Here is a 143,759-nt window from a genome sequence, read left to right on the forward strand (position 1 = left end):
CGTTTAGGAGCCATCTTGGCTTTTTATAATCAAGGAGCTTTTCAGAGCCTTTAATATGCTAGTATATTTATCAAACCCCAAGAAAGAAATTTACAGATCAATTTCCATTATCCCAGCTTATTTACCAAGTGAATTCATTGTTCTCAGAATATCAATTTTGGAGAAAAAAATGAGAGTTTGAGAGTTTCTCAAGAACTATCATCCTGAATATATACACAGCTCCCCTTTTTCAAAATCATTTGACTCCCTATTGACTAGAATAAAGATTTCAAATACTAGACAAATGTAGAAACAGCATATCAGACATTGTTAATAATCATAGTCATCTTTCTTGCTTACCTCAGATTTGGCCTCAGAATCCTGTACAACACAGTAGTAGAACTTGATTAGACTTGGTATGGAGATGAAACCAATTTGACATACCCAAGAATTTCCCCACATATACACACCACAATGTCGCCTCAGTCTACATTTAGAACTTAATAACTTTATGTAACTAAACCATACTAATCAGGTTTTACCATATATATCCTGTTATTCTGAACCAACACACCATCAGGATACCGTATTGTGATTTCCAACCCAAATGCCCTTTCACACATCTCAGCATATGCAAATGGCTCCCATTCTTTGTAGATCATCCCAAGGGCCATAGTCAGCTATAACCAATGAGCTGAGTGTGATCTCTTTAGACTCTACACTACTCACTACTATATCCCTTATCCTATGACTCATTTTGCAATCTTCCCAGAGTCCTGCACAATGCCTAGTGCTTAATATTTCCTAAGTGGCTGTTAACTTAAAGTTTAACAAATAACTTCCTATTTGAATATTATATTTTAAATCCTTCCTTCCTTGAATTCCTATTACAAATCTGCAAAGCCATTCAAAACCAGTTCCCTGGAATACAAAGAGAGTTCCCAATGTGTACTTCAATGGGCCACTTTTATCATTTGCAATTTCTATGCTGTGCAGTTGAGAGTTCTGATTATAAAACATGCAATTTCCTTTTTCATCATTTTCTGCCCTACCTCCTGGAAGGAAGAAATAATACCACATTATCTCAAGTGTTCTCATTGATTTCTTCTGGTTACTTCATGTATGTAGAGCCTATCTCAGTTCAATTATAAATTCATGTCAAGGATAGGAACATTATTTTCCATGGAATTTCTATTTCCCACAATACCAGGACAGATGCTTCTTAAGAGCTCTTTGAGTGAGTGGGTGAATGAATTAATGGACAGATAAGATTGGATGGGCAATCATGCACAGTATTAGGTAAATTCTACTAAAATTCAAACGTGAAGACAGGTGAGACTATGAAAAACTTGAGCATACTACTTTAACATAGTCACACTGTGAAACCAGTTCTCAAGAAATCAAGAAACCACAGGACCTTTAGCAAAACTTTGACAATGTTTTGTCAATGGATATAGATTTTCTGATTTGCAAATTAAGTATATTGCAACATGGAACTCAAACATTAGTCACCAGGGCTTTCTAGATCATAATCGCAGTACACATAGACATGAAGAGAGTTATTAACTTTATGCATCTCTGAGCTTGCTCTGCCATAAACCAAAACATAGTAAAGATGAGAGAAACTACCGTGAAATCAAATCACTGCTTCTCTCTACCTTCCTTCCATCAAACCCAGGAGGTAGGTCATACAAAGCAAATGTCTGCTCCATAATCCAGCTACAATCATCTAGAAGCCTTTAAAAAGGGCGCTTGGGTGACTCAGTTGGTTAAAGCCTCTGCCTTCGGTTCAGGTCATGATCTCAGGGTCCTAGGATTGAGTCCGGCATTGGGCTCTCTGCTCAGCAGGGAGCCTGTTTTCCCCTCTCTCTCTGCCTACTTGTGATCTCTGTCTGTCGAAAAAAAAAAAAAAAAAAGAAGCCTTCAAAAATCTCAATATAACATAGACCATTAAATTCTGAAAATTTTCTCCATCCACAAAGAATCAGACTATAATAATTGAACATCATTATGTTCTCTAGTTGAGATAAACATTTTGCTATTTTTCCATGGAGGAGCAGAGTATTATCGGCCAACCTTATTGACCAAACAGAATGTGAATATGCATAGTCCATCAGATGAGCACTTTTATAAAGTACTTGGGGTGACTGAGACCCAAGTTGTTCTTGTCAAGCCACTGCAGGAATTTATGTACAAAACTGAGCATAACTGATAAAAAAAAAATCACATAAAGTTCTTTATATCTGCTTCCATGGACTCATCCAATTACGTTGAAGTATAAATGCACTAATGCCATTCTAACAGAATAATATTGAGCCTTTTAGGTTTAATATTGGTAAGTTAAACAATTAAAGAAACATTAATAACTCATGATTTATAAAAACATACATATAAAATGTGAAACTCTAATTATATCTCATTTTATCTGGGAATCAGACTGTTTCCATCTGAATCAGTTCCCTGAGAAGAATCTGTCTCTATGGTTTGATTAAAATCAATTGAAGAAACATGGAAAGTTCTGTTTACCAAGAGTAAAGAAAAATGTGTGTTTAAGCAGTCATATTTTAACTATTTTTCTGGCTCCAGTCCGGAGAAGTTTGCCTAGACAGAGGAGTCAGGATTTCCTAGACTGAAGCAAATTTCCTCCATTTTCCCTCTGCTTTTTTTTTTTTTTTTAAGATTTTATTTATTTATTTGAGAGTGATAGAGCACAAGTAAGCAGAGCAGCAGGCAGAGGGAGAGGGAGAATCAGGTTCTCCGCTGAGCAGGGAGCCCAATGTGGGGCTCAATCCCAGGACCCTGGGTTCATGACTTGAACCAAAGGCAGATGCTAAACTGACTGAGCCACCCAGGTGCTTTTCAAAGGTAAAATAATTACTTTTTTTTTTTTTTAAATGAGCATGTTGGAAAAGAGAAAATGAAACGTAAAGATGCTACATAATTTCTTCCTGAAATAACCTTCCAATGTTACCAGACTCACTGAGGTAGACTTTGGGTCTCCTAATGATGAAAAAGAACCATAATTATGAGTAAGTGTACTGTAAACATTTTGATGTTCTGTCCTTTTCCAATATTTTCTGTCTGTAAATATCTTGCTTACAAATCTCCTGTCTGCCTTACTATGAAGTCATTATGCCAAAATCTGCTGTTGTATCCAGATTCTACTTGAAAAATGCATTGGTATGGAAATGATCATGATCAAACACTGATTTTCATAGTTACCACACAGCTGCTTGATAATGATAAGCCGAAGGAGCTCCAAAATTCTGTGCAAAGAGAAGGCATCTCCATGGCTAAAATGAACTGAAATCCATTTCTGACTCATATATAATAATTTTGTATAACATTTACATTTTTTGCAAAAAACTTGAAGACATAATTCCAGGCATATGGTAGACATTAATAAAGTTTATTGAATTGACTTATTTACCAAGCCACTATTTGATGCATTGCTGTTGCAAATATTTCCTAAGACCCAGATGTACACATAGATCACAAGTAATCAAACTCAATGAGGTGAAGGTCATTATAACTGTGGTCACTTCCACCCATCTCTTCAATACTCGGTGTAGGCAATACATCCAGTTCCAACAACATTGTCAATGAAGATTCTAGTTAATGCATAAAGGATTTCACAACAAATTATAACTGTGAAAGAAAGTCACCAGGAAGTTGCATTTGACTTCAGCAAGTAAATCATGGACAGGTATCCAAACTGTCATAGGTACAAAACACTGCCCACGTATCTATTATTGTAGTTTAGAGAAATTCATGGAAGTAAAAGATCTCTTTTTTGCTGATGATGCTTGTCATAAAGTTAGTTCTAGGAATACAACCCTGGATTCTAGTTTAAATGTGTGACATTGCTGGGCACCAGGGTGGCTTAGTCAGTTAAGTGTCTGCCTTCTGTTCAGGTCATTATCCCAGCATCCTGGGATGGAATCCTGTATTCAAATCCCTGCTCAGTGGGAAGTCTGCTTCTCCCTCTACCCTTCCTCCCTGGTCATGGGCTCTCTGTCACTGTCTCCCCCCCCCTTTTTTTTTAAAGATTTTTATATTTATTTATTTGACAGACAGAGATCACAAGTAGGCAAAGAGGCAGGCAGAGAGAGAGGAAGGGAAGCAGGCTCCCTGCTGCAGAGAGCTGGATATGGGGCTTGATCCCAGGACCTGGGATCATGACCTGAGCTGAAGGCAGAGGCTTTCACCCACTGAGCCACCCAAAACCCCCTACTATCTCTCTCTTTTTCAAATAAATAAATAAAATCTTTTTAAAAATTTTAAAAATTAAAAAATAAATGTGTGGCATTGCAAGGAACCATCTTTGATAGAGTGGGCAGAGGAAACAATGTAGTCTGTTTGCATTCTTCTAGGAAACAACAGATTCTGATATGCAGCAATGAGGGCCCAGGAAGAAGAAGCATCAGAAAAAGTAAAGAATGCTTAAAAAAATAATGTTTTTTCTAATTGTGTTATTTATTCATTCAATCACAAATTCACCTGCTAAATCCTGAGTATATATGGAGTGCCAAATCTTGTTCTGAGCAGTAGAGATAAAACAGTGTAAAGTCCAGGCAAAGCTCTCAAGATACTTTATTCAAGATGGGGAGAAGGAGATAATAAACAAGTAAACGAATGCAAGTTGACTCAGATAGGGAAAAGTATATGGAAGAGAATAAAGCAAGGTGATGCAAGACAGAACAACTCTGAGGAAGGTTACATTGAGTGGTTAGGTAAAGACTGAGTAGGTGATGCCCTAACAGAGACCTGTAAGATATGAAGGAGCCTATTCTAAAGATCTGGGGGCAGAGGACTCCAGGCAGAGGACTCAAGTACTATAAGCTAGACTTATTCAAGAAAGTAAAAGACATAGGCTGATAAGGCAACACTACACATAGCTGTGGTCTATGGGAGCATAGTATAAGACAAGTAGGCTGGGACTAGATTATGTAGAACCTTCTGGGCAGTGGTAAGGATTAGAGGTTGCATTTAAAGTAGAATGAAAACTTGGGGTGCCTGAGTAACTCGGTTGTTAAGCATCTGTCTTCGGCTCAGTTCATGATTCCCGCATCCTGGGTTTGAGCCCTGCATCGAGCTCCACAGGAAGCCTGCTTCTCCCTGTCCCACTTCCCCTGCTTGTATTCCCTCTCTCACTGTCTCTCTCTCTCTCCTCAAACAACTAAATAAGATCTTTAAAAAAAAAAAAAGTACAATGAAAACTCACTGGAGAGTTTTAAGCAGGCACATGACATGATGTGATTATGTTTTTAATTTTTTTTAAGTATGTTTCACACTCAGCATGGAGCCCAACACAGGGCTTGATCTCACAACCCTGAGATGGACACCTGAGCTGAAATCTAGAGTTGGACACCCAATGACTGAGCCACCCAGACCCGCTGATGTAATTATGTTTTTAAAAGATCACTCACCTGTCATTTAGAGAATGTGTTGTTTTGGGGTTGTGGAAGAGAGACTGACTGGTAGCTCTTGTCGTAGTTTTTGTGAGAGGAAACAGCTTAGGCTATGGTTATAGCAGTGGAGAGGGAAAGATATGGATGAACTAGGGATACATTGTGGAGGTTGAGACAAGGTGACTTGCTAATTAATTAGATGTAGAGTTAAAAAAAGAGACAAAATAAAGGTAACTTCTAAATTTTGACTAAAGTAACTGGGTGGAACAATTGAAAGATGAACAGGTTTGGAGGGGGTGGAGATCTGCAGTTCTCTTTTGAGATTTCTGTTAAACATAATAATAGCATATACCTTGTAGAGAAAATAAGAAACATATGTAAAACATTTAGATTAGGACCTAACACTCAGTAACGACTCAATAAATATTAACCAGCATAATTATTCTTCAAATGGAGCCATAAAGGTTGTAGAGAACATAAAGGTGTTCCGCGAGATCAGAACTGAAGATATAAATCTGGGAGTGACACACAGTTTGAGGTTGGCCAAACCATAAAACCTAATTTCTTCAACATTTGTTTGCTTTAAAAAAAAAAAAAAAAAAAATTTTTTTTTTTTTTTGTATCATGGACCAATACTTCTATAACATCCAACAAAAATGAATTCTTTTACAAATAAAATGAGACATACAAGTGCAACTGACTAATGTGCCTGGATAGCAAGGCATGCTAGGGAAGTTTCTAAATGTTACTCTCAATATCTGTCCTTATCTCTCATTAGAGACCGGGACGGAACAATTTACAGACCAACACCAGCCCAGGGGATAGGCGTTGAAGAACACTGGTACCCAAAGCCATGCTGTAGCTAGAGAAAGAAGGCCCTGGAGCAAATCCTGAAACATATATTTAACTCAAATAGAGAGGGGGCGGGGGTGGGGGAGGCCAGGAGGGTGTTCAGTAAGGGAGCCTGGCATAACAGTAACACTGTTTGAAAGTAAGGGCGCACACAAACTATGGGAAATCATATATTTACAAGTAAACAGTTTTAAGTAGGTGTAAGAAAAAAGCCTAATCATTCCAGCCAGGAACTCACTCCTCTTCCCACAGATGTCACATCTGAAGAGAGACACCAGCTTCCCTAATTCGCCCTCACAAACACTTCAATTTAATCACGGGAGATGCAATCTAGCGCTCATGATGCATTAAGCATCCAAAGCTTCACCATCAAGCTGGGCTCCGCTAGCGAATGGAACAATTATCAGTCCCGAGAGCTACCGAGCTGTCCCCAAAGGATGCTCCAGGCCCCCAGCATCAACACCTCGGTTAGAAATTCACGGCTCTTGCCTTGTCGTCGACTTTTCTCGCTCAGAACTCTGGTCCCGGCGGTCCAGACGCCTGGGACGGAATATATGCCCCCAGACCTGATCCGAAATAATTCTTTAGGGTAAAGGGTCAGATTTCTGGGTGAGGACGTCAATAAAGTTAAGAACTCCTCCTACGGTCGAGTCCTTCGGGGAGCAAAACTTGCTCGACTCCACAGTGTCCCGAAGCCCCACGCAGGGACGGCTTCCCCGGGGACCCCGCTTCTGCAGCTCCTCCCCCTCTCAAGACGAGCCCCGGGTTTCCAGCCGCCTCCGCCGGAGCACGAGAAACCGCGCGGACTGCGGGCGGACGGGAAGTTGAAGGCGCCCAGGAGCCAGAGCCTCTCCGATCGAGGGAGGCTCCCGGGTCCCCGCGGCTCCCGCGGAGCTCCGCCGAGCCCCCCGCTCCGTGGGCGCGGAGCCGAGGCGGGCGCGCGGGGGCCCGGCCGCCGGGAGGGGCGGGGCCGTGACTCACGCGGCCGCGCGCCGGGGGCAGCAGCGGCACCTCGGGCCGAGCCGGGCGAGGGGCTGCGCCCGCCGCGGGGCGCATGCGCGCTGCCGAGCGGCTCCCGCTCGCTCCCCGCCCACCCTCCCTCCTCCCCTTCCCCTCTCCCCTCCATCCTCGCCTCCCTCCGTCTCTCCTCGCCCGCCGGGTGCTGAAGTTGGGCGGATGGCAGCAGACCCGCTCCGCTAGAGGACCGAGCAGCCGAGCCTCGCGCCCCCGGACCCCTCGGTGCGCTGCCCACACCTCCAGGCGACTGGGTAAGATGCTGCCTCTCAAACCGAGCGGTGCTAAGTAAATGACATCAAAATGTCTGCTTTGCACCGATGCATGAATTTTGAAAAGGTGGCGGCTGGGGGAGGTGAAGGAAAGAAGGGGCGGAGAGTGCCACTGCCGGAGCCCGAGCGAGGGCGGCTGCGGGCGCTGGGGGTCTCGGCGCCGGCCCCGGCGCCGCGGGAGGGAGCGGGGTCCGCGCCGCAGGTTTGGGAAGTTGAAACCCGCGTTGCTGCCACCGCGCGGTCCGCTCGCCGCCCTCCAGCTGCGGCGGAGGGGCTGGGCGACTGTCCTGCCCGCCCCGGGAGCCCTCGGTCGGGTCCGCGGCGGCGAGCTGGGCGCCTTCGCGGAACCCGCAGAGAGGGCCGGGTGGGGGCGGCGGGGGACCCGCGGGGGCGCGAGGTCCTGCGGGATTTTCGTGGTGGTTTGTTAGGAAACCGAATGTGAAATTCACGGTGCCCCGTCGACCGATCCCCTCGGGGTGGTGGTTTTTTTTTTTTTTTTCTTTCTTTACCTTCAGGTGAATGCACTGAGCAGGTGGGGAAGGTGCAAGCCACAGGGGTTGCAGAAATGCACACCTAGAGCGTCGGTGAGCCGAGTGTGCGTGTGTGTGTGTGTGTGTGTGTGTGTGGATGTAGGGCGTGCGGGTCTCTTTTGTTCCTCCCCTCCCGCTAGTCGTAGGAAAGGGAGTTCTCGGGTGCTCGGTTTAGGGCAGATTTCACAGCCTCGGGGGCACCAGCAGGAGCAACGCCCACCAAGCCCCCGAGCCGCTGCCCGGGTGGGTGTATCCGAGCCTCCCCGGCCGGGGGTGCCGAGGATTCTGCTTATTGTCGATGGAATCGGTTGAATCGCCGCCTCTTCGCTAGCCTCCTTCCTCCTCTTCTCTTCTCGTGCTGCGGCAGAGTCTGCCTGCAGACGTCCGGCCGTTTCCCCTTCTCCCTACCTCCCTGTCTCCGTGAAAAATGTCGGAGGGCTGGAGGATGGCGGAGGGACCGAGCCGGCCTCGGAAGCCGCGGCTGGGGAGATGCTCCTCGCGAGCGGGAGGCTGTGGGCAGCGCGTCCCGGGCAGCCCGCGCCGGCCTCGGGTGTCGCGGGGCTTCTGGAGACGGACAGGGGGTCGCCTGGCCAAAAAGATGCCCGCCGTTCGGGGACCCGCCCTGCGTGCTCAGCCTCCATCCGGAGCCCGGGACGCTGCTCACCTGGGACAATCTCGGTCGCTCCGGGGAAGACGGACCCTGGCTCCTGGCATAGTTTTCCTAACCTCCCTGACCCTTCGATAAATGCCTCCTTCTTTAAAAGAGTCTCTGGAAGGTTTGTCCAGAGAACTTTGCAGGCTTCCCATAGTTTGTTTCTTTCTTCCTTGTTAGATTATTTCACAGGGAGATTATTTCCACCATGGGAAGGCTGTCGTCAATAATAGAGAGAAATCTTATAGTTTGGTTCCCATTTCGAATAAACATTTCTGAGACTGGATGTCATCTGAATTTCCGGCGTTCATACATACTGGTTTTCGGAGTAATGAATCCTTCTGAAATCATTTAATTGGAGATACAAGAAGCAGTTTTTATTGTTGTAGTGGAAAATAAAGTTTTCCTGCTAGTCGCCTATCTCCTAGACATTATGTATATTAAATAAGTTTGAAAACTGAAACACTTTAAATTGTATTTGTTTCTAAAGCCTTTTGTAGCAATAGTAGCAGGTACCTGTGAAATATACATTATAGCCTTAATATTAAGTGCAAAGGTGATTTGTACTCATTAGTTTAAATGAATGAGCAGTTTGACCTCCTCGAGTTAAGTTACTGTTATTAAGCCATTTCTTCTGTTAGCATGAACTAAAACAGTAATTAGCACCCTCATAGGAGAGTAGATTTACTGAGTATTTTTATAATCTTAAAAAAACTATTTAGAGAAACCATGGGAGGGTAGTATATGATTTTTGAAGATGACAAGTGTTCATTACTATGAAAAGATTGGATGGTATCGTTTATTAAATAAGATGAATCTCCGTGGCAGTGACGTCTGATCCCAGAACTAAGGGCACTCATCCTTCCTCCTAGGTTTGTAGTCTGAAAGATAAAGAAAACCACCTAGTTTACAAACAACTTAAGGTATCTGTTGTACATACTTAGATCTTTTTGGCTCTGGTTTCTCAGTGATTCCTTGGTGTTTAGTCCCCCTGGAAGTGAATTAACAAGGAGAGTTAATTTGCTGTCCATGTTCAATTCTAAGGCATCTCAGCTTTTCCTTCTCAAATAGATAACCCTTTGCTTTTAGGGATCTCCCTGCAAGATCCAAATTTATTTGAACTCAATATTGAAAGTCTAAGTCATTGTCATTCATATGGACTTCTTATAATTTTTCTTAATAATAATATTCTTAACATTTTTCTATCACTAGGGCCTGGGACTTTGTAGACAAGGAAAAGTGTATACTTATTTATAATTTATGTATTCTCACTTATTTGATCTTATTAAAACAGCCAAGTAAAAGTAAATGATCTAGGTCTAAATTGATGAAAATTTTGGTTGACTCGTAAGTTAAAAAGTAAGAAAGCATTTACCTGTTAATCTACAGCTGTGAAGACAATAGCCTTCACGTTAGAAGACATTTGCTGAAAGACATGAGGTTTTCTGGAAAAGTGGAAGGTGGGCACAGACAAAGAGGTATGGAGCCAAGAAGAATGGAATTCCATCCAACTGCATTTCTGCTAAGAATCCTTGTTCTGATAGTCCAGTTCTGCTTACTTAACAATAAAAATATTGTACCAAAAAAAAAAATATTGTACCACCCAGGAAAGCAAACATACAGCCTGTGCTGAGTGTAATACTATATGATGTGTAAAAGCATTTGAGTTCATCTGACTAGTATAATTAGAATAAAACATGAATGCATTGTAGAGGCTTCAAATTGTATGACACTTATAGGGGGGTGTCCTGGATCCTCAAAAATATTATAAGTTTTTACGGAAATTTAAAAAAAATATATTCCTTAGATGTATGTAGCCAGGACTTTCAGTGTTAGTCTGACAGTCTCATCTTCCCTCTCTACTTATCCCCCAAAGACTTTCCTAATATCCAAAGAAAGTATTTTAGACTCGTTCTCTTGCTGTTGTGCCAACGCCTAGTACAATAGCTGGCAAAAGGCAGGTGTTAAATAAGTATTTCCTAAATGAATAAATGCTGCAGAATTGACGTGGCTCATGAAAGCCTTTGGGATGACATTTATTAAAAGGAGTGCTCGTGCTCATTGCTAAGTACACTAGTGTGAGATCATAAAGATGCTGTTCATGGTCCAACATCTTTGAAGGAAACAATTTTTAGAATCATCACTTTGTGAATATGCTTACTTCAATGTAACATTTATATTCTTGATTTGTTTACAAATTATAAAGGTACTAAATGTTTATTTTAGAACCTCTAGAGCCCATAAAAATATATGAAACGGAAAATTTTAAATTGCATGGGCAGACATGGATATGATGAATAGAAACTTTAGGTCAAGCTGACCTTAGCTTATGTCCTCGCTTTTCCATGAAAGAGCTTTCTCAGCGTGGTCAATTTACTTACCTGTTCTGTGTCTCGGTTTTTTCAACAAGGATAAAGACCCACCTCCTAAGATGTTTATAAGCATAACTGTAATGCAGTGTATATAAGGTGCTGAACTTGTGCTTGGCATAGGCTAAGAACTTAGAATTATCTCAATGCCTAAGGAATTGCTATTGAAGTTACAGGGTAGTTTACCATTACACATAATGCGTACTATTTTTTAAAGAATTAGAATTATTTTGTAGAATTTCATACTTGCTTTTTAAAAAATTAACATTACTTTCTTGGTGTGTCCCAAAAAATTAAAACTGATATTTAATGCCAGTTTTGGTATTTTTAATACAATTAGTGACTGGAAAATAATTCAATGTATGGATGTCTTAATTTACGTAGCCATTGTTTTATTTTTAGATTTTTATGTTATTCCCCATATTTTACTATTGTAACTGATGTATATTCTTATGCCTGGCTTTTGTCTGCATATCTGTTTAGCATTTGTGTGTGTGTGTGTGTGTGTGTGTGTGTGAGTGAGAATGTGTAGGCTTGATGCTTGGCCAGAACCCCTGATTCTCACCAATATAAGATCATCTTTTGAAAAATCTTAGCTAATTTGATAGACGAAAATGGTATTTTTCAAACTTTTATTTCTCTTGTTACTAAAAATGGTAGTAACTTTTTTGACATGTACATTTTTTTTTTCCTTTTTCTCTCTAAGGAAGGATTGTTCAAGTCTTTTGCCTATTTTTTCTATTGGTATTCTGGTGTATTTTTCTTATTTATTTAAGGGCTAACGTAAATTTTTAAAAATGGCAGGAGCAAACAAAGAAAGGAAATGCTTAGTGACAGAGAGGACATGTGGCAGAGACTTCAGAGATCCTTGTGGCTCAACCAGACTCCAACTCAGCTGGAGAGGAGCAAACAGCAAAGTCTGGAGATGGATCAGCCACAGGATTAGGGCTGCTGTGCTGTCCGGAACATAGTGCCACCTCCTACTGTACCTGGGCTTTCCAAAGTGTCCAGTTCCTTCCAGAAGCCCAGGGTCACTTAATAGTTAGGGTCTGCTGTTTTTTTCTTTTGACACTGTACACACATACGTTACACCTTTCTATATGATCAGTTCCTGGGTTTTCATGGATGATTTCTGTCATTGCCAGCGCTGTAGGAGAATCTTTGGGTTTTCCTGAGATTTAAAAGGAAATATAGGAGTAGCTGGAAGACCTGCAGGGCATTCATTGAAGTTGCTCATCCAAATGTAGTCAGTGAAGTTGAATTATAAAACCGTATCAGGTTGGAATTGTGTCTTATCTGAAATTTTCAGCTGGATGTAAAATTAAATGGTAAAAATCTAATCTCTTAATGAATTCTGTATCTATAGTGTTTCATGGGATTCAGCATTCTTATAAGCACCTGGCTTTAACTTTTTAAATTCTATAACTTTTGACAAATTTGGTTTCAAAAGTTTGAATACTTAGCTGAAAAAAATTCTGCAGAGTCTCTTAGATAAGAAACTACCCAGAAAGGGTAAATTGGTACATGACTGCTGGTTCTGGTTTATCAAATATAGTAAAACCTCAGTAATTCAGCATCAGTGAATTTGGAATTTATAATGAACAGGAGGCCCCAATAGGAAAAGCAGTAAGTTGTAGTGGAACAGGAAATCTTGTTTCAAAGAGAATCGGACTTGAATTCTTGCTCTACTCTTTACTAGATATGTGGGCTTTTTCTTTAAATGATGTAAATGTTTCATACTTGAAATTCTGGCTTAAGTAATAAATATCTAAAAGCTCTTAGAATTTCATAAACTTTGTGTTTGAGATTGTTTTCAATCTGTGTCAAAAATATAATTTTATTATAGACCATGAATGTGGTTCGCAAAGCAAATATTTACTTCCTTGTATTAGGTCACAGGCTTTTCATGTACTGCTGATTGTCTATTGAAATACAAAGGTTATAATTCAAGAGCTATGACATTACAATAAAACAGACACAACCCAAGGGAAATTATGACATAAATGAAATGAGCAGGTAAGTGTTTATTTCATTTCTTCAATTATCTCAGGTCTTCCCAATGGTAGAGTGAGTTAAATCCAGTGGAAATTCTTTGTTAAAGTTGACACCACCATCTCTATTTACTTCTAGTCTCCGTGAAAGGCAGGGACTCATTTTAGTGTATTATGAAAGGCTATCTAATCTAGCGATTTTCTGAGTCAGTTTTGGTTCTAGGAAGACAAACCCGTGTCTCCACCCTATTTCTCTCACCTTTTCTACTTATTCAGGCTTCAGCTAATCAAAATCAACAAATATTTGAAAGTCCACTATATAAAAAGTGGCAATCTGTGTGATTTAATTAGAAAATGTGAAAAAAAGCACATGGAAAATCACCCTTGAGAGAAAGACGCTTTTTTAGGAGGACGAAAAAAATAAATCAATAAATCCTTTTAAAAATATGTTAAAATAAAAGGAAAGTTGGACCATCAATTTACATCTGATATATAAGGCTGAAGTATCTAGAGAACTTAATTAAATAAATATTGTGGAAAAGTAAAATTCAGATTTATTTTCCACTTTTTCATGACAAAATATGTAAAGAAATCATTAGCTATTGTTTTGAGCAAGTAAGTAAATGGAAATCTTGGGTAGCTGAGAAAAATGGGTGATGAGACATTTCTCTGTGGATTGTGGACATTTCTAAATAATTTTTCACAAAATAAATATTTTGGCTCTGTGGGAAAAAATAATTGTACGGTAGCATCAGAAATCATGTACTTTGCTTCTTAGCCTAAAAGGCCTCCACCTAAAAAAAAAAAAAAAAAAAAGGAAGAAAGACACATTTTTAAAGCAAGGAATGTAATTCCATAGAATGAGCCCAGATTTGGGATTCAAATAACCAGAGATTTAGCCTTAACTTTGTTGAGACTTGGTATCGTCATCTATAGAACTGAAAACTTGATAGTGTATACCTCAAAAATATACAAGGATTAAATGAAATTATGTCTGCAAAAATGCTTCAAATACTGACAGTCACTATGCAAGTGTTAGATACTGTATTAGGGTCAAGTAATTTAAATTAATCCAAGAAACATCATGTAGATGGTAGGTGCTTGAAGGGATTTTTATTTCTTGCCAGTATTTGTCTTCATAGTGGTCTTTATTAATGTTGAAGTTATTTTCTGCGTGTTTGCTATCTTATCCTTTCCTGACCATTTTGTGGAATCCACCAGTGAACCAAATATCCATTCACTCATAAACACTCCTGAGCACCTACTACGTGCCAGACTCTATGATAAGATTTGTTAATGCAAGAATTAAGTCAGCATGGCCCCTGTGTGCAAGGACTTCACATTTAAATTCTTCAATGTATTGTTTTGTTTCCATCTAGTGAGCACTGATCATTCTGTTTATAAATCATAACTAAATACCAGGTGAATGTCATGAGTAAGGATCTCTTTAGGATTTAGCAGTCTTAGGCAGATAGACCTCAAAGTGTAGACTTCATTCCCCCAAATGAGAGCAACTAAGCTGAGACTCAGATAAGGGGAAGGGAAAGCAGGAAGTGGCTCCCCCTGGCAGATGACTTCACCACCCACCTCCACAGGCCGACAACAAAAGACTGGAGGCTTACTGTTCTTTGTGAATCCATCCCAGCTCCCATTTCTCTCATTAAAGTAAAGAAAATGCCTGTACACATCTGTACTGTGCCCTTTCCCCCACCCCTCACTTAAAAATGATCCTGGATGATCATTAAAATATAATTTAAGGTACATTAAAGTGTTGGGGGAGGAGTGAGCAAAGGGAATCCGAGACAGGGATAACTCCCACCTTCCTTAGGATTCACATTTCCTGTGTAACAAAAATATAAAATTTTATCCTGATTCTATTACAGTTCCTTCTTTGATAATACTTTTTTGTAATGTAGTACATTGACCAGAAATCCAGAATGCCCTTTTCAGATTTAAAAAAATAAAATTACATTTGATTTTGGAGAAAGAAAACCATCTTGAGTACCTACTTGTTGGAATTATTAGGCTATTCTGTTAACCTCCCAACTAGATGTATCCTGATCTAGAAAGATCTGATACCATTTATAAAATCGGGGTAAAGACGTCAAATCCTCCCTAGAAAAATGCAAATGGATAGTTAATTTACCTACATGTAGTAATGAAAGACATTGACATTTTGAATGAAGCTCACTTGAAGCTCACTTGAAGGTGAGCTACACCCTCATGTCAGCCACTAAATTTAACTTGCTTGCCATTAAGCCTTTAACTGGGCTGTTAATAAGTAACCATAGGTGATAATCTGAGATTTGAACTTATTTTTTTCTCAGTTTATTTCTACTCAGCACTACCAGACCATCCAGCATTTTCCTATGCCCTGTGAGTTTAGTACTATCAAGACTTAAACATGAAAACAATGGAGAAAGCAGCATCTTTTATGGGGGCACTAAGGCATAGACGTGCTATAAAGCAATATAGTGACCTAGATAACTTACTTATGACTAACTGAATGCTGTAATTGGAGTATTAAAAACTCTAAATTAGAGTATTAAATATTCCATTGTGAATTGCAGTCTTCACCTACTGTATGGGTGAAACTTGACATTTGACCTTTTATCTCTTTGTATTATTATTAGTATGATTGGTAATTAAGATTATTTCTAAATAGATAAATTGAAAAGGAAGGAGTAGCAATTCTTTTTGTATCTTTAACGTTTTACAGAAAATAGGTGTTTGTTATTTTATATAATTTTTAGAGTAGTTACATAATTTTTGCCTGAAAATTAAAACATATCAAGACCTCAAATATTAAATCTATCAGGAAAATAAAATAAAACAAAACAACCCAGCTGTTTTATTCTCTTCTGGTAGTCAGGAATAAATGGACTTGATTTTCATATCTCTGTTAGTTCTCGAGTAAATAATATTGGCCATTTTGATTCAAGCTATCAGAGTCCGTATTTCCCTAGTTTGCTCCTGTCCAGTCTTCAGTTTTTGCGTTGAAGAAGTATTTTAGACTAAATTATCTTTAGTTAGATAATGCCTGTGCTTTACGACCCACCCATATTTATATAATGCTGGATTTAGTGGAAGGATATATTTATGTATCATGTTTAATGCTAAAAACCAAAAGATAGAGAATCCTTATTCACTGGTATTGTCTTCAAAGTTTAATATTTTGAACAGGTAATTTTATGTGTCAGTGTCTGAGAGTATGGGTGCATTTCCCCTTTTTGTTCATTGATTGATAGTGAGAAATAGACCTGTCCCTGTGTAATCAGAGCCAAGTGTTTAGGAGGAAAAGATGCATGCATTGGAGTACAAGAAGAAGAACCAATGAGATAAGAAGGAAAGTAAGTAAAAGGAAGATGGGGGTCAGCAAACAAGACCATTAGCTAAAAACTCATTATCTCTTCAAGTATAATATCATTCAATACTTTATTATATAATTCTGCTATATTATGTAACCACTTCCAATTTCATGAGTTCATGGGACCTAATCTTAAGAAGGTAATTTTTTTTCATTAATTCAGTAATTTCATTGACTGAACATCTGAGTAATGCAAGTGGTGTTTTATGATGTAGAATTTCATTAAAGAAATGTTAATTCCAGGAAGCAAAAAATGTGAAGCACTTTTCTTGACCTGGCATAAGTTAAGTTGAATAGTTAAAAATACTTATAGGTAATACCAAAATTTACTCACATCTATTAAAAATCTGCTCCAAATTTTTCTTTTTAAATATAACTACTCCAAAGTTACATTTTTTTTGGAGACCTTTACATTTTGACTTAAAATACCAGCAGTGAATAAATGCACATGCTAAGATTTGTTTATTGAGCAGTGGGCAGTGCAGTGGCTTAATGGTAAAACTGTTAATTAAGATTTCGGGTGGGGGTGGGGGGAGTGACAAGTGTGCTTGGAGAAGATTATCTGCTCATTGTCATTAAGCTTGTTTTTAAGAAAATGTGCATTTATGGCCTAGTAGGCTCTCTGAACATAGTTACTCAGTGATGCTGCTGGTTACAACCAAAATCAGCTTTGGCATTTGGTGTGCTGACCTCTGACCCCTAGCCCTGGGAGTTCTAGCCTGGTGGATTTCAGGGAAGAAGAGTGCTTGAGGTAGAGCCCACAACCCAAAACATGAAATCAGAGGCAGGCAGAAATAACCGAGAGAGTGATCTTTTGGTGCATCTATAAATACTTTCTGATTTTCCAAGTATTTACATTATTAGATTGCCAAGTTTTCTTCAGGTTTAGCTTGTCATCAGTTTCACATTTTTTGTTTCCTGGCTCCTTACTTGTAATTAATGCAACTAATTAGAGCCCTACTCTAGCTGGGAATAGTAAAATTAAATAAGCCAAAGCTAAGATGTAAGGGCCTAGAGACCAGCTGAAGAAAGAAATACGTATGTAAATTGCTATCGCTCTTCTGTTCTAGGAGGGACACAAAGTGCTGTGAAAACTCAGGCACTTTTGATTAATTTTTGATGGCCAAACCCAGGATCCGGCAAAAGTCTCATAGAGGTTGTGACATTTTTCTCAAGTTATTGAAAGATAGAATTTTGACAGGCAAACAGGCAAACAAAGGCCTTCTCGGCTCAAAGACAATGTAAATAAAGGTGCAGAACCAGGAGCGTTCGAAAAATGTTTTGTGGCACAGTTTTCCAGAAGTGTATAGTGCATGCAGGGAGTCAGCAGATGGTAAGGCCGGAAAGGAGGCAGGCACTGGTGGGCCTTGAGATCAGGGTGAGGAGCCAGCCAGGCACAGGGCGCCCGTAGTACCATGCAAGGACGAGCGCAGCGTAGGACCTGTCTTCATCAGGTCTGTCCACGGTGGAGAGCGGGAGGGAAGCAGGAACAGGATTTTAGCTGTCCAGGTGAGAGAAGCGGAGCCCGGACTGGGAAACGGAGAAGGGGCTCAACCCACGGTCGCGGGCAGTGACATTGTGAGACCACGTTCAACTCCGAGCCTAAGGACTTGGTCACCAGTGAGATGTAGAAGATGCGAAAGGCACCTCAGAAGCCGAGCAGGAGGGTTTGAGCCTATGTCTGGGTAATTCAGACACCACCGAGATGTGAAAACAACATGTTGAAGAAGCTGGGGAGGACGTAAACTGAGTTTACTTCGAGAAATAATCTCATGTTCGCATCAGAGTTAAAAACCTCGTTGATTGCGCAGGAAGCAACAGGTCCGCCCTTGGGCTGTGTCCACAGAGGCACATGGTATCCAGAGTGAAGCTGGGGACAGATCTGTTCTGCATATTCAAGCCACAGCTGGAATGTTGTTATTTTGAATTTCTTTCCTCCCGAACACTGTGGTTGAAGGTTTGCAATACACGTGGTAAAATTAACAGAATCCGGTAGTTCATGGAAGAAGTGATTGGAGGACTTTGTCCTTTCTGAACCTGGGATAGAGTGGTTCCTCTTAGAGAATACGTGTATTTCACCGTTTGGAGACGAGTCATGTGAATAATTAGATCGATTAAAAATTGCCCCAGTGATAGAAGGGGAATAATACAACCACCTGGCAGACTTGTAAAGAGATAATTTGTGCAGAGGCCCTGGCACACGTTGGCATTCAGTGCATCTTAGCTCTTAATGTTACTCTTAAGAACAGCATTGGGGGCGCCTGGGTGGCTCAGTTGATTAAGCCACTGACTTGATTTCAGCTCAGGTCATGATCTCAGGAGCTGAGATTGAGACCTGCTTTGGGCTCCCTGCTCAGAGAGGCATCTGCTTAAGATTCTGTCCCTCTGCCCCCTCCTGTGCTCCAATAAATAAAGCTTTTTTTTTTTTTTTTTTTTTTTTTTAAATAGCATTAGAGGGGCACCTAGGTGGCTCAGTGGGTTAAAGCCTCTGCCTTTGGCTCAGGTTATGATCCCAGGGTCCTGGGATCAAGCCCTGCATAGGGCTGTCTGCTCAGCGGGGAGCCTGCTCCCCTTCCTCTCTCTCTCTGCCTGACTCTGCCTGCTTGTGGTCTCTGTCTGTCAGATAAATAAATAAAATCTTGAAAAAAAATAGCATTAGAACTGGGAGGCATGTGTCATAGAGATGGATTTTGCCATCCTATTGGAAATAACTTTTTTAACTATCAAAACCGGCTACTTAGATGGGTTGCTTTGAAAGGCGCTCAGTTTGCTATTGAATGTGTGGTGGACACGCACTTGGCAAAGACCTTAACCAGAGGAGATTTAAGGATTGAACGGGTCAAAGAACTGCAGGACTTCATTCTGACTCAGGTTCAAATGTTCCAGGGGATTTGGAAAGTGAACTCGGGAGAGACACCGGGGCTGGAAGTACAGTTCAAAAATCCTTTACTTAGGGACGCCTGGGTGGCTCATTTGGTTGGACGACTGCCTTCGGCGCAGGTCATGATCCCGGAGTTCCGGGATCGAGTCCCGCATCGGGCTCCCAGCTCCACGGGGAGTCTGCTTCTCTCTCTGACCTTCTTCTTGCTCATGCTCTCTCTCAATGTCTCTCTCTCAAAGTAAAAAAACAAAAAAACAAAACAAAAAAACCTTTTAAAAAAAAATCCTTTACTTAAAAGTGACAGTAGTAGGTGATCACCAAGAATAGCAGTGTAGAGAGCGGTGAGAGCTGGGAGTAGAATCCTAAAGTCTGCGTGCATTGAACAGGCATGAGGGGAAAGAAGGAAACTGAAACACACACGTGTGCACACTCGCACACTCACACGCAAGATGGTCAGGATGAAAAAAATAATGTGTGAAAAGGAGAGCCAAGACGCTGTAGTTGGCCATGAAACCAGGGAAGTGGAGTTGCTTTTAACCAACTTGACTTGTATTTATAGTAGGCTTCCCAAAAGGTGTGGAAAAGGGAGGCAGGTTTATGAAGGAGGAGCAGCTGAGTTATGTCAAGTGGCCGAGAGGGGAAGACTCGGACCGAGGCAGCACGTGGGACTTTGCATGGAGGAAGTTGTTTGTGACTGTGCGGAAGGCACTTGTGATTAATGATTTATCCATCATCTATTTCCAAAAGGTCTGAGGCGGCTTAAATCAAAGCACTTTCACACGGGGCAATGAAAGCGAAACAAAATAGAGATAAGGGGCTGCAAAGAGAAATAAATGTAGGAGAAGGTGGACATCCCATAAAACACGGACAGGTTATTGTAACAGGAGCACTAGGTTTTACCTCTGGGGTTCCAGCAGCCAAAATGAAAGGGTTGCAGGACAGGCTACCTATAACTCATTGCTTAATGAAAGAAAACAGTTTTCCAGAAGTTTTATCTCCTGGCGCTAAATTCCATGAAGAGTATATCCCATTGATTCTTTTTTTTTTTTTCTTAAGATTTTATTTATTTACTTGACAAAGAAAGAGAGAGAGAGAGAAAAAAGGCAGGAAAGCACAGCAGGGGGGACCAGCAGGCAGAGGGAGAAGCAGGGAGCCCAGATACAGGGCTCAATCCCAGGACCCTGGGATCATGACCTGAGCTGAAGGCAGTTGCTTAACCAACTGAGTCACCCAGGCGCCCCCCATTGATTTTTAAGGAAGGAAAAGTGACATATTAGACAATGAGATCAATGATGTTTCTGCTTGAAGATGCAGATTTGATTTGAATTGCTGTTTCTTTTTTAAACCCTTGAAGGTCAAGTATGTGGCATTAAGTCTGTGAAAGACTAGCTGGGCATCAGAAGACTCCTGAGTCTGAAAAATCAGCATTTAGGACAGCATTAAAGAGGAGGTCATCCTAGAAGGGAGAAAGCAGAGTAGTTCAGGGAACAGGAACATGAGGGAGGAAAGGCTCTAAGCGCCTTACAGCCTCCCTGCCCTCTGCATTTGCTACTTCCTCTGCCTAAGAAACTCCCCCCTGATCCTTCTCAAAACTGAAATTCAGATTTCGGTTCAAATGTCACTTCTTCCAAGAGACCCTTTCTGGACTCTCTGCCTCGTGTTGTTCCTAACAGCAATCTGCTTTGTCAAATTCATAGCGTTTACTGCTCTCTTAAATTCTGATCAGTCTCCTTCGTCCCGTAGGGCAGAATGGACACTAGCACAGTGAGCAATGCCAAGAGCAGAATAGGAGTGCAGTGCGTGGAAGGGATGGGTGTTTTGTGGATGGGGAACAGCTCAGCTGGCATCGATGCCGTCGCTAAACGGAGGTAGTGCTGGAGCGGTAAGTTCTCCCTAAAACGGTAGCTGAGAAGAGAATAAGGATTGTAATAATGACATAGTCGTCCTGGGAATTTTAAGGACCCTGAGGTTTGAAAGAAGAGCACAGATGCTTGGTACATTTTCTTTTCTACTCACAAGGAGCCTTGGTACTAATAGGAATGGGAAGTTCATGAATAGTCGTTGATCATGTTTCTAAGGGGCAGAGTGTAAGTGGGAAAAGCACAAAGGACCCTACATGGTGGCAAATTCCCTTTCTCTCTCCTTCATTAAGATTATTTAATATCACCCATTTACATTTTGAAGAGTATCTTTCAAAAGTATCTTATGCTGTTTAAGCATAAATAATTTAGCAGGACTCTTTGTAAGACTGATTAGCTATGAGGTACATTTTCTTTTAGGATCCCTTCTGACAGCAAACAATAAAACCCCTACAGAGTTTAATGTGTGTGTGAGCACATGTGGGTAAGGAATGCATGGTGTGTGTGGCAGAAAAGAATGCATCAAAACTGGGGCGCCTGGGTGGCTCAGTGGGTTATGCCTCTGCCTTCCGCTCAGGTCATAATCTCAGGGTCCTGGGATCAAGCCCTGCATGAGGCTCTCTGCTCAGCAGGGAGCCTGCTTCCCCCTCTCTCTCTGCCTGCCTACTTGTGATGTGTCAAATAAATAAATAATCTTTAAAAAAAAAAAAAGAATGCATCAAAATTGCCTAAAATGTAAATCAAGTCACTGACATACAAAGAGAAAAGCAGAGGTGCCAGATGAGGGAAGACCTTTAGTAATGAAGGACTAGGAAGCCATTGAGAGACTGGACCCAGAATGGGAACCCAGCAACAGAGATGAACTTTTTGAAAGAACTAAGGAGAGGACTTGAGTGGAGAAGGCAAACAGCAGCCTCAGGTGGGGAGTAGAGCCGAGGAAGACCTTTTTTAAACATTTATTTTGGGTGTAGAGAGGACGAAGTTTTTTGGCAGTGAGAAGCAAAATTTATCAATGGAGAAGTTTTGGGGAAAATGCCATAGATTTATCCGGAGAACTCATTTTATTCATTCTTGAAAATTTTAAAATGTTTCTGTATCAAAATAAAAACAAATATAAAATATTACTCATTCATTCATTCAAGGTCAGTCCTGGTACTTGGAAGAAATTTTGATTATTTAGCCCTATTTTGAGCTTTGCCTCCGGACTCTGGGGTAAAGTGAGCAGTTCCAAGGGAGCGGAATTTCCCCAAGGTTGTGGGCAGGCAAGAGATTTAGAACCATGGAGCATAATAAACTCAAAAGGCACCTTGAAACTATCTGAGTCCACAGAAATAATGGGTTCTTTTTCCCCTCCTCTCCTCATCACTAATATTTTAACTAATAGCCAGAAGAAAGATTCCTGGGACAACTATTACAAATTGGGTTTTCTCTAATGGCTTTACTGGAGGCCTCCAAAATGACAAGAAGCATTTGCAGCTTAGAGGACAATAAATTCTCATTCTGGTTTTCCTTGCATGCTGAATGAGAAGCTTTAATCATAATATTAACTGTATTACTTAGTCAATTTTTTGATGAAGTGTTTGGTTGTTAAAACAAAGTAAGCAGACTTTCCTAATTATAATTTGTTAAATCTTTCCACATAGGGATGTCCAACCTAATGTTGCCTGTGTTTAATGAGCAAAAGTAAATTACCATAGAGTCAACTGAGTAAGAATACAAGTTTAAAAAATGGAAATTAGTGTTAAAAAGAAAAACAGTCACCTCACAGACTCATTGGGAAGGCAGTCTTTTGAATGCAAAGTGAAGTAAGGAAGATTTTCACACGTGTTCATTCTTCTATTTGAAGACAACAGTGACCTGTCATTCAAACATAGGGGAATAAACAGGAAACTGAAGCTCGGATAATAACAATGAAAGGAAGAAATCAGTGTTTAACTGCAAATCTTGCAAGCTACAAAGCAGAAGTTATATTCATAATCTGTGATATTCTGTTGTTTGTTTCTAACACTGCACTGCATTTGGCTTTTATAGGAATAATCTGAGAATGAAGAATAAGTGATTTGGGGGAAAAGTTGTAAGTAAAATGGATTGTGATTGATTGAGAGACAGAATTTCTGTGCATCACTCATGCAGTAAAGTTTCTCTTTTAACAAATATGCAGGGTCCTGGGATGAGCCCCGCATTGGGCTCCTGGCTCAGTGGGAAGCCTGCTTCTCCCTCTCCCACTTCCCCGGCTTGTGTTCCCTCTCTCCATGTCTCTCTCTCTCTCTCTCTCTCTGCCAAATAAATAAATAAATAAATAAATTTTTAAAAAGTACTTATTGAGCATTTATTATGTTCCAGGCACTGTTCTGAGAGATTCAGATTTATTAGAGAACAAAACGCACAAAAATGCCTGCCTCCTTGAGCCATACTGTTAGATCTTTGATTTTTTTAGTAGATTCCTAGAGGGAATCATTTGTAAAGCACTTGGGATCCTTATAAAGCAGGACTATAAAAAAAAATGTATATTCTTTATATATACGTTCTTTCACTTCTATAATAGGTGGGCAAGTAAGTGATGCTCAGTAGGCATGTACCAAAGACATGGTAGCTGTATCAGATTGGAATGTAATGGGAATTTTCTATACCTTAATTCTTTTTTTAGAATTATTTATTTATTTGACAGAGAGAGAGAGAGAGAGAGAGAGAGGTAGCGAGAGAGGGAATCCAAGAGGGTACACAAGGGAAGTGGAAGGGGGAGAAGCTGGCTCCCCATTGAGCAGGACCCTGGGATCATGGCCTGAGCCAAAGGCAGAGACTTATTGACTGAGGCCCCCAGGCTCCTCTAGACCTTAATTATTTTAAAAATTGGCATGACCTGTATCAGTTCATTTCAAACCAATATGTTGAACTACTACTAATGTATTAATTGCAAGTCAGAAAATACTGGAACGAGAGGTCAGAGGAAGGAGACTGCATTCCCCTACCTTCTTTCATTCAAAGAAATATAAAGTTTTGGGCACAAGGGGGAGAAGTGAGCTCATTTTTCTTAGGCTACAAATCTGACTTCCCTCCAGGATTTTCCCAGGAAGGAGCTTCCTGTTTTATCTCCATCCCTTAGCAGTTTCTTGCATTTGGCTGCCAAACTTGCTTAATAGTGTTCTGTGCTCTGAGGTACATTTCAGAGAATTTAGAGCATAATTAACTGAAGTAGAAGAATTCCGAGGTATATCAGAAAATACAGATCACATTTAACAGAGGTAGAAAACCGAAAGGAATAAGTTCCTGAAATGCATATTTAGACAGTAAGATAGGAATGTGGTTTTACTGTGTCTCAGCTCTGGAAAAATTATGTATGGAAGTTGTGTAATGTGCAGAGCCAGCATGGGAGTGAAATGAATAAAAATGAATAAAGCTATAAAAGAGAAGAAGCAGAGGCAGCTTAAAAGTTACAAGGAAGGATATGGTGCTCCCCACTCCCCCCGCCCCTTTGGACAGGTGTTTAGCAAATTGCCTTGTAACTGACATGTACTCATGTACATGAGTTTCCAATTATATTACAGGAGAAGCAATATTTCCTGGAAGAGCTGGTTTGGGGCAATCCGAGTGCCCCTTTTACCTGTGATTTGTCTCAGTTCATAATGGCACATACAGAATCACAGGATGGCTTTGTTTTCAAGGATGGCACTGAAGCAAGACATGACGAGTTATCAAGAGCTGTTAGGGATTTGATTGTTGCCAAGGGGAAATGAAGGAGAGACATCTGAATGTGTTCCTGGAAAAATAAGTAAGGGTAGCTATGCTTTGGTTGCTACTTTATTTGTGTTTCAATAATGGACTTAAGAACACATTACGAGTATTCTGCCACCACTTGCAGTAATTTAAGGCTAAACAGAGCAAGTGATATTTTTACAGCTGGGACTTTAACATGTTTTTTTTTTTTCAAGTGATGTGTTGCTCAGGTGGAATTAAAATTTGATTATCCCCGTGCGTATTGATAGAAAAGATAGTATAGACTTTAAGAGGCTTATTATGTAATTGTTGTATACAAATAGCATGAAAAATTTATCATGGAATTTATTTAGTTTAACTTTCAAGAACAATTAAAGGCTCATGGTGAGATGAGATCAGCTCAAGTGAAGTGTTAAACTTGTTTTTGACACTTCAGACATAACTATTATATTAGGTATTGGGGAAAAACATGGCACCTGGGGCTAGGCTTACTGAACTGCCAAAATGTCTGTTTAATCTTGACGGATTCAGGAGGGTCAAGTTCTCACTCTAGCTGCAAAGAGGTCCAGTGAGCTCGTGAATCTTAGCATGACAAAGAATTGTGATATTCAGATAGCATCATCATCAGTCTCACCAGGACATTTCTGGTGGCTTCCATTCATCATTTAGGATTGCTGATCCACGGTGGACCACGATGCCTCACTCTAGCAGTGAATCCTCTCCCTGAGAAGGAAGATTCTGAAAGCACACTCCATGTCAGTTAAGGACCAACCTCTTCTTCCCTTTCCTTCCACCACTCTTCTTACCTGCAAAGACCAATATTCCTGACCTGCAGAAAATGGTTTCTCTGCTGCTGCTTCCAAGCCTTTGCTCAGACTTTTTTCTGTCTGGAATGCTATACATGTTTGCCTTCACTTTTCTAAATCCCGACCATCTTTTAAGGTCTAAGCTAAAGTCCTAAGACCTTCCTGAATTCTTGTTTGGCCACCTCAGAGAGACCTGTCCCTCCACCGAAACTGCCTGCATCGCACAATGACGCTTGTATTCTTGTCTTCTCCATGCGCAAACCCTTTTCCTTCCCACGTTCTTATGAGAGGGTGGCATCTATGCAGTCACTCATGCTGGAATACCAGGAGTTGACCTTGAACTCCCTCTCACTCACATCCGGCTCCTAACTAATCGATCCCTAACCTAGGCTTAATTTACCTCTCAAGTACTTCTTACCTCTGTCCCATTTCTCCATTTCTGTTCTCCCCAGTCACCATCATCATCTTGCCCAGACCACTGCAGTAGCCTCCTGCCCATGTTATCACATTGTTCCACCTGTTCGGCCCACTGGTGCCAGCATGACCAACATGTGATGTCTGTTGCTACTTTACACTCAGAAAACGTGCCATACCACCCCATCACCTACAGATGAAATCCAAATGCTCTGCAGGGCCCTCTCCATGATTCCTCCCTGCCTAATTTTCTCCAGTTGCTGTTACTTCTCAGGTACCTTATGCCCCAATCACACGAAATGAATGAATGGGTAGATGGATGGATAAATGAATGAATCCTTAAGAAAATAAGCCATGCTGGTATAAGCCTCCTTGTTTTTCCTCATGCCGTTGCCTCTGGATGAAAGGTTTTAACCTGCCTTTATCCACTTAGAAAACCTCACCTTCCATATTACTTTCAATAAAACCGCCTCTCACTACTCCTAGCCTAATTCCATGCTTGCTCTTTCACAAGTGAACACTCAGTACAGACTTTTGTGAACCCACCGCTAAGTGATAAGCTTATCAAAAGTGGGGATTGATTTGTGTTGGGGTTGGGGGGCGGAGGTGAGGAGAACTTTTTTTTTAAATGCCCAGCATAGATAATAGGTGTCTAATAAATATCTATTTATTAGCTATCCATACAGCTGAAATCTTGCCTGTCCGCTTTCTCTGGAATAGGCAGTGCTTTATAACGTAAGGTAGATACAGAGTGCCCTCTGCTTGCCAAGTAACCTGAGATTGAGTTGGACTGATGGAGTCGAATACCTCAGACAGATGCACTGAGGTTGAGCAGATTTCAAATTCCTTGAGGCTCTTCTGCCTAAGGTTAGTAATTTGCTCTGAGTAGAACCCCAAGTCCTTAAAATGCCCTACAGGCCCTCTGTGATATGCCCACCTTCTCTGCTCCATACCCTTCTGAAGTCATCACCTCCACTGTCCCCTTGCTCCTCTGCCCCAGCCACACAGGCTCTTAGCTGTTCGTGCAATGGGCCAGAACATTCCTAACTCAAACCCTTTGTTCCTCCTGCCTGGAACAGTCTTCCCACAGATATCCATGTGGCTCACTCCCTTATCTCCTTTATTTTTGTTCAGATGTCATCTTTTCTGGGACTCTTTCCTTGACCACTGTTTAAAATTGCAGGCTCCCCCTCCGTTACTACCCTCCATCTTGCTTCTCTTCGTAGCACTTAGAAGTCCTATGTGATTTTTATGTCTTTTATTCATTTCTGTATTCCAGGTCCTAAAACAGAGCATAGCTCAAAGTAGCCATTCAATAGATATTTATTGAATAAATCAGTACATCCATCTGATGTAGGCAACAACTCTTCTTGGATATTTCTCTTTGAATAATCTTTATGTCCATGAACTAATTTCAGGTCCGGTCGTTGGTGAATGTCTGATCTTAGTCAAACATGTTCTGGCTTAAGAGTCATTTATCTTGGGTTTCACTCTTAACTCTGCGACTTACTAATTCTGTGACCTTGAGCGAGTCATTCCATCTTTCTGGGTCTGGTTTTTCTCATTTATAAAACAGGGCTAAGGATACCTAGTGAATTACCTAGTGAGTTAGTATGACAAATACTTCAACCAGCAAACATGCTGGTTGGCAACTATTTTTATTTATTATCTGTGCGAGGAACCGGAGGGAAAACATGGCATAATGAATAGTCAAACAGATGTGAATTTGATGTCTGTCTCCACCGCTTATTAGCTGTGTAATTCTGAGAAACTTTACCTCCTTTCCTTGAATAAAGATATTTTATCTCAGAATTGATTAAAATACAAAAACTAGTAATATACGATGTTTCAACAATTCTATATACAGGTTTTTTTTTCATATTTTAACATTTTCAGAACTCCGTTTGTACTTTTACTTTACCATCAGTGATGTCTTAGGTTCAGTGAAATGTGGCATCTGCTTCAAAACTTATATGTTAAACAGGATGTAATTATAGTTTAGACTCTCTCAGGTCACTTTGACAATTATAAAATATTTATCTCTCTTCCCTTATTGGGAAAAATTGGCTTTCAGTGAATAATGACAAAGAAGTGAATCTTACCTTATCATGTTTAATAGCCATTATTTTGCAGGACCCTTGAAAATTTGTTTTTGCTTTTTTTTTTTCTGATTTTACCCAAAAGAAAACAAAGTATATATTTATCTAACATACGAATCAGAAGGTACTCTGCTCAGCTTAGTTCCTGGTAATAAGAGGAGGGCGCTTTGTTTTTCTGGGTCCCTCTCCCTATATCTTCACCTCGAGTTTGGTTTACATTTTCTCCTCCCTTTGGTTTGGTCATGGAGAACAAGAATAGAAGAATATCCTGGCAACCTCAGCAACCGTACTTTAACATAATACGGTTGCTAGGAGAAGAGGGTAGTAGCCGCACTTGAGAAGACACGTGATTCTGCTGGCCTGGAGGAGCCAATGGGCTGTGGCAGAAACCACCAGCCAGAGCCGCCCTTCTCCACCATGCCTTCCACAAGGCATGGAAATAGAACTCTCCTGCCGTGCCCTGGTCAACGGGTGGTAATATTTTATGGCCTATTTTCAATAAAATATAAACACAAAGGAAATAAAAATGTGATTACTACTAATGATGTCATCATAAAGAAATGGCATATTTCAGCCCATTAGTCCTAAAACCCTCTTCTGTTACACTGAAACTACTAATGCATTGTTAAAATCGACAGTAGGCCATTACTCAAATTTTGTAACCTCTTGTATGTTTTGTGGTTTGTCATATAGTGCCCTGGTTTTTAGTTAACAGAATTGGAGAACAGTAACTGGCCAGGACTATGTGTGTGACTGCAAGAAATTCGACACTCATTAGCCATGCTCTTTGCTCACTGGACTATAACCATTCTGAGATGGATATATACTTCCATAAAGATTTGCAGAGAGAGAGCTCATTGCACAGTTCATTTTATTCATTCGACAATTATGGCTGAGATTCTACCAAGTGCCAGTCGCGGAGTATCAGGGCCACGGCCAAAAATAAATATTTTAAGATAGCATGCATAAAGCAAGACCCATGCACAATGAAAGTAGAATGCCTAATGTTTGCATTGCATTGTTCCTTTAGTTGAGGAGGGCACCAAAATGTTTTGGGCTTAGCCCTTATTAGCATTTGAAAGGAAGCAATACTCAGACACATAAACATTTTTGGATCTGTCCACATAGGGCAGCCCTCAGTTGGCAACTGTAATTAGGATCCTTCCCATGCTCACATGGCCTAAGGGAACCCTGAGTGACCACTGCTGTCTGTTGGATTATTTTACAGCTGTAGGAGTTAGATAGGCCTGCAAAAGCCAATGAACGATCCCCTGATAATTTTAAGAAAACTCAGATATCATCTGATTCCTACCACTTTTCATTATCTGCTTGATGGGCCCTGGACAAAGTCTGACTCCAGGATACACCTATTACATTCCGTAGCTGTGTTTCTTAGACTAAGGAACGTGTGATTCCGTTTCTCCGATTGCAAGGCCTGTATTATTCAGCTACCCTCCATTTTCCCTTCTCTGAAGAACCAATTAACCAGAGAGCCAAGGAAGACATTCTTCGAACTCGTGAGCCTGTGGCAACTAATGCTTAGATTCTTTTTTCCCTTTGATCTGAACATTAAAAAATGAGAACGTTGGCTTCCATTTGGGTATGCTTCAAGCCAAAATAAAAATGGAAATAGGTTACAGAGCAATGAGGATATGACTTCAGTATAGAACTTAGAAACAGTTTTTTTTTTTTTTTTCCTTTTGGAAAGACTGAAGATTTATATCCCAGAAAAAGTTCTAATACAGTGAAATTTATCTACTCCTTCTCCGTCCCCAGTCACATTTTTGGGAATGTAACAACTCTAAAACTAGTCTTCCGGTATGTTCGCATATGTTTGCGTATATACACACGTATTATGATTTTACTTAACTTGAAAGATGTGTGTGTTTTTACCAGTTTGATCCCTCAGGAAAAAAAAATCAGAGACAAAGTATGGCTCTAGCAGGCTACATTTCCTCTCCTCTCTCCGGGTGCCCCATCTGTCTGTCTCCCATCCTGGACATCCATGGTGTCCCATCCTCTGGTGTCTCCTGATAGGACTTATGGAAGGAGCCAAGTGATAAGGCTTATCACGTCCCTTAACAGAAGGCTGTGAAGAAGCAAAAATGCCTTCGAAGTACCAAGACAGGTCACTGAGTCTGATGGAATGCCAGGCACGAGTCTGGTGTGTTGCTGGTAGGTAGCACTTCATACTCATCTAACATAGTCACCTGGGGTCAACTCTGAGGCCGCTCCTTCCAGCCTTCATTTTCCTTTGATGAAGAGATTCTGCTGTAGGTAGAAAAGATGTCTACCATCACTTTCAAATCAACAGCATATCATATGGTCCCTAATAGATTATGCAGCAGGAGAGTGGATGTGAACCTTGAAGTCTATCAGACTAGGTTCAAATCTTAATTCCAGTGCTTAGAGCATAGGCCGTTGCTTAAATTATTTAAAACTGGACTTTTCACTTGTAAAGTGAAGAGTATTTACTTATCAGAGTTATAAAGAATAAATTGGGTAAATTAAAACAGCTAGCAATCATGTCTAGAATCTCTTAGTACCTAAACTTCTGTTCCCAGAGTTCAGCAATCCTTTGGCCACACAGAGACCTAAACTCCATTAATGAACTGTCCTTCATCCCCTTGATGTCCTCTCACTCCTGGATGCTAAAACTTTGGTAAAAGTTTGTCTCTGGATTGCTATTGTCTAAGCGCGGCTGGGCACATAATAGTTGTTCAATAAATGTTGGATTAAAAGAAGAAGAAATGAATGTAATCAGTGTTTGTCATTTTTCCTTGCTTTTGCTTGTAAGACATATTTGACCATTTTCTCATGCAGTCACAATACATATTTTATCAAGAGTTACAAATAATAGCTAACTAGTTCACTGCTTTTCCATTATTTGTCAAGGAACAAATAAGTCAAAGTGCCCATTAAGCTATTGCATTTCATTCTTAAGTTACAGTCCAACAAGACTCTGAATTGAAAGAACCACAAAACAAACAGGTTCTGCTATCACCAATGTTATTGTTAGAGGACGAGGCCCTGTGACAAAGAAGGGCCATCTCTACCTTTAGCCATGTTTTTCAGATGCTTCCTACCATCTTCCTAAAATCCTTCAAAAATATCCATTTTTCTGAAATAAACATGAAAGTCAGAGATTTTCAGGTTCCAAGGAAACATTCAACCTAAAGATATGAAGGCCGGTGCCGTGACCCTTTTGTCCATCAAATTTGACAGCTCAAATTTTGAATTAGGACACTTTCCCTCTAGACACACAAAATACCCTCTATTTCAGAGGTTCATGGGAGCTATTATTTACGTGGCCATGGCCACCATGGCCATAGAGCTGTAATAGAATCATCTGTGAGCTGACAGAGACTTGAGATCGTCCTCTAGGTCGAGCCTCCTCCTGTTAGGGGAAACGCAGTGAGACGAGGTGGCTGACTTCCTGTGACCAGGAAGTGAACGCAGTGAGATGAGGTGGCTGACTTCCTGTGACCAGGAAGTGAACGCAGTGAGATGAGGTGGCTGACTTCCTGTGACCAGGAAGTGAACGCAGTGAGATGAGGTGGCTGACTTCCTGTGATCAGGAAGTGAACCCAGCTCGACACCCACGATCTCTGTTTTGCAGCCGCTCTTGCTTACTGAGTGTTTAAGTGCAGAACAAACACTTTGCCAGGCGTGTTCACATGCATCACAAAATCCTCCCACTAAGGTAGTGCCATTTCTCTCATATCTTTCTTTCTTTTCAAATGAGGAAACAGCCTAGAGAGGCTAAGTAACATCTCTGTATTACACAGCAAGTAAAGGAGACTGTCTTCAGGCTCACTGAATGCATTTTTCCCTCAACAATTCATGTTCTTTCCTACCCTGTGCCTTTGTGTGTGAGGTCTCTCCGACCTGGCAGGCCTGTTGCCCTCGTCCCTCGTTCTTTTTTTTTTTTTTTCTTTTTCTTTTAAAGATTGTATTTATTTATGAGACACACAGAGAGAGAGAGAGAGAGAGAGAAAGGGCAAGGAGGGGAGCAGAGGAAGAGGGACAAGCAGACTCCATGCTGAGCGCAGAGCCGGCAGAGGCTTCGATCCCAGGACCCTGAGATCATGACCTGAGCCCAACCCAAGAGTTGGATGCTTAACCAACTGAGACACCCAGGCACCTCCCACCCCCAACTTCCCTCATTCTTAACACCTGACTGAAGTGTCACTACTGTGGGAAGTCACTCCAGCCCTCTCCTCTGGATTCCACTTGGGGTAACACTTTGTTCATAACTCTGTCAAAGCCCATACCTTGTGGCCTTATGAATCCTTTGCTTGCGTCTTTCTTTTACGCAAAACAGTTACCTGCCTGAAGACTCTTACTTTTCCCTTACATTTCTTGGACTTAGCCTTCATCTAGGACGTAGAAGATGCCTAACGAGTGTTAGTTGGATGACTCTATTATAAGACAAACTCTGTGTTTTCAAGAACTGAAGCTGATACATTCAGATTTTCAAAGCCGAAAACAGTTTGGATCCTAAGTATTATTTGTAGTTATTTGCAAGCCAAGCTGCAAATATTTCTTATAGACTAAATAATCAAATGCCTTCCCATATGGAGAGTTATGCATCCCTTTTATGATTCAGCCAATATGAATAATATATAATTAGATCATTTTTTTCATAATCTGCCAAAAATTGGAGAAATGGCATTCTGGTAACCAACTTGACATCCTTCCTCTTAAAATACTTATTTGGGAATCATTTGGAGTAGTTTTAGAAATTGAATTCTGTATCTCTATAGAATAGCATATATAATTCAAAACCCTGCTGTACTACAGATTCAGTTATTAAATGGATAGATTTTCCTAGAGTAAATACATCTGGTATCCAATTTCAAAATAATTTATCAAATTGCAGCATTTTACCAGAACACAAAGTAGAAATATTTAAAATCGTGAACATAACAATGCTGCTTCAGAAATGTTTCTCCTGTTTTATTCATGTTGTATTCTTTTTGCTGCTTTTGTTTTGTTTTTTTTTAAGATATCTATCACATGTTGGCCAAGATATACACCCCTTAAATTACTTTTAATAGACTCTCTTTAATATCGAAGTACTCATTATGGAACATACTGATTCTCTCTCTGCTACTGAGAATCGGAATGATTTGCCAGCAACTGAACAAATCTGAATTTCGAAAATATTGTGCATGTGCCCTCAGAGAATAAGTCACTTAAATTTGTATTTTCCACAAATTATTTGGATTTTTTTCTCAAAAAAAAAAAAGAAAAAGAAAAAAGGATTAGTAGTAGCCAGAATCACTGAGACAGAAAGTAGGATAGTGGTTGTCAGGGTCAGGGTCTAGGCAGAAGGCAAGAAAGAGGAGTTACTGTTTAATGGGTTTACAAGACAGATGTAGTTCCAGAGGTAGATGAGGATGAGGTAGCACATTCTGAACGTACTTAATACTACTGAACTGTATACCAAAAAGTGGTTTAGATGGTAAATAATATGTTCCTATATTTTAGCATCATAAAATTTTAGGGAAAAAAGTTAAAATAGTCAATTCAGAGTCTTGTTACTCTGGAAAAAAGTGCTAATGAGAAATGAGTTGGTTAGTGATATTTTACCAAAATTTTTTCAGAACTCCATTGAAAAGAATTTAAGAGCATGGTGCTTTGATTTCAACACTGGCATCATTAACTCAATATATTTATTGAATAATTGATCCAGCTTTCTGCTTAGATTTTCAGTGACAGCTTAATAAAAAAAACATACTATTTATCTCATTATTTTCACACTCCATGACAGGCATATTAATGCAAATGAAGGAATCTATACACAAAAATTAAAAGTATATCCATGATGGATTAATAAAAATGATATGCATTTTCTAGAAATACATAATGACTCTCAGAAATTCCCACAAAAACATAGCAAACAAATATTAAACTCTTAATGGACATGCCTGAGATTTCACATTATTATTAAAATTATTTTTTTTGGAGATAAATGTTTATCTTATTTAATTGATAAAGGTTATGTTAGCCACAACATTATATGTGAATGTGGTAACTATAAAAACTATCTGTTGAATGTAGTAATTAAAAAAAAAATTATTAGAGACCATGCATGCACATGCCAGGGGGTATGGGGTGCGGAGGAATAGCGAGGAAGGGAGAGGGACCAGCAGACTCCATGCAGAATGTGGGACTCATCTCATATCCCTGAGATCATGACCTGAGCTGAAACCAAGAATCAGATGTTTAACTGAGCTATCCATGTGCCCCTGAATGTGGTAATTATAAAAAATATTGAAAAATTTTTAAATGGAACATCCTGACTCAAAAATGTTTTATGGAGATTTAGCTGACAACAATACTAGATATTCTATTTGGAAGAAGGTATGAATCCCCTGCACTGAAAATATATACCTGGGGATGGATAAGAAGGGGGAAAAGAAAGAAAAGGGACCAGAAAATTATGTTGAGACTTTTGCCCTTTTCCCACTGATTGCTTGTGCAATTTTCAATTTTTGATTCATTGAAAACATCTTAAAGAACTACAAAAGAAACAATCTGGTGAAGAATTTAAATTACTGGGGCACTTGGGGGACTCAGTCAGTTAAGCACCTGCCTTCAGCTCAGGTCATGATCTCAGAGTTCTGGAATCCAACCTTTATCAGGGTCTCTGCTCACTGGGGAATCTTCTTTTCTCTCTAACTCTCCAGCTGTGCTCTCTCTCTCCCCCTCTCTCAAATAAATAAATAAAATCTTTAAAAAAATTAAAATTACTAAGTGAAATCTCATCTATTTCCTAGTGACACAGAACCAGACTTCCTAAAGTTGCTCAGTGTTCTGAATTTTCTATATTTGATTTTCAAAGAGTAAGTGTCATGATGAAAACATAGAAATTAGGTGGAGAAAAGCAGACGGCTAGAACTTGTTTTCAAGTAAAAGGGATTTTTTTTTCTCCAGTCACCAATTTTAAATGCATATCACCTGAATATTACAGTCAGCCTACCTTGAATAATGGATATGTGTAACATAGTCTAGAAGACTACATACAGAAAATCTCATCCCTTGATGATATCAAATAGAACATAAGTGTATGTATATAATGCAGTTTCATACACACTCCAGTATTTGGGCTTGAGGACAACCCTGTAGGTATTAGAGGACTTGATCCCTATTTCACAGAGAAACAGAGGCTCAGTGAATTTAAGTCTCTTGTTAACGTTTACCCGGTGATTCAATATAGGTAGGGCTGAGGCACAAGTCTTCTGGCTATAAGATCAGTGATCCTTTTCCTAGATCACTTTTTAAGTTTCTCTCCAGGAAGATAAATGGAAATGTATTGTATATTTATTTCCTTATCCACTTATCTACTAAACCAAGATTGTGTTGAGTAGGTGCCCTTCTAGGCCTCTCTCTGTTCTCCCTACCTCTGTGTCCTCTGTAAAGTATATGTACCATTTATCCTACCCTCTAATTATCTTACCCAGACATGTCGCTGTATCCCCACTTGTCCCCTTGTTTACTCCTCATCCTTGAAGAAAGGCGAGGAATGGTCACAATTAGGAGTTGGGTTCTTTGCACGGTAGTTAAGGTGTTTCTGGAAAATAAAGTGAGATTTCTCCTGGTGGAACAAAGAAAGATGAACCAGACCAATACTGAGGTCACATGTGTGTCATGGTGATGCAACATGGGGGCTTAAGTGGGTAGGAGAAGAATAAATGAGACAAGATGGGATTGGAAGGGAGACAAACCATAAATGACTCTTAATCTCACAAAACAAACTGAGGGTTGCTGGGGGGGAGGGGGTGGGGTTATGGACATTGGGGAGGGTATGTGCTTTGGTGAGTGCTGTGAAGTGTGTAAACCTGGCGATTTACAGACCTGTATCCCTGGGGATAAAAATATATATTTATAAAAAATAAAAAAAATAAATAAATAAAATGAAAAAAAAATGGTCACCATATTGGGTGACTCACAGCAGTGAGTTTCAGCGCTACAGAAAGAATCAGGTCAGATTACCCTAATAGTCCAAAATGGGAGTTCATCTGCCTGTAGATAGTAGGAACGTACCATGAAAAATATCTGTGTTGGACAGCACCAACCTAAAATCTGGAATCAAAGGAGATACCACATGTGCGATATATATATATTTTTAATTTCAAATCCATCGTACCTGGTTGTAACATGAATTAATTACTGTTGATAATAGCATTTCCTAAGTAACATCTTAATTTTTCTTGGTTTCCTCAAGTTATCTGTAGATTTTGGTAGGACACTCTGCTATACAAGAGTGAAAATTTAGTATTCTGAAGCTCTGATAATGTCAGGAGTTAGTCAATCCATGTCCCCCCTTTTACTGGTTTCTAAATGAAAGCAAATCATAGAAGGAAATTGAAACCATAACTGCTTCTGTAACACTTTGTTCCTCAGGGGGCACTTGGACTAAAAGGAATGCACAACAGCAAAACACATTTAAGGTACAAGTTATATGAGTCATCAGATGCTGTTTGTATAATTCCAAAACATTCATAAGCTAAATTGTACTGGGATAATTTGTGAGCAATGTTCTGACCTCTAGCATTTCCAACTTTCCCTTGACTTTGTAGCTTGGAGGCTTTTTTTTTGTTGTTTTTTTTTTTTTTTTTTTAAGTGGACTGTGTCAGTTTAATTTTGTGATTCCCAAGCTCATACTTCTCCAAGCCATGTAAAATTGTACATTCTTTATTCAAAAGGCAGAATGAGTAAGGATGGAGTTGGAGGTGCGTGAAAACAAGAAACACTCCATGACAAAACAACCAAATTAGTGTATATTAATTTTTAGAATATTGATACCAAAATACTGTGGGTTCTTAGGGAGATCTTAATAAAACATATTGGTAAAACTTTAGCGTTAAAAACCAAACAACAACACTTTTGACTGTCCTAAAGAAACAAAGACCTAAGTATTCAACTATTGCCATGAAAATCATGAAGTTAAAGTTGCACTTTAGTATATGTATATATGTGTTCATTTATTTGAGAGGGGAGAGAGAGAGCACGCGCACGCGCGCACACACACACACACACACACACACACACACGTGGTGGGGGAGGGGCAGAGGAAGAGAGAATCTTAAGTAGGCTCCATGATGCCCAGCGTGGAGCCCATAGCAGGGCTGAGCTCATGACCCTGAGATCATGACCTGAGCCAAAATCAAGAATGGACAGAAGCCAATGAGCCACCCAGGGTGCGCCATGCACCTCAGTACTTAGATAGATCAACAGATCAGCATTTTTTTCAGACAAAGAAGACTTTACCCAAAGTAGACAGTCATATACTTGTAAAAGTTTAACATAGCCCTTAATCTAAGTGGGTTAAAAGATGAATTATATCTACATTTTTTAAAAGAAAAGAATACAAAACAGTTCAGTAATGTTTTGAAAAATTTTTATGGATTTTTTTAAAATAATTGGCTTAAATTAAGATTTCTTGTAGTCGTAAACATCAGTCTTAGGATATTTCCAGCCAAATCTGGACATCATATTTCCATCAGTTCCCTAATGTACTCTTTCATGTAAGAAGCTCATGGTTTGATCTAAATATGTGTTTGCCAAATACTGATTGAAAATTGATTTTCCTTTTTAAAAATCCCACAAATTTACAGATTATTATTCCATGAAAAAAAGTATTTTGAACTCAGGTATTGGTACTAGAATCTTTATGCTTAAATTATGGATTTTAAATGTTGTATTTTTGAATACTACGTACCTCTGGGAACATTAGCCCAACAATCATTAATGACTATTTCTCTAAAAATATTCAAGGACTTACACTTGACAAAATTATGAGATAGTCCCCAAAATAACTATATTTTTCAAGAGTGAAATTCAGTATCTCAGGACACCAATGGAAGACATTTTTACAATCAGTTGTACTTTTGGACAATTGTATTGCTAGGCAGCCTCAATATGTCAGTGTCATTTTCTAGTGAGATTAATTAATAGGAATCCATTTTAGAGTCATGCTTTTTATAAACCAAGCTTTTTTTCCCATGTAACTTCCTGAACTATAGAATTAAGTAATTGTAAATACTAAAATTTCTTTAAAATACTTTAAAATGTTTAAATTATTTAGTCTTCATAAATATGTTTATCCTTGCCTAAATCTTGTATTTATTATTGTATTGATGGTTGTTAAATGATGTTACTGTAGGTGTTAGCAGCTAGGGGGTGAAATGTATAGTTTTACCTCAGTTTGTTGTAGAATATCCTTAATAATGAAGTGATCCGCATCCCAACAGTTCCTTTTTCAGAAAAATTGATCATTTTTCTTTCTCTAAATTGATTTCTCTAACACTGTAGAGCAAATAACATTTGTGAAAAGGAAATTTTAAATTGGAAATAATAAATGATTATTCTGGAAGCTTCAGATACTGTTCAACCCTTAAGTCAATCAAAGAAAAGTAGGTCAAGAGTAAGATGGCAGTGCCAAGGGAGTCCTCTGTTACAGAGTATGTGGACTATATGCTGATGTCTGGAAAAGATTTATTAACACTTTATATTTTATCTGGAAAAAAGGTTTCATTACACATTTAATAAACTAAGCCTAGAGCAAGATATAAAAATTATAAAATTATGTAATTATAAGTTCTCTATATTTTTATTACATGTATAAAATACTAGGAGATTTTCTTTCTTTAGCAGATTGTAAAATGAGTGGATAGTGAAAGAAAAGCCAAATTTAAACAGATCATCAGTGTGGGTAATTGCCTTGAAAAAAAGATTGTGTAACCATCTGTATCAATTTTTAGAATCACACTTTTTTGTATACATCTACCCAAATTTTCTTAATATCACTTTTTTTTTTTTTAAACACAAAAGTGCCATGCCTCTTTAATGTGTTGATGGCAGAAGCAGCATTCACCAAATGACTGGACCACTTCCAAACCGTTCCTTTCAACCACTTAATCACCAGCATTACAGTTAGTTTAGAACCATGGTTTTTGGTTTTATTAAAAATGGACTTTCTGTTTCTAGTTGAAACATTTTTTTAGAATTCTAATTTCAAGAATATAAATGTTTTTACTAATTGGAGTCAGTTGGCAAGATGAACACATAAATCTATTTCTGCTTGCCCAAATCACTTAAGAAAGAAATATATGTGTATATAAATATAAATAAGTGTTTTTTGATATATCCTTAACAATAATGAAGGAGGAAAAAAGAGTACCATTGGCCGAATCCCTGATTTTGAGGCATTCCTGAAAGAAACAAGACAAGGGGAAACCATAGTCCAAAACATGCTTAACAAAACTCTTCTAGAGGTGGAAACAGTTCTAGAGCTTCTGCAAACACATAGTCAGTGTACACAGGGTAGGATATGTTTCTGGGAAAATCATTAGATGAGTAATTGGAACTACATGTGTAACAGCTGAATTGCTACTCATTCTTTTTCCCCTTATAATAATCTGTGGGCAGCTGCAGTATTTATCACAGGCTAAAGCAGCAAGTATGGCTTAAAAAGCCATGGTATTATCCCAGATGGTTTATAATCTGAAATATAAGTGAGTAAACCACATACTCCAAAGATAAGCTACCTGCATTCACCTTACCCCCGGCACCGCACACTCTGCCTCCCACAGTCAACAGAAGCACTTGCAGATGGGCAGACAGATGGAAGTCTCCCGTACCACGATGAAGAGACGGCCAAGGAAGACCAAGAACACAAATATCATGAAGGAAATGAAGTAATGCCAACAAATTGATAGACTAACGTCTGAGAAAACAAAAACTTTAAGAATAATGGTGTCCTCAGAGTTCTTATAAAACACGAAATACCTCATTCATAAAATAAAAATAAAGTTCTAAAAAGGAAACAATTAGACATTGGAAATAAAAAATACATATATTTGTAAACTTAGCAAGGACAATAGGTCAGGTTTAATGGATATGAAATGTTCAATGAAAATAATAAAGCATGGGTTCAGTTTGATATGATACTCCGCATCTGTATTAGTTATGCACTGCTACCTAAAGCTTGTCATCCCAAAACGTGGTAAATAGCGGAACCAACAAATATTATCTCACAGTTGCTGTGGGTCAGGAACTATTTCTTTGGGTTTTTCTGAGTGCTTCTGACATGAATTCTCTCACAAGGCTGCAAAGAGGGTGTCCCCTGGGGCTCCAGTCATCTCAAGGCTCAGCAGGGGATAGATCTTCCAAACTCAGTCACAGGGTGTCAAGAGAAGTCTTCCAGCCAGTCCTCTCTGGCTGTTGGCTGGACACCTCAGTTCCTTACCACACGAGCTCCGCTACAAAACAGCAGAGTGAGGGATGAGAGAGAGGGGCCAAGACAAGCCACAGTCTTTTTATAACCGAATCTCAGAAGTGACATCTCCTCACTTTTGCCTTATTCCTAATTCCAGAAGAGAGAATTACACATCGGTGTCACTACAAGAAGACAGGGATCACTGGGAGCCATTTCAGGGTTCTCAGAAGTACCTTCTCACTACATCGTTAGCTCAAGCTCAGACTCTCCTTTAAATCAGATCCAGATGTGGTGCCACGTGGGCCTCGTTCCTTCCTTCGAGCTTGCTGAGCACTCTGTCAGATGAAGAGACAGGCTACCCGTCTCCTGCACATCCAACATCCAATGGTGTGAAGGCAAGGGAGAACCACTATAGACATTTCCCTTCAAGAATTGAGGGGGTGGGCATGGGAAACTCAAAAAAATTACTGTTCCATGGAAATGCTAGAAAATGTTAGGGAAGCTGGGAAAATGTTGGAAGTTCCAGGGCTAGGACTAATTCCCTGTGCCTCTCAGCTCTGCATCTGAGGTATCTTTCCTTTTCTTTGAAAGGTACAATGTGATTGCAGTGGAGTAATGTGTGCAAATGTTGGCGTTGTCAAAGACCAGAGGCTATGTGTATGTGTGGACACACACACAGACACACGTGCACACACACACATAGTGAAGGGTTGTTTCTAGGTTATGGAATATTTTTCATCATTGTATCTGTGTTTCTTAAATTGCCTGCAATAAACATCTTCAACTTTTGTAAAAGACACAAAACTTTTTTCTAAGATCAAGTGAAGAATGGAGGAAAATACACTTAATTCAATATCCAGAGGTAGTCTAATGAACTAATTTTTATTACCAGATCACAAGACACAAAATGTATACACTATATTGCCAGGTTATTTATATTAAGAAATATTATTGCTAGCATTCTTTCCCTATAGCATTAATTATATGAGAATGAAGTAAAAATGAGAAGATTGCTTGGTGAACACCAAATTCGAGCAAAAGATACAATGACCATGTAAGTTGACCAGTGTTTCCACTGTGGGAAAAACGGTTCCACTGAGTCAGCCTGTTCAGTGATACATGGCCTTGAGCTGAGCTGACTTTGCCTTCCAAATCTTTGTCTGCTCTGTGAAGAGATCGCTCTCTCCTTCGTTATTACAGTTTTCCTCACAGTAGCTTAGATTTACAATTCAGTAGCTTCGAGTTCAGTCTTAAAATACACTTGCCTTTGTATCGTGTCTCCCAAACCACTTAATCCCAGCATTTACAAAAAAAAAAAAAAATCGGGAGGGTCGTTCTTGCAAGTGATGAACACCTTTATATTTGAATTCTTACTGATTTTACCCACAGAGTTCTGTTACATCTTTGTAAGATCTAACATACTAAGAACATACTAAGTTTCACATACTAAGAACACTCCAGATACACTTCCTAAATTACTTTTCATTATATATATAATATGTAATATATAATATATAAATATGTATAACAATAAATATATAAATATATATTTATATTTTCTATTTTTATTTTATTTATATATAAATATATATATATTAAAGATCTTATTTATTTGACAGAGAGAGATCAGAAATAGGCAAAACAATAGGCAGAGAGAGAGGGGGAAGCAGGCTCTCCGCTGAGCAGAGAGCCCAATGCAGGGCTCGATCCCAGGACCCTGAGATCATGACCTGAGTCGAAGGCAGAGGCTTAACCCACTGAGCCACCCAGGTGCCCCCTAAATTACTTTTTTAAGATTTAGCATCTTCGACATTGTTAGACTTTTCTTCCTCTAGAAACCTACCTACCACCTCAATAATAGTGCCTACCTCTCAATTAAGTGATGTAATATATTTAGTGTGTTTAGAATATTGCCTGCTGGCATTAACCATGGTAATAATAATGCTTAAGCATTCTAAACGATCCTGGAAGGGACATTGTAGGAATTTGCATTTCCTTTAGGGCAGCTCTAAATATGTTATTCATCACAGTGAATGTGGCATTGCTTCTTCCCCCAGAGATCCATAAAAACGGGATTTATAATTTCAGTATAATTGATGTGCTGGCTGATTTTTATAAAGTGAGAAAGGAAATCAATGACCACTGGTGTTCTATTTAACCCTGGTGATCCAAAGGTAATTTTTCTCATGCTTAGAATTAACTTTCAGGTAGCCTGTGAATTATAGAATTTTTTTTTCATTTTATTTTATATCTTTTCAGTGTTCCAGAATTCACTGTTTATGCACCACACCCAGTGCTCCAAGCACTATATCCAAGTTTGTCATTAATTCTGAAAATCAATTCTCATTGAATATGATGATTCATGGCACCATGCGGTCATATATATATGTAGTCATTTTCTCCTTTGGGGCAGTTGCCATGATGTGTTTTTTTTATTTGATCCATAGAAGAATTATTGAAACCATTATTTTAGTTTAGTGGTCAGGAATGACTAAAGGCTGTGAGTTAGCAGGGATGGTTAAAGGTGGTTTCTCTTAGACCAAGACAGGAGAACATGGATCTCAAGAACTCTGCTGGATTATCAAACAGTACAACTGACCAGGCCAAAAGGACATCCTATCTCCTTTACAACTCCATCTTCATATGTGAATCCCTCTAAATGAAACCTTGTAAACCTGCACAGTAAATATATTATGCTCATATTTGCAGATTGGGTGTGTGTGCTTTTTTTCAAAAGGCCAATGTCTTGGGGACTTATTTGATTTTGTTAAGGAAGAAAATGTAAGAACAATGAATAAATGTGGCTGTGAAACTCCAACATATTATTTACTAATGCCATTGATAGCTACAGAGAGAACCAGACATTCTGTGAGTCATTTTCCTTTCAATTAGAGCTGTGCTACTCAAAGCATCATCTGGGGACTGAAGCTGGTATGTGAGCTGATTGCTACTGACCAGTCCCAGAATTTAAAGCAGGGCACTGTTTTCCTTGCTCATTTGAAAATGCCTGATCTCAGTGTGGACCAGTAATACACATTTTAGACTAGAATTTTGAGAGGCACTGAGCTAGAGGATTATAGTTCCAATCAGTTCTGCTAGCCTGCTGTCCATGTTATGGCCTCAGGGTCTGGTCTTGACCTTGCAACTTACCTGCTCTGTGACCCTGATGAGATTTCCTCAGCTGTTTTGCATCTTGGTTTTCTCCCCCGAATGAAGGATGTGGCACTAATAATCGCTGAGCTCCTTTGCAGAGCTGTAATTCAAATGGATGCAATGACTGGCTTTAGGTATAGACAAAAGGCTGGGTAAATTATGGCAATTAAAAAATGATACTATTAACAGATGCCTATGAATACTATGTGGGATGGAAACATGATTTTAAGTGAAACAAACAGGATGCCCTATACCATCTGCAGAGACTATTTCAACAATGTAAAAATATATACGCAAAGAAGACTGAGCATACATTTTAAAAAACAATTTTAAAAGCACTGTAAAACTCTGAAGACTGTGCAATGATTCTTTTCTTTCTCTGTTACTTAAATTTTTATAACATGGTTATATTCTTCACAAACATAAGTGAGGAGGTGGCATACAGAGGTGTTCAGTTAAATGTAATACACCTACGATTTTGACTCTTTTTCTATATTCCTTAATGAATGTAACTGCTCTGTTTTCAGTACTTGGGATATCCTGTGGCATTTCTCTGTTCCTTCTTCCTGTACCAAGTAAGGCTCTTCCAGAGCAAATACTGGTATTCTTCCAGTCTCTCTGGAGTCAAAGAAACTGTTCAGTGCACACTGAATACCTATGTAACCTTCTATTACATTAAAGGAGACACAGCTTCCAGCCAAGCTAGGGCAGGCTGCACCTGTCCTTTGTATCAAAGTCCACTCTTCTCAGAAACCTTAAATCTTTTCCATCTTTAAAAATAAAAAAAAATTGGGGGTGCCTGGGTGGCTCAATGGGTTAAAGCCTTTGTCTTTGGCTCAGGTCATGATCCCAGGGTCCTGGGATAGAGCCTCACATCGGGCTCTCTGCTCAGTGGGGAGCCTGCTTCCTCCACCCTCTGTCTCTGCCTGCCTCTCTGCCCACTTGTAATCTCTGTCTATCAAATAAATAAATAAAATCTTAAAATTAAAAACAATTAAAAAAAATTTCCTGGGGCACCTAGGTGGCTCAGTTGGTTGGGCATCCGCCTTTGGCTCAGGTCATGGTCTTGGGGTCCTAGGATCCAGCCCACTCCCCCAGAGTGTCAGGCTCCCTGCTCAGCGGGGAGCCTGCTTCTCCCTCTTCCTCTGCTCCTCCTCCTCCACACCCCCCCACACTTGTGCTCTCTCCCTCGAAATAAATAAAAAGTCTTTTTAAACATTTTTTAAAAATAAAATAAAATAGAAAAATTTCTCCCTTGACTCTGCATCCTTTTCCAGCTATTTTTCCAACTATTCTCCATCATTCCCTTCCCCTTCACAACCAAACTTTGGAAAAGAGATGTTGAGGCTACTTGCCTCCCTTGCCTTGCCTCACCATTGAACCTCAGCCCTTCCAATCAGTCTGATGCCTTAGACCATATATATGACCATTTTCTGATTGGTATTGACCCCCCAGTAATTAAATCCAGTAAATTTTCTTGATTTCATTGTCTATCAGATAGAGACACCGCACTAAAATAAAACAGAAAGCAAATCTGCTCAGGGCTTTTAAGTAGTTCACAGATTTCTAAGAGGGCCAGTGAGAAGCTCTATAGTTAAGTGTCCAGGAGCAAGGCCCAGCTGGAGCATCTGTAGAGAAAGTACCTTTGCTACTTCTGTTCAGCATTGAGAAAGCTCAGGCTGGATGACAGGAACCTTGGTACACCCATCCTTGAATAGCCAGACCCTTCTACCACTTTACACCCCAGAAGACCAATTCTCTGCAACGTGGTCATCTCTACCCTCTTATAAATAAAGAAATCAGTCATTCGTCTAAATTCCAATGAGTTATTCATGACTACATTTTCACAACCCAAGGTCATACATCATGCCTAAATGTTCTACGTCAATACTGTCAACGTTCCTATTTTATTATAATGAGGTTTGCAATGATATTTTTAGTATTTGCTTGTGTGTGTATATGTGTCTAAAACATAAGCACTTAATCTGAAAGCTATCGTACAGTTTCTGATATGGTAAAACTAACATTGTCTCCTCGAGAAAAGCGTGCCATTTGGTAGGGTGCAGCCTTAACAAATTCAAGCAATTTTAACTTATGATCTGACAATTTTAGCTTAAAAACCTTTAGGTTTTTCTTTGTTAAAGTGTGGCTCTTTGGATTTAAATTTATGTTGTAGCAGTTCTTACAGTTCCAAGATCTAGCCCTGGAGTAATATTTACTGCTTTTGTTTCTTGTCTGTTTCTCCCTCTGTCCTCCCCCCCACCAGTATTGTCCAAGAATTAATGAGTTGTGTCCATCAAAGACTGTATTTCCATAAAAGCAGACTCACCACTCTGCCAGCTTTCTCTTTTGCAAGCTAGCCTGTAGGAATGATCCATTAGTTAAAAGTTTAAAAGAAACTAGATGTTTGTCTCCCATAAATCTGACTATGCCATTGACCTTAACCTGTTTCAGCATTTTAAAAAAGACACTTTTAAAAAATCTATGATGAAAACTATAATAACTACTCTTTAATCTGTGCCCTAAAAACTGAAGAAGAAAACTAGCTTTCTTAGCTTCATGAGATATTCATTGATTTGTTGTAAATAAGACAAAATGTTTCCTCATTACTGGAATCCAGATAAAACATTTAATTAGCAATACAGTCTTATCTTGGAGGAGATGGAGACTGGAATTTGTAGGGAAGGATCTAGAGAGGAGGGAAGTTTTCAGATAAAAAACTGCAGAGACCTACGTAGGATCTTCTTGAGTTTTTGCTGGGTACTAGGCCATGAATGCATAAGGTAAAACTCCACAAAATCAAGTTAAGAAGGAGGCAAGAGTAGCAAGAAACAGCTCCCAAGGCCTAACAGTTAGGCAGGAGGCCACTCTGACTCCAACTAGCCAGAGTAGATGGACAGTCCGCAGTAATCAGCTGGTGCATCTAGCTGGGGACCCTGGCAGGGTCAGGCCTTAGTAGGAGAGCTGAACTGTGTTTGGAGTCAGGGCTATTCTAGACTCACTAGCAAAGCTTGCAAAGGGGCCTTCAATAGATCATGCCTATCTGCAAGTAGCTTACTGGCCTGCCAGAACAAAGTCAAACTACGATTAAGAAAACAAAATTTCTTCTTTAAATATGTGAGAGGATTAAGCAACTATTTGAGCCTTATTTGGGGGAAAAGTTTTAAAGTTATGAATTCTCTGCTTTCATAATTACAGGAACATTTAGATTTTCTGTTTCTTGTTCTTATGTCTGTCAAGGAAATAGTGCATTTGACCAAGCTGTCCATCATTGGCATAAAGTTGTTGATGGAATTCCCTTATTTTAATATTTATAGGATATGTCATGATATCCCTTTTTACAGTCTTGATATTGGCAATTTGTCTTCTCTCTTTCTTCAATGACTTGAATTATTTAGTTAGCTAGCCCCCACATTTAGGGACATTTTGGTCATTTCCTATCTTTTATTACTGTAAATTACATTTTAATGCATAGTCATGTGTATGCGCAATTTCATATTTACAGAGATGAATCCTCTTGGTAGATTCCTGGAAGTGAGCTTGGCTAGATCAAAGGGCAAATACATATGTGCTTTTCTTCTATATTGCCAAATTTCCCTCCATAATGGTTGAACCATTTTGTTTTCCCTCCAGTGGGAGGGAGTGGAAGTGTAAATAGTGGAAAGTCACTCTTTACAGCTTTTCTGACAGGATATGTGTCAAGCTTTTGATTTATACACCTGATATTTGAATAGTAGTATGTGCATGTAATATAATTTGTATTTATTTATGTTTTCTTACATTAAAGAGCAATTATTTACTTCTTTTCTAGTGAACCATCTATATACATCTTTTGTCCACTTTTTAGTAGGTTTTTGGTCTTTTCTTCTGTTTAAAAGAGCTCTTTAGATCGGCAAATTGTAACCATGCCCAGACCAAATTATCTCTGATAGTCCTCACATGTCTTGGTATTTGTTCCCTACGTATCCCGTTGCCTTGTTGCTTCTTCCTGTAGAAATTAACCCTATAAGCTATAAATTAAAAACAACAACAAAAAACCTCTTCTAGTTTAGCATTTGTCTATTGATTATGCTTATGGTTATGTTATTTTTGCTTCTTTTCTTGCCATGCAAAGTCTTTTATTTCTTCTAAAATTTGATCGTGGCTTACAAGATTTTCCCTTCTCCCAGATTATAAAGGAATTCATCCATGTTGTCTTGTAATACTTGTATATTTTCAATGTTTGCATCTATGTCTGTAATATATTTAGAGTATATTCTGTTATATAGTTGGAAGATTCAATGAACATTTCCTCTTTCTAAAAAACTATGCATTTCTTATAATGCCACTTAAAAGAACCCCTTTCATTTTTATTCTGTACTTAATTTCCTTTTTGTGGTCTATAAATAGTAGTATCAATATTGAACTAGGTTTACCTGTGAATGACAAAGAAGGATGGAATTTTGCAAAACAAGGAATCAAATTATTTCTGGTTTATTTAAAGCTGGGTTACCTAATTTGAGCTATGTAAATGGTTTTTGGCTTTGTTTTCTTGACCTATGCAAATAATTTTAAAATACAGCACAGAATAAAATGTATGAATTAATTTATTTATATTGTTACTTATTCACCGTTTTGTAAATTCATGTTGTTGACATAATCAGCCCAATTTTGCTGTCTATTCTGATCAGCAATCAGGGCAGGACAGCTCATGGTTTCATGCTGAATTGCACTAATACAAGAGTGGATGATGGCCTCTGCCTCCTCAAGCCTCTTCCCTCTTAATAGTGTAGCTCAAAAGGAAAACTCAAAGAATGGATTTTAGTTCCTTTCCCAAACTGAGGTTTCCATATGAAAGGCAAACAATCGATCAACCAATAAACAGTCTATCTTGGATACAAACCATGGGCTGTTGTATATACCAAATCCTTTTTAAAATATCACCAACCCAATTAATGATGAGACCATGGATTGTAGACAACACCCAATTTACTAAGGCTAAGGAGGAATTTCTGACAAACTGTATTCTGTTTGTAATATCTGCATACCTGGTAACTGGGAAGGCAGCCTTTTTCCTGCCAATGTTTCCTTAAGGATATGCTTTTTTTTTTTTTTTCATTTGACTCCATAGTCATTTCAATATGTTAACTAGAGAATTCCAGATATTTCTGACATCCATTATGCTTTGACAAGGACTTTGGTAGTAAGGAGGCTGTTGAGAGTGAATAGTGTTCTATGTAACCTATTTTAGGTGACTAGTTAAAACAAGAGATGCAGAGCCAAACAAAATGAAGGGCATGGATTATTAGGAGGTATATACTCAGGTGGAATTGAATTTGTCTGCCTGTTAAAACTCAGAAACCCTGGGCGCCTGGGTGGCTCAGTGGGTTAAGTCGCTGCCTTCGGCTCAGGTCATGATCTCGGGGTCCTGGGATCGAGCCCGCATTTGGCTCTCTGCTCAGTGGGGAGCCTGCTTCCCCTCTCTCTCTGCCTGTTGCTCTGCCTATTTCTGATCTCTCTCTGTCAAAACAAACAAACAAACAAAACTCAGAAACCCTGACTTGGGATCAACAGACCACTGCTGACTTCGAGTTGTGCTGACTCGTGTGTAAATGAACTGCCATCAGTTGTTATCCAATGAGCCACAGAAAACACTATTTGATTTGGAAATGGAAGATGGTATAAATTTGTATTCTAAATTAGGGATAGCTCTTTTCTTAGGAATAGTAAGGTTCAATTCCTCCTCAAGAATGTTTTTAAATGTTGGGAAAAAATTCCTTCTTTTTGTATTTTAAGAGTGACAAGAAATACTATCTTAATAGTCTTAAGATACATCTGAATTCTAACTCACCTCTTGAGGAAGGTCTGAGTTTCATTTCTGCCTTATTTTAGGTCTGGGTGACATACTTAACAACATTCAGTAAGGATCATTGAACTGAACGCCTTGGGATACATTTCAGCATCAGTCAGTGAAAACACAGAACACATGTGAACGTGGACCAACAGAGCAGCCATCAATGGTGGATTGCCACCATTGGTCCCTCTAAAGTATTCTCCTCCCTTCTCTACCCTCCTGTGTCCCAGGAGACTTATCAGTATGGCCTCAGTTGAAGGGTTTGGCTGATATGGACCATGGCAAGAGGTTAAAGGGAAGGCAGAGGTGATGGTTGGGATATTTAGTATCTGCAAAGTCACCTGAACTGCCTGCTTCTCTTGACCTACCTCAGATCACAGCTTTGGTCCGAAGGCCTCTTCCCACATCACCCTTTTTGTCCCAGTCTCCTCATAACCATTTTCTTTCCTTGCACCTATCTGAAGGAACCATAACATCACCTATATTACTTGTACTTCTCACCTGTTCTCCAGAGTACTACCTTGTCCCTTAGGATCTCCCTATTTTTTCCCCACATCCTTTTTAAACAACCCGTTATTAAACATTTTTTAAACCTGACTGTGCCATCAGTTACCTCCTGGGACACTGACTGCTAAACTGTCTCTGAAAATTTCAGAGAATACCCTCAGACTGTCACAGGCATGCCTGTGGCACTCAAGATAAGGCTGGAAAAGTAGCAGATGCTAAGAACACTTTCTCAAGTGGAACAAGCCGGTTTGGATAAAGAGCCAGGAACTGTCTCTTCTGGATAGGACTTAAAGAGGAAGAAAACTGGAAGAGAGGGTTGAGCAGAATTAGTGGTGGCACAGGAAATGAGTGACACCTTTTTTTATGGCAATTGTTGTGAAAAATAACATTTATGTTGTTTCCTGAGTGACACCTTTCTTTATGGTAATTGTTGTGAAAAATAACATTTATGTTGTTTTCTGAAATGTTTTATTTTATTTATTATTATTTTTTAAAGATTTTATTTATTTATTTGACAGAGACATAGCAAGAGAGGGAACACACCAAAGGGGGAAGGGGAGAAGGGAAAGCAGGCATCCCTCCGAACAGGGAACCCCATGGGGGCTCAATCCCAGGATTCTGGGATCATGACCTGAGCCGAAGGCAGACATTTAATGACTGGGCCGCTCAGGTGCCCCTATTTTGACTTTTTTAAAGATTTTACTTATTTATTTGAGAGAGAGAGAGAGAGCTTAAGCGGGGGTGAGGAGAAGAACTAGTGGGAGAAGCAGGCTCCCCTCCTGAGCAGGGAGCCAAATGCTGGGCTGGATCCTGGGACTCCTGGATCAGGACATTAGTCAAAGGCAGAAACTTTATGGACTGAGCCACCCAGTTGCCCTCAGAAATATTTTAGAAGCCCCTTGGGAGATGTATTTTGTTGAAGGGGATACCCTCTTATTGCAAACCAACCTAGAAACTTCCACGGCAAACCAACTTAATGAAAACTGATGGGTCATTAAATGAAGAACATGACACCACCTTTAGACGAGATGAGTTGTACATAGCATGTTCATTGATTTTCTGGATTTGTAAACCTTCAATTGCAAATCATGAACTTTACATTTTTAATTTTGTATCAGATATTTCACAGTTTATATGAAATCAAAACCAAGTATTATAAATTTATTTCTATAAGGAACAAGTATCTCCAACAGGTATTTAAATAAATGCTGACTTTTATGGGCTTCTTCACTGAATAAAATAATTAAACTCTGATAATTTCAAGTTACTGTGGGAAAAAACAGAAGTGTAGACAATCACAGAAGATTGACAAAGTCATGCATCTTGGATGGACGGAGCTATCTCACCTTCTGGAGCATCTGGGATATGCCCATTGCCCAGCAGAGAGATTTACATGAGGGCTGTTACCTGAGGTTCCGATCACTTCTTGGATCCTATCAGAGCTTTGCCCTAGAAATCTGTGCCAGAGCACATTGCTTAGGAATTATTAACAAAGAAAGAAGAATCATAGACTTTGGAGATAGGCAGGCTTAAGTTTAAACCTGTACTGGGCATTAGCTGGATACCAGGGACTAATCTCTCTGGTCTCAGTTGCCCTATATATAAAGTGGTAATACCTACCTCACAAGTTTGTTTTGAAGGCTGCATGAGAACCTATGTGAAAACTGCTCAAAAAAAAAAAAAATAGTGTGACTGTGTGTGTAATGGCACAGACACTTTGGAAGACAGTTTGACAAAACTAAACATATTCTTACCATATGATTCAGCAATCACACTCCTTGGTATCTACCCAAAAGAGCTGAAAATTTATATTGACATAAAAACCTACATATGATGTTTATAGTAGCTTTATTCATAGTTGTCAAAACTTGGAAGTAACTGATGTCCTTCAGTAGATGAATGTATAACTAACCCGTGATACATCCAGACAATGGAATATTATTCAGCTCTAAAAAGAAATGAGCTATCGAGCCATGAAAAGACATGGAGGAACCTCAGATGCATATCACTCAGTGAAAGAAGCCTGTACGGTTTGCACTCTAAAACATTCTGCAAGAGTCAGAACTATGGGGACAATGAAAAGATGAGTGTTTGCCAGACGTGGGGAGCAAGGGGAGGGATGAATGGGCAAAGCACAGAGGATTTCTGGGGTAATGAAAATTCTCTTACAATATTACGGTGGATATATGTCATTACCCATTGTCCAAATCCATGAAGTGGTCAACACTAAGAGTGAACCCTAAGGGAGGCAGTGGACTTTGGTGATTATGATGTGTCAGCGTAAGCTCACCGTTCTGGTGAATGACGACAGTGGGGAAGATAGGCATGTGTGGAGGGTATATGGGAAATCTCTGTACCTCCCTCTCAGTTCTGTTGTAAACCTAAAACTGCTCTCAAAACAATAGTCTAAATTTTTTAACATAATTATCTGCATCCCACTTCTATTTAATTACATGATCCATTTCTCTGTAACTCAGTAACACAATGTCAGAAGCCCTATTTCATGAGGCTGACTTTTGCTGAGACCATAATGACTGCAGTGTGTTTTATTTTTTTTTGTATTCTAATGGTTTATGATTTATGTGGAATAGTGCAATGTAGTAGCGTTTTTTCCAACAACAGCATATGAATTGTTTATACTTTCTCACTCTCCAAGTACACTAATATTTCCATTCCTATATGACAAATCATTACCATCAGCATTAACTGAGCAGCTAATGACAGTGAAGCACGGCCTTAGATACTGAAAATACATATAGTAACTGGACAGTACCTTTCTCTTCAAAATATTTATGTAGAAAGGACAAAAGCATACGAATCAGTGTAATTACCATAAATTGAGAACTCACCCTGTGCCCAGCGCTGTGCTTATTACAGGGATCTTTGCATTTAATTTCACACATTTTGGTGAATTATTAGGTAATGTTACTATCCTGACTTCATAGTTGCATGCGCTAGAGCTCAAAACGGTTAGGTAACTTGCTCACAGAGTGAGAGATAGAGCTTTAATTTGAATTTTCGACTACTGCAATAGAGTATATTCTCCCTAACAGTGCTCGTTCTGACATCAGGTACAGACAATTAAAAGTTAGGACACGGCTACTCAATGTGTGATCGCATGTGATTCCTGTGCTGATGTGCAAAACATTTGTCACTGGTCCATGACAAAGTAATAACGCAATGGTGAGTAAGCTTTTAGAAATGTTTAGAGCAAATTTGACAGAGTAATTATATGTCTCTTAAATCTAATAGTAAAAACTAATTGGTGCTTTATATTGCATTTTCCCCACTTTATTATTTGTTTTTATTGTATTTGACCAAAATATTGCTCCATGGCTGATTGGAAATTTAAAAACAAAAAACAAATCAGGGGCGCCTGGCTGGCTCAGTTGGTAGAGCATGCAACTGTTGGTCTTGGGGTTGTCAGCTCCCCGCACATGGAGCCTAGTGCTTACTTAATAGAAAGGAAAGGAAGAGGGTAGAAAGAAGGGAAGGAGGGAGAGGGAGGAAAGAGTAACCTCTGTTAACATTAAAAAGAACAAAACAAAACAAAAAACAGCCTAGTTATGGATAAGTGAGAGTCACTTTGCTAATCCAGAGGGTTAGTGGGATGGCAATGGGTCGGAGGTGAAGTAGGAATTATGACAGTGTTAGGACAGTGTGAATAGCTAACGATGATTGAGTACTTACTATATGCCCAAGACTGTGCTTCGTTTCTCTCTCTCTCTCTCCACATCTACATACACACATACCATATAAACCACATGTATACCATACAATGTGTATATATACGTACCTGTATAAGTATATCCATGCGGTACCATATATATGGATATACACATATCTCTTTATATAGAGTTATCATTTGATATCTTTACGACAACCCTAGAATTTTGAAATAGATATCTACTATGTCCATTTTACCTGATTATATTCTGGATTTTACTGCTAATCTTCGCCCAGAGCTATTCTTTGCTAAGAACCAAACCAATGAAGTTCTGTTTATTACCAGTTCTCTTTTGTGGATATATGAGGATGGAGAATAATTGTGCTTCTCCACCTCCCTCTCCACCAAAAAATAAACTAAAACCTGTCACTTTACTACTTGTCTTTTCTGTTTTTCAGAGGGTACTTAGTGGGAGGCTGGGAACAGCTGTGTCAGGGGCTTCTGGAAGAGCCTTTCTTCCCTCATCATGCTTAGTTTTTCTAGTAACTGCTGCCCACTCTTCCTGGAATGAGTAAACATGTTTTGCTGTGTGAGTGAAGAGTGCTGACTGAATTGATTCCATCACTTGTGTACTTCCTGGAGTTTGGTGAATTCATTAAAAAAACAAAACAAGGAAACTGAGGTGAGGTGTTATGAATTTTCTAACAGGACCGGTTTGCTGAACATGCCTGTGTTGAAGGCAGAGTGAAGGGAAGTAACCGTCTTGATGAAAAAGTCCTAAAAAAGTGCTATAGGGAAAGGGGACCATGAATCCTCTTCAGGGGATTTTTACCTTGAGTAGAACACACATGGGCTTTTGAAAAAGTTTCCTGGTTACTGGATGGTGTCGTTAAATGTTCTTCTGTTTTTTAATTAATGTCTATTAGTGCGAGATAATATATATGGGACGCAGCTTTGGAAAGAATAGATAGTAGATTACCTCATTTGCTGAGTGTGTCTGAGGAGGTGGCAGAGTGAAGCTGCTCTTCAATATAGGAAGTTTCAGGAAGTACCAGAGAGATCAGAGATAACTTACATTGGCTTGGTTGTAGAGAAAGGATTGAATTGTATATTGGGATATTATGTGAAACACAAACATAAATGGGATATAGTTTGTGTTTTAGTTTTCTTCTGGCCATGCTTCCAGATGCTTATGGCATACATAGTATTAATCTCTTTATCCCCATTTAATGTGTTTAGATAGAGATTGATTGAATTTCCATAACAATTATCCCTGTTTGTGTTACCATCTTAAATAATTATATGAATAATTACTATTAGAAGAAACAGCCTCTGGCATACCCTTTTCAAATGTGATTTTGTTTTCTCTACTGATTTTTTTTTTTCTGTTTACAGTTTTTTTTTCTTATGTTATCTTGCTTATCTTTTTTTTTTTTTATTCTATTTATTCATCTGAACGAGAGAGAACATGCGTGCCCTAGCGAGGGGAGGAGCAAAGGGAGAGGGACAAGCCGACTTCCGGATGAGCAAGAAGCTCAACACAGGGGCTCCATCCCAGGACCCCTGAGATCAGGACTTGAGCCCAAAGCAGAAGCTCAACCAACTAAACTACCCAGGCGCCCCTTTAACTTATCTTTTTTATGTGAATTGAAGTAATAAGCATGTCCGCTCTCTGAAGAGCAATTCAGTGATTCCCAAAATGAGTATGTCACATAGATGAAAGTGCTGTCAGTACTTCCCTAAGTTAACACGTGATGATTCCGTATTAATCAGTGGTGTTGTCCAGAATGGCACAAAGGAAGGACCGGCCGGGCTAAGGATTCTCTTTGTCACCGTGCAGTGTTTATGGCAAAGATTTTGTCCCATTTCTAAAACACTCACCTTAAGCTAATGCTGCTATTCTAAACTAAAGCCAAGCCTGAATAAGTCAGGTTAAGAGAAGTTTTTTTTTGTTGTTTTGTTTTGTTTTGTTTTGTTTTGTTTTTTAAGCTCTACTTCATCTGTATTGGCATTTTAGACTTTCTACTATTGCCAAGTAATTGAATGACCTTCTTCTTCATATAAACTGAGAAGATCTAACTTCTGTGGGGGAACCTGTTTACACCCCTATGCTAGAAAGACACCTTCTCTTTATCTTGTTTCACTCCTTTAACACACATTGTCAGAGCTCGCTGGTTCTCCAGCTTATTCATATGTGATGAAGTTCCTGGAACATACGGTGCTTTTCACCACGATCATGTTGATGATGTTAACACTGAAATCCCTGATTTTTAAATTTATGTGTGAAATTAAATACTGGCTTATATTAGATTCCAGAATATACAGACAGGAGTAGACACCAACATTTTAAGAAGAAAAAACGTGGGATAAAGTTTATGAGAGACATTTTCCTCATTAAATTAACTTTTTTTTTTTTTTTCCTGACCAAAACAGCGGGAGAGAGATGGTTCTAGGTGGAATGAAATACTTGCTCCATCTCACAAAATTTCAGTCCTTGGTGGGAGCTTAATTGAGACACATAATTACTCCTTTATGTGTATCAAAATTATCAAGATGAATGACCCAGCCTCTGCCCTCAAAGAGCCCATGCTCCTGTAGGAAAAGCTCACACATGGCAAAACTATAAAACAATATGAAATTGGAGATCAAGGTCAAGTGTTGCTAGGTGCTTTCCCATAGGCTGGTCTGGCCAAGACTGCCAGGAGAAAGAACCTCTGTGAGGTGCTAGTGATTCCACAAAAGAAAGTCTTTAGGATGTCAGAGTCCAGTAATGTAACAGGCTTGTGCACAAATTACAACTCATGTGCGAGGTGCACAATACTGGGTCATCACTGAGAGGTCAGTACTTACTTCTGCCCAAATGGGTAGAAGGTAGAGGGCATGGTAAGTGAGATGAGCACGAAGGGGTAGTATTTCAACAAGCTTGGTGTGATTCTTCCTCCCACTTTGTGTTTAACTAGAATAGACCACGTCTTCCCGACTCGTGGATCTGTCACCTTTACACACCAATCACAATCCCCCAAGTTCCCAACTTAGCGTGGCCGGAACCACAGCTTTTCAGGCCTTACTGGTTACAAGGATCATCAGGGAATCTTGTTAAAATGTAAATTTATATCTAGTAAGTCTGAGATGGGGCTTGAGATCCTCATTTCTAACAACCTTCCGTGGGGAGGAGGGGTGTGATGCTGCTGATCTGGGGACCACACTGTGAATGGCAAAGGCCTGGTTTTTAAGTCTGCATACGAGAACCTCGGCAATGACCAAGCCCATCCGTTACCCTTGCCGTTATAGTTAAAAACCCATCATAAAATGCTGAAGAAAAATCTTCATGTAAACACGAAGATAGGAGTCCTAAGAACAAGTATTGTGGTTCTGATTCCAGATGAGTGAGTGCTGTTCCCTTGGCACACTGCTAAGGTTAGTGATCATAGTAGCAATAAATATGCTTTCCCTTCCTTACACCTACTGAGTGAAGTGTATACCATTCCCCCATTTTACAAACAATGGCAGAAGTTAAATAAAACATACGCACTGCCACCTGGCCAGGACAAGGCAGACCCCTGGGATTCTAGTCCGGATCTGCCTCCTCCAAGCCACTGCACTCTAGAAAGCATAGTCAAAAAAAGAGGAAAATGGAAAGTTTGAAAGAAGAGCAGAATCATCCGAGTAGAAAGTTTGATGTTCTGTGGAATAAAAATGGCTGAATGTTTTGAGCCCGGAAACTAGCATCAACATTGTACGAGAGCCCTTACCAAATCGTCCTGTCAAATAACACTTTCAAATGTGTCCCATAGATGCATCGGAGCGAGAAGAAGAAGAGGGAAGGACTCTGATCTGATTCTGTTCTTTTTTTTTTTTTTTTGATTCTGTTCTTTAAAGGTTAAGGAGGACACAGCGGTGATTATATTTAATCTTATATATATTTATATACTTATAAATACATATGAAAATATTGTTATCATGGAGAGAGAATTGCAGACTCAACATAATGTGATATTTTAGCAAGCTTTATATATATCACCTAAGAAAAGAAACACAGGGACCTATTTACTGATGGAGCCAGACCTAACCCCCCGAAGTATTGACCAGAATCACATCCTGAGGTGTATTCACTCTGAGTACACAGAGATGACTTCTTGAATTCCTCATAGTTTTAATGTAATCATAAAATGGTATTTTTGAAAATAACACAACACACACACACAAGTCCCTTAAATACCCCCCAAAAGCAAAAACTAGTTTGGATACAAATCTTCTCAGATCAACATGTCATGAGATGGGAAATGACATTGAAAGCTCGCTCCGTCACATAGATAAATGCTGGCTTAGGTGAAGCCAAGTAGTTATCAGAAATTTAAAATCGAGGAGTAAATTGTTTTCCTTCATAGGGAAAACAAATCACAACCGGGAATAAAAATCTTACATAGTGAATTGCTTCCTTGTCCACCCTAGTGCTAAAGAAGGCCTCACAAATTTGGCTTATTTAGCAAATACCTTTTTGGGGCTAAACACTATATCAACAACTATATGGCAAAACCGAATGCTTTCACTAAACATAAGAAGAAGCTGCAATTATAATGAAGTTTGATTGTTGGGTAAGGAGTTGATTGTGGGTACCATGAGTCACTTGAGACTCAGTTCATTTACATGTGTTAAAAATTACAGTGTTAGGGATGAAATGAAAAACCAAACTATTAGTCTTCTTTCTTCACTGAGTAAGCCTTTGTGTGGAGTCCTGAGATAGGAAGATGCTACCCAACGGATACAAAAACTCGACAACCCTGGGAGAAATGATCTCTCAGCAAGAAGATAGGGATGGAAATCTTCAACATCTGTAGCCTCAAAACATACCACACCAGCTTTCTGGGAACACGAAGAACAGTTCTCTGCGGTGTTTTCCTGAGAGGGCTGCCACTTACTGAGTGCTTACTCCATGTATAAAAATTTGTTCCAAGCATTTTCCATATTCAATCCATTTGACCTTTACCGTAGTAATGATGGATTGAGGTGTTCTATTGTTATCAATCCCAAAGGGACACTTTGGGAAAGGATAAAGAGCACTATTCAAACTTGACAGTATGTCCTAGCGCTATAAGAGTTGTATGTAAAAATTTGAAGTCTCTGTCTTGGGAAAGTAGTTGTTTGTTTGTTTGTTTTTTAATAATCTGAGGAATCTGCCATATTCACTGTCACAATACTCCACATTTATTATGCATCTACTATTGGCAGAAATTACTGCTAGATTCCAGGAAAGCCAATAGATATGAGATACATTTGTTTCTTTCTCTACTTCTTCTTAAGAGTTTTACAGTTCTGTTGGGAAACAATATATAAACAAAAAGAGATGAAGAATCATACTAGTCCATGCTCCAGAGCTGGCAATATGATCAATAAAAGTGCAGAAACTGATAAAAACAGGGGTTCTCCTCTCCCTCCCAACTGTATTTTGAAGACAGTGGTTAGCTTGGGTAGCCCATTTCCAGAACAGTATCCTCAGAACTAAGATATTTTCTCATTCTCAGGTGCCCAAGTGGTTCATTCAGTTAAGTATCTTGACCCGTGATCTCAGCTCGGGTTTTGTTCTCAAGACCATGAGTTCAAACCCCATGTTGGGCTCCATGCTGGACATGGAGCTTCCTTTAAAAAAAAAAAAAAAAAAAAAGGTATTTTCTCAGTCTAGTCACCCATGTAAAATGGAGGCCTCTGTACATCAGCCTCTTTCAAAGCGTTGCCAGGCCTCCATTAGAATGCTTAAGAAAACTTGGCTTGACACCAACCTCAAAGGTAAGTGAAGGTCTCATCTAAATATCAGACAGACTTTCCATATATGGAAGGAAGAGTCTTCATTGCTTCTATTCGTCAATCCATCTTCTAACATTTGGGATCTTACAAAGCAGATCTATATTCTCTCCTATGCGACATCCTTTCAAATATTAGAAAAGTATGATTTGGATTGTCTGTTTTTTCTTCATTAGAGCAAACACCTTTGTTCTAAAAGTAGTATTCTTATGAGATAATTTTGAGGTTTTTTTTTTAATTCCTCTCCTAATCTTCTGAACATATTTCAATTTTTTTCTTAACTTGTGGTGACCAGAATTAACCAACCATTTAACCAGCCAAGACAAGACCCATCACCAGCTTTAGAAAACATGCTTCTATTAATGTGTTCTAAGTTTTCATTAACTATTTTGTTTACACTGTACTATTGATTGATACTGAATTTATTGTCCAGTAAATCACCTAGAATTTTTCATATGCTCCTTGGATGCCACGTTTCTCCCATCCCCGTCTTACAGAGTTTTTCTTTTATCCAAGCTCATATCCCTATATTTATCTTTTTAAATTTCATCTTGTTTTTTTGTTCATTGCTCAAATTTTTCCAGTTGAGATATAAATGACGTATAACATTGTGTAAGTGTAAAGTGTACAAGTGTTGGTTTGATACATTTATATATTGCCACATGATTGTAGCCTTACCTAACTCCTCCATCTTGTCACATAATTCTCATTTCTTCTGTGCAGTGAAAATATTGAAGGTCTAGTCTCTTAGCAACTTTGAAGTATGTAATATGGTATTGTTAACTATAAGCATAATGCTATGATCTCGAGAACTTCCTCATGTTCTAACTGCAAGTTTGTACCCTTTGACCAGCATCTCCCCAGTTCCTCCACCACCAGCTCCTGAACCACTGTTGGTACGAGTTCTGCTTTTTTAGATTCCACATAAAAGTGGCAGCAACAATATTTGTCCTTCTCTGTCTGCCTTATCTCACTTACCCTGTTGCTCTCAAGGTTCATCCATGTTGTTACAAATGGCAAGGTTTCCTTCTTTCTCGTGGCTGGATAATATTTCATTTTACATACATATATACATATATGTATGGAATATGTATGAATGGAATATCATTATATTCTTTTTTACATACGTAGACACACACACACACTTTACATCTTTATCCATCATCCACTAATAAACACTTGGTTTGGTTTTTGTATCTTGGGTAGCATGAATAATGCAATTGCAGTGAACACGGACGTTCAGGTATCTTTTCTATATCCTGTTTTTATGTTATTTGGACATATACCCAGAAGTGCGATTACTGAATCAGATGGCAATTCTATTTTTAATTTTTTGAAGAACATCCATACTTCAAAAACTTCCATAGTGGCTAAATCAATTTATATTCCCACCAAGATGCGTGACTATTCCCTTTTCTCCACATGCTCAACTTGTTATTTCTTGACTATTTGTTAATAGAGCATCTGACAGGTGTGAGGTGTTATCTCCTTGTGGTTTAGATTTGCATTTCCCTGATAATTAGTGATGTTAAGTATCTTTCCATGTACCTGCTGGGCATTTGAGTGTCTTCTTTGGAAAACTGCCTATTCAATGCCTCTGTCCGTTTTGTTTTGTTTTGTTTTGTTTTGTTTTACTGGATTTTGTTGTTGTTGGTGGTTCACGTGAGATCTTTATATATTTTGCAAATTAAGCCCTTTACCAGACACATGGTTGCAAATATTTTCTCCCATTCTGCAGGTTGCCTTTTCATTTCGGTGATGATTTCTGTAGCTATGCAGAAGTTTTTATAGTTGGATGTAGTCCCACTTGTTGATTTTTACTCTTGCTGTGCAAAGATGGTTTTGATGATTATATGTGACCCTTGAAAAGGGAAAAAAGCAACATGGAATGAAACTGTGATCAGGTGGAAATGAGATCAAACATCCTCCTTACTTCTTGGAAGATACAAATAATGCCCCAAAACAACAAATAAGCCCTCCCTCATCACTACCTCAGATTTATGGTTTTACCTTGCTAATAAATTTACCGAAGCTTTGAGGGGGGAAATGATGATCCTATACATGCCACTATACATGCTCCCAGCTCTGCTGTGTCCCTGGGTCGGGGGCCCTTCCAAGGCCACAGAGTTCAGAGTCTGAAGTCCTAATTTCACGCACAGGTATGTGCTTCTCTGCACAGGATAAACCAATTTCCCCTGCCTCATCCCCCGCTACCCTGTGAAATTAAATAGTTTCTTGACAGTCTATCTCCCTAGGGAGTTTGACTGGAGGAAAGAAAAAACTGGCCTCCACCTACTCAAAACTGAGTTTGAGTCCTTGGTTATGCACCCTTTTGCAAAACTTTTTTTTTCCTTTTTTCCTTTATGACATTAACAAAATCTGTTTTGCTTGAAACTAGAATCAGTTACCTCTAGAAATGAAAACTAGAAGAGTTATGCAGATTTTCCCTTCTGTATTTACAGATAAACCCCAGTGAATTATCATGAGCCCCACTGCTTAGAGGAACACACAAGAAGTAGATGCAAGTAAGCATTCTAGTATGTGAATAGCGACTATTCCCTATGCCTGTTCACCCAGAGAGAGGGTGGTCACTAAGTAGCTCTCTAAATAGCTTTTCCTCCCCTCTGTGTGTGTAATTCTTTGGACAGTGCAACTATGTAGCCAAATATGACAACAGACTGTTTTTCTTAAATATAGTTTTATGTCAGGCAGCCCAGGAGAAGTGTAGACTCCAAACACAGTTGATATAATACCAAATATAAATACTGAACTGCTGGTATTCAGGGACACACACAGATCGGTCAGAAAAACAGAGGCAACCTGCTCCAAATGGTATGGGTACTTACACAAGAGAAATCAGTGAGTAGTAGTTTTGTTTTGTTTTGTTTTGTTATTGAAAGAAGGAAAATGTTTATGGCACAGCATACACAGTTACCTCAGAAAAAACACAAGGTATTTGCCTGTGATTATTTTTTTCTAATGAGCCAAAGGATTTAAAAAACAGTGAAAAAAGTCTTGAAAATCTCATATAGTATTTGAACTCCTTTTCAATGGCTTTAAACCACAACATTGCATGCAGCATGGCATTTCTCTATGAATTTTCCAAAATCGGATAGTTAGCAGTGAGAAAATGAAGGTTTTCAATTCTCAAGAAGGTAATTGAATCATTCTGCAAACTTCCAGGATAAGATACAGATAAGGACCTCTGTCTGGTATAAAGCTTTTTGTATTTATGTATGTGTTGGAGGGGGGTGCTCTGAAGAAAAAATAGAGATAAGTACAAAAGATAATCAAATAAATACTCCTTTGTGTAATACTCCAATTAAAAATATTAATATTTTATTATTGTTGCAGGTCTTTGTAAAAGAAATGATCAGATAAAGTTAAAAATCCCTTATTTTCCAATCACATTCCCATCATTATCCCCCAAAAACATCCAAGGTCATAGATCAAGTTCATGTTTTTATCACTTTACTATACATATTATCTGGAAATTAATAAGAGATACTGTTTAGCATACTTATGAAGATTATGTTAATAATACAAGTTATATTTAATATTTTACAGCTATTTTTCCACTCAATGTCATTTTACGATCTCCTCTTTGAAACCTATAGATAAGTTATTCATTTTAAGTGTTGTTTGTGTCTCATCATATAATGAGATCCCCATTTTTATTCATTCTTAAAAAGAGGAAAATATGGATTCTTTTCAGTTAAGTTATTAAAAATACTGTCTTTAATGTCTCCTCATACATTAGTGTATGCATATGTGAAAGTTTCTCCAGTGTATAAATAGGAGAGTGAAATTTGTTAGCTACATTGTTATGTAGCCAATAGTATTCTTCAAAATGATGTTTGAGAGCTTTTTGTTTACCCACATCCTCTCTCAAAATTGGTGCCCTGTGACTTTTTAACTGGGGGAAATTGGTTATGGAATAGTTGTTTTATTCAAATTTTTCTGAGTACAAGTTTTGAGCATTTATTAATCTAACTTGGGGCATTTATATTTTCTCTTCTGTAAACTGCCCACCCATCTCCTTTGCTCGCTTGTCTATTAGGTAATTTGCATTTTTCAGCTGTGATATGTTACTTCTGTCTTACAGATAATAATCCTTTGTATCTTCTAGTCTGGTTTTCATTTTTTACTTTATTTTATTATTATTTAATAATATTTTCCTTTTTGACTTACTCTCGTAAGAAATCCTTTTCCTGCCCTGACCCTGTAAAAGCATTTTTCTATATCTTCTTGCCAGAGTTTTAGAATTGTTTGTAACATCAACCCCTAATTAGTCTGAAGTTTATTTGTTTGTGTGTTACAGCTTAGAGGTGTATGTAATTTTTTTCATGTATAAATCTAATTGTATCAACACCATGTATTGAATTTTTTTTCTAAGTGATCATGAAGTGTCCTCTAACTTAAACCATGATTACATATATGCTTGAACCATGTATTGAATTTTTTTTCTAAGTGATCATGAAGTGTCCTCTAACTTAAACCATGACTGCATATATGCTTGAGTCTGTGTCTCAGCTCAATACAAATCCCTTCTACTGATCTATTTATGTATTCCCATTGTCAATGACATACTGTCATAATTATGATTGTTTCATATTATTGATAAGATATCTCCACTTGTTCTTGTTTCCAGAAGTATCTTGTTTTATTTCTGTCCTTTTAGTCCTCCACATAAACTTTAGAATCCCTTTATAGATTTCCATGAATGATTCCATTAGAATTTTTATTGCAGTCATATTGAATTTATAGAATAATTTGGGACAATTAGCATTTTGAAGATATCCCATGCTCCTGCTTGAGAAAATAGCCTATCTCTATCCGGGTTTATTTTGTGTTTTTGACACAGTTTTATGATATTTTCCAAAAGTTGGAAAGTTTTTAAGATAGTCTCCTAAAATTTTTTTCTTGAGAATTTTTCATTTGACTACTAGCGCTTATTCAGTTTCTCTTTTTTTTTAAGATTTTTTAATTTACTTATATGACAGAAAGACAGAGAGATCACAAGTAGGTAGAGAGGCAGAGAGAGAAGGGGAAGCAGGCTCCCTGCCGAACAGAGAGCCCGATGCGGGGCTCGATCCCAGGACCCTGAGACCATGACCTGAGCCGAAGGCAGAGGCTTAACCCACTGAGCCACCCAGGCACCCTCAGTTTCTCTTTTTTTAACCTACATTTATGTCCCATTCCAATTAAACTGTGCTCCCTTCAGCAGAGGCAATGTAGCTCTCTTTTAATTTTTTCATACCTTCTGTTTTCTCTTTTCTTTCAGCCAGTTGGGTCCGAAAGTAGCTGAAATGCGAAAAAGACAGCAGACACAAAATGAAGGAACACCTGCTGTGTCTCAAGGGCCCGGAAACCAGAGACCCAACAACACGTGTTGCTTCTGCTGGTGCTGTTGCTGTAGCTGCTCCTGGTATGTGGCTCTCTGGGTAGGACCCCACCCCTGCACTAGCGGGGGACTAACTAGAATGAATTTGCAGCTTTGTTCTTGGGATCCTGGAAGCTTCTCAGTCCGTCTCCCTTTCCTCCCTTACAAGTAGGAATTATTGGAGACCGTCCCTGGGAATAGAATATTTCCCCAGAATCTACATTTAAATTGAGATTAAGGCAAACAGTGAAAACTTATTTTTTTATCCTGTTTTTCTCCATCCACATTTCTTAAAGTGATGGGTAAAAATAAGATTATGATTAGAGACTTGTTTAACCCTAAACAAAATTCTCCAATGTTCCAGAAGGTACAAGAACATTAAGATAACATCTAGCAGTCCTGTACATCATAGTCGATGTTGTGTTTTAGCCATGGGCTGTTTCTCGGGATGCTGATCATTCTGTCACAGAGTCACAAAACTGTGAATCAGAGTGGCATGCTCAGCCACGGATGCCTGATAAAGGACAGAGAAAGAAGTGGCACAAACTGTGTCCACAGGTCTAAAAGGCCAGGGGCTTTGGCTGGTATGAAGGCCAAGTCAGTCAACTAAAATCTCCAGATTTTAAGAGGCAGAGAACCTGCTTTCCTTTGTGATTTTATCCCTGACAGGTTCTGTGACATCATCCAAAGTTTTAAACTCTGCCTTTCGGCAAAATGATGAAGTTAGACAAGCTGACTCCTGTCTAGTACTAAATGTCCATGATTCAGGCGCCTCAGGAAACCTGCTCCAGTTCCAAATTCCCCAAGTGCCTTCCAATAAGAAAATCAGCAAGACCAAGAGTCCTAAGATGAGATCTCCCAGGGGGATGCTACACTTAATGGAACTTTCCATAGAACCGTAAGTTTTGGGGTCCTTGAAGATCCATTTCACAAGTGGATCTCCTGGATTAGTCACGGTCTTCTGGATCTCCCTAACTTAGGTCAAAGCTTTGAAGAAAGGCCCAAATGCCTGAATCGCCTTCTTGTATATGATCTTTGCACTCTTCCTGAGGTTATTGGTATGAGATGGTGGCATAATACTCTATCATTGCCAATATAGAGGAGACTTGTCTTGCTCTAGTGGTAACCCTGGTCTTGAACAAGCTCTGGTCCTTCTAGGAAACTTCATTTCCAGAAAACCATCGGATATTTTAGTAATTTGGAAGGTTTAGTTTTTATACAAATCAAAATTGCCTCTCAGATGATGATGTTTTGTTAAGGAAAATCACAAGGGACTATTTTTCTTTCCTTTGTAAGCCTTAACTATTTCAAATAGGGGAAATATGTCAATAAAATTGTATATATATTTTTTCACTTATCTCTGCTTAAGAGATCACCTACCTCTGGTCTGGATCCATGGAGTGAAGTGTAGCGACTTAATATGGTGGGTTGGAAGTCAGACTGCCTGAGCTCAAGTCTTGTCTTCCTCATCACTGTCTGACTTTCAACAAGTTACTTGATGTCCTCAAATTCCTCATATGTCAAAATATAGTAACAAGAATCCCTACTTCATAAGGTTGTTGTAAATAATAAATGAAATAAAACACACACAAGCTGAAAACAGTGTCTGACACATAGTATGCATTTAAGAATTAGGTCACTGGGGGACACCTGGGTGGCACAGTCGGTTAAGTGTCCTACTCTTGGTTTCAGCTCAGGTCGTGATCTCAGGGTCATGGGACTGAGCCCTGCATCAGGCTCTGCGCTCAGCATAGAGTCCACTTGGACTTGATCCCTGTCCCTCTGCACCCCCACCCTGCACCCCTTCCTTCCCATGCTCGCTCTCGCTCTCTCTCTCTTGCTCTCTCTCACATTAGCTCACTGGGTTATAGAACGCTTCATATAGGAAAAAATATAATCTCCTTAAAGAGGAGCTGGCTTAAAGATATATATATATATATTATATATGTATGTATTTTTTTTAAAGATCTGCTTAGGGATATAATATAAAAACTAATCTTAGGAAAGCTATTTTATTTTAGATTTTTTTGTAAGACATCGCAAATATATTGTTACACAGTGTTGAAGATTATATTTCTATTTCTCATTTGCATTCTGCCATGTTCCAGAAATCAGTATATGATTTTATTTACCTGCCAAAATTTATTTCTGAATTGCTCCAGGATTATAACACCAAAACAGATAAGAGTACTGAAGTTTGGTTGCGTTACATGCATTCGCTGTCAAACAGCTATTTGGTGAATTTTGTTGTTGTTGTTGTTGTTGTTTTCCTCTCCTACATATATTTAGTGAGACCTGGTTTTTTTTTTTTTTTTTTAAAGATTTTATTTATTTATTTGACAGACAGAGATCACAAGTAGACAGAGAGGCAGGCAGAGAGAGAGAGGGAAGCAGGCTCCCCGCTGAGCAGAGAGCCCGATGCGGAACTCGATCCCAGGACCCTGAGATCACGACCTGAGCCGAAGGCAGCGGCTTAACCCACTGAGCCACCCAGGCGCCCGAGACCTGCTTTTATAAAGTGTACACTGAATAACAAAACATTCAACAGGAGCTCATGAACATCAAACGGTCATAGAACACAGACTATGGATGGAACCCAAAACAGATTTCGGAAGCTGCATTGACTCTCTATACCTCTAAAGTGACACCAGTTTGAGCTCAGACATTTGGTGCATTGGATGAGGGCTCTGCTAGAGTCAAATGTCATTGTCAAGAACTGTGTTTATTAGCAATGATTCATGGATGCCTGAGTCTAAGCCATAAAACACACAGTCTATAAATTTTATAAGTCTTCCATAAATGATAAATCATAGGTAATTTCAAATATAAACAACTGGAAAAAAATGAAAGTTCAGCTGCCTTAACTATGAATTCTAACTGTGTTATCTCATGGCAAATGAGAATCTCAATACATGCACTTTGAAAATATCATTGTTTTTATATTTTGAGTTTAAGAAAAATATTTTAAAGCCTTATGAGAGTGGAAAAACAAAAGAAATAAATGTTCTTCAAATTTTCCAGGCTGGGTCAGAGGAGCAGAATGGAAAGAAACACTAAAAAATGTTAATTTGGGGACCAAAATAAAATTAGAAATCAAATCAAATAAAACTAGAAATATGAAGTTGCTGTCACTTGTGAAAATGAACAGTTGTCACGTAGCTGATTTCTCCTCCTTTTAAGGAAATAGAATGCTGAGAAAGTGAATTTCTATATCTAGTAATAAATACAAATGCCTCACCCTAACCTCACATCTTAAAGGCTTTTTCAGCAACATAGTATTTACCTCAAATTTAAATTTCACTTTCATATATCAGGATCAGCTCTTCTCCCTTACATATTTAAACTTATTCCTGTCTTAATAAAATTACCACTGTGCTTTTTTCGGTGGGGGGCGGGGTGTATGATACAGAGATTATGAAACTGCTAAATATTTCCACAGTTTCCTTCCAACATCTTTATCCATAATGACTTGTTAAGCCCATCTGTTCTCTGTCCCTTTCAAGGAACCACTTCTGTCCCCAAATCAGTCTCTTTCCCTTCTCTCCCTACAGTCTTCCATTTCAATAGGAGAAAACAAGGGAATGTGGTTTAGAGCATGTGAGCCGTGTAACAGAAATGAATCACAGAGGTCTGAGTTTGGGCCATAAAATGAACCATGTATAAATCTGCAAGTCCTTCCGTACATGGGACTAAGCTGTTCCTGATCAGGAGGATAGAGAATTTTGTCAAGAGACAAGAGAAACTTGTCTATAGGTTCAGCATTGTCACTATGAAAATTTAATATCCCTTTGAATTCAAGATTCAAACAGAGGTAGTTAACTCACTTCTCTTTTCTTGATGAGAATGAAATTCTTGAACGATGTGGGCTCTCCACCAAACTCCACCTCCAGGATAGTAGGGGACAGTGAGGCCATTCATACATGCACATTTGAGATGACACAGGGGATGGGCCATTGCAAAGTAGAAACTGCTGTGGGCTCCCGACAGCAAGGTGCCTCAAGAAGGAGATGGAAAGGTAGAGATTTCAAGAATTATGTCAGGTTTAGAGCTAGTTCCCAAATTGTCCCCCAAACCCTCTGCTAATATCAGAGTTTATGTTAAAATAACCCAGATTGTTTTCTTTCTCAAAGAAGTCTCTAGATGCTAATCCATCCCTGTTTTAATTCCTTGTTGCTCCTGGTGGTGTCCTATCAAGCAAGACAGAGTTCCATGTTCAACCATAAAAAATTAGAACTCAAGGGACTTCAGTTCTCATCTCTCCAGAATGTTCCTATTGACGGGACAGATCTGACTAAGTAAAGGTTCAGCACTTCATAAACATGCTTTCAGCTGCCCCCACCCTCCATTCTTTTTTTTTTTTTTTTTTTTTAAAGATTTTATTTATTTATTTGACAGAGAGAGATCACAAGCAGGCAGAGAGGCAGACAGAGAGAGAGAGGAGGAAGCAGGCTCCCTGCTGAGCAGAGAGCCCGATGTGGGCCTCGATCCCAGGACCCTGAGATCATGACCTGAGCCGAAGGCAGCGGCTTAACCCACTGAGCCACCCAGGCGCCCGCCCCCCACCCTCCATTCTTAACAAGTACCCCAGTTCTGGTAATTCAAAACAGTGCAAAAATCATGTCCTGTTTTATCCTCTGATGCTGTCACACTTGAGCTATCTGCCAGTGAAAATAACTATGATGCATGCTTTAAACACCAGAGGTTATTTTTCAAAAGGGAAAACAAAATCCATGTCTGCTCCACGGTGAAGAAACCAGCCCCTGGAAATAAATCTGCTACCACATGCAAGGTGAATCATTTTTTTTTTTTTTTAAGATTTTATTTATTTATTTGACAGAAAGACCCAGCGAGAGAGAGAACAGAAGCAGGGGGAGTGGGAGAGGAAGAAGCAGGCTTCCTGCAGGGAGCCTGATGCGGAGTTTGAACCCAGGACCCTGGGATCATGACCTGAGCCGAAGGCAGATGCTTAATGATTGGGCCACCCAGGCGCCTCAGGGAGGCACCGGTGATAAACACTTTACCTGTCACACTCAGAGACTTGATCATGTCACACGAGAGAGAGTAAGTCACAGGCCTAGGACTTCCGAAGTCCTTGCAAACAGATCCTTGTAGGCATCTCTTACAAACAAGTCTGTGGTTTCAAAGCTCCTCTCACCATGGCATACGTGAATTTCCTCAAGAGTTTCTATGACTTATGTAACCCTAAAACTCAGACAATCAAAACCCACCTACTAAAACGAACCTCAGTTTCCCAGGTCATAGCCACAAGATCAGAAAGGGGACGTGAGGACCACGGACCTTCTGTAAAGCCACACGTTTGTTAATTCTCTCATTTACAGTTTACTGAATGCCCCCTGTTGCCTGGTACAGTTGTACTTCGTTGGCTTTCACCAGATTCTCCCCGCCTCTGCATCGACAGAATAAATTCTCAATAAGCAGTTGAATCCAGAGAGGACACCCTCTAGAAACCTTGGTATTCACACTGTCTCTGCCAAGTCCGTGTTATGTATGACCAGAGGGCTATCTACTGGAAACTGCCAGAATTGGAATGCCTTGATCCTTTTCCATCGAAGGCATGCCATTGGCACTCTTTTTGACTCTGTGTTTACTTTAAAGTTTTTTGAGTATCCCGTGGTGGATATTTAGACCCTCAATGGAAAGGTGGAAGTATACAGAACAAAATAATAGAGGAAAATGTTATGCTCAGACTCATTTAGAAGAATAGAAAGAATGTGCCAGAGAAGGGCTGGAGAAAGAAAGTTAAAATAAATTGGAGTCAGAGGAGACAAGGGGCAGTTTAGAAGGAAAGGCAGCTCACAGCCAGCTGATTCGGTGAGGAACCAAGGGAGTGTCCTGCTGGGTGCTGGGGGACCTGTGACATGATTCCCCCGAGGCGGGGGGTAAGAAGCGGGGGTCTGTGGTGTGAGGAGGCTGGTAAGGAATCCCAAAGCTGTAAGAGAATACAGAGAGGCAGAGAGGGGGAAAGTCAGATGACATTAGCCTCACAGAATGTGGAATGCCAGCCCCGACCTTGCCCTGCCTGAGAGACGCCGTCGGAGAGCTGGGTACCAGGCAGGGCCAGAGTGGGGATGTGGGCTACAGAAGGCTCAGAACACAGGAAGTGTGTTTGCCATGGACAGGGAGTTCCAAAGAAACAAGGAGTATCCTCAGAGTGGGAGCCTCACTCTGGCAAAGAAGCCCAGAGGCTGATACTCGGAGGCAAGGTACTGTAGGGGTAAGGGTTGGGAGTTGTGCCTGGGACAGGGCTCTGGATGGGCCCGGGTGTGGCAGACGGCAAAGACGACCTTGGCATTGAGCTAGTCTGTTCATGTGCACTGCCATGCCTCCCGCTGCCCTGGATAAAGCTGAAACGGGGGGGCCCAGTTTGACACCCCAGTTCACTCTACTGATTTTCATATTAGTGATTCTCTTTCTGTTTAACATGTATTTTTTTTAAAGGTTTTATTTTATTTATTTATTTGTCAGAGAGAGAGAGGGAGAGAGAGCGAGCACAGGCAGACAGAGAGGCAGGCAGAGGCAGAGGGAGAAGCAGGCTCCCTGCTGAGCAAGGAGCCCGATGTGGGACTCGATCCCAGGACGCTGGGATCATGACCTGAGCCGAAGGCAGCTGCTTAACCAACTGAGCCAAGGGTTAATACCTTTAAAATTGATTCCATGGATTTTTTCGTTGAATTCATATTAGTTCATATTGGTCACTTGGCACTGAACATTTCTGTAAACATATACTAAAGTTTTATACTTGAAAATAGCCAAAAATCAGTTGGCGTATAGCATATTATTTGGCACATAGTAGGTGCTTAATCAATACTATGGTGTTAAATGGATGACTGAATTTGGGTTTTCTATTTGAGTCCACTTTATAAAATATGAAAATTCATGTCACAAAAATTATTTTTTAAAAAAATAACAGGCATATTCTCTCAGGTCTTTGTATAATGTTGTCGCAAGTGATGCTGGTAGACACCAGATTTCTTCTTATGTGCCATCTTGCTTCCTTGTCCCTTGTGTGTGTGTGTGTGTGTGTGTGTGTGTGTGTGTGTGTTGGCAGGAACAGTTGTATACTGGTGGCACTAGCAGTGCTTAGTCGTGGAGAGGGGCAAGTGTTCTGGGAGAGAGGCCTGAAATCTAGTGTTCCTGCGATAGAAGAAGGACCGCATAGAAGGCTGAAGACATAGGCATTGCAGGCAATACAATGTCTTCAGTGCCCAGTTAAGGAGATCGGGCTTCACACTGCTTTGGATATAAGAAGGGTTTGAAGATTATTATAGAAGGAGGAGACAGAGCCCACTGTATGTTTAAGTCTACCCTTGTGGAGGCAGTGGAAAGTATGTGAGAGGACAAGGCAAAGCACAAGGAGAGTATTAGGAGATTCTGTAACAGCCTTGGTGAGAGATGTCGGGGCCCCAAACAAAGCAATGGTGAGAGCAGACATCACTGATTCAAGAGCCGCTGGGGGTGCAGGCAAGAATTCGCAGTAGATGAGAAGCAGGAAGAGGGGATACGTCCTCGTCGCTTGCTCCCGTGGCCAGGTTGATGGCGACCCCATCAAATGAGAGGACACGGCAATGGGAGGCTGTTCAGGGCTGGACAGGTGGTGAGCTGGACTTGCTCTGTTTAAGGTTAGCTGTGGAATGACCTGTGAACGAAGGACGCCGCCTCAGGAAAGTCCAACTTGACAGAGAGAAAGCAGCGCAAGTGCCTTATACATGGAAAGCAGAGGAGACAGTCTGAGAGGTAACGCAATACACGGTCCTGGCCTGGCCCAAGCCACGAGAGGAGCTTCGCAAAGAATGGAATGACTGATGTCCCCGTACCCCGTACACCAGGGAGGTCCACCATGATAAGAACATCTTGTAAAAACATCTTGTCACGTGGCCAGCTGGAAGCTTCTCACTGAGCTCTGTGAGAATCCGGCTTCTCTCTAAAGTGCACAAGGAGGGGTGCCTGGGTTGGTGCAGTCCGCTGAGCATCACCCAGCTCTTGGTTTCAGCTCAGGTCATGACCTCAGGGTCGTGAGATCGAGCCCCACATTGGGCTCCACGCTTAGTGCACAGTCTGGTCGGGATCCTGTCTCTCCCTCTCCTTCTACCCCACCCCCCAAGTAAATAAACAAGTCTTAAAAATAAATAAATAAATAAATAAATAAATAAAGTGCATAAGAAAGAAGAATTTAGAGAAAAAAGCAGCCCACAGAGAAAATAAGTGCATCTCTCCTCAAAGCTGTGAGGCACCCTGATCTTGGGTGAAGGTCCAATTTGAGGAAAGCTGGGGTTCTCTTCTTGATTTAGTCAAAGCAAAATTATTCAATTTCTAAAACATTAAGAAATTCAGCCCTTTAAATTCTAGGCCAAATTTATTAACTCTTGGACAATATTTAAGAACTTCCCTTCCATTCTCCCCAAATCAATAATACTATCAGGCATATGGTTATGACATTTTTGCTACCCCTACCCTATATTCAAAATGTAGTAGTTGTTACATCGGATTGAAATAATATTAACTTTTAACTTTTTTCTTCTCATTAAAACTTTGCATTATTTCTTTTAGGACTGGCTCACTTTTTCAAGGTCAAGGTGCAATAGACCTATTGAAATATGCCTGCTATTTTAGGATATCACTCAGGTAGTACTTTTTCCTTGTCAGATACAACAATGAAATCCAGTTCTTCCAAATATGAAATTTATTATGATATTATTAAGTATGATAAGTATGCTTCCTTGGGTTGTAGAAATATTATAATTTCCAATTTTAAAAAGATAAAATTTGTATCTTTGTTTCAGATGCCAATATACCACGTATCAGCCTACATCTGGGAGCATGGATTCCTAAGTAGAAAGCAAATTCCTGCTCTTGCTACTTTTTTCTGTAAAGCAACATAGATTATTTAAAAGTACAGGATCATTTTAATCAACTCATTCCAAGTAATAGCAGAACAATAATTCCATGTGTTTTATTCTAAACAGATCTCGTTTTGCCATATTTAAAGACTATATACCAATTCTAACACATCTTCCTCATCTAAATAACCTACTTAAAACAGACAGCATGGAGAAGGGAAGAGGGAAGAAACAAACAGCAACACTGGAATTAGGCCTGAATGAGTCCTTGCTCCATGACCTATGAAACATTCGGCAAGTGACTCAATCTTTCTGAGCCTCAGTTTCTCCATCTGTAAGACGTAATTAATAATATACATAAGTCAGTGAGTTTAGGTTTCAATACATCCTAGGGGTCCTGAATAATCCTTTCTTGATAATTATTACTTCTGCCCCACAACCCCCCACAAGGCTCAGGCTGAAAGGAAACTACCAGATTTTGTAGGATTTGACCCCTGTAGGCTTCCATGTTGTCAGTGAATGTAGCAGAACCCATTCCCACATTCTCTGTGCATGGCCCTCTCTCCCCAGCTGTCCCGTTCATCAGCACAGGGACAACTCAGCATTCCTGGAGCACGGACCACACCGTCACAGGATTCCCAGAGGGCTGTACATTCATTCTCTTCTGGGGCTCAGTTTCTCCACAAATCCGGATTATTGCTTTCATCCTAATTGTTCTCAGGGATGCTTCCTGCCTCATCCCATACATATTCGCGCAGCCAGGAACTAGAATGTATAGATATGGGGGGAAGAATAAGTGACCCTACCAACTTTCAGATGTCTTTCTGACATCTGAGCTCCAACTTAACTGATGCATTTAAAGACTTAGATGACTACCTGCCATTTTAATAACAGTGTCTACTAACTAAATAGAAGTCCATTTGGACTTTTCACATCCTAGATATTTGCTTTCCCACAAAAACATCAACTAACTTAATTATGGGTTACAGGAAAAATTACAGTGGGTTGAAGGAAGAGCTTAAAATAGGATTTCAGTCAACCTGAGAACTGAAATAGGAGAGTCTGATGATTGGTGTATATTATATAAAGTACATCTAAATATTCAATCTTGTACTTAACTTTAAGGGCGGGGGTGCGGAAGAAACCTTGTTTATGCCAAATAAAAAACTTTGGTTATTGAACTAAAAATAAGCTTTACATAATGGATCCAGATTTTAACTATGTAATAACTTGTCAGCAGTTGGCCTTCTAAATCAAATTAAATGTGTCGATGAACTAAAATACATGGCTTGAAGTTTGAAATAAAACTGTTATACCAATGGAAAAAGGGAATCTTTGAAACTCATCTTTTCAAACAGAAGCATGTGTAGAGAGAAATTGGTAGCAAAGAGAGGATGAATAGATAAAGAGATGAGTCCTCAGTTTCCATGCATCAGAAGACGAAACGATTGCTTACATATAACCCAAACTGAAATGAAAATCTTTTGGAAAATCTATTCTCGAAAGGGCTCTTTTATTTTTTTTTTCATTTTTTTTCCCCATCTGTTGGATGCTTTTATTCAGAAATCATTCTTTTCTTTTGGGGTGTGCCATGACATAATGGAAAAAGCATAACTTTTGATAAAATCGTGCCTCCTCCATTTATTATAAGATACTGGACAAGCTTTTCTCATCTGTAAAGTGTCTCATTGTGAGAATCATGAAGATACTGTTAATATATATTGCAACACAAAGCCTGGGACCGTAAGCATTCAGTGTCTCTAAATCATTGCTGAAATGAAACCAAAGAGTTGAGAATTTGTTCTCTATTCTATTATTATTATTACTTTATTCCCATTTTTTGATTTCTTTTCAGCGTAACAGTATTCATTGTTTTTGCACCACACCCAGTGCTCCATGCAATCTGTGCCCTCTCCAATACCCACCACCTGGTTCCCCCAACCTTACCCCTGCCCCTTCAAGACCCTCAGGTTGTTTTTCAGAGTCCATAGTCTCTCATGGTTCACCTTCCCTTCCAATTTCCCTCAACTCCCTTCTCTCCGTCTCCCCTTGTCCTCCATGCTATTTGTTATGCTCCACAAATAAGTGAAACCATATGATAATTGACTCTCTTTGCTTGACTTATTTCACTCAGCATAATCTCCAGTCCCGTCCATGTTGCTACAAAAGTTGGGTATTCATCCTTTCTGATGGAGGCATTATGCTACATAGTGTATATGGACCACATCTTCCTTATCCATTCGTCCGTTGAAGGGCATCTTGGTTCTTTCCACAGTTTGGCGACCGTAGCCATTGTTGCTATAAACATTGGGGTACAGATGGCCCTTCTTTTCACTACTTTTAAAGAATTATCAATTTAAATTTTTTTTTTCTTGTCTGTTACTAGATAGAAACCTTGTCAAATTAATTTGTTTTAAGAACGTATGACTTATGGGGTGCCTGGGTGGCTCAATCAGTTAAGCGTCTGCCTTCTGCTCAGGTCATGATCCCAGGGTCCTGGAACTGAGCCCATCCTTGGGCTCCCTGCTCAGCAGGGAGCCTGTTTCTTCCTCTCTCCCTGATTACTGCTACCCCTGCTTGCGCCCTCTCTGTCTTTGCCAAATAAATAAATAAAATCTTAAAAAAAAGAAAAAAAAAAAAGAGAAGGGACACCGGGGTGGCTCAGTGGGTTAAGCCTCTGTCCTCGGCTCAGGTCATGGCCTCAGGTTTCAGGGTCCTGGGATGGAGCCAGGCTTCAGGCGCTGTGCTCAGCAGGGAGCCTGCTTCCCCCCTCCCTCTGCCTGCCTCTCTGCCTACTTGTGATCTCTCTCTCTCTCTCTCTCTCTCTCTCTCTGTCAAATAAATAAATAAAATCTTTTAAAAAAAGAAAGAAAGAAAAAAAAAAAGAAGAATGTATGACTTAAGTTCCATATTTTCCCAGCAAGAGACATCAGAGTTTCAAACAACTTATTATTAGAAAGGATAGCTGAAATGTTAATAGGATAATGCTTGTCTTTTTTTAAATATTAAATATTCCTAAGTGAAATGACCTAGAGCTGGGGACTCCCAGAACATTCTCTCAATACCAAAAAGGAAAAATGGGTGCAATTATGGGCACCTCCCAAGATTAAAAGTATCCCCTTCAAGTTTATTTCACTCACAGAAAAACCGAATGACTCTTCTCCAAATCCTTAGAAAGACATAATTATCAAACCTTCACACACATAAGAAGAGATATTTTTCCAAAAAGGGTAATTACTCCAAGAAACTTTTTCAGTTTTCTTTTATTCAGTTGATTAAAAAGGATTTTTATAAAGGCAACACAGCCATCTAGTGGGCAGATTTTTTTTTTTTTTTTTTTTTTTTTTTTGACAGGCAGAGATCACAAGTAGGCAGAGAGGCAGGCAGAGAGAGAGGAGGAAACAGGTTCCCCGCTGAGCAGAGAGCCCGATGTGGGGCTCGATCCCAGGACCCTGAGATCATGACCTGAGCCGAAGGCAGAGGATTTAACCACTGAGCCACCCAGGCGCCCCTAGGGGCAGATTTTTAACAGTGGATTATTTTACTTTGGAGAGGTTTTAAGTTGATGAAATAAAAACTTAGGCCAAATAAAATACTTGTTTTATGACACATGATTTTATTTCTCACATGTACGATTATTACACATGGTTATCGAGAGCAGGGGAAATATTATTAGGGACTTTTGTTTTTTTTTTTTTTAGACAAGCACTGTATAACATTTCCAGACACAAATTTTTAGCCACCATTCCCATCCCCACATACACTATTCAAAACCAAGCCATTTTACCAAAACGTATACATAAAACTGATGATGTTGAAGTCAAAAGCTTGACTATAACTGATTTGTTTGTGTGAGAAATTATGGATGGCATATGGTTACTGCCCCACCTTCTGGTGTCTCTTCTCTTCCATTTGTCACCTTTTCTAAGCAAAGCATCAGTGCTGTTCTCCTCCCTCTGCACTCCCTTCTCAAAGTTACTCTGCTGATGGGAGCAAGCTGTCCTGCCCAGGAGGCTTTGGGCGGTAGGAGCACCTGATCCGCAGTCGTGAGTGGCATCTCCTCTTTTCTTCCTCATTTAGGCTTTGCAGTCAAAACTATCTGTAACAACTATTTCCTAGTCATCTCAAATTCCAGAGAATTGAGAAATTGTTTCTTGCCAGTATCTACCCTATATTCAGCTCTCTGGGCAAAAACTCCCAAAGCCTCATAGCCATGGGACAATGCTGAGAGAGAAGGTATTTGCATTCTGGTTTGCATTACAACTGGTTTGTCCTAAGAGGTTTCCCTCTTCCAAACATTGAAGAGCAATCAATCATTGTAAATAACTAAAAAGGTTAAAGAAAAAATAATTCTTTTATATAAAGAGAAGTGGCATTGAGTAGTGCAGATGAACATGAGACCAGAAGTCAGAAGATGTGAGTTCAAGGCCAGCCCTGATATGGCTTAGTTGTGGAACCAGTGTACAGCAACCTTGGGGATTGTTTCCTCTGAAATAAAATGGGAATGATGAATAACAAATCCCCTGCTTACCTTACAGGACTGTTGTGAGAAAGAAGTAGTAAGATAATGTATGAGGAAGGGTTTTACAATAATGGCAGAGTGTAAGGCTTTATTTCTTCAAGATGAAATTAAAAGGTTTTTGGTAAATTTGGAATTGTTATTTCAATATGCAACTAATTTGCCCTTACATTTAATTAAGCATGTGTAATAATTTACCTATTTGTCTCAAGTTTTTAGTCTTGCAACCTTGTGTAGTGGGTCTTAACATTATTCCCAGTAAGAGTGGAGGAAAATAAGGCAATGAAAGGAAAGTCATCTTAAAGGAGGTATATTCTACGTTTGGAGAGCACCTCATTGTCTTCTTGACCCGTTACATAAGCACACCTCACTGCCTATTCTAATTTATCACTCCCACCCTGAAACATCTGATTTACCCATTTTGACCTACATTTATATCATGCCTGTTTACTACTCCAAGCCTCTTACATGTGACTTTCCCCCCTCTGCTTGGAATTCCCTCTGTCCTGGTCTCATCTGAAACACTTGCTCTGGTTGTTCAGCTCAATTTCGTCATTACCTCCTCTGCAAATCCTCTCTCAATTCCCTCCTGCAAAGGTGTAGACACTGTAACTACCTAAGAAGCACTGTATGCATACCCCTGTTTTAGCCCTCATTGCAGTGCCGTGTGATGCTTATTTACCTGTCAGAGCTTTTCAGTTTTGGAAGCTCTGTCGTATTCATCTTGACTTTCCAACCCAGGCCTGGGCCAGGTGTCTCATACATATTTATAAATTGCTGTTGACTACTAAATAAAGCTGTAATATTATTTTACCATGGTATTTTTACTGGGGGAAGAAATGAAACATTTAAAGAATAATGTACAATTTTTGTTCAGAGCCTGAAGGATGTTGATTCCATTTTTGCACCGGAAAATTTGAGGTAGAAGCTGTTAGACAAAAAAAAAAAAAAAAAAAAGAAAGAAAGAAAGAAAAAGAAAAGAAATGAAACAGATATACTGTGAGATTTTTAACATATTGAATAATATCTGTCTTTACCAATCACACCTGATCTTTCTTGAGCCTTGATGTCACAGTGAATTGAATTCAAGAATCATATTGATTCTTTAGCTGAGATTTTGTGTAAATTCATGTGGTTTTGCGACCGGCCTCCATCCTAGAGTTACCATGGCTACTGCAAAGTTTTCATCTTATTTGCAACCATTTCTAGGGCTCTCCCTAAAAACCAGTTATTTTTCCTACAAAAGTAGACTGTCTTCCAAAATAGGCCCCGCACACATCCACAAAGATGAATCAGGAGGTAAGCTCTGTAACGGGCAGCAGGTAATATTTTCCCCATCCCACTCGCCCAGCTGCCCTGTAAGCAAACAAAAAATTCACCCCCACACAAAGAGGCATATTTCCTTATTTTCTGTATTTTCAAATGTATTTCTCCCTTCTCAAAGTCACCATTCTAGAAAATTTCTAATGGGATTTTAAATACTTATGTTAGTAGACTTACCGTAAATTACTGGCACTGTCTTCTGTAAAATACTCAAGCTTTGATCAAGACTCCCACAGTGAGCCTTGTACCTGCGTTCTGTTCTCGTTATGGCTTCAGTTGCTTAAAAAGCAGAAATGTTAGTTAAGAATGTTACAAACGTGGTAAAAGTAAAAAAAGCAAAACAACCACAATAACAAAAACATGTCTCTACATGACCCCTCGCGACTGTTAAGTTTGATTTACTTTTAGAGTTTTTCTCAAGCACATGAACTATGTATATGTTGATTTAGAGCAAATATTTCCTGTTGTTTATTACCTTAAAAAAAAAAAAAACAACAAAAACCTCCTGTGTATTACTTAGAGCACGACCAGGTGAAACTGGAGACAGACCTTAGTCATTCCTAAAGCAGAGATGGCAAGCAGTTTTGTACCAATTCCTTTATCATTTCTTCCATTTCTCTTCATCTTAAAGTGGAGTTATTAGCAGTTCTTGATCATTGGAACTTTGAAACCAATTTTTTTTTTCCAGAATGGTAGGAAAGGAAAGTTAATCAAAAGGACACTTGACAATTGCTGAAGTCAATTTCTTTCTACAGGGCAGTACTGAATCCAATTATTAGATCAAGAAATGGAGGAAACACTGAACATTAAGCAGTTATTGAATATCTATTATAAGCAGTTTTAGTACAAATGTGTGTCCATATTTTGCCATCTGTAGAAATGGAAGCTATAAACAGAGCCCAGTATTTCTTGATGATCACTCTAATATGGTGGCATTTGGGATGTTTGTAAATATCGCAGAAACAGATACAGGAGCCAGAATTCATGTTCAGAAACTTGTGAGTCATGCATGTGGATTCCAGATTTGTTACTCTACATCAAGGACACAATGGAGAACAATTTTTTTTCTTAAGATATTGCATAAAGTGAAATATAGCTGCGTTTGTGTGCACACTCTGTGGGACACTGTGGAAATGTAACAGAAACAAATTCTCTAGGGGTTTATTATTTAATCAGTGAAAACCAGCTCATTGTCTGTCCTTTTTATGGTACCTTACTATGTGTGTGCGCACATACACACACGAGCTCTGTAAAGCATGGCAGAATGAGTATTAATTTCCTATTTAAATACAGTCTTTCCAGAATTTACAAAAATTTTGTGTATTTTGTAGATTTGGCATCATGAATTTCTCTCAGGAAATTTCGCAGGATGTTGTCAATATGTGTTCTTACCTCCTCCCACACACTTTCCCGTAATTACTGGAAAGATACCAAATTCCAGAGAAGCACTCCTACTCAGAGATACTTTGAGAAGGTAACGGGCGTCCTCTTAAACACATCCCTGACCTAAGTGTGTTGCTACATGGAGGGCTGAGGGTTCTAGACTACCTCCAACTACAGCTGTATTCCCAGTATGGTCACACAGAGACAGAAACAACTGTGCTGCCCTCTCTGAATCCCACCTCACCGTGTTCCTCATGGCCGCCCCACCCTGAAGGCTGTGAGGGTTCTAATCCTGGAACTGCCGGCTCTCTGCAGAGCACTGGTCAGTTTGCTGGGTGTTAACACTCAGCTCTGCTCCCCGGAATCCTTTGAGCCACACCACGGTTGCAGTTCCCATGAAGTTCCCTTTTCTCTAGGCAGTTCACTTTCCCAAGGAGATTTTCCTGTCTAGTCTCAGGTGCAGGTGGGCCGCTCTTCCTCAGATGCTTCCAGCATTCTCTCTATCCTCACCCTTGCCCATGAGAATCAAAGAATGAATCGATGTTTGGATGCCTGGATGGCTCAGTTGCTTAACGTGTCCGACTCTCGATTTTGGCTCCGGTCATGATCTCATGGGTTGTGAGGCTGAGCTCGGTGTTGGGCTCTCACTCTGTGCAGAGCCTGCCTGAGGATTCTCTTCCTCTGCTACTCCCCCAACCCATCCCTTCTCTCTCTCTCTCTCAAATCTTAAAAAAAAAAAAAAAAAGAATTAATGAGCCAATGTCTCTGCTTTTCAGATTAAGAACAATAGCTTGTTGGAATCCTTGTCCTGCTAATCCCCTTCCTTCTCCACCTTTTTTAGTGTCCCTTTTCTGAATTCACACAAGTAGTCTACTGCCTTGACGCCTTTCAGAGGGCATGGCGTTTAATGGATACTCAATAAAGATTACAGATCTGTGTGACAGAACTGGATTCACATTCCAACCATACAACGTATTTAGTATGTGATGTTGGGCCAAACTGCTAGAAGCTCTGTGGCTCACTTTGCTCATCTGTAAAATGGGGATAACAAAATTAAAGAGAAAAGGGCACATACGAGGCCCTAGGAAATAATGGCTCCATTTCCCCTTGTCGAATAAAGGAACGTCTGACAAATGAAAGACATGTTGTCTGGACTTTTGCTCTCTGACAGGCTCCCGTGAAGCTTCTGGACTTCTAGACAGAGGGGTCAGTTTGCTAATTCAGTAGCTTGACTTTGCAAGGCTGCTGAGTCATCCCAACCACCCTGCTTCTTTTTTTGTTTGTTTAAGATTTTATTTATTTATTTGACAGACAGAGATCACAAGCAGGCAGAGAGGCAGGCGGGGGCGGGGGTGGGGTGGGAAGCAGGCTCCCCACTGAGCAGAGAGACAGATGTGGGGCTCGATCCCAGGACCTTGAGATCATGACCTGAGCCGAAGGCAGAGGCTTTAACCCACTGAGCCACCCAGGCGCCCCAAGCACCCTGCTTCTTATTATCACCCACGACCCCCCTTGTTACATCTTGTTTATACCTAGAGCCTTGAGTGTTTCACTCTGTAGTGCTGCTGAGGGCCAGTTTCTCTGAATCAGACAGTTCTTGTTCTGGAGCCCATGGGATTATCCTAGCTCTTGTAGTCCTGCAGAACTTTACATGCTAGAGACAGACGCGCCTCTGATCCAGTGCTTCTACCCAGACCCTGACGGTGGCTGGCCTGTCTCTTCCAAGACATTGAAGACAGACTAAATGGGAGGAAAGGGCAAGGACAAAGTCAGATATAAATCTAGTAGTTCAAACTTGAGTGGATGGAGGAGCGATGGTATCAGGGACAGGAACACCTAGGATGTAGAAAATGATGATATGAATTTAGCAAATTTTGTTTCAGATTCTGAAACATGTTACCTTTTTAGCTATCAGTGGGAGAAAATAAATGGAAAGCAAACTATGAATAGAACTAACCAAAATTCAAGATGACATTACTCCAAGGAGCAATATAATGTGCATATCAAATATTTAAAGCACATAATCGTGTGAAGTATCTTGGGAGATTTTAAGTAATTCAAATTATCTAAGGACAAAGTCAGAATGTATAACAGGTTCCATTTTTGAGATTATGTACTTCATTTTTTCATTAAGTAACTATTTTCCTTTCTTTAGTGCACATAGGCTTCCCCATCCTTTTTAAATGGTGTCCCTCTTCGTGTACTTTATATATTCTCACATAGTTGAGAATAAAATTCTCCTGTGAAATAGTTTCCTGCAATTTTTTTTTCTTTTCTTTAAATAATTAGTTTTACCTAGACAAAATAAAATGTTGTGCTGCCTTACAGCCTCACTGTGAGGAATGAAGAAAGAGGGGAAAATGCGGGAAGACCCACGCATACCACAAAAATGGAGAGCATCCAGGTCTTAGAGGAATGGTAAGTGTGCTTCCCCTTGTAATTGCGTCTGGTACTTGTACACCACTTACAGCTACGCAGTGCTGGGGCATTAGCCCTTGTGTCCCGGTGCTCCTCAGAATGGTTTTGTGAAATGAGAGCCTTTTCGGTCCGGGAGATCTTATTTTGTGGCGGCAACTGCTTTTCATCAATTTTTCTATTAGCTATGTTAAGCTATCAGCTAAAACACTGCCTGAGTTTCTCTCTTTCAAAAAGTAATGACTGTTAAGATGAATTAGCCCCTGATTGCCCTAATTCTTCTCTTCCCGTGAATATTTTTTCTAAGCTTTTCTCTTCCTCAGGGAAGAGTCTGAAACGCACAGAAAAAGATATGTAATTACCTCCGTTAGTCAGAAAGGGCACCCAGCTGGTCCCTGATCCCATTTCCATCAGAACAGATTCTACCCAGGTATTTTCTCCAAAATGAGAATCAAATTCTCATTGCAGTATCTACAGAGTAAAATTAAAATACAAGTCGATTAGTTGTATGATGATAGCTGCTTTCTTTTTCTGCTTCCTATGAGAAGATTTTAATGTTGGTGCCTCATCGTAATTTTTCCACCTTTAAACTTTTTTAAGTGAAAGAGGAAGTTCAGACATTGTGGATCAGTGACAAATCTATTTAACATACTTGGTCAAAAAAAATAAGAAAAAATAAAATATAAGTACTTCTTGGACCAAATGTATTTTGGGTCGCAAAATTCTTTTTTTTTCTTTCCCTTTTTTTAAAAAAAAATTCCAGTTAACATACAGTATGATGTTAGTTTTAGGTGTAAATGCAGTGATTCAACACTTCCATACAACCCCCCTGCTCATCATGACAATCACATTCCTTAATCCCCATCATTTATTTCCCCCATCCCCCCTCACCCACCTCCCTTCTGGTAACCATCCGTTTGTTATCCATAGTTAAGAGTCTTTCTTGCTTTGCTCCCCCCTTTTTTCCCGCTTTGTTCATTTGTTTTGTTTTTTTAATTCCCTATATAAGTAAAATCATATCGTGTTTCTTTCTCAGACTTACTTCACTTACGTAATACACTCTAGTTCCATCCACGTCATTGCTGAGTAATATTCCGTTGTATATATACACCATGTCTTCGTTACCCATTCATCAAGTGATGGATACTTGTGTTTTTTCCCTAATTTGGCTATTGTAGATAATGCTGCTGTAAATATTGGGCTGCATGTACCCCTTGAATTAGTGCTCTTATATTCTTTGGGTAAATACCTATAGTGCCATTGCTGGATCGTAGGGTAGTCCTCTTTTAACTTTTGGAGGAGGTTGGAAAATTCTTAAATAAACCGATGGATAGGAAAGCAGGATCGGGATCAGTTTAACCATAAGAATCTCTAAGCTTCTCTTTCCATTTCTTTGAAGTATAACCAAAGGGAGTAACAACTGGTGGTTTCTGCATGAACATAGTCACTGAAAACTTAAATATAAGTATCTAGAAAGTCCTCAGTGTCATTATAAAGGCCCTGAGATTTTTAGCTCTAATAATTCCATTCATGGGCAATACTCTATTCATAATACTTTAGTGGAGTAATACTAGAGCTTAGGAAAATATGCGACAAGTGCATACAATTTAGAACCAGTGACAAATGAAAAAGTACCTGTCAGAGAGGAAAAGAGAAGCAGTACCTTATGGCTTTAAAGTTAAAATATACATAAAAAAATATAAATACTTAGATTAAAAGACGCAACAAAAAATTCAATTTGCCCATCAAATTAATGCATAGGATGTCTGTCTTGAACATTTCCAGACTTCATTATGAATTATGACGACCGTGCGAAATAGTGTGTATAACCTTTGCTGTTTGAATGCTTTGCTCCCTAACACACATTTGTGCCTAAACGAATTTTTTTTTATTTTTTAAAGATTTTTATTTATTTATTTGATAGAGAGATCACAAGTAGGCAGAGAGGCAGGCAGAGAGAGAGGGGGAAGCAGGCTCCCTGCTGAGCAGAGAGCCCGATGTGGGGCTTGATCCCAGGACCCTGAGATCATGACCCGAGCTGAAGGCAGAGTCTTAACCCACTGAGCCACCCAGGCGCCCCACGAATTTTTTTTTAGTACCCAGAAGTAGCCCAGTCCTCGCAGATACTGGACAGATCAGAGCAAAATAATTGCTAATGACCACTAGATGGCAGCAAATGAACCTCAATTTCTCTTCTTCCCTCTGCAGACCACGTATTCTTTGATCAGTTGCCTTTCATGATGGCCCAATTCTGTTTTTGCAGCCAAAACCCCACTTCGGATGAAGTCTTGTCCTGGTCTCAAAATTTTGACAAGATGATGAAGGCCCCAGCAGGAAGAAACCTTTTCAGAGAGTTTCTCCGAACAGAATACAGTGAAGAGAACCTACTTTTCTGGCTTGCTTGTGAAGACTTAAAGAAAGAGCAGAACAAAAAAGTAATTGAGGAAAAGGCCAGAATGATCTATGAAGATTACATTTCTATACTATCACCAAAAGAGGTAAAAATCTGGAAAATATTTATGGGCTTCCTAAGACCAAGGATGAACCCAAAGGGACTTCTGTCCACGTTGGGTAATGCATGGGGTGTGGACAGTCTAGAAGCTTCCCTGGGGAGATAATTTAGATTTTACTCTGAGAACCTACTGAACATACGTTGGAAGGCTAGGTTTCCCCACTGTGCTTTGATCATTTATCTCTCTCTGAACTGTGGGGCTGACTACTTGCTTTTCAGAACTAACACTGCAAAGCCTCTTAAATAAGTTTGCTTAATACAGTGACTTATGCTAAAGAGGAAAAGAAGAATTTACTGTGGGGCAGTTTTTCTCTAAGTATGGTCCCCAGATCTCCTAAGGATCACCAGGAGCATTTGTTTGAAAAGCAAATTCTAGAGGCCTACCCAGGACTTCTGAATCTGAATTTTTGGAAATAGAGCGCAGGAATCTGAACTTTTAACAAGCTTTCCATGTACACACTAGTTTGAAAACCTCTTAGAGGAGCTTAAAAAAAAAAAAAAAAAAAAGCTACTATGTTTATGGATGTTCATGGTAGAATTTTTATAGGATTAAAGAATGGGCCTTTATGACCCATTAATATTCTGAGGAGAGAGATGGGTAATAGCAATTTCGGTTATCCTGTTACTGAAAGTGCAAGCTTTTTTTTTTTTTTTTTTTTTTTTTTGCCATGGCTGAAACATGCCTAATTAATAAGGAACATTTCAAGCAAACAAATTAACACTTTTCCATTAATTTTTAAAAAATAATTTGATCCTGAGTAATGCTCCAGCTGCCAGAGTGAAAAGGACTTGAGGGAGGAATTAGTAGGGTAGCCAGGCCTCTGCAGTGCTGGGTGACAGAGTCCCACTCCATACTACCCTCTTTTTGTCTTTCCTGTCTCTGTGCACTGAAATGTCCTGACCTGGCTCCTTCGGCTCCACACTCCTCTCCTGTGTGCCCATCTACAGCATTCCCTAGAAATTCCCTAGAAATATTCTCTGCTTATTGGGGCTTCCTCCAGTCCGGGATGTGGCCCCAACCTGCCCTACACCCCTCACCCTGAAATCTATAAAACGAATCCACGTCTATGTTTGGAAGGCTATATAAACTATTTCACTTCTAATAAGGTGTACCTGAGTAAGTTTTAAAAATTTGTTAGTTAAGTTATAATTGCCATTGGTATTCCAGAGGACCCCAAGAGTATTGTCTCCACAAGATGAGAGACCTGGAATTGGATATACAAAGATTATTATTTTTTTTAATTTCCCTCATTAATGTAGAGAAAGTATTCCTGGAAACAAGGTGTGCAGGATTTTTTCTGTAGCCTCTTATAGATGCTACTTTGTGGTTCTTTCTTATAGATGCTACTTTGTGGATGCATTTCTTATAGATGCTACTTTGTGGATGCATTTCTTATAGATGCTACTTTGTGGTTCTAACCTCAGAACTATATGCTTCAGGTTTGTAGTCTATCTGGAAGCTCAGCACGTAGCCACTTCTTGGATTTTATTAGCAGATACATTTCATTCTCATTTTTAAGTTTGCATTACGTGGCAAAGATATCAAACCATCCAAATGTGCCCAATGACGTGCTTTTGTTGCACATAATTGTTTGGGAAGATTATCCAGCCCGTTTCTCTCCCCAAAATATATATTATGTATCATGTGAAAATGGTAATTGCCTCGATTATCTAGTCCATTCTTTGTACTATCTATGATGGGTGTTCTACTTTAAAATAATGTTGGTAGAAAAAATATTCTCCATATGAAGTACATAGAATTCCTTTATTTCACAGTCTTCATTTACTAGTTTTTAGTTTTTATGGGAAACACTTTCCCATTGTCTTCAGACTCCCCATTTTCAGGTGTCACTGATTAAGGGAGCTTTGTAAAATAAACAGTTTTCATAAAATTACTTCTTGGGGCCACAGTTTCAAGCTATCTTAGTTATTGATTACTGAACTAAAAACTATTGGATTTTCATTGTTTTTGCAAAAGTAATGGAGTTTTGTTTTAGCCTAATTTATTTTGAATATGAGTTTCACCAAAAAGTCATTAAAATATTATTTTCTGATCAAAAGCACTACTTTCCCTAAGTTAAATGGACTAATATTTAGTGTAACAGAAATGTATTTTCTCTTTTGTGTATCTATATTTGGGCCATTACCTACTCTTTAATATCCTCAAAATACCACACACATACACACACACACACACAGAAGCAAAATGCACATTTTTATCATTTTGCTACTTGTGTACTGACTTGTAAATAACTCTTGACATAGAATCTAAATGATTGGACTGTACGAAGTGCCTTTTTTTTCCCTTTCTAATTTAATTTTTTTTGTGTGTGTGTTCCAAAATTCATTGTTTATGCACCACACCCAGTGCTCCATGCAATACCTGCCCTCCTTAATACCCACCACCAGGCTCACCCAACCCTCCATCCCCCTCCCCTCCAAAACCCTCAGTTTGTTTCTCAGAGTCCACAGTCTCTCGGGTTTGTTTCCCCCTCCAATTTCCCCCAACTCACTACGAAGTACCTTTGTTTAGCCAAAGGATTGTTCTCCTGTCAACACAGTAATTACATTTGATCATTGTTTATTAGCAAAAACAAATAAACCAAAAGTAGGTATTTGCAATTATAAAAGAAAATTGTTTGTAAGTTATATTTTAAGCCAAGATATAAATATATTTGCTCTTGAACCATGACCTGACTCACTGAGACACTTACAAAATGGCATACACTTTCTGGCCACCCCAGAGTCCTTTCTAAACTGTTACATCTCACTGACCTCTCTGTGTGAAAAATCTCTGATCAGCCATAATACATTAATAGCTGTCTGATGATACCGAGTTGTCACCCTTCCAATGTTGTTTTCCAACACTGGAGAGAATACATGTCCATCAAGAGAGCCCTGACTGTATCGTAGTAAGAGCACTGAACTCATCATTCAGATGCATGGGATTCTGGTTCTGGATCTGCTTCAAGCTGATCGTGTGGCCTGGGAAAAATTAGTCCACTTCTTTGATTTGTTGTTCAGTTGCTTAGTTTACCAAAATAAAGATAAAATGGGCCACAGAGACTAGTATACCAAATCCAGAATGACAACTGTAAGGCTCTTATACTACTACTCCATTCTCTCCACCAAATGATGTGGCTAATCTATCATGGTTTTTACTGCTATACCCAGATTCAACCAGAGAATTTCTCTCAACGCAGTATTCAAAGCAGCCAGGCCACAAACTGTTAGAGTTGGGATCGATTTCCCATTTGGGGACTAGATAATCTGGCCTTTATAACTCTGAAATTCTGTAAATGTTTCTGTTTACTTTGAATAGTTTTAAAGAACATGAAAATTTGAATCATTTATAAAATAAGCACTAAATAAAAATTATCAGGATTCCATTGTTAACTAGAACCTCATTTTTCTTCACTAGACTCATTTCATCTTAATTTGATAGTTATCATATTCCTCTTGGTTAAATATAAAGTCTACATTCTTAAAATTATTTATATTCAGATAACTTTCTTTTTTCATGAAGCCAGTGTGTTTGAAATTATATTTCATTACTTGAAGAGCATGTTTTATGCATTTTAAATAATTTGAGCATTATGTTATAAAATAGATGTTTGTAATCTGGAGACAGTATAGCCTTCATTTTTTGGTATAGTGTATATTTCGAGAGGGAAAGGACAAATTTTCAATTTAAAAAAAGCAAAACACGTAAAGAACAGCATTTATCAAAAGTAAATTTTTTAATGTGATGTTCTCAAAGACAGAATCAATGGGAGTAGTAAAGAGGAATCTAAGATTGACAGTACTCTTACTGCAAATCGTAGATGCTGATGGCAGTTAATATTTATTAAATATTGAAAAGACAAACCCAGTAAAATGAATAACTTTAGTAAAAAGTCTGTTTGGGTTTCCTGGGCTGGCTCATGCAACTCTTGAACTCCTGTAAATCTGAGCACCACATTGAGTGTAAAGATTAATTAAAAGGGACGCCTGGGTGGCTCAGTTGGTTGGACGACTGCCTCCGGCTCAGGGCGTGATCCTGGAGTCCCGGGATCGAGTCCCGCATCAGGCTCCCAGCTCCATGGGGAGTCTGCTTTGCTCTCTGACCTTCTCCTCGCTCATGCTCTCTCTCACTGTCTCTCTCTCAAATAAATAAATAAAATCTTTTAAAAAAATTAAAAAAAAAAAAGATTAATTAAAAAAAAAGTCTATTTAAAAGCTATTACCTACCATAAACAGCATTGAGCTGTTGAATGAGTAATTATAAATCTTGCAACAAATGTAAGACATACCTGAAATGAAGAATACTGCTCAGTTTTCTACAAATCTCTTTAGTGATGGCATTTTCCTTAACATGAGCTGTAATTCAGCCCTCCTGATGCTTACCATCCTTATGACACTGAGCAACTAACTCACTTTAGGGGTCTCTGGCCTCAGTTTCCTCATTTTGCAGAATAATGTCATGGAGAAAGCTCAAAAACTCACTAAATCTCTAACTTTATGGCTCTCTCCCATGGTGATTTGAATACTGGTAGGGGTGGTTTGCTACTTTGATTTCATCCTGAATTTCCAGTTGTTATCTGGGAGGAAAAACAAAACAAAAACAAGAGTAAACCCATTTAAATTCCAAAATTCTCTAAAAATAATGCATATGTGATAGACATGTGGATTTTGTGTTTGCAAGTATGTACCCCTTTAAGCAAAATTATGTGAATTTAGCACTTTTGGTGATACAGTTTTTTCTAAGCAGGACTCATTTGACTGTATTTTCCTAGATACATTTATTTGTGCCTGCATATTTTTATTCAAAAAATATTTGACTATTTCCTATGAGCCAGATACTGGGTTAGATGCTGGGAGTATGTTGGTGAACAAGAAAAACACTGACCTATCATTTACAGATCTTACATTTCAGGAAGACAGACAAATCCTCTCAAAAGCAAGTAACCGCAGAATACCCTCTAGTTCCATTCATGTTGTTGCAAATGGCAAGATTTCGTTTCTTTTGATGGCTGCATACTATCCCATTGTGTGGATGTGTGTGTGTATAATACACACACACACACACACACACACACAAACACACACACACCGTGTCTTCTTTATCCATTCATCTGTTGATGGACATCTAGGTTCTTTCCATAGTTTGGCTATTGTGGACATTGCTGCTATAAACAGCCGATCAAAGAAAGACAATTATCATATGATCTCTCTGATATGAGGAATTTGAGAGGGAGGGTGGGGGGTCGTGAGGGGTAGGGAGGGAAAAAATGAAAGAAGAGGGAGGAAGACAAACCATAAGAGACTCTTAATCTCACGAAACAAACTGAGGGTTGCCAGGGGTTGGGGGGGAAGAACAGGGTGCCTGGGTTTTTTGGACAGTGGGGAGGGTCTGTGCTATGGTGAGTGCTGTGAATTGTGTAGGCCTGATGATTCACAGACCTGTACCCCTGGGGCAAATAATACATTATAAGTTAATAAAAATAAAATAAAAAAATAAAAAAAAAGCAAGCGACAAAAAAATGTGATGAATATAACGGGGATGGAGGTCAATGGTGGTATTTAGATGAGGGGAAGTCAGGTAGGGTCACTTTGAAAAGGGAAAATTCAAGTTGATAGAAAGTCTGTAGACACTGTGTTTATCAAAAAGGTATCATGATACTTAAGGCCTATTATTATTATTATTATTATCATCGTCATCCTTACCTTACATTGGGCTTAAACTTTGTTATTGACAAAAGGGTCTCTCATATATTATCACAATATCAGTCCCACAAGAATCCTTTATCCATTGGGAGACAGGGCACCATTTTACAGCAAAGGACATAAAAGGATTCTCAAAGAGGTAGAACCACTATTGTAGGACATCCTAACTATATACCTGGTAAAGAGAGGACAGAAGCCCAAGGTCTTCTCGTTCCAAATGTGGTGCCCTTTCAGTGTAATATGCTGACTAGTAATCCCAGTGTCCAGTATTTTCTTCATGATACTTCCATAGATTTCTATAAACCCAACCTTAGAATTTGAGACAAAATGAGAAATAATGTTCCTAACCACATGCCTGAACTCTCCCTAGACAAGCAAGATAAACTTCCCCATCATTTGGGCCCTACCAGGAATATGGCTACTGCATTTTATCCAGTGATCTTTGTTCCAAGAAATCAATTCCAATAGTCTTATTTGCAATTTATAATTATTTTCAGCAGAAATAATTAACACAGAATAATATGACTAAAAGTACACATGATATAAATTTATTATAACCAATGGGGGAATCAGATATTCTTCACAAAATTTAACATGAGAAAACCAAGTTTAGTTAAAATTAAAGAGAATATCACTGGTAAAACTGAATATAAACTTATAAAGGAAAAAGGAACAAAAATCAGAATTTTACTTCAAAAAGAATCCTAAACAAAGCAACTTTGGTAAAATTAAAGATAAAATGGGAAAAAAATGGAGGAGAAAAACATAATCATGATACCTAAAAATTGTTTAAGGAAGTCACCTAATTAATTTGAGAAGCATCCCCACAAGGGAAAAACTTTCAGTGAAAATTCATCATTTTCAGCATAATTCTGCCCCAAATGTCCACAAAGTCAAAATTTCCATTGCATCTTGATGGCTAGAACAGAAAGGCATGGTCAACACACAGCGTACAGCCCTCTGGTGACATTCACTTATCTCCATGTTCTCCTCCACTGGGTAGGGAATGTAGCAAGATTAAGCAGGTGTATCACTCCGTTGAGCCGGGTGTTCCCCAGCCACACTAGCAAGACCTGTGTCTTCACGGCCTCCGCTTTCGTTCCACACTCATGTTGAACCTTCAGCTCTCATGCCGTTCTTCTCCCAACTAGTTTGTGGAGTTACAAGTGGAAACATTTGTATGTTTGCAAGCCACTTGCCTTTCCTCCTCCTCTGTCTCCTGCTCCTTGTGCGAGGGTAGAGCTTCCAAGCTCCTCCCACAAAGTCCCCTAAGCCTTCTAAACGTCACTTGCCACCTCTCAACGCTGCCAGCGTTCCCAGCACTGCTCCGGCTGCTGGGTGAATGCGGCCAAACTCAAAGGGGCCGTGGGGTGCCCTGTCCCACTTCTTTTTCTGTTAATGCTGTGACTGTGAATGGTGCCTTCCCTTCCCCTACCTAGATGTGAGTCTGGGAGGACTGAGTACTACCAGAGCCCTGTTGTGAACGGTAGCTCGTCTTGTGCTTCTCAACTTTCTCTTCCCTTGGGATGACTTCTTTATGGGAAACTCCTCAGTCCCACAGGCACTGGACCCCAGATTCGATGGGATCATGAGCCATCCAGTTGTGCCTGAATCCTAGGGTGACCTGGCTCAGGCCCCTGCTGGGATCCTCCCCACCCCCACTAACTTGTATTATAGATGTTCCACAGTCTGAAGCATAAAGATACCACCAGATGAAACTATAGATTTTTACACCCATGGGGTTTATCCTTGTTATTTGACCTCTCTACACTGCTTTTGACTGACAGCCTTTCCAAACAAGCAGAACTTAAGGTAAATATTTTCTTTTTTAAATAGAAATAGCAAATGAGTTTTGTTACAGGTTACTAAATGTCAGATGACTTTCTCTGTGATATTTCACTATGGTTTTTAATTTGCACAAAAATAAAATAAAATTATACAGTGAGAACTCAAGACATTTAATAATTCAAGGTATTTTATTTCTGTCTTAAGATAACTAACATGGTTCTAACCACAAGCAATTATACTGTATTTAATTATGCTGTTATTTAAGAAATAAATGATCTTCTTTATCATTCATCTAACATTTCCTCCTCCGTTGAAATAAAAGTTTCTCAAGTTTGAAAGTAGGAGCAAAAACATTTACAAAAACAGCTGAGTGTATTTGGTAAGATTTCACGTTACCATAACACCACTTTGCAGTGTGAGATCAGCTTGAACTCCAGTGTCAACACATTCCTATTGAATAGAAAGATAAATAATATTTTTAAATAAAAAGCTTGGAAAAAAATTCTGTATTTTTTATTATTTTGTATTTGATGACTTTAGATGGCTCAGATAACACAGAAAATAAAACCTTAAATGACCCATTTCCAGAACATTTAAAAAAATTAATATATAGTTCAGCCATGAGACATTTAATTTTTTCCATAATGTTGGTGTAGCTCAGCCACAGACACATGGTCTGGATCACCATTTCCCTCATAGGCCCCATCTCTGGGGTATAGCAAGCGATCCAATTCTACGTGGGGCACAGAGCTTGGGAATCTGGGGACACCGAGATGGAACATGAGCCACTTTAGTTATTAGGACTGTCTCAGACCCCAGGCTCAATCCGAACAATAGGTGGGAAAAGAAGTCATAACCAAAAGGCTTCTGCAAAATTCTTATGACAAAACATTTAGCTATAAAAATAAAACATTTATATAGATGGAGTACATCATGAGACAGAAAATATGATCACAGTGTTCTAGTCCAGGCTCAACATTGAGGACTGAGGAAACCAACGAGGACAAGTTGGTGATGGCTGGCCTCTTCGGTTTTGCCAACAGGTCACTTCAGAGCAGAGCTCATTTCTGTTCCCGGAGTATGCCCTTATTCCTATTTATTTTTCCCCAGCTCCCTTTCCAGCAGTCCTGCCAGCTCCAACAGGACCAGCATTTAGTGAAGGAAAACAAAAGACAACAAAAAACGACCATTTGCTGAATTTATTTACGCTTTTATTTTTAAAGATTTTAATTTATTTATTTGACAGAGAGGGAGGGGAAGCAGGTTTCCTCCTGAGCAGAAAGCCCAATGCAGGGCTCTATCCCAGAACCCTGAGATCAGAACCCAAGCCAAAGGCAGAGGCTTAGCCCACTGAGCCACCCAGGCACCCCTTTATTTACACTTTCTAATAACACTGTCCTGACTACTTGTACAGGTATTCTGAATTCCTACTTACATTTCTCCTTCCAAAGACTCCACTTTAAGCAATTGTTCTCCTTAATCTCTCATACGGAGATCTTCAGATACATCTCGGTATAAGGACTATGTAGTTCTCTGTGCCTTGCCAAGGACCCCCAAGACATGGATACTCTGGTTTTGCTCTACTACACCCTTCCAGATTCCTGGTTTCTTACTTTGACGCTACAGGATTTGTTGGGATATAAAACTATCAGGAATCAGCACTGGATATATCATGCTGACTTTTGCCAGAGAACTACTCCCTGCCATATTTTTACCTTGTCCCATCAAGAGAGTCACCCCAGCAGTCACCTAATAGGAGGAGATAAATTTGTCTTCTGGCTAGGGAATTCTCCAGTGCCTCAACGGTGAATAGAAATGGTAAAAAAAACTCCTGAGTAAGTGCATAGAAAAGATAAATCCCAGTAAGCCAGGATATCTGTGAACTAAACTTCTGGTTTAAAAGACAAGTTGTTTTTTGTTTGTTTTAGTTCAACTCTTATGATAGACAAGTATGCAAGGTTATATAGTCTTGGAAAAGGTAACCTCAAGATTTTAGGTAGTTGGATTTAACTCTGAAGTTTCTCTGAAATGTCACAAAACTATATTTACTAGAGATCTTTTGAAAAAAAATTTATTAATGTATCTGTTCTTATTCCTTTTTAGGTCAGTCTCGATTCTCGAGTTAGAGAGGTGATCAATAGAAATCTGTTGGATCCTAATCCTCACATGTATGAAGATGCCCAACTTCAGATATATACCTTAATGCACAGAGATTCTTTTCCAAGGTTTTTGAACTCTCAAATTTATAAGTCCTTTGTTGAAAGTACTGCCAGCTCTACTTCTGAATCTTAATTTTCGTTAAAAAAAAAAAATCATTTTGGAGGGCTGGGATGGGAAATAAAAGTAGTTAAATTACACCAGAAACTGAGTTCCTGGAGAACTACAGTTTAGCATTCCTCAGGCTACTGTGAAAATACAACCATATGGTCTTTGTCTCCATTTTTATCAAGGTTATCCTGGTTAAGTTTGGAGAAAACACCACACGAAAACAACGGATTGCCAAATTAAGTTTGTTTTATTCAACACTCATTCTACTTGCAAGCAAACTGTATTTGTAGTCCTATGAACAGTCTCCTAGTGTATCCCCAGAGACTGCATGTGCAAAGTAAAACTGCTTCATTTGCCACATAGCTGTTGTAATATTTAATCCAATGGCGTAACTTATATCTGTATTTAAGGACTTTTGTGCAATATGGTCTTATAGAAATAATTGCCAAAAAATTGGCTGTGGTTTGCATTTTTAAATATAATCTAAGAGAGAAAAAGCCAATTTTTAAGTTCTAACAATGGTATTCAACATGTTATATACTGTGTTCAGTACACTCATTTTGAAGCCAATATTTCTGTACATGGAAAAAGAGCTATTTATCTCTGCTTGTTGGGAAATCCTAATGGGGGATTCCTCTGGTTGTTCACTGCCAAAACTGTGGCATTTTCTTTACAGAATAGTTTGTTATGTAAAAACAAAACAAAACAAACAATAAGAAGAAGAAAAGAGTAAAAAAGCACAAAACAATTTGAAGATATTCTATCTCAATGACAAATCAAAGCGTGATAGTTGTTTTTAATTGTAATAGAGGAAAATCTATGTATATATCAGATGTCCAATACTGTAATTAATTTATTAAAGACTGGCTCTCCAGTTCTAAAACGGTTGTGTAAAGTATGTACTTTAGCAAGAAAAAAAATACTAAGCTCGATAACTTAGTTTTTGGAATATATATTTAAAAAAAGGATTTAATAAAGGAATGCCTAAATGTAGCATCATAAAACATTTTGATGAATAGCATCTGTCCTGTGGCATATTTTCCTTGAAAGCAAAATCCAATGAAAAGCTAAGTTTTTAACCAAGAGAAGTTTTGTAAGGGTTATGAAGAAGATAATTCTCTACTTCAGACCTTAACTGTTTTCATAGTATCTTCAGAATGATTTATTTTAAAAATGTTAAAACCAAACTATTAATACTCATCCATAATTGAAAGGCAGTACAGTGCTCAAATCTTCTAGCTGCCATATTATTTTTTATAAGTACCACTAAATCTTTAAGACAGAATACTTGCCTGATATTGGCATGTATTTTTGACACTCAAGAAAACAGTATCCTATCATGTGCACACACAGAAAAGTCAGTGTCATATTTATATCAAGGTGTTGCATTTGAATATTAATATCCCCTGGAGGCTATTTTTTTAACTTAAACTTAATAAATATAGTAGTGAGTCACCTAAAGTGAAAGTTTTAAAAATATTTATATCCACTGATAATACTGGCCTTATATTAAGGATGATATTAAAATTATAGGTTTTGTCATTTTTTAACTACCTCTCATTTTTTAATTTATTAAACATTTTTAAAATAAACAAGTTTGGGGTTTTCTTTTTAAAATTTATTTTACTTGAAAGGTTGGCATCATAAGTTTTTTTTTTTCCATAAAACTTAAGACATTTCAAGGATTGTTTTTTTAAGTGAATTTGATTTTCTAATTTATATAGAATTCAGGAGATATGGTTAAAAGGGCTATTATCTATTCCCTATGCAAATATTTTAACTGTTGCAGTGTTTGACAAAATGGGATTAAAAAGTTTGCAGAGTAGAAAACAAAATGTTCTGTTTACACTGGCGTTGCTGACTATCCTACCATATTCAGCACTTTTAAATACATTATTTATGAAAATGTAGTTAGAATAGAAGATAGAAAATATTTATAATAATCATTTCTTTTAACAAATGCCTGTTTTTGTCTGAAAGTGTTAGTGTGTTAAAACCTACTTTATCCATGTCAATTAGATATTTACTATTTGAATAGTAGTTTTCCGTAACACGTTGGAAAAAAGATAGCTACGAAGATGTTTACAAAAGTCCTATTTTTTTTTCCGAAAGAGTGAAAAACCTATAAGAATCATCACTTCTATTGTGAAGTTCTATTGTTCCTAAATTATTTAATTTTTTCTTGAGTAGAATTGAGTTTATAATGCTTCTATGATGTACTCACATATATGTTGTAATATCATATTTGTTGCTATCTTTGAGGCACAATAAATTGGTGCACATGACCAGAAAATATGTAATCTACTATGACACACCGCATGCATCCATCTTTTTACACACAGACTTTATATTCTTGTTGTTACTATACATGATGGTGACCTGCTAGCCATAAGTTATCTTTATAAGATACTTTGGACTATTAGATGAATTGTCTGTTTGACAATACCTTTAATATTTTACCAAATGTAAAAGATAAGGGCCCTTCTAAAGAGTCCTAATCTCTAACCTGGGCATTTGTAGAATACAGACTTTGAAATTAGTATATCCTTTTAAAACCTAATTAGGAAGTTGGGTTGAGAATGAATGATTCGAGAGCAGATTTACACATCGGATGTTGGTAGCCATGTTATGTGAGCATTTCTGCACTAAATTCCTGTCGGAGGGGGGGGAAGTTTCTCATTTAATTTCAAAATGTCTGAAGTTTCTATCTACGAGTATATCTGTATATTTGCAACTCTACCAATTTTTAAAGTATGGTATAACTCCTTCTGTTTTAATTACAGAGCTATAATAAACAAACAAAAAGCCCTCAACTGGTGTCTATGCTACCATTCCAAGAGCACAATATTTGCTATGGTAGAATTTGATTTTTCCTAGTGAATATATTCCTCCCTGGGGACAAATTAGCACTTTAGAAGGTACATTTTGTGTTTTAGATTGTCAGGATTTCTTTGTGTATTGTTAGCATCTGCTAATGCACATGCTCTTTCTATAGTGCCTAAATTCAGATGTGTCTATCATGGAAAGAAAAGTGGAGGGTATAGATTATATATAAATACATATAACTAAATTGGAGAGCCAGATTTCTTCAGAGATGGATCTTGTACATAGATCACACTAATAATGGATGGCTGATGCTTCTTCTTCTTCACTCTGGATAATTGTTATTATGTTACCCAAAGGTAAAACAGATGTTCCAACAGTGTTATAGGGCAGCTGTAAGCACAATGGGTGCACTGGCATATGAACAACAATAGCAAAACACAATTTTGCTATCCATGTTATGGAGTGCAAAAATCAAGACCATAATGTGGTCTTTAAAAAAAAAAAATCTTAAAATATGTACATAGGATGACCAGTTCTGATTTTTGGTCATGGTGCATGGGGCGTTTATTAGTATCCTTTAATGCTGCCTAGGTTCTTACTTACAGAATGAAATGCATATCATATATTTACCTGATAGTTCAGTTTTACAAAGGACTATAGAAATAGATAAATAATGTCTATATATTAAAGGCAAAAATACATTTTCACCCCATTAAGCTGACTTAAAATAATACCTGATTCTTAATACTGAATGATCCATTTTTTTCTATACACTTTTAACATATTGAAAAAATGTCATTATCGGAACTGTGACGAGTTACATTTGCAAAAAATACAAAATATCAGATGCTTTGAGGAATAAATACAGAAGGAAGAAATTTTAAATACAATCAGAAAATAGGAAAATAAGAACTCTTTCAAAAGCCACCTGAAACTTCTTAGGTCTAAATGTCTATAGATAGAACCCTATCAAACATAAATTTTTTAAAACTTTGCTCTGGATACAATGGCATATTATTTTGAAAGGTGATAAAGACAGTTTCAGAAAACTTTCTTGCCTGTGTATTTATATTTACAGCTTCTGACCCTAATTTTCAAAATATATTTTACAAACATTTATATTTGCATGCTCTTTTCAGTTCTTTTTAAATTTCTGACCAATATAAAATGCTTGTTCTCCTGAGAAGACAGTATTAAATCTGTAAAAGTTTGAGTTATTCCTCACTTGTTACAACTGCAAGTATTTATCAATAAAACTGATACCAAAAACTTGGCTTCTGATCTTCCCTGCAACGTTCTTAATAGTATCTTTACAACACATGATAGTGCGTAGATTGATACTATTGTTCCCAGATACCAGGCTTTACTTACAAGTTTGAATTCAAGTTACATTTCTGTCTCATGGAACGTTGGGCAAATATTATATTGAACCTCTCTAAGCAAGCTTCCTCATCCTCAAATGGGGAATACTCTATTTACAGGGTGGCCATGAGAATTTAAAAAAAGTCAATATAGAAAGAATAAAGTGTTACATATATTATTATTACTTTATCAAAGTTCTCCAGCTCAGTAATTATTCCCATTTCAAGAATGTAAGAATTAAATGCCACTTTAATGTACTTTTCCTCTATTCTTTAGAAAACCATACTTTAAAAATCTGATTTAATTATTGATTAAACAAATGCAATCATGCTTATTTTAAGATGGAGGATGGTATGAATCTGTTACTGCTTTGTTCAGGATGATTGAAATTCAGTTTTTAGTTCAAGAACATCACACTGACATACAACCAAGAAGTATGCTTCTTTCAATGACACACGTACACAGATATATGTATACAGATGTGTGTATGTGCATGTGTGTACACAGATATATGTATGTAGATGTGTGTATGCATATGTGTGTATAATATTGTAGGCTTAAAATAAATGTTTAAATAAGATAAATAAAGTGAAATCATTTGAAAATTTTATTTCCAATGGAAATAAAAGAACATTCCCAAGGACAGGAAGAATAGAAACATCAAATAAGAATAGAAACATCAAATAATTTTCAAAATAAGTATGTGCAAATAAAGCTAAAACTAAGGTATGAGAGACTGGCCATTAGAAAACACTGAAATTGGCATGGAATAGAAAGTATTCTGGTATGATTTTTTAAAAAATTTTACCATGAAAATAAAAGAATAAAAGGTGGTTTTGTGTTCCTAAAATTTTTCATTAAATGTTAGAAAAGTTTTAGATGCACAGAAAAATTGCAAAGATACTAGAGAGGTTCTATATACTGCACACCCATTGTGACATCTGTCACACTAATGACCCAATATTGATGCATTAAGTCCGTGCTTTATTCAGATTTCCACAGCTTTCACCTAGTGTCTTTTTTCTGTTACAGGATTTCATTCAACATACACATAACATTTAGTCATCCTGTCTTCTCAAGTTCCTCTTAGTTGCAAGTTTCTCAAACATTTTTTGGTTTTGATGACCTTGACAGTATTGAAGAGTACTCGTCTAGTACTTTGTAAATGTCCCTTAATTGGAATTTGTCTGATTGTTTTCCCTATGATTAGACAGGTGTTACCAGTTTTGGGAAGACCACAGAAATAAAGTGCCATTTATAGCACATCTTATCAGAGGTACATACCACCATTATGACTTCTCACTGTTAATACTGACCTTGATCATGTGGTTGAGGTAGAGTTTATTAGGTTTCACCACTGCAAAGCAATACATTATTAAGAGATCATATTAGAGGTAAATGTACTGGATATTTTAAAAAAAATTCTGAGCAGATTCCTCCGCACTGCTATTAGGTTCCATTAAATGACTGCTAACAAATACCATGAAAATACAATAAACTGGAAAGTGCAATGGGAAAATAAAACTCCAAAACTGTTAGCTTGAATATGCACTTAATGGAGGTGAAAGTGAATTTTCTCCCTTGAATTACCTTTACTTTATCCACTATATCGCTCGGATAGTAAAGACTTCAGTTTGTCTTAAGAGGTAATTTTAATCAATGATCATTTTGCTGAGTGCTTTTCCATATTGCCCTCAACAGAACAATGAACACTGATTATTGAAATAATGTGAAAGACTTGATTTTCCACCTTTGCTTTAACCTATTTGTCATAAATACAGCTTCTTGTATATGATTTTAGGGTGTTTGCCAAATTAAAAAAATTTCAGTGTTTGGTTCTGTGAAATTTATACCGAATGTGTCCAATTTTTTGCTACCATGTTCATTGTACTTAATGATCTCTATTTTGTAGTCCACTAATAATAGTGGACCATAAAGGAGTTTTGAATGCATGAATGCAGCTTGAGACACATGCTTGGTTATTTTGCGATGTCAGAATAACTGTAGGTACTTATAAATTGAATAGATAATCTAGATGATTTTTCCTCCAATTTAAGTTGTTTTGGGTTTTTATTTCCCCGTCCTTGAATCTATTTTATCATTTTACCTGTGTACAAATAATAGATTTCCTGAAAATGCAAGAATCTTCAATATGTAATAATAGAATTTGAGCATGACAGTAACGTAAGGAAATTCAGAAGTCTCAAAGTATCTTTTTTTTTGTTTGTTTTCAAAGTAAATCAAACTACAGTTGTTTTCATTTAACTATATTGTGGAAACCTATGGATATTATTGTAAAATGCATATGCATTACACTTTTAAAAAATGTTTTGAATTAATAAAGAATTCACCAATGTATCCTTAGACAAGTTACTGTTTCCTCATTGGTGTAACACCATAGGAATAAAAGGTACACTTATTTATATTACTTAAATTGCTTATGCGTCTTAGGGAATATAATTTCTGGCTGGATTCTTCATAGCATTCCATAAAGTTATTTTCTCACATTTTTTCACCTTTTATAAATATATTCTTGAGTTGACTTGAGAATTCAGCTGAGAGATTGATCATACTAATTTACGTGACTCCCCCTCATTTCTACGGTTAAGAAAAAAATTCAGAGTTAAGACTTGGCAACAGCTGATTCTAATAAAGATAAAAACGACTTATCGGTCCTGTTCTATACTCGGATCAAAATTAAAATGTTAATTTTAATTCAACCACTATGTTAAAGAAAATACAATTTTATAAAGTAGTGTGGCTTGAATACACAAAGTGAAACGAATAGTTGAGGTGATCAGTTGGAGCTCTTTAAGTTGCAAAACCTATTTTTGCTCTCTATAATTTGGAGAGTCCTCTCATTCCTCCACTTCACTTTTCATTTGTAAGGAAGGAATGGAGACAGTGCAAGCTCATCTTACAAGAATTTCATACCTAGCCTCAGTTTTGATTAGGGGACTCAAGGATGATTTAACCTGGCCGAGGGCTCCCGTAATTACCCCTTGATTTTAAAAATTCCAAGTTTTCAGCTCTCTCAACAATGAAAACATTTAGCAGACGCTGCGCAAACTGGTTAAGTGGTGGGAGCTCCCGGACTGAGTCAACCCTTGCCTCCCAAGGACTGTCTTGGTTCTCCTTACACCCTCCTAGCCATCCCTCAGGTGGGCTGCGAAAAGCTCTTTTGAAAATGCAAAGCATTCCACCAATCAGCGTCCACATCCCTAGCACCAATCCGCTATCTCAAGATCGTTGGAGGGAGATGGAGGCTGGGCTACCGGACGCAGGACTCGGTGAAGGTTTTGCTGCGCTCTGCTTTATCGGAACTTGGAATCCCTCGATCTGTTTTAAAAGTACTAACGAAAACTCGCAGTGAGGGGGGACGGGCAGGAGACTCGGTGAGGCACGAAGTCGTTTGAAAGCAAGTGAACTTCGCGGCCCACAAAGGCTGGAAAGATTTGGGGAAATGACTCCCCCGGTCGCCTTCCTCATGAACACGAGTCTTACCGTCGAAACGAGGAGAAGGGGGAAAGGCTGTCGTCAGCCCCGCTAGCGGCCTACAACGCCCTCCACTGCCGCACTCGGGATCCTCATTGAGCGCTCGGGATGTAAAAACTCGACGTCAGAAATCCGAGCGACACCCTTCAGCGCCCCGCCCTCCCGCCCGACACACCGCCCCCGCACGTTCAAAGAGGCGTTGCCGACCCGGCTTCTGAACGCGGATCACTTCCCGCTCCGCCCCCTTCCGGCCTCCGCGAATAATACGGCGTTTAAATGCCTGCCGGAAGTTCCCACCGAGGCTTTCGGGAGGCCCTTTAAAACTGGCGCGTGCGCCGGGCTGGCCCCGGTCAGTTCTCGCCGGTTTCGAAACTCCGCGCGGTGTCGCGAGATTCGCTGTACGGAACTTCCGGCTCTGGTTGAGGGCGGTGTTTGCAGTTTAGCTATGCGGCCCCAGCTCTTGCGGGGTGCTGCTCGGTGTTTGTGGGCCCGCAAGATTGTCAGCCCGGCCCGCCGGCACCTCAACTGCGGTAGCCTGCCGCTGGAGGAGCTGTTCGCCCGCGGCGGGCCCTTACGGACCTTTCTGGAGCGCCAGGCTGGGTCTGAAGCCCAGTTGCAGGTCAGGGGGTCTGAGCTGCTGGCGACGGCTAAACTGCTGAGCGAGAAGGAGCGGGAGCTGCAGGAGACCGAGCACTTGCTACACGGTGAGGGTCGGGCCCGGGGGAACGGGACTCAAAACAGATTCTTGACTCTTTATTTGCTTTTCCTACTATGCCGCCGGTCAGGTGTTCACACCTCCCTTGGTTAGAAGTTGTTTACGCAGTTGCAACCCGGTTTGGTTTGGATCAGAGGTCAAGGTATGGTTGTGTGCATTCTCATCCCAATCTTTCATGTTCGAGCCCTTATGCTCCTTTGGCACAATGCTTTGCCCCCTTTTACAGAATGTCAGTGTGTTGATTGCCTGCTCTCTGGTGGATGATCTTAAACTCACCAAGGACAAGCTGTTATGGGCTTGAGAGCAGTGTTTCTCCAAGAGTGGTCTCACCACCCGCGACAGGGCCAAGAGAGGTGCATGCTAAAGCCAAGACTTTGGACTCAGAATCTGAGACCTAGAAATTGGCGTTTTTAACAAGTTTCCTTAGTGATTTAGTGTGCATTTAAACATGAATGGGTCCTAAGCTTCTGCATTTCTGCAAGCTCTCATGGACCGCACTTTGGCTAGCATGGCTCTAGAGAGGGTCACAGTGTATTCAGGGAGAGAAAGTTAATACTACAGCTGAAAGTGAGAACAGTACCTGAACAGACCTAGGGAAAGCAAGGAGAACTTGTTGGGAAGGCCTGGTGCAAACATAAAGGTCCCTTCTTAGAGGATATTCAGAATAGTTTAACCTTTACTGATCTTTTACTGTACTCTAGGCTTTGCTTAAATATTTTTAAGTATTAACTCATCCAGTTGACATATCAAACTGTGAAGTAGGTACTATTAGCCTTATGCATCAGAAGAGGAACATGAGGCATAAACCTAAAATAACTGCTCAGGCTAAACAGCTTCTAAGGAAAGGAGTTTGGATTGGACTTACTCCAAATCTTAGGCTTTTAATCACTGTACTCTTTGTTAACCAGGGAAGGGGAGAGGTTATGGACCGTGGCAGGTTGAGACATTTTATAAGGGTGGGGGTGTGAAATACTAATCTAAAAAGGTTGATTTTATCCTGTTGGCAGAAGGGAGCTAGCAGAAGCTTTAAGACTGCGGGAGTGATTGACAGAAATGGCTTTCTTGCTTGATTTGTGGTAGTTCCAAGTCAGCCTGAAACGAGATTGCAGATGCCATGGAAAATAAGATTAATGCAATAGTCTAGGTGAGAGTTAAGAAGCATCTAAATTAAGTGATTTAAGAGAAAAAGTAGATGCCCCCTAATTGGAGTGGTGGGGGGGATTAATTAACCGTATGGGGAAAAAATACTTTTGGGGGAAAATTAAATTGGTTTCATAGGTTAAGGCCAAGCTTAAAAATCAAATGGATCTAAGGTTTAAATATATTAAAGATCAAGCTGTAGAGAAGAGAATGTTAGAAAATTGTTACTGGCAAGAATGGGAGAAGATATTTGGAAACGACATATCAGATAAAGGGCTAGTGTCCAAAATCTATAAAGAGCTTAGCAGACTCAACACCCAAAGAAAAAATAATCCAATCAAGAAATGGGCAGAGGATATGAACAGACATTTCTGCAAAGAAGACATCCAGATGGCCAACAGACACATGAAAAAGTGCTCCATATCACTCGGCATCAGGGAAGTACAAATTAAAACCACAATGCGATATCACCTCACACCAGTCAGAAGGGCTAAAATTAACAAGTCAGGAAATGACAGATGCTGGCCAGGATGTGGAGAAAGGGGAACCCTCCTACACTGTTGGTGGGAATGCAAGCTGGTGCAACCACTCTGGAAAACAGCATGGAGGTTCCTCAAAATGTTGAAAATAGAACTACCCTATGACCCAGCAATTGCACTACTGGGTATTTACCCTAAAGATACAAACGTAGTGATCCGAAGGGGCACATGCACCCGAATGTTTATAGCAGCAATGTCCACAATAGCCAAACTATGGAAAGAACCTAGATGTCCATCAACAGATGAATGGATCAAGAAGATGTGGTATATATACACAATGGAATACTGTGCAGCCATCAAAAGCAATGAAATCTTGCCATTTGCGATGACGTGGATGGAACTAGAGGGTATCATGCTTAACAAAATAAGTCAACTGGAGAAAGACAACTGTCATATGATCTCCCTGATATGAGGAAGTGGAGATGCAACAGGGAGGGTTAAGGGGGTAGGAGAAGAATAAATGAAACAAGATGGGATCAGGAGGGAGACAAACCATAAGTGACTCTTTTTTTTTTTTTTTAAGATTTTATTTATTTATTTGACAGACAGAGATCACAAGTAGGCGGGGGGGGGGGGCAGGCTCCCCGCTGAGCAGAGAGCCCAATGTGGGGCTCGATCCCAGGACCTTGGGATCATGACCTGAGCCGAAGGCAGAGGCTTTAACCCACTGAGCCACCCAGGTGCCCCCCGTAAGTGACTCTTAATCTCACAAAACAAACTGAGGGTTGCTGGGGGGAGGGGGGTTGGGGGTGGGGTTATGGACATTGGGGAGGGTATGTGCTATGGTGAGTGCTGTGAAGTGTGTAAACCTGGTGATTCACATACCTGTACCCCGGGGGAAAAATGTATGTTTATAAAAAATTAAAAAGAAAATTGTTACTGGCAAAACACAACTCACCTTTATATAACAGTAGAAAATATCATTCAGCAACTCCTGAGTTTATGTCAGATACCACTAATTACCAAAATAATATGGAACTACTTTTTAGCTCACAGCCTAGTGAAAAAGAGAGATGTTTAAGAAGTAAAAATATAAGTGGGTTTTAATTTAATCTATAAATTGTTTTAATTTCTGCAATAAACAGCAATGTTATAAAAAGCAAAAGGTGGCATTTAAATATATCTTGAAGAGAACACAGGAGGTTGCCAGACAGTGCAAAAGAAGGAGACTGAAGGCAGAGGTGACTTGTAAGAAGAAGGTATCAAATCGGAAGATTAGGATACAGCAGGATCACGGAGGACGTATGGGTGTCAACAGTGTAATAGAAACTTGAAACCAGAAAGACAGATGATAACCCTTCCTGATCAAGAAAATGGATTTGTTCTTACAGACTGTGGGGAGTTAGCATATGTTTTTAAGCAGAGAAGTGACATCTTTTTAGAGATTAATGTTGGCCTCAGTGTTGAGAACGGATTGGGAATATTCTCCAGGGCCCTGGGTGGCTGACAGGCCAGTGAGGAGGCTGTTAAAACAGTCCGAGGGGGGCGCCTGGGTGGCTCAGTGGGTTAAGCCGCTGCCTTCGGCTCAGGTCATGATCTCAGGGTCCTGGGATCGAGTCCCGCATCGGACTCTCTGCTCAACAGGGAGCCTGCTTCCTCCTCTCTCTCTCTCTCTGCCTGCCTCTCTGCCTACTTGTGATCTCTCTCTGTCAAATAAATAAATAAAATCTTTAAAAAAAAAACAAAAAAACCAGTCCGAGGAAGAGGTGGTGGTCGTCAGGGACCTCAACAAGACAGATCTGGCAGCTTCTGTCCTGAGAAGAGTGAAGAACAGCCAGAATTCTAAGAGAAGTGTTAAGCTTCTGGGTTCAGAACGTGAGTGGTACTACTAATTAAGATGAGAATATAAAGGTTGGGTAAATTTTAGGAAAAAGATATTTTATGCTGAACGGGCAGCCATATTTAACTAGGAGGACCCTAAGGACATTCAGATAAAGATCATAATATAGGTGAAAAAAAAAAAAAACTAGCATACAAGAAAAACAGAATCTGAATATTCATGAGAACCTCTGCATACACTTGATAAAGTAAAGTTCTGAAGCAGATGAAAGTACTCAGGAAGAATTTGTAGAGATAGAAAGAAGATGCTAACAAAGACAGAAATACATAGTATTTGAGGAGCAGGCAGAGGAGGAAGCTATAAAAGATCAAGAAAGAATAGGCAGTTGGGTTACGGACATTGGGGAGGCCGTGTGCTATGATGAGTGCTGTAAAGTGTGTAAACCTGGCGATTCACAGACCTGTACCCCTGGAGCTAATAATACATTATATGTTAATAAAAAATAAAAAATTTAAAGAGTAAAAAAAAGAAAGAATAGGCAGACCTTTGGGACCTTGAATAAGATAAATGAAGCTAAAAAAAAAAATTAAAATTTTAAGTAAGGGATTGTTGATGCCTGATTTAAAAAGAGCTCAGCTTTTCAGCTCACACTGAAATAGGTCTTTAGATTTGGCAATTTTGTCATGGGTGATTTTAATAAAAATGGTGTTATTATTATGATTATGAAATCCAGTGTAAGAACTTGAGAAGTAAATGAGAATTAACAAGAGAAGTAATAAACATGGTATTTAATATCCAGAAGTTTGGGTAGGAAAAGGGCGGGAGGTGACAACAAGTGGGTAATTGAAAGGTTGAAGAGAAAAAGACTCTTAAACTTGTTGATTAATAATACTGAGAAAGAACTAGAATATTTCCATTGCCTGCGAATAACTATTCAGTTTAAACCCTCTAGAGCCAGTAGCCACATTTGGCTGATGAGCACCTGTAATGTAGTCTGGATTGAGATGTACTATAAGGATAAAATAACAGATTCCAAAGACCTACAAAAAAAAATTTGTAATATTTTTAAAGTACATGTTGAAATGATAATGTTTTGGGTATATGGGGTTAATAAAAAAAAGTCATATTAAAATTAAAATTACTTGTAGACTTTAACTCCAGTTTCCTTAGCCTTACAGAAGAACTGCATTTCAGTTCAACCAGCCCAGCTCCTTCATTTTTCTCAAGATAATGGAGTCTCAGAGAAATTGTATATGTTGGCCTAAGAGAACTTAGTGGTTGAAATAGGACTAGAATTCATTTTTCCTTTTTCTGCTTCAACACATTTGCCATTTCACCAGATTTCTTCCGTGCTAAATTCTTGCCAGAATTTCTTGCCTCCCTACCACTTCTCATCATGCCTTATTTCACTGTTTTTGGTGTTACCTTTTGTTAATGCTTCTTTCCGGTTTCTGCCCATCCCCAAAATACACAGAAACAATCTTTCAGTGTGCTACCATTTTAATATTTAATCACCTAGTGTTTTAGGTTGTTACTCTTTGTATTTTTTAGGGAGAAAAATTCACAAAGAAACTAAAATTATCTAAAACCCTGCCTTGAGAGCACATATTACATATTATTATCTCTAATTCCCAGCATAGTTAGATCTTCATTAATGAACATAGAAACCGATACTCTGGAACAGTCTGACCTTTCACCAAAGTGAGCTCAACAAAGAGTTATGTGTAAGAGCTAAAAAAAATTTCTCTTCTCTCCTTTCTGTAGGTTGCATATTGTCCTAGGATAGAGAGATGAGAAGGTATATTTTGTAAAGTAAAATGAAAACTCAAAGATGAAGTAAGCGAGTAAAGTGAGTGGGGCAGGGAGTACTTCATGTAAATATTATGTGACCATGAGGCAGAATCTGAATGATTGGGTGGATATTTATTTTAATGAAATATTTATTAAAGGGACAATAAATAATTTGTTTTTTAATTCAGTTGTGGTTTAACTGATGTAACTTTCTGTTCCCCTTCTATTAGTGTATAGTCTAAGTTGGAAAACTAAAAGCATATTTGTTAATATGAATATTTCATAGAGGTAGAATTATAGAATAGTTTAATAGCTTTTTTTTGGTAGATTCTTTTTTATTTTACTTACACTTCTGTAATCAGGAAAAATGTTTAAGTTACTAATAAAAATGAATGCATAAAATGCAACTTTTAATTAATGCAGTTATTAAAAGGACAAGTTGGACATTTATTTTTCCTTCAGCTACAATAATAATAAAATAACAATCTTGGATTCTGTTGGCAATTTGACATTAAGGAAAACTTAACCTATTGCTTTATTTTTGCAGATGAAAATGAAGACTTAAGGAAACTTGCAGAGAATGAAATATCCTCCTGCCAAAATGAAATAACTCAGTTGAAGCATAAGGTATGGGATCCTGCAGAGAATAAGCATTTGTGCTATTACTTCTAATGAACTTTATTAGAAGTTTATAAAAACAACTCAGGAACCGAGTAGCTTATTAGTATTTAGAATTATAAATTTTTTTAAAGCGGGAAAAACCATATTCTGTGTGGTTCTATTTTTATTATACCAAAAGGATTGGAGAGATGTGGGAAAAAGGTGACTGTACATCGATAGGATTTTTCAGAAAAGCAATGAAATAAGTAACAGTATTATATCCCACCCACCTTTAGGTTTTTTAAGAGAGGTCAGAGTGGGGGTAGATGATGGGTAGAAAAGGTTATGAAGCAGTGCTATATGGTGAGCTCCTTGGCAGCAGGAATATTTCTTTACTGTTTTGTCTCTGGCATTATTAGAGTGCCAGACCTAGAGTGGGCCCTTGGGCTTTTAGAACTAAACTATAGTGCTTCAGTCTTACATCTAGGAGAATCTATAGGCATTAGATGAAGAGTAATCATTATATTAAATTAGAACCGCTCTTTGCTCATTCTGGAAACTAGAGCTTAAAGATTTTATAGTAGTGGGACACCTGGGTGGCTAAGTCAGTTAAGCGCCTGCCTTCCGCTTGGGTCATGATCCCAGAGTCCTGGGATCAAGTTCCTCACTGGGCTCCCTGCTTAGTGGGAAGTCTGCTTCTCCCTCTCCCTCTGCTGCTCCCCCTGCTTGTGTTCTCTCTCTCTGACAAATAAAATCCTTAAAAAAAAAAAAAAGAAAAAGATTTACAGTAGTTATCTCTGAGGATATAAGTAAAAGGACATGGCAAGGTGAGGAAGGAGCCCAGAAAAGGGGGAGGTTAATTTAAAGATTCTGTCTTTTATCTAAACAAATATGGACTCATCAAAAGTTAATGTCTTTACCACCCATTCCAGAGACCACTTCTACCATGAAGTGTAAAGCCTCATGTAACTTGCCTTCTACCCATTTTCTAATTTTTTTGTGAAATAAGACATCATATGTATTAAAGGTTTCTGTTCATTGACTAGTAATTAACAAACATAAATTCAATCATTTACTCAAGATTTGAATATTCATGTTGTATTATTGGCATAGGCTAGGGAGATGGAGAAGTAGTAACAACTATAAGTCCAACCAATATGAAGTGTGATATTTCGAGATTCAGGCAGATCTGGGCTCAAGTTCTAGTTCTTCCACTTTCCAGTTGTATGTTTTTGGTAAACTGTATTATTCAACTAAACTAAGCTTAGTTAAATTTAGTTTTCACATCTTAGGTAGATCTGTTAATGCTATCTTCCCAGGATTGATTTAACAATTAAAGTATTTAAAGTGCTTAGCAGAGTACCTGTTCATATATTAAGGGACCAATAAAATGTTGGTAGCTTTTCTTACTCAATTCACCTAACCTAAGAAGCTTTTATTCTGTATTAGTACTTACTGAAGGCTGAAAGACATCCTAGCCGGAGGAGGAATGATCAGGGCAGGAGCATTTGAGTTCTCATGTCTGCTCTGCCAACACTTTTCCCTTTAGCAAGTCATTTAGTCTCTGTTAACCTCACTTTCCTTTACATTGAAAATAAGGGAACTGGGCCGGATCATACATCATTTCTTACGGCCTTTTCAGTCCCAGTATTACAAATTTCTCTTCCAAATTAAAGAAGCTTAAAAAGATACAATTTCAAGTTCTTTTTTTCTTTTCTGCTGTACTAGTCTATAGATTTCAAAAAGATAAGAGTCAGAATCTTCTTTGCATTCTACACACAATATCGTGCCCTATCACAACAAACTCTTATTAACTGAATAGAAGACTGACATAAATTACACATGCACACCAAAAAGAAACAAAACAAAGCAGTGCGCAAGTTTCAGCTGGATTTTACAGCATTTGTAATATAGCTGTTACACTAATATTTTATAGAAGTTATACATTACTATATGGTTTTCATGTGCAAGATAGTTGAAAATCAATCAGCAGTACTCTTTGCTTAGAGAAACTTTAAATTGAATATTTAGCATCCTGCATCTAATGATTTAGTTTTATTTTTTAAGTTTTAAATAATTACTAATTATAGGAGGGGTGATATTTTTGTATTTACAGATTATTTTACTTTTGGTTCCCTCAGAAGAAACAGATGAAAGTGATTTGATCCTGGAGGTAACTGCTGGAGTTGGGGGTCAGGAGGCAATGTTGTTTACTTCAGAGATGTTTGATATGTATCAGCAATACGCTGCATTTAAAAGGTGGCATTTTGAAACCCTGGAATATTTTCCAAGTGAAATAGGTCAGTAAACTGTTTAATTCATTTTGGGAATAGTACAGATTTAGTTTATCTACGTGTGTCCTAGGATAAGTGTTGGAAAGACCATGACTAAGCTTTAGAATTTTTTGATAAGGAAGCTTACCTGATTTTATGCTCATCATTTACTTAATAATTTTGAATGCAAATATGCCAATTTTGAAGTGGCCTATAAAATGTTAATCATTCACTAGTCACCATTGAATGATTAATGGTCTTTTAAAAGTGGTCTTTTAGGTGTGTCATTGAATCAGTTCATTAATACCATAAATGCTTTATGTTTAGTGGTTATTAGCGGTCAAGGTATTAAGTATTAAAACACTGAGTTTCATGGGCTTGCTAAAGTTTTTCAATATGCTTTACATTCTGTATGCTTATATAGCTCTTTTAAATACATTCAAGATGGTGGAAGTGATGGCCAACTGCTTATAAATAGCAAGAATAATAATTCTGTTTTCCCAATATTTTCAAGGTGGCCTTAGACATGCATCTGCCAGCATTGGGGGTTTAGAAGCCTATAAGCACATGAAATTTGAAGGAGGTGTGCACAGGGTACAAAGAGTGCCGAAGACAGAGAAGCAAGGCCGCATCCACACTAGCACCATGACTGTAGCAATCTTACCCCAACCGACCGAGGTAAGGCATCACAGTCTCCCCTTGGAATCCTGGGCCCAGCACAGTGCTTTGCCCCCGGAGTTATAACTCACTTTACTGAAGTGATATTCAATACTAAATTCCTTTTCTTCTCATTTGGCCTTCATCACATATTTTTTTGGGGAAAATCTCTTACCTCAATCCAAAAAGTATAATTTCACAATAGATGGTAACAATTAAAGATGTATAAAGGAAGGAAGTAATCTTGTACTATTTATTAATTTTTCTCCACCATTAAGCTTAAAGGAGCTATTCTGCGAACATCTTTATTTTTTTTTTTTAAGATTATATATTTGACAGACAGAGATCACAAGTAGGCAGAGAGGCAGGCAGAGAGAGGAAGGGAAGCAGGCTCCCCGCTGAGCAGAGAGCCCGACGTGGGGCTCCATCCCAGGACCCTGGGATCATGACCCGAGCCGAAGGCAGGGGCTTTAACCCACTGAGCCAACCAAGCGCCCCCTGAGATCATCTTTATAGGAGAAACATTATTAAATAATTAAATTAGGGCATAATTAAAATAGGGCTTAATACTGATTACTTTCATAACGATTTTTGCTTTATCTGATTTTTCCAGAGTAGCAAGAATCCTGTTTTAACAAGGGTAACTACTGAACAGAATTGCTGCTTCATAACCCAGTCACGCTAAAATGTAAATCTCTTGTTACAGTGTTCATACAGGGCTTTTGTCCTGTGCCAGTTTCCACGTGCCTCTCCTCTGCCTTGAAATATGTTTAAGCCCTTCTTTACTTAAAATTAAACAAAGTAAGCCTTCTCATAGTTCTTAAGCTAGCATTTTTTATGTTGTTTTTTAAACTCAAAGAATCCAAAAAAGCTCACATTAGTTCCTATATTCCCATTTTGAATATTAACATATAACTAAGTTCTTCTGTTCATGTGGTAAAAAGAGGGTAATTTACAGAGAAGTCTAGTTTTTGAGGATTTGTTTTGTATTATATTTTGATCCACCACTCTTAGGTGTTTTAAAAATGGTATCCTTCCAACTACTTTCTATTCTTAAAATTAAACTTTCTTAATCTTCTATCAATTCTGTATGTGACATGTATTTATTTATAAATGGATAGAGTTCTTGCCTTTGAACAATTCATATACATGTGATATTTTTAAATCCTAATATTTCCTCTTGTGTATAGATTAATCTGGTAATTAACCCAAAAGATTTGCGAATTGATACTAAGCGAGCCAGTGGAGCTGGAGGACAGCATGTAAATACCACAGACAGTGCTGTCCGGATAGTTCATCTTCCAACAGGTATGCACTTATCCCTGCAACATAAAACTTGGAAGAAGGAAATCAGATTCTGAATAACTTGACTAATTTTCCACTGTAATAGATCCTTAATTACCAGAATATATAATACTAAGGATTATTATTAAGTACTTTATTTAGAATCCTTAGACGCAACTCTGCAAAGCCAGGAAGATGGAAGGATCTAAGCCCATACTGGCGACCATGAAGAAAAGGTGTGGATAGTCCTTCCAGATAGCTTCTTGAAGCTTACACTTTATAAATATTAAAAAGAAAAAAAAAAAAAAATCCAGGGCACCTGGCTGGCTCAGTCAGGTAGAGCATGTGAGTTTTGATCTTAGGGTCATGAGTTCAATACCCAGGCTGGTGTGGAGCCTTACTTAAAATAATAAAAATAAATAAAAGGAAATCCTCAGAATGAAGTCATTGTCATGGGTGGTTCTTTGTCAGAAAATGCTCTACATCACTAGTTCTTGGACTCCTTTGAGAAAAATGAAAACTTGAACTCGCTACCCAGAAACATGCTCACCTGCAAATTACTACACTTAACTCCAGGCTTACTTCTCCATGAAGTCCACTCACAAACTTCCAGCAGTTCTGACTGTAGATAGGCAATAGAGCTATATCTAAATGTTTCTTTTTTTAAAAGATTTTATTTATTTATTTATTTGACAGACAGAGATCACAAGTAGGCAGAGAGGCAGGCAGAGAGAGGAATGGAAGCAGGCTCCCTGCTGAGCAGAGAGCCCGATGTGGGGCTCCATCCCAGGACCCCGGGATCATGACCTGAGCCGAAGGCAGAGGCTTTAACCCACTGAGCCACCCAGGCGCCCCTATCTAAGTGTTTCTTAAGTCTTAATTCTACTATCAGGAAGAACCAAATGTGCTTGACAGTCATTACTGCAGTGATTTACATGTGATAAAGCACATGGATAGCAAACCTCAGTTCCTAGAAAGAATACAAGAATCTGTTGCAGTGACCAGTCTCAGATAGGCATAATTCTCACGGATCAGCAGTGGTTATAGGACTGGACTGAAAGGTTTTTGACTTTTATGTTTAGGTTTATGAGGAACTCCTCAGGTTATACTTTAAGATGATGTCTATGTAATACATAGTATCTAAACAGGAATAGGAAAAAAAGTGGATGAAAATCCTCATAAAAATATGAATAGTGACTATCTTCAGTAGGATTAACTTATTTTTGTTCTTATTACTTTAAAAAAATTATGGTGGCTAGCTAAGGATATGGGAAAATAATCCATATTAAATGATAAGTGCTTATTGTTCCATTATGTCTGCTTTCAATGAATATATTTTGCAATGTAGCTTAAGCTTAAATTTTCAGTTTTCTGAGAACTCTATAAAAGTTATTTGTTAATAGTCTTCTTTTTTATTAGAGTTCTGTTTTTTCTCCTCATAAAGGAAGAAGAAAAAGAAAACGAGTATTCCTTGATAATAAATGAAGAAGATTTTCCTACTAAAACTCTTTAATAATTCTCATAACACTATTCAGGTGTTGTTTCTGAATGCCAACAAGAGAGATCTCAACTGAAAAACAGAGAGATGGCTATGAAAAAGCTACGTGCAAAACTGTACAGCATGTATCTAGAGGAAGAAACAAGGAAAAGATACAGTGCTAGAAAGATTCAGGTAAAACTGGATTTAGAAGATGCTCTGAAAGATAAAAATACTTTTAGATAACCTAGTTTTTATATATGTTAAAACTGTTTCAATGTATTTCTTAAAATAAGGAAATAATTCAAGTAGCTCAACCTAGGGGGTTTTATTTGTTTTATAGTAATTGTAATCTCTGCCCTAGTTTCTATATTCAAGGGCTTGTTTTTTCAGACTTCCAATCAAAGTTACTAAAAAAAGGTATATGGAATCCCCATTTTTTAATACTTTGAAAATTATGGAAGAAAGTTGGAAAGCAAACTGAACTTTCTTCCTGTTTGGTATTTAATTCTATAATTACAGAGCCCTTTATTAATTTACTCCTAAGGGAATTTACTACTGTCTCATCACTGAAAATGATCAGATTAATTCACAGAAGTTTCATATATATATATAGCACTGAAATGGCAGAGAGAAGATCAAATGCTATAAATTTGTTGGCCTTTAAAGCCAGTATTTAGTTTTTCCATTATGTTCCTGTGTTATTTGAGGATTGAAAATGTTTAAAACTTGGTTCTTACATTGTGTTTTAAATTATAAATCAAGAGCTTAATCTCCAGATAAGTTAAATTTATCAGTTTAGTTGCCTGAATCTAACTATCTCATATCTTTTTATATAGGTTGGAACTAAAGGAAGGTCAGAGAAAATAAGAACATATAATTTTCCACAGAACCGGGTCACAGATCACAGAATAAACAAGTCACTTCATGATCTTGAAACTTTTATGCAAGGGGGGTATCTACTGGATGAACTTGTACAGTCCTTGAAGGACTATGCTGATTATGAATCTTTAGTAGAAATTATTTCCAAAAAAGTCTGACTTATTAAAGACTTTTATAGCTTTTGAAAATTCATAGCAAATTACATTGTGTGTTAAGTACTCACTAGTATTCTCTTAAAAAACACATGAGTTAACTCAGATACACATACAGAAGTAATGTGTGTATTTTTAAGACAGATAATTTATATAAATCTTCTCTTAGTGTATTAGTAAAAAATATACAATACAAACATGACTCTGGTTATATATTTTGGACTTTTCCTATAAGAGGTAAACAAACAAAAACAGTATTTTATGTAAAACATTTAATAAATGATCACAAATTTGATGAAAAACTTCAAACATAAAATAATATGATAATAAATACTGTACTAGTCTAAGTCCGATTGAGAGGCAGAAACCATACCATGAATTTGAACAGGGGTAATTTGGATAACAAAGACTTTTTAACTCGTAAAAGGATAAGCTATTAGGAGATAAGAGCAACTCATATACTAGGAATGAGAAAGAGAACCCAGGGAAGAACACCTTTCGAAGGGGCTCCCCCAAGGTAGAGTCAGACCTACTCGAGACACCATGGCTCTAGCCCACTTAACAGCACAGTTCCTGGGCCAGAGCTGGTCTGCAGGTGGACGTGGATCAGGCCTTGCAGACAAAAACCTCAAACCCTCTGGAATGGTAAGCAAGCAGCCTCCCACCAGGGTGTCCGCAAAACTTGTTGGGAGGGTTAAGCATCCGTTTATATATCTTAATTAGTCAGGATCCTTCAGAGAAACCGAACCCATAGGATACATGAGACTTACTAGGAGGAATTGGCAGACAGAACTTGTGAAGGCTGACAAGTTCAAAATCTGCAACGTGAGCAGGCAGGCTGGAGGAGAGCCAGGGGAACTCGGGCTGCAGTTCCAGTCCCAAAGCAACCCGCGTGGAGAACTCGCTCATTCAGGGGAGGCCAGTCTTTTTTCAGGCCTTCAGCTGTTTGGATGAAGCCATCCACATTATGAAGGGCATTCTGCTTTACTCAGAGGTCATAGATTTAAATGTTAATTTCATCCAAAAGCACCTTACAGAAACATCCAGAGTAATGTGGACTAAGTATCTTGGCACCCTGTTAACACATGGTCCTAGAGCACCCCGGGCAGCTGTGCCCCCACATCAGAAACCAGAAGAGAAACCCCTTCCTCCATGTCTCCTACCACCCCTTACTGACAAAGGACACAGGTCCAGCTGCAGCATCACAGAGTAGGGCAATGATAGGTAATTTGTTGCCAAGGGGCAACAACTGGGTAACTGGCACAAACACCCATATGTGTTACCTAATTACAATAATGCTTCTGTATTTTCTTGGTGTTAGAAGTTACAAATATCATTAAAACATTTCCACTTGCATTGTTAAAAATAAGGATATTCTCCTTAACCATTTACTATCACACTAACAAAATTCACAGTTATTCCCTAATATCTTCAAGTACCCAATTGAAATGCCCTCAGTTCTTCCCAGAGACCTTAACTGACTTCAGACCAGGATCCAACTAAGGATCACACATGAAATCTGGTGGTTACATTGCTTAAGTCTAGAACAGCCCTTCCAACTGCCACCCCTTTTTTTCATGACATTGCACCGATGGTCATTTTCAGATTAGGCTACTATGGTGTCATTTAACTTGGTCCTCAAGCACAGTATTACCTACAAACTGGAAGTTAGAGCTTAAGACTCTGCCAGTTCTGCACACTCCCTTCCTCATTGAAATGTACACTAAAGTCAGCTTTGAAGGCACTGATGTGCTGAGACAAAAAAGATTCTCCAAAATACATTGACAGATGAGACAAATGACTTCACCTTTGTGAAAGGAGAATTGTTTAAAGTGAGCTTAAAGCTGAATCGGCATGATCTTTATCAGCACTTTTTCTTCGGAAGATTTATAAGAAGTTTAGTGGCTCTTATTTGCCATGGGATTCCTGGTTATGATTAGCTCCTTTGTGACAAGTCAGACCCCAGAGAAGTAAGGCCTAAAGGGGAAGGAAGCCTGGGAATGTCTGACTGAGGCAGCACAGCTATAAAGGACCTCTTGGTATTGACAGGAACACGGAGTACTGTACTTGATATATCAAAAGGAGACGGGGTACCCCATTATTCTCCCGGGGTAAGAACTACTACAGACACAACAATGGGAGACACCCCATTGTTCTCCCAGGGTGAAAATTACTACTACAAGGAAGAGTAGTAAATTCAACTGGTTTACCTAGTGAAGAGAAGGGGATAGCAAAGGAAGAAAGAAAAGAACTGTAGGAAAAGTCCGTTATTCCATAAAGAAGTGAGAGAAGTTGGAAATACTGACTCAAGCTTTTGAAAATGTGAGATACACAAAGGATTACAATTATAAGAAGAGCTCTACCTGGTAGATAAGTGTTAAACTTACAGTAGTTACAAGTAGGATGCCCAGAGGGGAAAAAATGATTTAATTATTAAGGCTATATGACTGAAGTGTTAAAGAATTACAAGAAATTCAGTTAACTTCCCCAATTGCATGCCTTTTTCTATTTGTTGGAATCTACAGTAGAATGAATCTTTGTAAGCATATATATATATACTACATAAATTTAAAACTTTTATTGTGGGCTAATGGGTTTCTTTTCATAAGTCAACCTGTATTAATTACCAGATTTTCTTTAGAGCCTTAACTTGTGCTAACTTTCAGAGTAATTTTGCTAGTTTATTCTTGGGATTTTAAAGCTGGCCAAATATTATCAAATACATCAGAGAATTTTATTTTGAGAAAAATCCCTCTCCCTTGTAACATTCTGCTTATGAAAGGCACTCTATCTTCACCAGAACATTTGATGAAGATGGTTTTCGGTGACCTACACAACTTAAAAATACAGCAAGTCCTGTTCATTAGACCATATTCTGTTCTGCAAAAGGCCCATGCAACCCTGTGTCTCCTAGTTTGTTTCTTTTGGTTTCCTTTTTAAATGAAAAGGACTTATCTACATGTTACTAAATATTACAATATATTATTACCAAATTTCGCTTGACCTAATAGTTAATAATTAGAAAAGATGGAGAGATTATGAAGGGTCTCAAATGTTAGACTTCATTTGTAAATAAGCTATTAAAAGTCTAGTTATTTCCCCCCTTACCTGTCTCCACTCCCTCATTCCCAGCCCCATAGGAAGGTATGAGAGCTGAACTAATGAAGTCGGAAAAGACCTTTTCATCAATTTTTAAACTTCCCATCCGTTAGAACATACAGCTGGTTAGAAATCATCACAGTACCTACATAATCCTAACAATGTAAGTTAAAGATACGTATCAATAGGTGTTTTATGAACACATGCAGAGTAATTGGCAGATTCTGTTCTGTGAACTGACATTGGCTTCCACTTTACTCACTAATCTAAATTAGTTATTTCTAGATTAACAAATGTAACTTTTGGAACCTAGGGAAAGATAAAAGTAGAGCAACACAGTCTTGGCATGAAGCCTATTGGAACAAGAAGTCTAACGTTTTAAGGGCCATGGAATTTGCAGCTGTCTGCACAAACAATACATCTATATGGTTATCTTCATTATAAGCCGTGCCTTGTTGCTCCTATCTGCCTTTGCTTCCGCTGCCCTCTCTGCCTAGGACAGACACTTGGCTTACCTCAGCAGACTTCGAGTTTCAACCTAAAGGGCACTTTAACCCCTGGGCAGAATTAACTGCCCTTCTTTGGTATTCCACAGTACTTTACCATACCAGATGACAACATTACAGCAAGGTAATAACCTCAGCGGTTTACCCCTGTCTCAGGACTGTATCTAATAAGGAAATGGGAAAGAGTGGCTCAGGGAATAGAATCAGCATGTATACCCAGACTTCTCACATTGTCTCATTAATGGACAAAAAGTCGTTTTCTTCATTCTTGTTTCCTCAGGACCCAACATTATGCTACAATAGGCACTAAACAGATGTCTAAAAGGCAATTATACCTAAAGTATTTGTCTACAAAGCTGATGTTCAGAAAAAACAGAACTTAATTTGCAAGTGGCCTACAACAGCAGTTAATCAAAACTCATTCAGTTGGAATAGCAATTCTGAAGAAGCGTAAACAAAATCACTATACTTAAAATTTAACTTGTCACATTCCTCTAAAACCCATTTCTCACTGTGTAATCTCCGTTTCTTTAATGGCACTACCAATCTCCCTCTCTCTCAAATTTAAAATGTCCTCTTAAAAAAAAAAAGTTCTCTTTTCCGCACATGCAGTTTATTGCTAAATCCTACTCTCTTAAACATTCTAATAATCCTCACTGATTCTATTATTACTACTCATCCAGAATTATTTCTCTCCTGGACTACTTTTATGGCTCCCTGACCTCTCCAGGTATCTTCTCTATCTGCTAATACAGGTTACACACATGTAACTGCCAGATTCATTTTCCTAAAGATTTTTTGTCAGCCTTTCACTCGACAACTTATTAGGTTCCTACGTTCCAAATAAAATTCCAACTTGTAAGTGTGCATACAAAACACATCTATATCCATATCCAGCATCATTCTGTATCAGCCCATTTTACTCACTACCCCCCTTACATCACATCAAATTCATGTTTTCTGATAACTGCACTTACCTTTAAACTTGCCCCTGTAAGTTCCTTACACCATGCAATCCTCCTCCCCAGTCCCTCAAAAGCCATCTTCAACAGCACGGATTTTCATCTACAGGTTTGCCTCTAGAGGCATCTGGCAAAGTCTGGGAGGGACATATCAATGTTTGGAGACAGTAGGAGTTAAACTCCCTACAATGCTGTTAACAATGCTGTTAAACTCCCTACAATGCAAGGGACAGCCCCCGACAACAAAAAGTTATCTGACCCAAAATGTCAACAGTGCTGAAATGAAGAAACCCTGTCCAACAGATTACGCCCTTATCCTGGCATATAAAAGTAACTCCTCTGATCTCTAAAAATTCCCAATGTAACGTGATGTGTTTGACTTTTCCAGTGTCGTGTTATTGCTATACCCCTTAGCTTCTTCCAAGTTCATGATGCTTTTATTCAAAGATTATTTATTGAGCATCTGCTATGTCTATCAGACAGCAGTCCCAGATAGTAAGCACAAGGGCAGGTACCATCTCCCAATAATTCTCAAATACTCCACGATGTCTTGCATGCTGCAGGTCTGCAATAAGAATTTGCTAAAAGAGAGCATCTCTCACTGTGCTTCATTTTGCACCTAAAAATGCAAAAATTCTGATATTGATGTGCAGGAAGAAATTGATACATCTAGTAAAATTCAAAATAGGCCCAAGTTTCTCACTAAAAATGAAATTAACAGACGGTCATCACTCCACTGAACAAGTTGCCAATTAAAAATATTTCATAATAGGGGCACCTGGGTGGCTCAGTGGGTTAAAGCCTCTGCCTTCGGCTCAGGTAATGATCCCAGGGTTCTGGGATCAAGCCCCACATTGGGCTCTCTGCCCAGCAGAGAGTCTGCTTCCTTTCCTCTCTCTCTGTCTGCCTCTCTGCCTACTTGTGATCTCTGTCCGTCAAATAAATAAATAATATCTTTTAAAAAAAAAAGTCCTTTAAAAATATTTTCATAATAATTAAATTTGAGTAAATTGATTAATTAAATTTTTAATTGATTAAAGCTCTAACAGCTAAAATCAACATTACCCTGAAATACCCTGAAAAAGACTTTCATAAACTATTCTAGTTTGCAATAAACTATGCTTAACTATGTGCATTAACTTCTATTGCTACAATAATCCTAATTTTTCCAATAATGTATCTTAGCCTTTTCCTGAAAAAAATAAATAACTGCCAGAGAATAGCTTTTAAGCAGCAATTAAGAGCCAATATAGTGCAGGTGCTCAATTAAATGAAAACTGTTCTTCCCCTCAAATTTCATACATTTGTCTACATCTGAAAAGAAAAGAAGAGTAATGATCTCCAAGGTCAAATGGGGAAGTAATGTGAAAATGTACTATAAACAGTCAGGCTTCCAGCAAATACTATCATTCCTCAGTATAACACAGAGGAAAGTACATGGACTTATCAAGCAGAATGGGACTGGAATTTCTGCTTAGTAACTGTGTAGTTCTGCAAGAATCAAACTACACTTTTACAATCAAAAATGAAAATAATGCCAAGGTTATTGTAAGACTTAAAGGCTAACATTTACAAAATGCCTAGAAGACAAAAAACTACTGTAGTTTTAACATTCATTCAACAAATCACTGAAATCCCTCCAATTACCACAGCAAGCAGAAGAAACTCAAAACTCCACATGTAAACATACAAAATCCTACAGGACCTGGCTTCTCTCTCTCTGACCTAACCTCCCAATCTTACACTTGTTCAATGCACTCTAGACATCCTTATAGCTCTGGAACAAACCCTCCCAATAGTCAGATCTTGATTCAAAGCTCTTGACCAATGGAAGTCATTACTCTATGCCCCCACTCTCTACCCCATTATTTTTCCATTGCTCTTTTCTGCACTGAATTGGTAACTGTCCGATATCTTTTCCCATAATATGTAAACCTGAAGGGTAAGACCTGTCTTTTCAACCCTCCACCCCAGCTCCAAGGCCAGGCTAAGGCAAGCGAATGGGACGCTATCACTCAGGTGCAAAACTTAACGGGATGCCCACATTTCAGTAATCCAGAAAAACACTAATTTAAAGCAACATCCTAAAAGATGAAAAGTAATGCTATACACCATGATGGACTCATTATCACAATTCTGCACCAAGCGGATCCACCCAGCACTTGGCAGAACTCACATCATCTCAGCCCTGCCCCACCACACTTGCCGCCAAATTAACGGAATGCTTAGAGGTAAATCCAGTATTAAATCTCCCTCAGGCTGCAGAAAAGCAAGAGGGAGAGCCGCAAAAGACCGGGATTCGGAGACTGGGGAGCTTAAACCCCGTGGTTTCCCTGGGGTGTAAGCTGAGCGCATGGAATGCACGGTCACCACTTAGTGGTGACCACTCTGCAAAAGTTCAACATGACTAATAATACGGTGCCAGTCGTCCTCGAAGACCTAATAAATAATTCCACCCATTCCCCTGCCATCACTAAAAAAAAAAAAAATCCTTCCCTTGCCTTGAGGCCTCCAGCCCTCGGATGTGGGAACTGGAACTCTTACGTCAGGACGTTTTATAAACTGATTTTGGAGCAGGACTACTGTCTCGTGCGCCTGGACCCTGGAGTAAATAAAAACCGAGGAAAGCGCAGATACAAATTTAATAAACTTAACGTCCGTACAAAGCAGTGGTGCCTGGAGAACTGTCGTTGAAAATACAAATAAATACGCTTACAAGACAGAAGTGACTGACTGTCCCACCATCAACCCCCGCGGAAAAGGCCCTTGGGAGACGTGGCCCCACATCTCCAGCCAAACCAGCCGCTAGACCAGCCGGAAGCCGCGCGCATCCACCCACCGCCGCCCGCTCCTCTGCCGGGGAGAAACGCGGGGGTCCCCAGCGCGCAAGCGCCACCCCGCCAACTCCGCAGCCACGGCCCGCCACAGACGCCTGCGCAAACGCACAGGGCAGAGGGTGGGGCGAAACTGAAGGGGAGAGAGGAGCGCGCCTAAATCCTAGAGAGGCGGGCTAAGTAGGGCTGGGGGGTGGGCTTGTCTTCCGGAAAGTCTGGATTCCCGGACGACCGGAGTCGCCGCTCACCAAACATCCGCTTGTGTGCTGATGGAAGAAAGTCGGCTACCCTTTGTACCCACTGGAGATCTTCGGACAGAAGCCGGAGCTGCCTTCAGGATGAAATTAGGACTTGCAGGAAACCTCTTCCCGAGACGGAAGGAAGCTTGGCGGGTTCACGCATGCGTGGTAGGCTATCTCCACGTGCGGCCCGGCCGCGGTCTCCGCGCGCTCGGAGGCCTCTCCCCTAGGCCCGCCCCTGCCGCAGCATCTTTCCGGACGCGCGGAGCCGGGAAGAAGGAGGGAGGTTGGGCTTCACAGCTGGGCCCCGCCTCGGCAGCCTCCAATTGGGCGTGGGTGAGGACACCCCCTCCCACTGCCTTCCTATTGGAGCGCGCGTGCGAGCAACGCACCCCATTGGGCCGTGTGGATTTGGGCACCAAATTCAAAGATTTTAAAAGTACCAGCTGGCGCCTTTTAGGAGAACAGCTCTGTGACGCGGACGGCCTGGTGTTCTGCGGTGGTAGCTGTTTCCTCACCTGAGGCCGACCCCACTTCCACTGGCATGAGCCAGCGCCCCTGCCGCTGCTCCCCACGGCCCCCTTCCAGCTTCTGCCGCTGCAGCGCCCTGACAGCCGCCGGGCGCCCTCGCTCCTCAGACGGTGAGTGAGGAGAGGGTGCGGGGGGCACGCGGCCCAGAAAGGGAGTACGGGGTTGGGGGGCGGCCGCCACCGAACCCGACCCCCTCCCGAGTCCTGTGTGCGCCCCACGGCGGGCCCGGCGGAGCCGAGCGGGCGTCGGTGGCGGTTCCTGAGGCGGGGGAGGGGGGAAAGGCTGGGACTCAGGGAGGGGAGGCCCTCAGTGCCGAGGCGGGTGGCGGGCCCGGGTCTCTCCTTTCCAGGCCGAACCTGGACGTCAGCTCCGAAGAAGGCGAAGGTCTCGGCCTTTCGGGGCGCCCTTTTCCCGTTGCAGGATCTACCTATCCTTGTCCCCACCCCGCTTGAAGAGGCGCCAAATGCCCCCACCCCTCCCCCACCCTGGGGCCTGGGCTCTGACAGGGCTCGCGAGCCCCCGGCCCCTGGGGTCTGGCCAGGTGCTTAAGCCCTACTCCCTGCGCCCTTTTGCCATGTTTACCCCGCACCCTCGGGTCTGCGAGCAATTTCCCCGGGTTTTCGCCGCCTCGCTCCTGCTGGCGGGCGCGGGAGATCCTGCTCGCTTATCTCCCGCCTCCTCCACCCGGCCCGCGCCCTGAGGGGCCACCTCTTCGACCCCTCAGGATTTCCATGGTCTTACCCTACCCACTCCCGCCAAATGGAGGGACCCCCTCATCGGGCCAGGCTGTACAGGGATGTCCAAACAAAAAACATCCCCCCCCCCTTTCCAATTTTCCCTTTGCCCAGTAACTCGTTTCCAAGGCCTGGGGTCAAAAAGGGGGGGGGGCGGGAAGCATTTTTTTTAATACGAAACGGAGAATTTATCCTTATGTAGCTGATTTTCTCAGAATGGAAGGATTGTTTTGTTTTGTTTTTGCTGGTTTTTCCTGCTCTCCTGAAGAGCTACATAGCCCTCTATTCCCAAACCCGGTTAGAGTGGAAGGCACTCAAACCGGTTATTTTTATCCTCTTTGTTGCTATCTGAAAAAAGAGATCCAAATGCGTTTATTTTTCCTCAGAAAGTACCACATTTTTAAAAAATTAACAATTCGACTTTGTGATATTTCGCAGTCACTGAAAGATGCTCCTTTCATTAGAAAAGGAGTCTTAAGAGACTGGAGGAAAAATAGTTTTAACAGGTTAAATCTATTTCTAGAAGATCCTCAATCCTAAGTCTCCCTACGAAGTTCTAAAGCTTGATGGTTTTAAGAAATGGTATTTTGATTACTTAATCCAGTTGTCTGGTATTACCACCTTGCTCCTCTGAGTGTTTGCTATCTCTAAGAATTTCATTGCCTGTTTACAAATTTGAGAAAATGAGATTAAAAGTTTATTGCATCCAAGTATTTTTGAAGGCAGGCTTTCCTAAAATTTCTTGTAGAGATGGCTGATTTGCAGCAGATGGCTGCAAGCTTTAGAGGTCTCAAACTCTTAAAGGAATAGCCATGCCTAATGTTGGGCACATGGTGATTATGGGTACTGCAGATTGTAGAACTTAATCATTTAACATTCAGATAGTTGTAAAAATTTTTAAGCATTGTAGTTCATTTAGCTATGGTATTTTAATGTGGAGTATTTGCTCTGACTTGGAAAGTTAAATGCAAGTCAAACTTTTGTACAGTTAACTGTAATACCACCTTTTCAGGATTGGACAGTGTGTTGGTAAATGGGGTTTAAAAAATGCAGGTTGTTGAATCTTCACCCAATAACATGAGGTAGATATTAGTATCTCCATTTTAGAAAAAATGAAAGGAACTAATTGAGTATTTTATGTCACAAAGCTAGTCAGAAGGCTAAGCAAATATTTTTACTTGAAGTTGGATCTGATTTTTAGAAAAAGTATATAATCTGCAATATAGTGTGAAATGTATTTTGCTACTTTTAAAACATTTGTGATTTGCATTAAGAGCATTATGAAATATTTGGTTTTAAAATTTGATAAAAATGCCATATGTGATGGGACTGTGCCATACATTTAGTCCAGTTTTAGGTTCTTAAACCCCCATTTTATAGAACAGAAAACAGGCTTTAAAAGTTAACTGCCTCAGTTTTCCCTGATACAGCAAATAACGCTTTACACCTTAGATAGTCAAGATTTTAACCCCAGGGTATTTTTTTACTTCACTTTCTCTCATTCAGCATCCAAAAAAGCATCAGCAAGTTCTGTTGACTCTCCTAAATAGACCTCAGATCCACCAGTTATTTTCATTTCCACTGCAGTCATCCGAGTATCAGTTAATCAGTTCTCAGGACACCTATGATATATACTACTAACCAGCCTTCCTCTTTCCACTTGTACCTTCCTACAGTCCATTCTCTACAGTTGCCAGTGATCTTTAAAAATGTCAGCTGGATATCTCAACTCAACCCCTCAAGGTTCTTTATTACACAATGAATAAATCCAACATACCCTAGAATTCTACCTCTCCAACTTTAAAGTGTATTACATAATTTCACATTTTAAAACTAAACCTACAACCAGGACCCAGATTTTGGAACCAATAAAAGGAACCAGAGTTCTTGGAAAAATAAGTGATTCTAGGCCTGGAACAGGAAAAATAGAAGATGAACCTAGAGCATCTTGTCATGCCAGAAAGTAAGAAATGCTCCCAAAATGAAATAATAGAAGTATTTCAAGTGGATATGAACTTATAGTAGTGAAAGCTGAAACAATTTGAGCAGAGACATTAATAAGGCAATATTGGATTATAACCCACAATCTGTGAACCTATACTTGTGTACTTTTTTTTATATACTTTTATCTCACTTTCCAATTGAGATAATGGAATCAACACTGAATTTATAGTAAAAAAGGGTAATCTGTCCCTCAACTACAATGTCAAAATATGGGCAAGCTACTTTCTGAACTTCAGTGTCCTCCTTTGTAAAACATAAGGTAATAATCCCTCTTCATCCTACATCAGAAGATTGTGAGGAGCAAGTGTTTGAAAGCAAATGGGAATTGTAAACTTAAAAAAAAAAAAAGGTGTTTGAATCATCATTAAGTCTAAATTTTAAAGAGCTGTTCATCTTCAAAGAGTGGTTTTGAATGAAAGGGTTCTACGACAAACAGAGTTTCCCAGTAACTGGGTTCTAACGATGAGAAGAGGAGGGATGCCTAGGTGGCTCAGTCAGTTAAGCGCCTGCCTTCAGCTCAGGTCATATCTTCCTAGTTATTTAAAACAACTGAACAGTAATACAATCTTTCTTCCCAACTACTCTCACATTCTTATATCTAGTCTTCTACTGATTATAGTATTGTTCTTACTTATCAGATCTTCTGATTGATATCTGAACTATTAATTCATCTGGCTCTTTGGTTAATTAGTCATGAGAAATCTTAGTTCAGTAATTGAAAATTGCAGAGTTTCTATTTCTAGCACATACTAGATGAGATAAAGGGAGGTGTCCCTTTGGTTGAGTTTACTATCCAGCAGAGTAGACAAACACCTTAATTATATCAGACTCACTCATACCACTGATCCGAATAAAACTTAGAGATGAGAGTTGTGGGAGTTCAGGTAGATTTTAACTGATGGGTGTTTAAATTTACTTAACTCCGAGTTCTTTGTAAAGCTTAAAATAGTAGCTAATGTCTAAATCTTAAACAAATTTGTAGTTAAGAATTTCTTGACTTCAGATGGCACTTGTTGCATCACATTTCCTTATTTGTTCCATAAGTACAGATATGTGTTAAATAATCCCTTTTCCAATATTTATTACTCAATCAGCTGGAGACTCTAAAAGTCAAATGTTATGATTATACACTAAAAGCCATCTTTTGAAGTCCCCTTTTAAGAATAAGATGTATGTACTTACTAAAAGAGTTAATTCTATTTCCTCATTGTCACATCTCAGTAAATAAACTTGGATAATTTCATAGCTACATAGGCAAGACGTAGTGCTAAAAGAATGCAAAGTAATTATACCTCTGTGTATCCCAATTTAAGAAGTAGAAATGTATGAAAATTGTCATTAAACAGTTTTTTGTTGGTTTTTTTTGTAGGTTGTAAAGAAGAAAGTTCTACTCTTTCTGTCAAAATGAAATGTGATTTTAACTATGACCATATTCATTCTGGACTTGATATGCTAAAGCCTGATGACACTGGAAGACTAGGTTCTTATACTCCTGCATTTTTGGAAGGTTCTTATAAAGACTGCATTGAAGACTATGTAAGGTTATCAGATATTGGGTCACCAATTGTGAGCCCCAAGGTTGTAGAACTTGAAACTGAAAATGAAAACAAGCTCTTTCACAACAAGGAAAATCAACATGTGCAGCAAATACTTAATAGTTCAAATGAAATAGAAGAACTAGAGACCAGTAGACCTTATGAAGACAGTGGCTATTCTTCATTTTCCCAGCAAAGTGGCTTCAATGAACATGAAGAGGGTAGCCTTCCCTTGGAAAATTTCAGTGACAGTCCACAGTCCTGCCTACAGATGCAAAGCCCAGACCAATATCCCAGCAAAAACTTGCTGCCAGCTCTTCATTTTGCAAAAATGGTTTGTTCAACATTAAAAAAGAATGCCAAGCGAAATCCTAAAATAGATTGGGAGAAACTGAAGGAATTTATATCCAGTGAAAATTTTAAACTACAGAATATAATTGGCAGGAAAATGGGCCTGGAATGTGTAGATATTCTCAGTGAACTCTTTCGAAGGGGGCTCAGACATCTTTTAGCAAATATTTTAACACAGCTCAATGATATGGACTTAATCAAGTAAGTATGATTACTTTGAGTGTTAGTATAATCCATCGAACATCTTTGTTGGAAGACTTGAGTGTTGGTATAATCCATCGAACATCTTTTATGGAAGACATAATAGGGTAGCCTTTTGCATTGTTTAATTGAGGCAATGACTGCCTGATAGCTGATATTTGACCATTTAACTGCCACTAAGATGAAAGAAAGATAATTTTTAAAGTAAACACTTAATCCATTTATTTCACATTTCATATTTATACGCTTAGGAAACTGTTTTTGTTAAACTGGGATTTTTGTTCCTTTTAATTCTGAATATTTCTAATATGTAAGCTATATCGTATATTCTTTTTTTTTTTTTTTTTTTTGTTGTTGTTGTTGTTGTTGTTGTTTTATATCGTATATTCTTAACTATAAAACATTATCCTAGTTATGGTATGCAAGACCTGTAGGTTTTATGACTTCTGTCATACTTGAAAGTAAAAAATAGTTTATGTTTGTAGGCCATTTTTAATGTAGGCTTTCCTTGGTTTAACAATGAAAATATGGAAACTCTCAAGTGGATCTGATTATGACTGTTTCTTAGAAACTTTTATATTATCGTTCCTCATTCCACTAAAGATCAGTTAGGATGAGGTAACAAGTAATTATATGGACTATTGGAGTAGACCCTGCCCAATCAGATTGTTTTTAGCTTTTTGAAAAAAATTAATAGGTACTCTTTGCAGGTGTTACTTTATGCTGGTCTTTGAAATATAGCTAAAGCAAAATAAAAGGGAGTATGGATTTTTATTGTTGGTTAGCTTCTTGAGGGATAATTGACATGTAGGTTGTACTTTTGTTTAACAAAGTGGATTTTTGAAATTGATGTCTACTGATAGCAGTGTGTCCTATAGTACTTTGAAATTTGTCTACAACTTTTGTTAATATCAAAGCTAACATGGTGTCCTGTATAGAATGGGAGCTACTTATTTGGTGTTTGCAGATGTTGTGACAAAATGGAAGTACAAAGCAATGGTTCTTAAGCCTGAATGTACTTGGCTTGATAAGGAGCTTTTAAAAACTACCCTAGTCCCCCTTTTTTTAAAAAATTTTTTAAATTTTTTATAAACATACAATATTTTTTTATCCCCAGGGGTACAGATCTGTGAATCGCCAGGTTTATACACTTCACAGCACTCACCATAGCACATACTCTCCCCAATGTCCATAACCGACCCCCCTCCCCCCAGCAACCCTCAGTTTGTTTTTTGAGATTAAGAGTCACTTAGGGTTTGTCTCCCTAGTCCTCTTTTTAAGCCAATTAAACCCAAATGTCTAGGCCTGGGGCATCCTTACATCTTGAGTACCTCAGGCAATTCTAATGTACAAACAGGTTTGAGTAGCTCTGCTAATAGAAATTTCTTTTTCTTCGCACTGTTGATGTTTCTGTAGTATATTTATTCCTCTTAGCTCTTTGTGATGCTTTAATTTTCCTTTATAATCTTTTACTTTTCCAGTGTGTCTAAAGTGAGTACAACTTGGAAGAAGATTCTAGAAGATGATAAAGGGGCATTTCAGTTGTATAATAAAGCAATACAAAGAGTTACTGTAAGTCTTTGGCAGTTGATGTTTTCATTTTGAAGTATAACAGCTGGTGCTCTTTACCTTTACAAATAGGGGAAAATAGGACAGATAACAGATAATCTGGAAATCCTTTACATCCACAAAGCATTTCTGCTTTTCACTAGAACTCTTTAAACAAAATTCAAAGATAAAGGGAAAGGAATGTCATTTATTTCTTGAGTTCTTCCTAGAAATGGCATGTCTAAAAGGGAAAATTGGTCAGTTCTCCAATAATAAGAGTTGACCATGTTGCTAAGCTTCATTGCCATTTGTATTTTTTCAGTTAAATTTTCAACATATTGAAGATTTTCAGTGCAGAAGGGAATTCAGTTGCCTTCCAAAATGAACTTGGTAAATTTGGAGATGTTTCTGAGATTATCAATACATGTTTGAAATTTCAGTCCTAGCGGTTGGCAGACTTGGGTCTAAATTTTGGTGCTACTAATTTGCTATATAACTTTAGTCAAGTATTGCTTAAGTTCTCCAAGTTCAGTTTCTTTATTGATAAGGTGGTATTAATGGAAAGTTTTCTAATCTAAAAGGTTATTTTGAATCCATTCATGACACTGATGTGAGAATTAAACATGATTTGCCATTTATTGGTGGTGAAAAGAATGACTTTGTTTTGGCATTAGTGCCTTATAAATGATGTATTAAACGCTATATAGGCTGAGTATTAAAGTGCTTTCTCAAAATTTCTGGTTTGCAGTTTCTGTCAGTATTGTCCATATGTATAGTGTGTGGCTATATTTAAAGCATGTGCAGGTAAATTGGATGTATGGAAAAATCTTTTGCAGTCTCATTTGCTCTTTTTTACATGTACAAACAATAAAAATGCCTGATTGTTGTAAATAAAGGAGAATATTCTTAAGTCCTATTAAAACTTTTCTTCTAATTAGGAAAAGAACATTAAGTTTTCACCACATGCTTCAACAAGAGAATATACTATGTTCAGAACCGCATTAGCTCGTATTCAAAAATCCGAAGCTCGGACTTACCCCCAAAAAGGTGCTCAAACCAAGTTATCCAATCCAGCTGATCAGAAAGGTTCTACTTACAGTCGACACAGTGAATTCTCTGAGGTAATTTTTTGTTTGTCAATAAATTAGAAACTTATGGGGTACTTAATTGTTAAAAGGATTTAGAGTAAGAAACAGAGAACTTTAAATTTAATTATAGCATAATTAGAACTAGTAGCAAATTATTAATGGATATTTTATCTTCTATCCCCTTCATTTTACTCTCAGAAATGTTGACCACCAAGAAAACATTTCAAGTAATTGAATTCCTAATTCAAGTAATCAAATTAGGAAAGTGCACAAAGATGTCTTCCTATGTAGAAAATAGATACCATTTGACATTGTTTATGTTAGTTCAGTGATGTTGAGATCTAATTTGGAAATACAAGGAAAACCTTGATTTTAAAATTTCTTAGCAAACTGTTCAGTATACATTTTAAAATTGTTGCCTTTGATATCTGAGGAATAGAACTCAGTGAAAAAAGGCCAACTTTCAGAAATTGAAACCCTCCTATTGCACCTTCAAATCACTGGGCAATGTGTATTATAAGTTCTACTCCGCACATGGATAATTTGGCAAGCTTAATTTAAGAAACCATAATCTTGCCTAAGTGCATATTTGAAATAAAAAGTTGACTGCTAACTACCTTCATGTTGGTCAGTAAGTATGAATTATACATAGTGAAGTTTAAGTTTCTGTCTTAAGTGTTGATGATGGAATTTCTAATATAACATTTAACTTTATTCAGAAAACATTGAATATCTGCTGTCAGGTAATTCATGGATAAGAAAACATAGCACCCTTCATAGTCTTGTAATCTAGAATGGACAATGGCTACATAAAAATAAATGCCATATAATGTGATAAGTGCTTTTTTCAAAAAAAAGGAACTAGAGGTGAAAGAGCAACCAAGTCCCAAGTGACGCGAGGAAGACTTCACAGTAAAGGTGACATTTAAGTTAAGGCATTTATGTGTAAGCATTCATGAAATAAAAGGACGTATTCAAAAGTTGCATTAGGAAATAGCCACTAGATCACTTGACAAGTGATAATTATCTCAATCATTGAACAGTGACTTCCTTAAGGGCAGGAGTTTTATGTGTGGCATGGATCCTTTATTCATATATTGGGGAAGGTTCAGGGGTACCTTTCTTATTTATTTCTACCTAAATTACATTCAGTCCTCACTAAAATTTGTTTATGGATTTTCTTTCTAGGTTGCCAAGACTTTGAAAGAGAATGAAAGCCTTAAAGCCTGTATTCGCTGTAATTCACCAGCAAAATATGATTGTTATTTACAGCGGGCGATCTGTAATCGAGAAGGTTGTGGGTTTGATTATTGTACAAGGTGTTTATGTAATTATCATACCACCAAAGAATGTTTGAATGGCAAACCCCTAAAAGCCAATTATAAAATAGGTCCTCTGCCTGGTACTAAAAAAAGCAAGAAGAATTTACGCAGATTGTGATACCTTGTTATATCAATTGTACCTAATCATGAAGATTAGTTAGAAAATGTTAGGTTTTAATTTAAAAAACGTAAATGTATTTTGATTTCCAATTTTGTGTTGAAATCAATGTAGTACATGGGATTTTTCACCCTGGTGAGTAAAGAGAATATATAGCCTCTTAAAATATTTTACAATTTAATGTGAAAAAAGTTTAAAATTTAGTATAAATCAGAAAATTTAAATATTTAAAAACAAAAGGAAAACTAGTTAGTTATCTGATATTTGTGATTCAGGGATAAAATAAAACTGATTCAATTTTTACGCTAAAGGAAAGCCATGTAATTTTACCTAGATAATCTTAAATATGTATCTTGTTTACCATCTATTAGCATTTGAGACATTTTATTTTCCTTACCAAATTAATACCTATCAAAATAACTTAAGAAGTCTATTAATTCAAGTGTTTTGTCATCTTTCTTTAACCTCTTTTTCAGTGTGTGTATTTCCCAAAAAGTACTCTTTGTGAAATCTTTTTCCTGTTTATAAAGTCTGTATGTTTTAATATTTTTGTACATATGTAAATATTTCTGTATTTTTTATGTCAAAGAAGAAAATAAAGATTTTTTGTGTATATATATACACACACACACACACACACGTGTAAATGTAAATTTTGTACCTGTTATGAATAAAATTGTTACAAGCTTACTAAGTCATGTGAACTTTTTACTTTGATAAACATATTAATCTTAGAAACGGATTAGGAAACTGTGAGAAACTGTATTTGTATGTATGAAGGCATTGAGTTGGTTCCATTCGTGTCTGCTCATCTGTGAAGCTTGTGACATTCCCAGGTTCCATTCTGATCCCAATATTCTCCCCACTCCCAGTATTTTAGTTGTGAAGTTGGGTCTTGAAATAAGCATCCCAAGATGATTCAAGGCAAGACCAAGGAACATGTTGAGAAATCCTAATGTATTAATTCATCTGTTAATAAACTAATTAAAACTATGGCTTAAATAGCCACATAAAAATACTAGAAAGATTAAAAATATGTAATATAAAATAAAATGTTATCTTTGACTGCATTCAGAACATTTGTGCTAATAGCCCAAGACAAGGGTATGTACTTTTTTTATTCCTTAATTCTAGAGTTGAATATGTTTTAGTTTCAATTATGAATATGGACAAAATCTGAGAGTTTGAGCTCAGACAAAAGTCCTAAAAGTTTAAGGGTGAGCCTCAGATCCTCTACCTAGAGCTGCAAAGACTCTCAAGGCCTTTGCCTTTCATCTCCGTGGAAGCCTGAGGTAGAGTATATATCTTAAATGGATTTATGGGTGTATCTTATCCAGTAAAACTGTCCATGAAATTAGCAGTGACATAAGCAGCTTACTGAGGTAAAATAGACAATATTCAAAGTATAATTTGGCATTTTGATGTATGTACATACATGAACCCATTTCTACAGCTAAGGTAATGAACATAAGTATCCCCAAATTTCCTGTCCAATTATAATCCCTCCTGTCAGTTCCCAGGTAATCACTGCTCTGCCACTGTTGATTATTTTGCCTTTTCTAGGATTTTTATATAAATGGATTAATGAGATTAGTCAGAGTACATACTTTAATTTTGAGATTCATCCCTTTCGTGTGTGTCAGTACTTAATTCCTTTTTCTTACTAAGCACTACCCTGTTGGATATACCAGTTTGTTCATACATTCACCTCTTAATGAACATTTGCCTCCCACTCCTCACCCCAAGTTTTGCATTAGAAATGAAAATGCTGTAAACCATAACAAGTGTTTGTAAGATAAGTGGTATGCTTTCATTTCTCTTAAAATAGTAGTGGAATGTTTGGATTATATAGGTAAATGTATGTTTAACTTTTTGAGAAAATATAAAAATGCTTTCGAAAGTAGTGATAACGTTTTACATTTACCAGCAATGATGGGAGTTGCATTTACTTCATGTTCTCAACAACACTTGGTATAGTCAGTCTTTGTATTTTTAGTCATTCTAAGAGGTGTGTAGTAGCATACCATTGTTTTAATATACATCTCCCTAATAACATGTTTAACATCTTTTCATGATATTTGCTATCCATAAATTTTCTTTGGTAAAGTATATAGTCAAATGATGTGAGTTCTTTTATTATTGGTAGTTGAGGATATATATTTTAGATAAGAGCGGTATATCAGGGTGTGGCTTATTTCTCATTTTCTTAGCTGTGCCTTAGTTTTTATTTTTGATGAAGTCCAAATTATCCAATTATTTGTCTTTTATGATCATGTTTTTGGTGTTATATCTAAAATGTGCCTAATCTAAGAACATACATATCTATACTTTCTCTAGTTTTATAGTTCTCAATTTCACATTTAGGTCTATGATGCACTTGTTAAATTTTGAATATAGTGTAAGAGGTATGGCAAATAAGTATCCCCCTGTTCCAGCACCATTTGTTGGCAAGACTACACTTTCTCTACTGAAATGACTTTGCAACTTGGTAAAAATCAGTTTTATATAAATATGAAGTATTTCAGGACTCTATTCTGTTTAACTGATCTATTTGTCTCTCGAGCTCCAAATCCACGACCTTGATAACTAGCTTTAAAATAAGTCTTGAAGTCAGGCAGTGACATTATCCTTTTTCTTTCAAAGAAATTATTTTTTAAGTTGTGTATCCTAGGTCCTGTGCATTTCTACATATATTTTATAATTACCTTGTTAGTTCTTACAAAAATACATGATGAAATTTGGCGATTGTAATTAATCTATTAATTTATTACATTAGGAGAGAATTGACATCTTGACTTTTTCAACCCTTGAACATAGTTCTATTTATTTACATCTAAAAACTCCTCTTAACAATATTTTATCTTTTACTTTTACATGCCTTCAACATCTTGTGTCAGATTTATCCCTAAGTAATTTATATTTTAAGTGACATTTTTTATTTCAATTGTTTATTGTTAGTATATTGAAATGCAAATGATTGATTTTGTATCCTACAACCCTGCTAAACTCACTTTTATAATTGAGAATCCCATCAGATTTTCAATGTAGATGACTTTTGTCTTCTGGATATAGTGAGTTTTATTTCTTCATTGTAGTCTATGTGTCTTTTTTCCTTTTTCTTGCCACATTATACTGGCTAAGACCTCCAGTAAAATGTTCAATAGAAATAAAAAAGACATTTTTATCTCGTTGCAGATGTTAGGGGAAACGCATTCAGAATGATAATGGCTGTCGGTTTTTTATAGATCCTCCTTATCAAGTTGAGGAAGTTTCTATTCTAGTTTGTTGAAAATTTTTATGAAGATTGAATGTTGGGTTTTGTCAAATGTTTTTCCCCCATTGATTGGCATGCTCATATAGTTTCTTTTTTTTGTTTTTTTAAATATGTATTTTGTTGATTGATTTTAAAATGTTAAAGCAACCCTGCATTCCTACAGTTAATTCCACTAGTTCATAATGTACTATTCTTTTTAGGTATTGGAATCAATTTGTTGCATACTAAGAATTTTTACATTATATTCATGAGGGATATTTAGCTGTAGTTTTCTTACAGTGTCTTTGGGACATATTATCTGCTTTTCAATTTTCTGGATATTTGTTTCAAATTATATTTTTTCTTTTACTCTTTGTTAGAATTCTCCAAGGAAACCATCTGAGTCTGGAGGTATTTTTTTTTTTTTTTTTTTTGGTAGGAAGGTGTTTAAAATATACTTTTTTCAATAAATACAGGGTTCAATTTATGTTTCTTCCTGGATGAGCTTTAGTAGTTTATTACTTTAAAGGTATGTTTCTATTAATGTAATTTACTGAATTTATTGGAATAAATTAGTCACAGTATTACCATATTATTTTACTATTTGTAAAATCTTTAGTGATGTTCATTTCTCTCATTGCTGATATTGGTTGATTGAGTCTTACTCCTTTTACTGATCAGTCTGATGAGAGGTTTATCTCTTAGATTGACCTTTTCAAATAATCGGTTTTTTATTTCATAAGTTTTCTCTCTTCCATATCATTGTTTTTTGGTTTTGTTTACTTCTGTTTACTTTGAGTTTAATTCGCTGTTCTTTTGCTAGATTCTTAAGGTGGCAGCTGAGGTCTTTGATATGATCTTTTCTTCCATAGGTGTTTAGTGCTATAAATTTCCCTCCAAGTTTTGTCTGAGCAGCATGTCCCAAGTTCTGATATTTTAATTTTGTTAATTTTCAAATGCTTTATAATTTTCTTTCTGATTTACTTTTGATCCACAGGTTGTTTAAAAGTGTGCTAGTTTCTCGGTACATTAAAATTTTCCAGGTATCTTCCTTTTACTGACTTCTAATTTAATTGTTGTCAAAGATACTTTATGTGACTTGAATCCTTAGTTTATTGACAAATATTTTATGACCTAGAATATGACCTATCAAGAAAATGTCTCATGTCTACTTGAAAAGATGATAAATTTTGCTGTTCTTTGGTGAAATGCCTTATAAATGTCAACCAATTAGGTCAACTTGGCTAATAGTGTTTTCATATTTTATATATTCTTTCTAATTGTTATCTACTTGTTCTATTATTAAGAGATAGGTATTGAAATATTCAACTGTAATTATGGATTTATCTTTCTCTTTGTAAATTTTCAGTTTTTGCTTTATATATTTTGTAGCTTTGTTATTAGCTACATAAGCATTTAAAATTGTTATACCTTCCTGGTAAAATACTCCCTTTGTCATTTTAAAAATGACTTTTAAAATTCTTGGTAATATCTTTGCTATGGAATCTACATTGTCTAATACTAAAATAAGCTCTCTAGCTTTTTGTTGTTGTTGTAATTAGTGCTGGCATGGTATATATACATATAGCCCTTCCATCCACTTTTAGCTTATTTTTTATCTTGTATTTGGAGTGTGTTTCTTGTGGACCTCATATAGTTGAATATTGTTTTTTAATAACTCAATAAATCCACCTTTTAATTGGAATACTTAGGCCATTTTCACTTAATATGAATATTAATATGATCAGATTTTACCATCTTGATTTGTTTTCCATTTGTCTCATCTGTTCCATTTACATTTTTCTCTTTCTGCTTTCCTTTGGATTATTTTTATGATTTCATTTTATCCCCAATTTGATATTTAATTAGCTACAGTTCTGTTTTGTTTTGATATTCTACTATAAGTATATACCATATTTTGTTTGTTCAGCACTTGATAGACATGTGGGTTGTTTCTATTTTTTGGCTATTATGAATAGTGCTTCTATGAACATTTTATATACAAATTTTTGTGTGAACATACGTTTTTTATTACCTTGGGTTTACCTAAGAGTGGAATTGCTGAATCACATGCTAATTCTGTGTCTAATTTTTTTAAAGAATTGCCAAACTCTTTCTCATAGCAGCTGCTTTGTTGTAAATTCCCACAATGTATGATTGCAATATATAATTCCTTTATAATCTGGATGCTTCCCATTTCTTTTTCTTGTCTAATTGCCATGGCTAGAACCTCCAGTACAGTGTTGAATAGAAATAACAAGAGTGAACCTCTTTGACTTTTTCTTGAACTTAAGACATTCTTCTGCTGGTGCCATCCTTCTGTATTGTGTGTTTGGGAGACAAATAAATTGTCCCTTTAGTTCACAGATCCTTAGATTGAAAAAAAAAAAACACTGTATTTGAGAAATTGTATTTCAAGAATATACCTAAGGAGCCTCATCTACACCATCATCTACATTATTTACGTAATGATGGATTTCCAGCTGAAGCTATAATAGACTTTTGAAAGTTTGAGAAGAGGATAGGTGTAATTTTCATGTAAGAGGGATATGAATTATTGGAGACCAGAAAGCAGACTATTAGTCAGCTTCTAAAATGCCCCCACTAGCCTCATGATATTTGCACCTTTGCTTTCCTGTACTGTATCAGTTTTGGTCTATGTAACTAATAGAAAACAGTGGAAGAGATGGCATGACCTTCCTGAGACTAGGTTATAAAAGACATTGTGATTTTTTTACCTCTTCTTCTTCTCTCTCTCATGTCACTCACGAAGGGAAGGCCAGTTGTGAGCAGCTTCTGGGAAGGCCCACATTGTAAGACATTTGAGGTCTTTGAGATGTCCCAAATGAAGAATTGAGGCTTCCTGCAAGCAAGTCCTCCAGTCCCAATCAAGCCTTCAGACTACTATAGTCCCTGACAAAATGCTGAGTGCAACTTGAATCATACAACCTAACTGCTCTCAAATTCTTGGAACTGTGAGGTCATAAATGTTTGGTGTTTTAAAGCCTGTACATTTGGGAATGGTTTGTTATACATAGATAACTAATACAAAGTGGCCAAATCCTTCTAGGAGCACTGGACAAGAGAAAGATGAAGTCTTTCCTCATACCTTTTGATTAACTGTATTAATTAATATTAAGAAGATTGTGTTTTCCCCCAGAACTCTTGAGACATGTAATTCCTTGGTCTGGAATCAATACTGGCGCATATATAGGATCGTAAGCCATCTTGCAGCTATGGAGAGCATTCTCTAAGGAAAGAAGTCATGCTCTCAGGCCAAAATAAGTTTGGGACTGGTATGATCACAAAAATGGACTCTTTTAAGTTTGCTACACAAGGGAAAGTGAATAAATTTTAAGATGTTAGCATTTTTTTGGTTACTGTGACATATATGGATGGTATCTTTAAAAATTACTCATTTTTTTACAGAAATTTGCAGTACTGTCATAATATCTTTTTATTCTGGTAACTAAAGAGATGCTATGTGTTTTATGGATTGAATACAGATAAAGTAGATTCCTTACACAGTTCATGTTGTGACAAGAATATATGACGACATTCAGAAGAGCCCTTAATCAGATGACCTTGGTCAAAAGTGGTCTGACCTAGCATATCTGATCAATGGGAGGCACCATTTAGTGGCCAATGCTACTTCCCTGAGGCCTTTATTCTAATGAAGAAAGTTCAGGTTTGGTAGCCTATAGCAGCTGTTCTGTTGTCCCTGAAGGATGCTTATATATATTAAATATAAATGTTAAAATCTCAGTATGCTTGTATGCATTTGTCTTTTGTGGATATTTTCAGTGTCAGCCATACATTTCACTGAAGCAAATACTATTAGCGCATTAGCACTGAATCCTAGCTTGCCTTTATCCAAGGTTCATGCTGCAGTGATTTGGTACCCAAAGTTTAGCATTTCCAAGTCTTCTAACTGGGAAGTTCGTCATGCATAGTTCATATATCTTGAGAACCTGCCAGAAAGACTGCATACAAAAGAAAATAATGATGGTTCCTTTATTATCATTAAGTAGCTTCTTATACTAACAATTTTATCCAGATGGTTTGTCTTGTTCCCTTTTCCCCAAATTTGGCTTCAGCAATGTAAACAACACAGAACCACAAGATGGTGCTCTTATAACACCATACTTTTGAGTTTGTTCATTCATGTGACGTTTAATATAAAAATGGATGAAACAATATTACTGTTCTTCTATGAAATTTGTGTCACCAGATTATAAAATAAAGTCCACAACATAGTGTTAAGCTAGGATAGGTAGGTATAAACTATTAACTTTTTGGTCTCAAGAGTCAAAAGCCGGTCTTGCTTAACTTCCACATTCTTTTACATTGTTGATATTAAAGTCTAGATTTGTACTGTTCAGCGCAGTAGCAACATGTGGCTACTAAACATTTGAAATGTGGCTCATCCAAATCCAAATGGAGATTTACTGTAAATGTAAATATAAACCAGATATTGAAGACTTGGTATGAGGAAAAGCAAAATCTCTAATAATTTTTATTTTGACTACTTCTCGAAATAGTGATATATTGGATTAAATAAAAGTTCTATGAAAATTAATTTCTAGTGTGACATCTAGAAAATTTTAAATTACATATGTGGCTCTCATTTCATTTCAGTTAGTGTTGGTCTAAGATCATATAACAAGTATCAGAGGAGTCTTTTCTGGCTCCATAACCTAAATAGGTCAGAGTATAATACCTGAATACCCAAATCTTCCATACATTCTAAAAGTAAGTCAAGTTCTAGATATGGAGATAAAAGGACATTGCTAAAAAATTAAGGATAGAGATCTAAATCAACTTGGATAATTTTTTTCAAACTCCCATTACTTGTGGTTTTGTAGTAAGTTACTCGTCATCTGACATTTGCCCCCTCCTTCCTCCCAAATTGACAGATAACTGCTGTTATCAGGTCTTTGTATTCCTGATAACACTGATTTGTAATCACCCAGGAAATGCTTAATATATATTTGTGAAATGGGTGAAGACAGGAACAACTGTATGGATTCAAGCTGACTTCTTCTCTGGGAGTCAGTGGAGTGCCATTGAACCTGGGCTTTGCCTCCACATCCCCAGTAGGACTTTATGTGACCATGTTCAAAAAGCTTCTCTGCTCACTTTCCTCAAGAAAAAGCTTTTCCTCACTTCCTGAGCTTTGAGAGAACCTACAACAGGAGATTCATAAAATACTATTTTGCCAATGCCCTTTTTGTTTTTGTTACTAGGGTTTATTTTTTGGTCCAATATCCTTTTACATATTGGACATAGGTGAGAATGAAGAGTACAAGAGCCCAGCTGTACCTTGTCATTTGGCTTCAGAAGGACTATAGAATGGGGCGCCTGGGTGGCTCAGTGGGTTAAGCCACTGCCTTCGGCTCAGGTCATGATCTCAGGGTCCTGGGATCAAGTCCCGCATCAGGCTCTCTGCTCAGTAGGGAGTCTGCTTCCCTCTCTCTCTCTCTCTGCCTGCCTCTCCATCTACTTGTGATTTCTCTCTGTCAAATAAATAAATAAAATCTTAAAAAAAAAAAAAAAAGAAGGACTATAGAATGGACAGTGAAAACAAGTTATTGTCATTCAGGTAGAAGTGAAGAGGAAGGAAACATCCCCTTCTTTCTTTTAAGCACTGATGGTTAAACATCCATTGCATTTTGTTAATATAGCTCTTGTATGTTGCCAATATGCAGAAGAGAACTCCATCAATAAACAGAAGAGGCCATGTTGCCATGTATTAGATAAATTTGAACTTTTATTTGTCCAAAGCACCTGCAGGATACCTGTGTCCCAAAATGGAAAGAAAGTAATAGACAATTTTGGAATGTCTGGAATTCTGACTTTCCACTTACTATCAACATTGGGCAAGTTTTTAATGTCTATGAGCCTTAGTTTTCATATTTATAGAGAAGGTAATAACACCTACTTTATATTAACAATGATTACCTTAGAGAACATAGGGAAAGACTTAATGCAGTATCCAGCACATAATAAGTAAATGTAGCTGTTGTAATTTTTTTATTTTGGTCAAAATATTAATGCTCACAAATATCTGGATGTTTACAATAGTCTAAATAAAGAAGATACTTTCTAAATCTATAATTTTGATAAGGTGAGAATAATCTGATGTTAAATTTTTCTTCAGCTATATTTTTTACTCTTAAGAATTTAGAAGCTGTTTTTTGTCTTCAGTAGGTAAGTAAAAAAAGTCACCTTAATACTAGAAAATAATTTTGTCAAAGCATAGATTGAATAGAAGTTTGTATGACTTCAAGGCTCACAGAAGTTTACCATTATTCATCTATTTGTTTATTAAAAAGCATTTATTGAGTACCTTCTACGTGCAAGGCAGTGTGCTGGGTGATGTCAAATGCAGTCTTTATCAACCAGTGTTCCAGGAGAGAACTGAGCTTTAATGATGTAATGCATGTATTATATATAATAAATTAATTTCTCTTAGGCATTTAGAATGGCACTAGTTATGAATCTTCCCTGTAGAAATGAATGATCACCCAAATAATTCATATTCCATGCATCTGATAAAAAGTCCAGTTGAAAAAGTCTAGAGGGTAAGGAAGAAGAGGGGAAAAAAACCTACTAAATTAGCTGTAATTGAAACAAAATAAAATAAATATGGAGTAAGTAAAATATAGTAAGAGAATGGAAGGAAAATTCTAACAAGAGGATCGGAACAAAGGAAATATTGAAAAAATCTTGGGCAATGATAAGAATCACCTTTTTTCTTGTTTCCTCCCCTCCCCCTGTTTTTTTCCAAATGTGCAACTATTTTATGATGCCCCTGATTAATTTAGGAAAGAACCGGTCAAGGAGCTTGTGTGGCTTCTGGAGCAATGGTAAGCTCTATAGAAGAGTTACACGAGCAAATCACTGTG

The 143,759-nt window shown here is 38.4% G+C and overlaps 3 protein-coding genes across 10 annotated transcripts; all 3 read left to right on the forward strand.

Annotated features, from left to right (window-relative positions):
- Positions 1-7,386: 7,386 nt before the first annotated feature.
- RGS17 (regulator of G protein signaling 17) lies at positions 7,387-96,559 on the forward strand. Of its 3 annotated transcripts, none has more exons than XM_044243661.1 (5): positions 7,387-7,510; positions 64,683-64,826; positions 83,193-83,282; positions 85,543-85,777; positions 95,389-96,559. In XM_044243661.1, the coding sequence occupies exons 2-5, from the start codon at positions 64,708-64,710 to the stop codon at positions 95,575-95,577; spliced, it is 633 nt and encodes a 210-aa protein (XP_044099596.1). In that variant the 5' UTR covers positions 7,387-7,510; positions 64,683-64,707; the 3' UTR covers positions 95,578-96,559. The 3 variants fall into 3 exon arrangements, with proteins under 3 accessions (XP_044099596.1, XP_044099606.1, XP_044099587.1); XM_044243671.1 differs by lacking the exon at positions 7,387-7,510 and adding an exon at positions 62,208-62,257; XM_044243652.1 differs by lacking the exon at positions 7,387-7,510 and adding an exon at positions 62,217-62,257 and having other exon boundaries at positions 64,687-64,826.
- Positions 96,560-103,648: 7,089 nt separating this feature from the next.
- On the forward strand, positions 103,649-116,573 carry MTRF1L (mitochondrial translation release factor 1 like). 6 transcript variants are annotated; one of them, XM_044243684.1, is made up of 7 exons: positions 103,649-103,940; positions 109,749-109,828; positions 111,918-112,101; positions 112,589-112,752; positions 113,922-114,039; positions 115,551-115,687; positions 116,332-116,573. In XM_044243684.1, exons 1-7 carry the CDS (start codon positions 103,682-103,684, stop codon positions 116,530-116,532), a joined length of 1,143 nt encoding a protein of 380 aa, XP_044099619.1. In that variant the 5' UTR covers positions 103,649-103,681; the 3' UTR covers positions 116,533-116,573. The 6 variants fall into 6 exon arrangements, with proteins under 6 accessions (XP_044099619.1, XP_044099628.1, XP_044099646.1 ...); XM_044243693.1 differs by lacking the exon at positions 116,332-116,573 and having other exon boundaries at positions 115,460-115,643; XM_044243702.1 differs by lacking the exon at positions 103,649-103,940 and having other exon boundaries at positions 109,768-109,828; positions 111,943-112,101.
- Positions 116,574-124,636: 8,063 nt separating this feature from the next.
- FBXO5 (F-box protein 5) lies at positions 124,637-134,144 on the forward strand. The gene is made up of 5 exons (XM_044243739.1): positions 124,637-124,807; positions 128,805-129,522; positions 131,004-131,094; positions 132,009-132,191; positions 133,347-134,144. Exons 1-5 carry the CDS (start codon positions 124,711-124,713, stop codon positions 133,596-133,598), a joined length of 1,341 nt encoding a protein of 446 aa, XP_044099674.1. The 5' UTR covers positions 124,637-124,710; the 3' UTR covers positions 133,599-134,144.
- Positions 134,145-143,759: the final 9,615 nt, after the last annotated feature.

This window comes from Neovison vison, chromosome 1 (assembly GCF_020171115.1).
Source record: "Neovison vison isolate M4711 chromosome 1, ASM_NN_V1, whole genome shotgun sequence".
Lineage (NCBI taxonomy): Eukaryota > Metazoa > Chordata > Mammalia > Carnivora > Mustelidae > Neogale > Neogale vison.

Coding starts and splice junctions, on each gene's coding strand:
- MTRF1L (XM_044243684.1), top strand. CDS start 103,682: ATGCGGCCCCAGCTCTTGCGGGGTGCTGCTCGGTGTTTGTGGGCCCGC. Junction 103,941..109,748: donor GACCGAGCACTTGCTACACG/GTGAGGGTCGGG, acceptor TTATTTTTGCAG/ATGAAAATGAAGACTTAAGG. Junction 112,102..112,588: donor ATATTTTCCAAGTGAAATAG/GTCAGTAAACTG, acceptor AATATTTTCAAG/GTGGCCTTAGACATGCATCT.
- RGS17 (XM_044243652.1), top strand. CDS start 62,228: ATGGTATGGGTACTTACACAAGAGAAATCA. Junction 62,258..64,686: donor TACTTACACAAGAGAAATCA/GTGAGTAGTAGT, acceptor TCTTTCAGCCAG/TTGGGTCCGAAAGTAGCTGA. Junction 85,778..95,388: donor CTATACTATCACCAAAAGAG/GTAAAAATCTGG, acceptor ATTCCTTTTTAG/GTCAGTCTCGATTCTCGAGT.
- FBXO5 (XM_044243739.1), top strand. CDS start 124,711: ATGAGCCAGCGCCCCTGCCGCTGCTCCCCACGGCCCCCTTCCAGCTTC. Junction 131,095..132,008: donor AAGCAATACAAAGAGTTACT/GTAAGTCTTTGG, acceptor TCTTCTAATTAG/GAAAAGAACATTAAGTTTTC. Junction 132,192..133,346: donor GACACAGTGAATTCTCTGAG/GTAATTTTTTGT, acceptor TTTTCTTTCTAG/GTTGCCAAGACTTTGAAAGA.